Source organism: Camellia sinensis, chromosome 15 (assembly GCF_055761805.1).
Source record: "Camellia sinensis isolate YWXY chromosome 15, ASM5576180v1, whole genome shotgun sequence".
Taxonomy (NCBI): domain Eukaryota; kingdom Viridiplantae; phylum Streptophyta; class Magnoliopsida; order Ericales; family Theaceae; genus Camellia; species Camellia sinensis.
Window position 1 is genome coordinate 50580396 of NC_138975.1, and position 144179 is coordinate 50724574.

The window sequence follows — 144179 nt, forward strand, 5'->3', positions numbered from 1 at the left end:
CTTTGACGAGTTTATCAAAAGATGAGACAAACGAAGTGCTGAGGGAAGCCTATAAGGTAGAGCATCAAGGAAGGCAGTGACTATATGGACACCTTATCCACCTCGACTACTATTGGCTGACAATGGAAAAAGATGCTAAAAACTTTGTGAAAAGATGCCAGTCCAGTCAAAAGTTTGGAAACTTGATACGTGCACCGGCGGTTGAGCTACACAACATCAAGACCCCTTACCTATTTCATACTTGGGCAGTTGACTTGGTGGGTCCTATAGCACAGCAATCTAAAGGCCATAGATGGATACTTACAGCGACTGAAGTTAGCACCAAGTGGGTAGAGGCCATACCGATGAGGAAAATAGACGGAGCAGGAGTGGCCAACTTCATCAAGGAAAACATCATCTGTAGGTTTGGCATACCCAAAGTGATGTTGTCTAATAATAGAACTCCTTTTGTAAATCGCCATGTGGGAAGGTTGTTGGACACCTAACAAATCAAGCACCACAAATCTACTCCATACTATCCTCAAGCGAATGGACAAGTTGAGGCTACCAACAAAACCCTCATCTGAATACTAAGCAAAATAATGGATGAAGCAGGGGGCACATGGTTTGAACAACTCCCTATGGCACTTTGGGCAAACAGAACATAAAGGAGGAAGCTGACCATGGCAACCCCACTTTTCCTAGTGTACGGGTCTAAAGCTGTGTTACCAGTTGAGTTGGCAGTACCCCCTGAAAGAATGGCTATCTAATAACCCCATCCTATAATACTTTATATTTAATTAATGACGGAGATTTGAATTTGAATTGCCTATTATTCTGATTTAATTTAGGAATCATGAAAATTATGGAAACTGATTCGTATACGATTCTATTAAAGATTTATTATGGAATTAGAAATTGAAAGCCTAAGTGGCTCGAGAAAGAATAATTAGTGAGTTGAATTATTTTAATTTCGAGTATCGGACCGTATGGAAGTTTAATTAAATATTCGATTCAGATTTGTAAAATTGAAAATTGATTAATTGGGTCTAAATTGGAGTTAATTACGTTATGAGGAGTTTGAATTAAGATTATTGCGAATTAAATTTATTTATGAGGTATTCAATTTAAGTATGTAATTTATTGACGGAGACCTTGAGTTTAACCTTAAATTAAGGGCCTTACTGATATAAGAAATCACAATTGATAATGGAAATAAGCTTAATTTGATATTTGGAGCTTTTGGGACTTTGATTAAAAAATCTAATTCAGACTGATAAATTTAAATATAATTAATTAAGCTCTAATGGAAGTCAAATTAGGTTAATTAAATTATGTGGGACTTGTGATTAGTCATGATTAGTTTAATTATGTGGTTGTTGTGGAATAGCATGTCTAAGGATGTGAATTATAAGTATTTGAAGTTATATTTGTTGATTGTAGAAAAATATGTTGAACTTATAGATTTAAACTGAAAATTGAGGACCTTAAAGGTGTCAGAAAACAAAACTGATTAAATATTTATGATCATCATGATTTTTAGAGCCTAGTATGAAATTTTTTAAAAATCTATTTCAAAATGAATTAAATTGATTTTATTAAATATTATACCTTATATATAGGTATATATATATATATAGGTATATGGGCCTTAGTTGAGATATACTCAACAAAGAAAATATTTTGGGAGAGAGAGAAGCCAAGAAAACCAAAGGAGAGAAAGAAAAGGAAGAAGGAAAGAAGAGAAAAAGAGGGAAAAAGGACAATACTTCAAAGAACTTTATCAAATCCAAGCTAGAAAGCAATCCAAGGTAAGATTTCTTCCCTAATTCTTGTAATTAACACTCCTAACATTTGAGAATAGGAAAAAATTAGAATTAATTGGGCTGAAAAATGAAGAAACATGAGGAAGAATAAGAAAAGTTAAGTTGGGTGGAGAATTAAAAGAAAATGTTAAAAATTCATTCTTTTGATTGAAGTTTTAATATTCTTGATATATTAGAATCTCTATCTCTACCTATACTTATCATTTCTAAGGATTTTACTTTCATAAATTCATGTTTTAGATGAAAGAAAATTAGAGTTTTAGAAAAGAAATCAATTCATGGAAACTTTAGCAAAACTTGAGATTCTTCAAAAACAAACCAATTTTTGATGCCTTTGATTTGGAAAACAACCTTGTTCCCATGTTTATCAATGAATTTATAAGGTTTATGTTAAGTTTCACTAAGCCCTAGCTCAAGCACATGCAAAGAAACCATTTTAGAATATACTGAAATTTTGAACTTCTTGTTGGAAGCCTAGAGCACATGCGGATTGCCCTGTTTTAGCTAACTTTAAATAGGCATATCTCCCTCATCCAGACTCCATTTTAAGTGACTATTATGCCCAAATTCAAGCCCCAGAAGTGTAGTTTCCAATGGTGGTAGTCTCACATCCAACTTCTAAGTACAAAAATAGATATGTCCAAATTAGTGAAGGTTGTTCACTTTCTTTCTAACCTTTTCATGTTATTTCTTCTCCTAACCCAGTTTCCTTTCGTTTCTTCATATTTTCCTAGACACAGATCATGACCCATTGAGCACTAATGAGTTTAGAACCAACATAAATAATTGGTTAAGGAGCAAAGTAAGGGATTGATTTATTTGGTTAAGAAAAGATTAAGAGAAGTACATTTGATCAAGAGAGTAATTCTATGTTTCGATATGTTGTGCCATGCACATTGTGTTTGTAGGTCAAGACGAGGACATTGCCCAACTGCTACAAGAATCCCATCAATGTGAGTAATAGTATAGTAAAGATATGTTTTTCATTATCTATTTTGATTTATGTACGACATGATTCTCTAAATATCGTATTTTGTCAAAATGCACAAGTTGCCAAGAAATGTGAAATGAGTTATGAACAACAAATGTGACTTGTTTGTAATATGATATGGTGGGCCCAAGGCCGTTCCATTTATACATTCTATTTATGCTATGACATGATATGAATTGTTCGGTCTTTAGACCTACTGATTTCTGATATGAAACAAAGTATTGTACAGAACTAAGTAGAACAGTGGGAGTCACCTATAAAATCTGTATAAGTCACGTCTTGGGTCCACACATACATGAATTGGGCTCAAGGAGAGGTGGAGACATGTCGATGTTCCATGTACTCCATGATAAGAAACAGTGATATGATATGATACATTTGGACCTCAGGTTGTTCAAAATAGTGATATGATATGATATGTTTGGACCCGAGGTCATTCAGAAAATGTGATATGAATATGAATGTTTTTACATCGCTATATGACTCATGTTTACGAAATGTTATTTTATATGAATGAATGGATGTCCTATTTTGAAATGTGATTCTAACCCTTTGTATAAGTGGGTGTACCACGTACCACGTAAAATGTTTTATAATGGTTTCAAATATGTATTCTATTTGAAAAAGCATGGGTTTGGATGCGATAAATTTTGTTTTAAAATGATTTACGATACATTTTAGAATTGTGAAATATGTTTTCCTATTGTTAAGGACATCATTCATTAATCTCTTTACTTTATTATTACTCACTGGGCGTTTGCTCACCCTTTTACTTTATATATATACATGTAGGTGAGCCATCGAAGGATTAACATTAGAGTTTGTACCGAAGTCCACCTATCTGTCAAGCCACTCAAGAAATGTCTCCGTGTAGAGACGTAGTATAATTGCCCAAGCTTAGTTTTGTTTAAAGGCTGCTATATAGTATGTGAGATTTGTATATGTAAATATGGGAAGTGTATTTAAACGATTAAATTAATTTACGTCTTCATGTATGCACAAGTTCAATGGAGATTATTATTATTTTTAGTATATGCTTCCGCTAAAGGCCCCGTATTTTAATAAATATTTTTGAAATTTTGTCTTTGAGGCCTGAGTGCAGGCCGGTCATGACCTAAACGTTTTGGGGCGGGTTTGGGTCATGACAGGTAGTATTAGAGCACGAGTTAAGATCTCACACACATGTCCATTGAGCATTAGAGTGTCTAGAATGCATTTAAGTTGCATGTATTTAGGAACGAAGTGATATGTTGTGCATTTCGAAAGATGTATATGAGCTTGTACAATAAGTTAAGTATTGAGATTGAGAATTAGAAGTCCTCATCGACTTCGGGTAATAAGAGGAGAGCAAGATGTGTTGTTTCATAGACTGAATCTTGAGACTAAGGAAGATTTGATAATTATAATGAAATGGGAATGGGTTTATGTATTAAGTATGATATTGAGGTTAAGGATATGAAAGATATGGAATATTGGTGTTACAAGGATATCAAAAGTGGTAAGTATAAGCGTGTTTGTGGAAACCTGATGTGAAAAAAGATTAAATCTTGGCTTCTATATGGGTTACATACAGAATTAGACTATGAGAAATTTTGGGAAACTGAGGTTGTTGTTAATCAATTAAGTGTGTGGAACTATCGCAATTGAGAGATGTGATGATTGATAGCGAGTATGGGACTACAGGAAGTGAGAGTTAGGAAATGGTTTGATATGAAAAGTAGAGGTGAAGAAATTGTCCCACCCATATCTTTGTATGATTGTATGTTTCATGATTAAGTATGTGATACTATGTGATATGTTGTAGTTAGTAAATGATACCCCACGTGTTATCGGCCTATATATTGTGACCCTAGAAATAGATGATGAGAAGTAGGGATGAAATGGAAGTTGAGTCCTTGTTGTGACAATTGGATAAAGTGGAAGGAATATTTACAAATATGTTGAAACCTATGTGAACATGTCTTGAGAAGCAACAAGATCAAAAGAAGAAGTTAAGTGTGAACTCAACAAAAGAATCAAAGAATGTGTTAGGAAGTTTTACGATACGAAAGATCAATGAAAATATATTTAATGAACGCACGAAGTGTTAGGTTGGAATTAAAGTTCCTATGTATGCTCAAACAACTATTGGATAGTTTAGATTTCTTTTGAGTAAATAATTAAAACTTGAGCTAAAATGCTAAGATAATTAGGGACACTTCGATGTGTTCAGTATTTCACGTGTTTTTTGTGAGCAAAACGTTAGTTTAGAACCCATTCGTTTATTTGAATCAGTTAGTTATCAAATGAGTTTATCATCGGGCTAGCATGCCTAAAAGAAATTTGTGGACCAAGGTTTGAATCTGATATTAAGGTTATATTAGATGTTTAGTCTACTTTGAAGTTATTGAAAACAAATAAGTGTAAGCATGGATAGCATTTGAGGTTGAGCTGCGTTTATTTGGGGATTATGTGAATTAATTTGAAATATGTGGATAGTAAAACAAAAATATATGAGTTTACAAACAATGTGTTTTGTGTTTTGCTACTATGAAGTTGACTTTGTGATCATTATGACATTGCAGGATAATTTTCAATGACTAAACCAAGTAAGATTAACAACCTATACATAAACAGTAATGAGTTAAACTCCTATAATGAGAAAATCAAATGGTAAGGAAGTTACTTGAGAATAGAAATGGAATAAGACAAAGTTGGTGTATTATTTGCGATACAAGTGGCTCAAGTTTGGAGAACCAAACTTTCCAAATGGAGGAAGAATGTAATAGCCCCATCATGTAATACTTTATATTTAATTAATGATGGAGATTTGAATTTTAATTGTCTACTATTCTGATTTAATTTGAGAATCATGAAAATTATGGAGACTAATTTGTATACGATTCTATTGAAGATTTATTTTGGAATTAGAAATTGAAAGCCTAAGTGGCTCGAGAAAGAATAATTAGTGAGTTGAATTATTTTAATTTCGAGTATCGGACCATATGGGAGTTTAATTAAATATTTGATTCAGATTTGTAAAATTGAAATTTGATTAATTAGGTCTGAATTGGAGTCAACTACGTTATGAGGAGTGGGAATTAAGATTATTGCGAATTAAATTTATTTATGAGGTATTCAATTTGAATTTGAAATTTATTGATGGAGACCTTGAGTTTGACTTGAAATTGAGGGCCTTACTGATGTAAAAAATCACAATTGATGGTGGAAATAAGCTTAATTTGATATTTGGAGCTTTTGGGAGTTTGATTAAAAAATCTGATTCGGACTGATAAATTTAAATATAATTAATTAGGCTCTAATGGAAGTCAAATTAGGTTAATTAAATTATGTGGGACTTATGATTAGTCATGATTAGTGTAATTATGCGGTTGTTGTGCAATTGCATGTCTAAGGAGGTGAATTATAAGGATTTGAAGTTATATCTATTGATTGTAGAAAAATCTATTGAACTTATAGCTTTAAACTGAAAATTAAGGGCATTAGAGGTGCCAAAAAACACAATCGATTAAATATTTATGATCATCATGATTTTTAGAGCCTAGTATGAAGTTTTGTAAAAATCTGATTCAAAATGAATTAAATTGATTTTATTAAATATTATATCTTATATATAGGTATATATATAAGTATATGGGCCTTAGTTGAGATAGACTCAACAAAGAAGATATTTTGGGAGAGAGAGGGTTGTAGAGAAAGAAAGGGAAAAAGTAAAGAAGAGAAAAAGAGGGAAAAAGGAAAATACTCCAAAGAACTTCATCAAATCCAAGCTAGAAAGCAATCCAAGGTAAGATTTCTTCCCTAATTCTTGTAATTAACACTCCTAACATCTGAGAATAGGAAGAAATTAGAATCAATTGGGCTGAAAAATTAAGGAATATGAGGAAGAATAAGAAAAGTTAAGTTGGGTGGAGAATTAAAAAAAAAAAGTTAGGGATTCATCCTTTTGATTGAAGTTTTAATATTCTTGATATATTAGAATCCTGATTTCTATCTATACTTATCATTTCCAAGGATTTTACTTACATGAATTCATGTTTTAGATGAAAGAAAATTAGAGTTTTAGAAAAATAAATCAATTCATGAAAACTTTAGCAAAACTTGAGATTCTTGAAAACAAACCAAGTTTTGATGCCTTTGATTTGGAAAACAACCTTATTCCATGTTTATCAATGAATTTATAAGGTTTATGTTCAGTTTCACTAAGCCCTAGCTCAGGAACATTCAAAGAAACCATTTTAGAACATACTAAAATTTTGAACCTACTGCTGGAAGCCCAGAACTGCACGTGCGGTTGCATTTCCGCACATGCGGATTACCCTATTTCAGCCAACTTTAAATAGGCATATCTCCCTCATCCAGACTCCGTTCTAAGTGACTATTAAGCCTAAATTCAAGCCCCAAAAGTCTAGTTTCCAATGGTGGTAGTCTCACATCCAAATTCTAAGTACACAAATAGATATGTCCAAATTACTGAAGGTTGTTCACTTTCTTTCTGATCGTTTCATGTTATTTCTTCTCCTAACCTAGTTTCCTTTCGTTTCTTCCTATTTTCCTAAACATGGATTATGACCCATTGTGGACTAATGAGTTTAGAACCAACATAAATAATTGGTTAAGAAGCAAAGTAAGGGATTGGTTTATTTGGGTAAGAAAAGATTACGAGAAATAAATTAGATTAAGAGAGTAATTCTATGTTTCGATATGTTGCGCCATGCGCATTGTGTTTGTAGGTCAAGACGAGGAGATTGCCCAATTGCTACCAGAAGCCCATCAATGTGAGTAATAGTATAGTAAATATATGTTTTTCATTATCTATTTTGATTTATGTACGACATGATTCTCCAAATATCGTATTTTGTCAAAATGCACAAGTTGCCAAGAAATGTGAAATGAGTTATGAACAAGAAATGTGAATTGTTTGTAATATGATATGGTGAGCCCAAGGCCATTCCATTTATCCGTTCTATTTATGCTATGACTTGATATGAATTGTTCGGTCTTTAAGACCTATTGATTTCTGGTATGGAACAAAGTGTTACACGAAACAAAGTGGTACAGTGGGAATCACCTCTAGAATCTGTACCAGTCACGTCTTGGGTCCATACATACATGAATTGGGCCTGAGGAGAGGTGGAGACATGTCGATGTTCCATATACTCCATGATAAGAAATAGTGATATGATATGATACGTTTGGACCTAAGGTCATTCAGAACAGTGATATGATATGATATGTTTGGATCCGAGGTCATTCAGAAAATGTGATATGAATACGACTGCATTTACATCGCTATATGACTCATGTTTACGAAATATTATTTTATATGAATGAATGGATGTACTATTTTGAAATGTGATTCTGACCCTTCTTTATAAGTGGGTGCACCACGTACTACGCAAAATGTTTTGCAATGGTTTCAAATATGTATTCCATTTGAAAAAGGATGGATTTGGATGCGATAAATGTTGTTTTGAAATGATTTACTATACGTTTCAGAATTGTGAAATATGTTTTCCTAATGTCAAGGACATCATTCGTTAATCTCTTTTCTTTATTATTACTCACTGGGCATTAGCTCACCCTTTTACTTTATATATATATATATATATGTAGGTGAGCCATCGAAGGATCAACATTAGAGTTTGTACCGAAATCCACCTCTCTGTCAAGCCACCTAAGAAGTGTCTCCGTGTAGAGACATAGTATAATTGCCCAAGCTTAGTTTTGTTTAAAGGTTGCTATATAGTGTGTGAGATTTGCATATGTAAATATAGGAAATGTATTTAAATGCTTAAATTAATTTACATCTTCATGCATGCACAAGCTCAATGGACATTATTATTATTTTTGGTATCTGCTTCCGCTTAAGGCCTCGTATTTAAATAAATATTTTTGAAATTTTGTCTTTGAGGCCTGAGTGTAGGTTGGTCGTGACCTAAACTTTTAGGGGCCAGTTTGGGCCGTGACAGGCTATGTCGACACACTTAGTTCCAGACAACAGAAGGAACGACATAGAGGTAGTCAAAGAATGAAGAGATCGGGTCTCGCAGGCGATGGAAAAGTATCATCAATGCATAGCCCTCGCCTATAATCAGTCTGTTCAACGCAAGGAGTTTAAAGAGGGGGACTTGGTATGGAAGGCGATGGACGCGATCATGCTGGGGCAATCAATCCCCAAGTTCTCGCCAAGGTGGGAAAGCCCTTACAAAGTTGCTGAGGCTAGCAGTATTGGGTATTACAAGTTGACAAGAGTATATGTCAGGTTCAGAACTGGCCCTGTCAACGCTAAGTATGTAAAGGAATATTTTCCTTGATTTCAAAGCAAGGTGTAAAGAAAGTATCATACGCTTAGTGAACTTGTTACTCTTGTAAAGACTTAGTTACAGTGAAGTTCTGTTCATGGCAAAAGCACTAATTGTCTTGAGAAGTTATGTAAAGACAGTGAAATGAAGGCAATGAAGTGAAATCCAACTACTCAACATTTTTACTTCTCATAGAAATTAAGGTTTCTTAAAGCATGATTACAAAGTTTAAAGGAAAAGAGAAATAAGAAAAAGATAGCAAGAGTGCCAAAAAAAAAAAACATAACAAGGTCACAATACATCAAATTAAACCCTTCATTAGGGAGTCCATCAAAGTCACATCCCGAGGTAACTGAGCAACAAGAGCCGAGTCTTTCTCCTTGAACTGAGCTAGGTTCTGACGATGCTGCTCTAATGCACCCTCACACTCTTTGATGGTCTCTTCCAAGGAGGCAATCATGGCCATATTATCCGCGTGCTCGAGAAAACCATCGATTGTTTGGAGCCTAGCCCTCATCCATGATAAGTCCAAACCATTCCTTTCAAAACCACTAAGATTTGCCTCAGTACTCTCTATGAATTTGCTGGAAGTGGTCAGGACCTTCTTTGTGGCGAGGTTGCAAATGAAATTGGCAAAGGATTCCAACAGCACTGTATGCACCATTGGGCCTGGAACATATAAGGTGGTAAAGGTGCTAGAGTGCAATGCCTGGATGCGAACAAATATGGGAGCAGCTTCGGCGGAAACCCAATAGCTCAAAAAAGAGACTTTCGCTAGAGGCTGTGAAGACTCTCTCATACCACCACTAGCTTGAATCATTGGGGGAAGACTTGCAGAGCGACCAAAAGTCTGAGGGCGACGCAACTCCCTTGAAGATGACTGGCCAGTAGCGTTAGAGTGAGTAGATGTTGAGAGGTGGCCGGGTGAACTGATCTCACGAGATAGGCCAAACTTGCCTATATCACCCTACCGTTCTGAAAAAATATCATCCATGTAGTAATCTCCAACATTCAAATCTGGTGCAACAGTGGTGTCCATCCCTGTATAAAAGTCTTGAGATTCCCTAAGATCAGCTGGTGTCTCAAGAAAGTGAGTGAGGTATAGATCAGCAAGTTGCTCAAAAGTTGTTAAGGCAATTAGGTCAGAAGTGCCAGCAACAGCAGTAACACCAGGAGTGGCCAAATTGGCAGCTACCTCTGCAAGTTGAACCAAATTTGGGGGACCCACATCAGAAGCAGTCGCTACATCTACACCGCCCTCAGCAATTGGGATGCTGGAAATTATGGTTTGCTAAACTAAAGGAGACTCAGTGGATTGAGAAGAATTCCTAGATCCAGTTTCCATTGGGGGTGGCTCAACTTCACGTGGCTCTCTTACTCTATGCTTTTCTCTTGGGGTTTCAGGAACAAAATCCTCCCCATCAATGGAGGAATGGTTAAACTGAACAGGATCAACAGGGTTTGAAGCCTCAGCATCCTCAACAATCATATCACCTTCTGTAATTTCAACAGTAAGGAGGACTTGTCCACTTTCAGCAGGAGGGATATTATGACCTTCTTTTATATTTTCAGCCTTAGCAACCAGCTTAGGCTTAGCCTCAGCCATTGGCTCAGCCTCAATCACTAGCTCAGGCTCAGTAGCTATCTCAACCTCAGCAACTGGTTCGACCTCAAAAGTTGGTTTTTCCTCAACATCTGGGAGTATCAATCTGCAAGTTCTAAGTTTATTACCCCTTGAGGCGATAGGAAGGTTGTCGTCGTCGTCTGAATCCGAAGAAAGTCCAATGACAATTGAAGGACCCCCAAGGCCTGAAGGTTGCATGTCTGAAGCAGTGCCACGTCTTGAGACTGGTAGGCCCTGAGAAGAGAACAGATAGTATAATTATTAAAATGAAGATGAAAAAACTCAAACAGGTATAAAAGAGTGCAGAATATGTACTAAGTATAGGTACCTTCTGAAGTCTTTTCCCACTTGGCGAGGCGCGAGCCTCAGCAACTGATGTCGTAGTCTCCTGGACTGCCCTTGGCCGAGAGCGAGCCACATCCACTGTTGTACCAATAGGGGAAAGAGCGATTTGTAGAGGATGGACAGACATCGCCCCAGATGGATGAGGCTCATCTACAGCAGGCAGAGACAAAAGTTTGAAATGGAAAAACAAACTGGTTTGTTTCCTGCGACTAGAAGGGAGACAAAGAGATAAGTCAGGTTGTGGAATGGGTTCCACTGTAGGGACAACTGGATCATTATTACAAAATTTGAAAAAAGAGTTGAGGTTGTGGTGCCAAAATAGTCAGTTGCTAGGGGTGAAGACACCTTCTCTCCCGAGTGAAAGTAGCTCCATGAGACTTAGACCCTCCACGAGTAAGGTAGTGTAGTCGCGAGCGAACCGGTTGAAGCTCTGGTAGAAGTCTGTCTGGGGTAGATGAGCATTTGGGATACCTTGGTCCATGCCAAATTACCTAAAGATCATGTCCAGTCGATAGACAACACTGGACATGCCCTATTCGTTCCATACCAGCAGGAACCCAAGACGTATCATGGCGGCCACAAGAAGAGAGTTGGCCTGGACACTTTCAAGAGAGAGGTCGACATGATGAGCTTCCAAGAAATAAAAAGGGACAACAGAAATGCCTGGAAAAATCTGGGTGAAGGGACAGAACACACTGTGCTTCGCGATCAATGTAATCTACGAAAGGCCTGTTAGTGCCAACACCAAACCATCTGGAGATAGCGAGGGAGGGAATTGTGTACTTGCCTTGTGATAGGCCATCCCTCTGCATCTAGGACAGAATGACCCTTTGCATCAAGAACTTCGTCGGTGAAGAAAGGCTCATACTCCTTAGAGACAGGACCCATAGTAGGGAATCGCTCGTAAAAGGAGGCGGTCAGGAATTGAGTAAATGAGGTCGAGATGTGTCACGACCCAAACCCGGCCCTATGGGTTTAGCACCGTAACCGGCCAGTAATCCGAGATTACTGAAGGCCTGCTGAACAGTAGTACAGTGAAACAGAGTACAGGGCCTGGCGGAAGCCAAAACAGTAAAGAAACAATGCCCAATGAGCTGTGACAGTCTGCATGCAAAAAGACTTTCCAAACGTATTTACATTCAGTGGAAAGGTATACACAATATATACAATCATTCAGAATAGGGACCCAATCCCTATGTAACGGTACAGTAAACATTCAGTCTATACAATCCATTCAGTTATTACAAAACAGCAAGACAGTATAGAAGGGGGGGTCCTAAAACACCCCTAAGCCTTAGCATGATAGGCTTGGAACCTCGCAATAAGGCACGATAGTTGGCTTGACAAAACTGGAGTAACCCTGACGCTCCTAGCCGCGGTCTGGTGCCTGTACACCTACATATATATATGAGCAGTGAGCTAAAGCCCAGTGAATAACATAATGCGTAAAGAGGTTAAGAGTGAATGTCCTTACAGTATGAAAACAGTTCATTAAATCAGTATTTCAGTCGTTCAGTCAGTACAGTCATATGTGGTACATCCATTAGCATAACAGTACAGTAAACAGTAGGTCTTAAAAGACCGAGCAGTAAATGATGGCCATCAGTCAGTAAACAGTAGTGGTTCCAACAAGGGAACCGACAGAGAATTCTGTCACAGTAACAGTAAACAGTAGGTGCTAAGGATGCCACAATACAGTTCAGAATAAAGGACATACATTCATTCAGTTAACAGTAATCAGTTCAATAAACAGTACAGTTCAGTTGTTCAGAAGATAATCATTTGTGAACATATCTTTACACAATCGTTACTCACAGAGTTTGGGCTACAGTATGCCAGAGCGTGTCTCCCCAGTCACCAACCCTACACAGTTAACAGATTGAACACACTAAGCTACACAGCTGGGAAAGATAATAACTTGATCCCTAATTTGCCTCGGTGTGTTCTACATCTATGCCCTCAATAAGATGTCTTAAACTAGGCCTAAGAATGCCTAGGATGAGATGAGGATGCAAAGATGTGATCAGAAAACAGTTTCAGGAGTTTTCAGAAAAACAGAGTCCCACTCGAGCTCAGGTTTCCCCGCTCGAGCGGTCATGCAACAAAGGTATACGCTCGAGCGTCAAATCTCCCGCTTCAGCGTACTGTAAAAGTACTAGATGGGTGAAATCTCCGCTCGACGGACCCTCGACGCCCGCTTGAGCTTGAGACACATGACTCCGCTCGAGCGCCCAATCCTCTGCTCGAGCGGACTGTAAAACAGTGCAGAGATACTGGGTGCTCGGATTCCTCGCTCGAGCGTCACTAGCCCCCGCTCGAGTGGAAGTGCAGAATCTGGAAAACCCAGATTGCACCTCCAAGCTCAAACCAAGTTTTAATAACTCAAAACTCGACCTCTTGGGCTGAATTTCCAGAAAACATTTGTAAACACATAGAATAACATGGTTCAAAGCTCAATTTGAGAAATCAAAGCCCAAGGGTGTTTAATTCAAATCCAATTTCAAACCATTTTTCAAGAACAATCCTCAAACATGACATGCATGATCTTTAAATAACTTTCAAGCTTCAAAACATGCTCTAATGAGCCAATTGATTCACAAGCATGATGAAAACATGGCCTACACTCAAAACATGGACATGCATGTGACAATTTGCCATGAACTCAACTCAAAATCCAACAATACTAACATGCATGCATGAATTATGCTCTATTTCAACATATGAAGCTATTTCATGACTCAATCCACTAAATTTGACATGAATCATGTAAGAACAAGCTCAAACACATCAATAAAGGTTGATTTCTCTTACCTATGTCTTCAATTAAAGGCAAGGGAACTAGATTAGCAACCACACTTCAATTTCCTTCAAATTCTAAGCAATATTGAGATGAAATCAACTCCTCAAGTCTCTCTCTCTCTCTATCGACTAAGGTAAGGAGAATGGCTGAGCAAATGTGTTATGTGATCAAGTGTAATGAAGCTCACAATGAATCAAGTAGTGGCCACTAAGGCTAGTTTGGTAAATAAGGCCAACTTAAGCAATTGATCAATATTTAATCTAATTTAGTCATACTAAATCGAATTTCAGATAGATATACCATAAAATCACATAAATCATGATGATCGAGAAACATTAATCTATTCCCTGTTCGGCCGCCGATAAGGCCTTCAATTAGCAGTTAAACAATAAAACATGAACAGATAGTCAAACAGTCAAACAGATGGATTACAGATTAACATACATACTCAGTCAATTCAGTTCCAGTTTTCAGTCAGTCAGTTCAGTACTTTAATCAGTTCAGTTATCAGTCATGATCAGTTCAGTTTAACGGTAATTAATGTTTAGTGATAAACAGTGGTGAGGGTTATTACAGTCTCCCCTCCTTATAAAGAGTTTAGTCCTCTAAACTCGGTTTACCTTCGTTCTGGAAGAAAACAAGATTCAGTGGAAATAGTTCAGGATATCTTTTAGCCATGTCATCTTCCCTTTCCCAAGTGGCATACACGCCACCATGGTTCTGCTAGTCGACTTTTACCAGCGGGATTTCTTTGTTTCTCAGTTTCTTGATCCGTCTGTTTACAATCTGTATAGGTCGTTCCTCATAAGTGTAGTCATCACTCAGCACTATACGAGTAGGCTTTATTACATGGAAAGGATCCCGGAGGTAGTCTCTCAACATAGAAATGTGGAAGACGTTATGCATATGCTCCATTTAAGGAGGAAGTGCAACTTGATACGCCAGCGGATTGATTTTCTCAATAATCTCATATGGTCCGACGTATCTCGGTGCTAATTTGCCTTTGACTCCAAAACGAGTCTGGCCTTTCATTGGTGTCACTTTCACAAATACATGATCACCCACTTCATACTCTCTATCTCGTCTTCTGATATCAGCATAACTCTTTTGTCTGCTCTGTGCAGTTTTCAATCTCTGTTGTATCAGTTTCACTTTCTCGGTTGTTTCATATACACTCTCGGGCCCAAGCAAAGGCCCATCTCCAACTTCTGCCCAGCAAATCGGAGATCTACATTTTCTGTCATACAATGCCTCGAAAGGCGCCATGCCAATACTCAAGTGATAGCTGTTGTTATGAGCAAATTCAGCTAAGGGCAAATGATTTTCCCAGTTTCCCTGAAAATCAAGGACACACATTCTCAGTAAATCCTCCAGAGTCTGGATGGTCCTTTCTGACTGGCCATCTGTCTGAGGATGATAAGCACTACTCAGTCTCAGTTCAGTACCCAGTGCAGTCTGTAGGCTTTGCCAAAATCTCGATGTAAACTTCGAATCCCTGTCAGAAACAATGGACACAGGTACTCCATGCAGTCTAACAATTTCGTCAATATAGAGTGTAGCCAATTTGTCCACATTATAAATTGTCTTAACAGGCAAGAAGTGAGCAGATTTAGTCAGTCTATCAACAATAACCCAAATCGAGTCCATACCTTTACTGGAGCGAGGCAATCCCACTATAAAATCCATGGTGATATGCTCCCATTTCCACTCCGGTATCAGTAAGGGCTGCAATAAGCCTGCGGGTCGTTGATGTTCAGCTTTAACTTGTTGGCAATGAAGACATTTCGATACAAAATCAGCAATTTCTTTCTTCATTCCCGGCCACCAGAAATTCAGTTTCAGGTCTTGGTACATTTTCGTATTCCCTGGATGGATAGAAAATCTTGAGTTGTGGCCCTCTTGCAGAACCCTTCTTTTCAGTTCAGTATCATTTGGTACACACAGTCTTTCTTGAAATTTCAGTACATTATTCTCAAATTTGAATCCCGGTCTCGGTTTAGATTCTCTTTCTTCAATGATCTTCTTCAAGAAGTCATCCAGTTGCTGTTTCTCTTTAATCTCTTCAATCAGTGCCGGTTGAGCAGAAATAGCAGCTGAGGTTCCACCTTGTTCTCGCAAAACAATTTCAATTTCAGATTTTTCAAGGTCACAAAGCAACTCTCTCTGCCCGGTAAGCAAACAGGCTAAGTTTCCAATCGATTTCCGGCTTAGTGCATCGGCAACGGTATTGGCTTTTCCCGGATGGTACAATATCTGTAGGTCATAGTCTTTTATCAGTTCTAGCCATCTCCGCTATCTCATGTTCAGTTCTTTCTGTGTGAAGAAATACTTTAAACTCTTATGGTCGGTATATACTTCACATGTCACCCAATACAGATAGTGACGCCAGATTTTTAGTGCAAATACTACTGCAGCAAGTTCCAGATCATGGGTCGGGTAGTTCTTTTCATGCGGTCTCAGTTGTCGGGAAGCATAGGCAATTACTCTCCCATTCTGCATTAAAACACATCCCAAACCCTTATGAGAAGCATCACTAAATACAGTATAACCATCCGTACCTGAAGGTAAGGTAAGAACCGGTGCAGTCACAAGCCGAGTTTTCAACTCCTGGAAGGCAGATTCCCTTTGGTCAGTCCAGTCAAATGATACCCCCTTCTGAGTCAGTTGAGTCAACGGTAAAGCAATTTTGGAGAAATCTCTGACAAATCTTCTATAATATCCAGCCAAACCCAAAAAGTTTCGGACTTCAGTCACGTTGGTTGGTCTAGGCCAGTTCACTACAGCTTCGATTTTCTGCAGATCAACAGAAATTCTATCTTTGCTAACAACATGCCCCAAAAACATAACATGGTCAAGCCAAAATTCACATTTAGACAGTTTAGCATACAGTTTCTGTTCTCTTAAGGTTTGTAGGGCAAGTCTCAGATGATGTTCATGTTCTTCTATACTTTTGGAGTAAATCAATATGTCATCAATAAATAAAACACTAAAGTCATCAAGGTACGGTTTAAAATTTCTGTTCATGAGGTCCATAAATGCAGCTGGTGCATTCGTGACTCCAAAAGGCATAACTAAAAATTCTTAATGTCCATACCTCGTTCTAAAAGCAATTTTATCAATGTCATCTGATTTAACTTTCAACTGATGGTATCCGGATCTGAGATCAATCTTCGAAAATACTTTAGCACCCTGTAACTGATCAAACAGGTCATCAATGCGCGGTAATGGGTATTTATTCTTTACAGTTACCTTATTCAGTTCACGATAATCAATGCACAGTCTCAGTGAGCCATCTTTCTTCTTTACAAACAAAACAGGTGCGCCCCACGGTGAGGTACTAGGTCTGATGAACTTTTTGTCTAACAGTTCTTGCAATTGTACTTTCAGTTCTTTCAGTTCAGTTGGAGCCATTCGGTAAGGAGCCATTCGGTAAGGAGCTTTAGAAACTGGCTGTGTTCCGAGAATCACATCAACGGTAAATTCAATCTCCTTGTCAATCAAATCTCCTGGAAGATTATTTGGGAAAACGTCTAGGAATTCTCTGACTATAGGAATACAGTTCACATTAGCATTATCATCAGTAGACACAGTCAATACAGAACACAGATATCCCTTACAACCCTTTCTAATCAATTTTACAGCTTTCACAGATGAAATCATATACGGTGGAGGTACTACTCCAACCCCATTAAACACAAATTCAGGTAGACCAGGCGGATGGAAAACTACTTGTTTCGTTACACAGTCTATGGTGCCATGATATTTCGTTAACCAGTCCATTCCCAATATTACATCAAAATGATCAATGGTCAATGGCAGTAAATCGATAAACAGATGTGCATCTCCAACAATAATTTCACAAGCAGGGTACATGTATGCATAGGTCATAGATCCCCCAACGGGTGATGATACAGCTAACAGATAATTCATAGGTTCTAAGGGTCTATTCAATTTACGCGAAAAAGCATGCGACACATAAGAATACGTAGACCCCGAATCAATCAGTACATAAGCAGTCTAAGTACAAATAGAGAGAATACCTGACACAACGGTCTCGGTATTTTGGACGTCTCCTGGTACTAGGGCGAACACTCGGCCCTGCCTCATAGGCTCTTTCCTGGTAGCTTTGGGGTTCGGTTTCGGTATAACAGCTGATGCTGCTACGCTTGGTGTAGCTTTACTACTAGCTTGTGGAGTAGAGGGACAGTCTTTAACCATGTGGCCCACTTTGCCACACCTATAACAGGCTCCTGATATCTTGTAACAAACTCCCTTACGATTTTTACCACATTCAGAACAGGGCGGTATTGTACGGTTTCCTTGACTAGACGTAGTCGTTGACCCCATATTCTGTTTCTTGTTCAATGGACTATGCTTGCCTTTCTTAAACTTAAAACTCTGCCTTTTACCCCGCCATTCAGGCAATGGCGTTTCAGTTTTCAGTGCTTCAATATTTGATTCAGCCATCAAGGCTCTGTCAAGAACATTTACATAATTCGGTATTTTAAGAACATTTATTCGGTCAAGAATTGCAACATTAAGGCCGCCTTCAAATTTTCTGGCCTTCTTATACTCAGTATCCACCATATGCGGTGCATATCTAGCAAGCTCGGTGAATTTCGTCTCATATTCAGCAACGGACATTGTGCCCTGTCTCAGTTGTTCAAACTCAGTTACTTTTCTGTCCCTAACACACTGAGGGAAGTACTTTTCAAAGAAGGCTCCCTTGAATTGAGCCCAAGTCAGAACGGTATTTTCATCACGGATGAGCATCCACCACCTTCTAGCTTCTTCTTGCAATGTAAAGGTGGCTAACAGTACCTTGTGTGCTTTAGAGCACGGGAAAACTTCAAACAATTTTTCAGTCTCCAGAACCCATGCTTCAGCTTTTAACGGTTCTTGGCCTACCTGAAAGGACGGCGGTTTCATTTTGCTGAACTTATGGGTCAGTGCAATTATGTCCCCATCATTAACATTCATATTTTGTACATTCACATTCACATTTTGTTCCGGTTGTACCGGAGGAGGAGGAGGTAGGGGCTGTTGGTTCAGTTGTTGATCCAGTTTCGCAGTTATCAGTTCCATCATTTGCTCCAGTCTGGCCATTCTGGCCTCAGAGGATGAGGATTCAGTTTCATTTGCAGTGTTTGCGTTATCCATTTCACTATAAGCAGTTATAACAGTTTTAAACATAAGCAGTCATTTGTTTAACAGTTTAACACGTTAGCATATGAGATGCCCTAATTACTTTTCTAGGACACCCTATAGCTCATTTGGACACGTGTGTGCAGTATAACTCGTGGTAAGTATCGCTCTGATACCACTCTGTCACGACCCAAACCCGGTCCTATGGGTTTAGCACCGTAACCGGCCAGTAATCCGAGATTACCGAAGGCCTGCTGAACAGTTGTACAATGAAACAGAGTACAGGGCCTGGCGGAAGCCAAAACAGTAAAGAAACAATGCCCAATGAGCTGTGACAGTCTGCATGCAAAAAGACTTTCCAAACGTATTTACATTCAGTGGAAAGGTATACAAAATATATACAATCATTCAGAATAGGGACCCAATCCCTATGTAACGGTACAGTAAACATTCAGTCTATACAATCCATTCAGTTATTACAAAACAGCAAGACAGTACAGAAGGGGGGGTCCTAAAACACCCCTAAGCCTTAGTATGATAGGCTTGGAACCTCGCAGTGAGGCACGGCAGTTGGCTTGACAAAACTGGAGTAACCCTGACGCTCCTAGCCGCGGTCTGGTGCCTGTACAACTACATATATATATGAGCAGTGAGCTAAAGCCCAGTGAATAACATAATGCGTAAAGAGGTTAAGAATGAATGTCCTTACAGTATGAAAACAGTTCATTAAATCAGTATTTCAGTCGTTCAGTCAGTACAGTCATATGTGGTACATCCATTAGCATAACAGTACAATAAACAGTAGGTCTTAAAAGACCGAGCAGTAAATGATGGCCATCAGTCAGTAAACAGTAGTGGTTCCAACAAGGGAACCGACAGAGAATTCTGTCACAGTAACAGTAAACAGTAGGTGCTAAGGATGCCACAATACAGTTCAGAATATAGGACATACATTCATTCAGTTAACAGTAATCAGTTCAATAAACAGTACAGTTCAGTTGTTTAGAAGATAATCATTTGTGAACATATCTTTACACAATCGTTACTCACAGAGTTTGGGCTACAGTATGCCAGAGCGTGTCTCCCCAGTCGCCAACCCTACACAGTTAACAGATTGAACACACTAAGCTACACAGCTGGGAAAGATAATAACTTGATCCCTAATTTGCCTCGGTGTGTTCTACATCTATGCCCTCAATAAGATGTCTTAAACTAGGCCTAAGAATGCCTAGGATGAGATGAGGATGCAAAGATGTGATCAGAAAACAGTTTCAGGAGTTTTCAGAAAAACAGAGTCCCGCTCGAGCTCAGGTTTCCCTGCTCGAGCGGTCATGCAACAAAGGTACATGCTCGAGCGTCAAATCTCCCACTCCAGCGTACTGTAAAAGTACTAGATGGGTGAAATCTCCGCTCGACGGACGCTCGACGCCCACTCGAGCTTGAGACACATGACTCCGCTCGAGCGCCCAATCCTCCGCTCGAGCGAACTGTAAAACAGTGCAGAGATACTGGATGCTCGGATTCCTCGCTCGAGCGTCACTAGCCCACGCTTGAGTGGAAGTGCAGAATCTGGAAAACCCAGATTGCACCTCCAAGCTCAAACCAAGTTTTAATAACTCAAAACTCGACCGCTTGGGCTAAATTTCCAGAAAACATTTGTAAACACATAGAATAACATGGTTCAAAGCTCAATTTGAGAAAACAAAGCCCAAGGGTGTTTAATTCAAATCCAATTTCAAACCATTTTTCAAGAACAATCCTCAAACATGACATGCATGATCTTTAAATAACTTTCAAGCTTTAAAACATGCTCTAATGAGCCAATTGATTCACAAACATGATGAAAACATGGCCTACACTCAAAACATGGACATGCATGTGACAATTTGCCATGAACTCAACTCAAAATCCAACAATACTAACATGCATGCATGAATTATGCTCTATTTCAACATATGAAGCTATTTCATGACTCAATCCACTAAATTTGAAATGAATCATGTAAGAACAAGCTCAAACACATCAATAAAGGTTGATTTCTCTTACATATGTCTTCAATTAAAGGCAAGGGAACTAGATTAGCAACCACACTTCAATTTCCTTCAAATTCTAAGCAATATTGAGATGAAATCAACTCCTCAAGTCTCTCTCTCTCTATCGACTAAGGTAAGGAGAATGGCTGAGCAAATGTGTTATGTGATCAAGTGTAATGAAGCTCACAATGAATCAAGTAGTGGCCACTAAGGCTAATTTGGTAAATAAGGCCAACTTAAGCAATTGATCAATATTTAATCTAATTTAGTCATACTAAATCGAATTTCAGATAGACATACCATAAAATCACATAAATCATGATGATCGAGAAACATTAATCAATTCCCGGTTCGGCCGCCGATAAGGCCTTCAATTAGCAGTTTAAACACTAAAACATGAACAGATAGTCAAACAGTCAAACAGATGGATTACAGATTAACATACATACTCAGTCAATTCAGTTCCAGTTTTCAGTCAGTCAGTTCAGTACTTTAATCAGTTCAGTTATCAGTCATGATCAGTTCAGTTTAACGGTAATCAATGTTTAGCGGTAAGCAGTGGTGATGGTTATTACAAGATGGAAGTATAAATTCCGAGTGAATAAGGTCGAGATGGAAGTGTAAATTCCCCAAAAAGAGTGGATCCAAAGGAATCTAATTGTCGCTACAGAGTTTGACAACAAGTGGGAACACCAAGGGGTTGATGCTCTCGGCAGGGTTGCTAGAAAGAATGAAAAAAGAGATGAAATAATTGACAAATGCAACCAGATACAAATTGCCATGGTAACTCAGGACAACTACGGAGTTGTGGCTATCCTTTGTAATATCACCCATATTTGGTTGCATGTCCTTGAAAAATACTTCAGTCACGAGAGGTAGGTTGTTTTGTCTCTCTTCAACCTCTCTTAGAGTGATTCCTCAGTTCTGGGATCATACCAAGAGCCATACTTTTGTGCCTCTCGAAAGGCACCTTGGAGAGCAGTAACGGCAGTTTGCTCTGCAGCAGTCAGGGATGTAGGATCAAAAGGGGTAATCCCCATGGGTGCTTAGACATAAGAGGATAGCAATATCCTCAAGAGTTGGGGTTATCTCCCCCTAAGCAAGAACAAATGGATGGGTGTCGCGACTCCAACGGGAAACGGCCACATCCGTATTGGTCTGTACCTTATGCAAAGACAACTTCCTCGAAATCAAGATAGCATTAAAGAGACGAACAACCCTTAAACGCTGCTCGAAGTCATTGTCCACAATGACGTCATCGACCCAAAGGAACCAGTCAATCAGAGCGCCTAAGTGAGTGCGGTAATAGATATATGAATGGGAAAAGTCACCGCGCTCAACCCAAAACCACAACACTAAGATAGGGTTGACCATGTCAACATCATCCACAGAAGCCTTGTGAAAAAGGAGCAAAGGTTCTTCTACAGAAGGGGCATCAGGAACAAAAGAGTCAATAGCCTTCTAGAATGGGTTGGCAAGCCCCCAAAGTATGGGGCCTTTCTCCACTCAGCATTGGGTGGGACAGCCCTGTCGACTAAGAACCTAGTGATGGCCATGAAGAAGAATAAAGAAAGGAGAAGAATACTTTGGAATAAAGGGATTAGAGAGAGAAGAAGACAAGAAGATGGATTATAGTGAAAGTGAGGAACTAGTGGACCCAGGGGGCATTATTTATAAAGAAATCAGTGAAAAGGTGCCAACACGTTTCCCCAAAACCATTATGACCCGTTAGTCAAACACACCTTTTCAGAGTCATCATGACCCTACGAAACCGATGCAATTTCTAACCCCACCAATGCGACATCATGTACGCGTAGGAAGCAAGGGGCATATCTCCCATGCGCGCAGGTAACAAATGTAGAGGGTCAGAAATTATGGTCCAATTATGGGCCTAAGGCTTGAGGTCGCCCCTTTTAAGCGACCAAGAATAACTGAAGAAGCATGGGCTAAAGCTCAAGGAAAGTGGGCCAATAGTGGGACGCTACAGGTCCGACCTGCCAAAGATCTGAATAGACTCCACGAAAGAAAATGTCTAAGTCAAGTTACGGAGGCAACACTTGCCGCGTCAAGTTACTGAGGCACTTTTCCTCAGTATTGCCATTTCCAATATTGTCGGTTCCATTGCCATCTAAAGTTGCTGAGGAAAAGAGAAAACCAAAGCAACTAAGTTGCAGAGGCAACACTTGCAGTGGTCAAGTTGCTGAGGCACTTTGCTTTAGTGCCGCTATTCTCAATATTGTCGATTTCGCCGCCATTTCAAGTTGCTGAGGGAAAGAGAAAACCGAAACAACTAAGTTGCAGAGGCTACATTTGCAATGGTCAAGTTGCTGAGGCACTTTAACTTAGCGTTGCCATTCCTAATATTGTTGGTTCCACAGCTATCTAAAGTTGCTAAGGGAAAGAGAAAACTGAACTAACTAAGTTGCAAAGGCAACACTTGCAACGACCAAGTTGCGGAGGTATTTTGTCGGCGCTTCCATCTCTAATATTGTCAGGGCTGCCATCTGAACTTGCCGCGGGAATGACTACCGCAGCAACTACAGCCTCTACAACTAACATGTGGAAGGACCACCCCGCCAAGGTGATAGCAACCTTTGGGAGAAGCTTCCTCTCCACAAGTAGAGAGGCTCATGCTTAGCACTGATAGCAGGCCCCAAGGCATTACTAGCCTAGGGCTAATAGCAGGCACCCAAAGTCTTTTTTAGTTCAACGCTGATAGCAGGCCCCGAAGCTCACTAGCATGGCGCTAATAGCAGGCCCCAGGCTTACTGGTTAGAGCTGATAGCAGGCCCAGATATACTAATATACCGCGATAATCCCACGAAGATGGGAGTAGGGTAGCCTGAGCGCAAAGGACTCCCTTTCCATTTACCCAGGTCATGGACCTGCCTTAGTCTCATAGGCAAGACTAAGAAAGCCTCCTTGGGCTTGGTACTAAGGCACAACATGGTTGATAGTAGGCTTGGCTGTGGCCATCACCCTGAGAAGTTAGGGAGTTTGTGGTTAAGTGGCTCAGAGTGGAGACTTCGCTGAGGTGAACACGAACGCATGGCTGATAGCAGGCTATGAAACCCTGAGAATACATGTACTAGCTAAATAGAATTGAGAAAGCAAATACAGCAACGAGGTTTATCGCTATAAGTGCACTTGCTGAGGTTCGAGCTGAGAAGGCAAGTGTAGCGGCAAACACTCCCGCCGCAACTGTACTTGCTGAGACTTAAAAGGTAGTTGCAGTGCTAAACACTCCCGCTGCAATTGCACTTTCTGAGGCATTTGTGCCAAACTAGTAAATGCAGCCTCAAACTCGGCCACTGAAGAACTCGACTGCTTAAGCTGACAAAACTGGTCTCTCAGCTTCTCCCTGACTGCTGGAGATAAGAACTTCTCCTGGAAAGCATTCACAAAAGCCTCCCATGTACCTCCTATACGACCCTTAGTAAACTTCCACCACTGACCCGCATCCCCCTTCAACTGGAAAGATGCCAAGGTCACTTTCAACCCCTCGTCTTCGATGCCAAGCATCTCAAACGTCTTCGTTGTCTGTTCGAGCCATTCATCTGCCTTAAGCGGCTCTTTAGGATCACCCACAAATTCATCCGGGTTAGACCGGAAGAACTCCCTCTTCAGAAAGGAAGGTCCTGCATCCGCAACAACAACCTGAGCTTGATTCTCAGCTCTGAGAATGCCTACTGACTCCCTGAATGCCCCTGCTATCTCTCGGGCTAGAGCGCCCATAGCCTGCTGGCCTACTGGCTCGACCACATTGGCCTGGCCAATTCCCTCTTGAACTGCCGGAATCTCCTCTGGCACAGGCACCTCCTGCCTACCCGGCCTACCACGCCTACCGCATCCTCGTCCTCGTCCTGACATCCTAATAAAGGAAACAAAGACATTAGCACATTAATAAATGTGCTGAAGCTAAACACTCACGTCCTAATGCATTGGACAACAATAATTCATTCCACGTAAGCACATAATCACATAAGCACCTACGAATTTCATTCTCGGATAATGATAGTCCCAATGCGTTACTATAGTTCCGGTTGGAAGCAGCAGTGATCAAGTGCCTTTCCAACAAGACTACTAGAAACTCAAGGGTCCAATCATCATCCCAGAAACTACATTCCATACCCACATAATCACATAAACATGTTATCACATAAGCATATAACGTTACACTAAGTCTCTATCAAACGAGACGAACCCATTGTGATACTAATCACTTCCCACGTACCCAAAGTATTCAAACCCGGTACGCTCTGATACCAAGTTGTAACGCCCTCAAAAATATACCCATTATATATATCATTGACATGCATTATTTAAAGAAAACACTTTAATAATTCATTATAATATCCATCAGAGTCTTACTAAACAAAAGCATTACATGTAACATCAAAGTAAATGCCCTACCGGCTTACATCTTTCCAAGCCAACACTTGGACACAAAGTATGAGTTCTAACTCAAATATAAATGAAGCCCTAGGCTTGAGTGTTTACATGTACTAGCAATGAAAACAAATAACTAAAAATAGTCTTCAAAATTCAAGTCCTTCCAAGCTAAGTCCTTGGAGGTAGCTTATCACCTGAACCTGAAAATGATGTTCCCATAAAGGGTGAGCCACAGCCCAGTAGAAATATACTAAACCACATATAAGCAATGAATAAAGCAATAACATTCAACAGATGGTTAACCAAGATAATCAATTACTTCATTTTACAGTCTCATGACACTATTGTCTATGACACGTTTTACTTTCCAATTTTATCAACATGGCTCAGAACCTGGCCAAACTTACAACAGTGAATTACATATATCATATTCACATCCTTCCAATATCAACAAACAAATGAGACTCAAGCTCAAATCAAAACACATCATACTTCTAGATTGATACACATTTTAGTGCTGTATCAATAAAACACTTCTATATAAATAAGCACACATAAAAGTGATGCTAATGGAGTCCATCCCCTATCTCCTCCCAAACAAAATCCGGTTTAGAGGTCCATCCCCTATCTTCCCCTAAACCGTGGAGTACATCCCCTATCTCCTCCCACACAAAACAATGTATGCAAATGCAATGCTCAATCAATACACGTATTTTCTGTATCAATGCAATAGTCAAAATTAATGACTTAACCAATGTGATTAGTTTCAGTTATTCCTAATCCACATGCAATGTCTACAACAATCACGACTATCCTCCACCGATAGCCTAAAACAGTTATTTCTAAACTGAAAATAACTATGTCAACAATTCAATAGACAAATGATTCAAATTATCCAACTACGCCATTTAATCAATGAATTCCCCAATTCCATGAATTTAACCATCTTTTCCCAATTCCATGAATTAATTATACAAATTAATTTAATAATACAACTAGGGTTTTTCCCAAAATTTACCAAAGTATCCCCAACATATCAAAATACCAAAACTTAGAACAAAGCCTATAAAATGGAGTAGGAAATCCCTACCTCGAAGAAAACAACCCAAATGGTGAAGACAGAGATGAGTGCCCAAATACCAATGTGCTCCAAATCGCCAAATGTTCAGATTAAATGAAAGCCCTCGACTCCCTCTATATTTTTAATAAAGCAACTAGGGTAGAAACACCCTCTAAATAGATCAAATCTAAGAAAGAAGGTGAGTAGGGAGAGAGAGAAGTCGGACCTAGGGTTTGGAATCAAAAGAAGATGAAAAAGACAGATCAAAACCCGCTGCTGTGTATATAAACTAGACAGGCTCGCTCGAGCGAAGACTTGGTCGCTCGAGCGACCAGACACAGAGAAGCTACGCTCGAGCCAAGGAAGCCTTGCTCGAGCCAACAACCCAAAAGCTCACTCGAGCGAAAGAAAACTCGATCGGGCGAAGAACTCAAACCCTCAGGTCTGTAACCAGACACACGCTCGAGCGAAGGAACTATCGCTCGAGCGAAGAATGAACTAACACGCTCGAGCGAAGAAAAGCTCGCTCGAGCCAAGAATGCACAGCTACAGGTCCAAATCAGACGCAACCTCTCGCTCGAGCTACCAAACCCCGGCTTGAGCGAAGAACCAAAAAAAACAGCTCGCTCGAGCGACAAACTCCTCGCTCGAGCGACAAACTCCTCGCTCGAGCGAAGATCCAAAATTCTGGACAGCAACACTTGGTTTCTAAACCCAACCAACCTGAAACAAACCTGCCCAACACATCCTATAAGTCCAAATGAGAAAATAAGGGACAACAACAACAATTATACAATGACAAAATCTACGGAACCTAAGTCCGGATGCAATAATCAAATGGGAGAAGACCGGGGTCGCTATAACCTCCCCCCTTCAAAGAATTTCGTCCCCGAAATTAAGCATAAGTTTTTGAAAACAGATTCTTTTTTTTTTTTTTGACAATTCATTAGTAAACATCTTGACCCAAAACTGGTCATTGCATCTCTTTATCAAGAGGCATCTCACATTAAATATATAACACAACATATATCTCAACCTGTATCATTATTATGCATTATTCCTTTCAATGTTAACAATTCCCATATCATATTCAATCGCATGATATATATAACACATTCAACAATGTACTCAACAGATGCAATATTACACTAAACTTCTATAATGAAGCAAGTTTCAAGATACACCCATTTACCAATACAAACTCAATGTTTTACAACTTAAGACATATATAAAGCTCTTAAGTTCAACAATATAACAGAATCTAATTATAAGATTACAAATCAACAAACATGTCCGGATATTTCTGGCGGACTTCCAACTCACGTTCCCAAGTGGCTTCCTCCACTCCGTGGTGTTTCCACAAAACATTGACCAAAGGGATGGTTTTGCCTCGCAAAACTTGATCCCGCCTATCCAAGACCCGAACCGGTCTCTCCTCATATGAAACATCCTCATCAATCACTAAATCAGTCCAATCCAACACATGTGATGGATCCGGCTCATACTTCCGAAGCATACTCACATGAAACACATCATGTACTCCGAACAACTGCGGTGGTAAAGCTAAACGATAAGCAGCCTCGCCAATCCTCTCAAGGATCTCAAACGGACCAATGAACCGAGGGGACAACTTCCCGCTCTTCCCAAATCTCATCAAACCCCGTCTAGGTGATATCTTCAGAAAGACATGATCACCCACCTCAAACACCAAAGATCTCCTCCTACGGTCTGCATAAGATTTCTGACGACTCTGTGCTGTAACAAGTCTCTTACGGATAAGCTCAACTTTCTCCGTTGTTTCCCTCACGAACTTCGGACCCAACAGAGGTGCATCACCCACCTCGGCCCAACAAACAGGAGATCTACACGGTCAGCCATACAAGGCCTCAAATGATGCCATACCGATACTAGACTGGAAGCTGTTGTTGTAGGCAAACTCCACCAACGGCAAGTGCCTCTCCCACGACCCACTAAAGTCTAGAACACAACCCCGTAGCATATCCTCAAGGATCTGAATAGTATGCTCGGACTGCCCGTCAGTCTGAGGATGGTAAGCCGTGCTAAAGGTCAACTTAGTGCCTAAGGCACGCTGCAAACTCTGCCACAACCTGGCAGTAAAACGAGGATCTCTATCTGAGACGATCGTCACTGGAACCCCGTGTAACCTCACTATGTCCCGAATGTACAAGTCGGCAAGATGATCTACTAAATCTCTCACGCGCATAGGAATGAAGTGCGCCGACTTAGTCAACCGGTCTACAACCACCCAAATAGCATCACTACCCCGCTGAGTCCTCGGAAGACCCACAATGAAGTCCATAGTGACGTGTTCCCACTTCCACTCGGCAATAGGCAAGGGTTGCAACAAACCCGCTGGCCTCTGATGTTCGGCCTTCACTTGCTGACAAGTAAGGCACTTAGATACGAAAGCTGCCACATCTCTCTTCATACCCCGCCACCAGAACTGGCGACCCAAATCCCGATACATCTTAGTGCCTCCCGGATGCACCGCAAGGCGTGAATGATGAAAATCTCGGAGTACCTCCTCTCGACAAGACTCCGGCACAAACAGACGGTCTTGGTATCTCACACTGAGGTCGGGATACACTGCCAAACCCTTCTCAACCTTCCCACCAGAAATCTTCTCATAGAGGGTTTCTACCTCAAGGTCACCCCTCTGAGCCTCTAACACTCGAGTCACGAGTGTAGGCTGTACCACAAAAGAAAACAAGGCCGCAGCCTCTACGGATTCGCCCAGGAGTAAGTCAAACTCCCCAAGTGTACCCAACATCTCCCATTCTCGGATGGCTATACTAGCTATGACACCAACAGGTTTTCTGCTAAGGGCATCGGCCACCACATTGGCCTTTCCCGGATGATAATGCAACTCAAAGTCATAATCCTCTATAAATTCCATCCACCTCCTCTGCCTCAAGTTCAAATCTTTCTGTGTAAACAAATATTTCAGACTCTTATGATCCGAGAACACCTCGAACCTCTCACCATAAAGATAATGCCTCCAAATCTTCAAGGCAAATATCACAGCTGCTAACTCTAGATCATGCGTAGGGTAATTCTGCTCGTGAATTTTCAACTGACGTGAGCCATAGGCAACTACTTTCCCTTCTTGCATTAACACACAACCCAGACCCTCTCGTGAGGCATCACAATAGACTGCATAACCCAACCCTCTCTCTGGAATAATCAATACTGGAGCGGTGGTCAGTCTAACTTTTAACTCCTGGAACGACTTTTCACAAGTCTTACCCCATACAAATTTGACTCCCTTCCGAGTCAGTCTAGTCAACGGTGACGCTAACCTGGAGAAATCTTTCACAAACCGACGGTAATACCCAGCTAATCCCAGAAAACTGCGGATCTCAAACACACTCTTAGGCTGTGCCCAATCCTGCACTGCCTCAACCTTGGATGCATCAACAGACACCCCTTCCCCGGATACCACGTGGCCTAAGAATTTGACTTCCCTCAGCCAGAACTCACACTTCCCAAACTTGGCATACAGCCTATGGGCTCTAAGTAACTCAAGCACCACTCTCAAGTGTTCCTCGTGCTCCTCCTCAGAAGGCGAATAGATAAGGATATCATCCACAAAAACGACTACAAACCGATCCAAGAATTTCCGGAAGATCCGGTTCATCAAATCCATAAAAACTGCCGGTGCATTGGTGAGCCCAAATGGCATCACCAGAAACTCATAGTGGCCATACCGTGTACGGAATGCCGTCTTCGGAATATCCTCCTCCCTGACCCTCAACTGGTGGTAACCCGATCTCAAGTCTATCTTAGAGAAACAACGGGAACCCTTCAACTGGTCAAACAGATCATCTATACGAGGCATAGGGTACTTATTCTTAACCGTAGCCCGATTCAATTTCCGGTAATCTATACAAAGTCTCAGAGCACCACCTTTCTTTTTAACAAAGAGGGCCGGTGCTCCCCACAGCGAAACACTAGGACGTATAAAGCCCTTATCTAGCAACTCCTGGAGCTGAATCTTCAACTCAACTAACTCGGCTGGGGCAAAACGATAAGGTGCCATAGAAATCGGCGCCGTGCCGGGCACTAGGTCAATAGAGAACTCAATCTCTCGATGCGGTGGCAAACCAACAAGATCCTCAGGAAAGACGTCCGAGTACTCACAAACCACCCTTGGCAACACAACCTGAGACTCATCATCCTCACTAATCGAAAGGTTAGCAAGTAGACCACTAAGCTCACTCCGTCCTCGCGGAACATACCCCGGTGGCAACACATTACCCACCCGGTAGCCCAGAAAATGAAAATACTCTCCGCTCACGGTACAACAAGTGACCCTCTAGCGGTAGCAATCAATAACTGCCCGGTATGATGATAACCAGTCCATACCCAAAATAACATCGAAACCTCTCATAGGCATAACTACAAAGGAAAATGGGATTCTATGGTAATCAACCTCTATATCACAACCCCTAACACCGTGTTTCAAAATCAATTCACCCCCAAGAGGTGACACTACACAAATAGGAGATGCTAACTGTGCTAACTCCAACTCCAAAACAGATGCAAATGCAGCAGACACAAAGGAATGAGATGCACCCGTATCAATCAAAACATTAGCAATCGAGTTGCAAAACAAGAAGGTACCTCTCACTATTGATGGTGCCGGCACAAGATCCTGCGCGGTAACAGCATACATGCGCCCAGACAACCTCTGATCAACCTGCTCACCCCTAGGAGCATAAGATTGCTGCACCGACTGGGACGATGAAGCCCCCTGATTGGCCCTCGAGGCCTGACCCGACTGAGCTGGCTGCTGACCCTGAATCGGCCTCAAACCAGATGCACCAGATGTGCCACCCAACTGCGGGCAATACCTCTTCATATGCCCTGGATGACCACACTGATAACACGAGAGTGGCTGGCCTCTACCCTGACTCTGGCTCTGAGATCGAGCCGAAGATGATGCTGTTCTCTGCACTCCTCCCCTCTGAGGACAAACTGGAGACTTGTGGCCCAGCTGGCCACACTTGAAACAGGTAATGTCTCCCTGACTGCCTTTTCCCGAACTGGCACTCGGCACAGGAAAATTCGATCTAGAAAAGCTACCCTGAGACTGCTGAGGATTAAAACCCTTCTGTCTCCTACCATCACTCTGACCATCTTGACTCCTTTAGGAGCCCTTCTGTCCTTCCTCCTCCTCCTGCATCATAATTTCCATGTGGGCTGCAGCATCAACCATACGCCCATAATCCCGAATCATAGTTCCCCCAACTCTCAACTTCTTCTCAAACTCAATACAACGGCGTTCCTCAGACGCCACCAACTCAGGTGCAAACCTGGACAAACTAGTAAATGCAGCCTCAAACTCGGCCACTGAAGAACTCGACTGCTTAAGCTGACAAAACTGGTCTCTCAGCTTCTCCCTGACTGCTGGAGATAAGAACTTCTCCTGGAAAGCATTCACAAAAGCCTCCCATGTACCTCCTATACGACCCTTAGTAAACTTCCACCACTGACCCGCATCCCCCTTCAACTGGAAAGATGCCAAGGTCACTTTCAACCCCTCGTCTTCGATGCCAAGCATCTCAAACGTCTTGGTTGTCTGTTCGAGCCATTCATCTGCCTTAAGCGGCTCTTTAGGATCACCCACAAATTCATCCGGGTTAGACCGGAAGAACTCCCTCTTCAGAAAGGAAGGTCCTGCATCCGCAACAACAACCTGAGCTTGATTCTCAGCTCTGAGAATGCCTACTGACTCCCTGAATGCCCCTGCTATCTCTCGGGCTAGAGCGCCCATAGCCTGCTGGCCTACTGGCTCGACCACATTGGCCTGGCCAATTCCCTCCTGAACTTCCGGAATCTCCTCTGGCACAGGCACCTCCTGCCTACCCGGCCTACCACGCCTACCGCGTCCTCGTCCTCGTCCTGACATCCTAATAAAGGAAACAAAGACATTAGCACATTAATAAATGTGCTGAAGCTAAACACTCACGTCCTAATGCATTGGACAACAATAATTCATTCCACGTAAGCACATAATCACATAAGCACCTACGAATTTCATTCTCGGATAATAATAGTCCCAATGCGTTACTATAGTTCCGGTTGGAAGCAGCAGTGATCAAGTGCCTTTCCAACAAGACTACTAGAAACTCAAGGGTCCAATCATCATCCCAAAAACTACATTCCATACCCACATAATCACATAAACATGTTATCACATAAGCATATAACGTTACACTAAGTCTCTATCAAACGAGACGAACCCATTGTGATACTAATCACTTCCCACATACCCAAAGTATTCAAACCCGGTACGCTCTGATACCAAGTTGTAACGCCCTCAAAAATATACCCATTATATATATCATTGACATGCATTATTTAAAGAAAACACTTTAATAATTCATTATAATATCCATCAGAGTCTTACTAAACAAAAGCATTACATGTAACATCAAAGTAAATGCCCTACCGGCTTACATCTTTCCAAGCCAACACTTGGACACAAAGTATGAGTTCTAACTCAAATATAAATAAAGCCCTAGGCTTGAGTGTTTACATGTACTAGCAATGAAAACAAATAACTAAAAATAGTCTTCAAAATTCAAGTCCTTCCAAGCTAAGTCCTTGGAGGTAGCTTATCACCTGAACTTGAAAATGATGTTCCCATAAAGGGTGAGCCACAGCCTAGTAGAAATATACTAAACCACATATAAGCAATGAATAAAGCAATAACATTCAACAGATGGTTAACCAAGATAATCAATTACTTCATTTTACAGTCTCATGACACTATTGTCTATGACACGTTTTACTTTCCAATTTTATCAACATGGCTCAGAACCTGGCCAAACTTACAACAGTGAATTACATATATCATATTCACATCCTTCCAATATCAACAAACAAATGAGACTCAAGCTCAAATCAAAACACATCATACTTCCAGATTGATACACATTTTAGTGCTGTATCAATAAAACACTTCTATATAAATAAGCACACATAAAAGTGATGCTAATGGAGTCCATCCCCTATCTCCTCCCAAACAAAATCCGGTTTAGAGGTCCATCCCCTATCTTCCCCTAAACCGTGGAGTACATCCCCTATCTCCTCCCACACAAAACAATGTATGCAAATGCAATACTCAATCAATACACGTATTTTCTGTATCAATGCAATAGTCAAAATTAATGACTTAACCAATGTGATTAGTTTCAGTTATTCCTAATCCACATGCAATGTCTACAACAATCACGACTATCCTCCACCGATAGCCCAAAACAGTTATTTCTAAACTGAAAATAACTATGTCAACAATTCAATAGACAAATGATTCAAATTATCCAACTACGCCATTTAATCAATGAATTCCCCAATTCCATGAATTTAACCATCTTTTCCCAATTCCATGAATTAATTATACAAATTAATTTAATAATACAACTAGGGTTTTTCCCAAAATTTACCAAAGTATCCCCAACATATCAAAATACCAAAACTTAGAACAAAGCCTATAAAATGGAGTAGGAAATCCCTACCTCGAAGAAAACAACCCAAATGGTGAAGACAGAGATGAGTGCCCAAATACCAATGTGCTCCAAATCGCCAAATGTTCAGATTAAATGAAAGCCCTCGACTCCCTCTATATTTTTAATAAAGCAACTAGGGTAGAAACACCCTCTAAATAGATCAAATCTAAGAAAGAAGGTGAGTAGGGAGAGAGAGAAGTCGGACCTAGGGTTTGGAATCAAAAGAAGATGAAAAAGACAGATCAAAACCCGCTGCTGTGTATATAAACTGGACAGGCTCGCTCGAGCGAAGACTTGGTCGCTCGAGCGACCAGACACAGAGAAGCTACGCTCGAGCCAAGGAAGCCTTGCTCGAGCCAACAACCCAAAAGCTCGCTCGAGCGAAAGAAAACTCGATCGAGCGAAGAACTCAAACCCTCAGGTCTGTAACCAGACACACGCTCGAGCGAAGGAACTATCGCTCGAGCGAAGAATGAACTAACACGCTCGAGCGAAGAAAAGCTCGCTCGAGCCAAGAATGCACAGCTACAGGTCCAAATCAGACGCAACCTCTCGCTCGAGCTACCAAACCCCGGCTCGAGCGAAGAACCAAAAAAAAACAGCTCGCTCGAGCGACAAACTCCTCGCTCGAGCGAAGATCCAAAATTCTGGACAGCAACACTTGGTTTCTAAACCCAACCAACCTGAAACAAACCTGCCCAACACATCCTATAAGTCCAAATGAGAAAATAAGGGACAACAACAACAATTATACAATGACAGAATCTACGGAACCTAAGTCCGGATGCAATAATCAAATGGGAGAAGACTGGGGTCGCTATAGTTTTACCTCTCTAATCACTACTTACATAGAACCCCTCAGTACAAATGCAGATCTTAACTAGACTATTAGAGCACACACTCATTATCTAACTAAATTAACAAATACTTAGAGTATCTCTAATGAACTTTTTAAAAGAGACTTTTTTATTATTATAATTAGTTTCATGCTATTTTATTCACTCCAACGAATTAACTAATACAATAGGTTTTTAACAAAATTCTTACAAAATAGTTACATTTGGAGAGTATTGGAAAACTCTTTAAATTAATTTGTGCAAATAGATATATAAAATAATAAAATAACGTTAGAATACATAGATCAAAAATTAATTAGGTAAAATAAAAAGTATACAATTTTTATACTTAAACACCCAAATATGTTCTATTTTTATAATGTTTTATATTTTAACAACTGGAAAATACTATGATGTACACCATTTGAAGGGTATGTACCATATACACGTATAACTTAAAAAAAATGACAAATTACCTACACCTCCCTTGAGGTTTAACGAAATTATAGATTTCCCCTGAGGTATCAAAAATTACATCTCGCCCCATTGCAATTAACGCCATTAACGAATATCATAAATTGACTAAAATGCCCTTTTGACAAATAAGGACAAATTACCTACACCCCTTTAAGGTTTAGCTAAATTACAAATTTTCCCCTGAGGTTTAGCTAAATTATCATTATTAAATAAGTTATGAAATGCAAAATTAAAATGAAAAAACACTTATCACACTTCAAAAAATTAAGGTTTTAAAGACCAAAATTTATGGACAAAATTATTTTTAAAAGACCAAATATTTTTGTTTCAAAAAGTGTCGTTATTTTATTTTTAGCAACAAAAATTGAACATTAGTGATTAATTATTATCTTTTTGGTATCAAATTTTTTTTCTGAAAAAATAAACCATTTTGAGACCAAATTATTTTGCCCCTAAATGTCTATTTATTATTGACATTTTCGAAATTTTATTGCTAAAAACCTTATTTTTGACTTTTCAATGCGGCTTTTTAGAGACTATCCTCACGACGATAGAAATTAGTCCCTAAATGTCTTTTGTAACAAAATTTTCACTTTTAGAGATAAAAAAAAATTGGTTTCTAAAGCTCTTATATGTTGCAGTGTCAGATAGTGAAAATATCATAAAATTAACAAATAATTAAATAAGTTAAAAACACAAGAAATGGCTTGCCAAAAAATTCTTAGAATATGTTTGGTTTGATTTTTAGAAAAAAAAATTTAATTTTTTTTTTAAAAAAATTAAAATTAATTTGGTTAAGAAATAAAAAATAAAAAATTATTATTATTTTTGTATAATTTTATCTTTTGAGTGGTTAGAAATAATTTTTACAAATTAAATATATTTTTCATATTTATTTTTTTAAATTAGTTTTTATTTTTTTTAAATTCTGAAATTTTTTTGTAAACAACAAATTATACATAATTCCAAAAACTTAATTTTTTTTTCCATCTAACATAATTCTTTTATAAATTTAAAAATCTATTAAAAACTCATAATTTTTTTTTAAAATCCAAAAATATTGTTTTATTAAACATATAAAAAAATAAGTACCAATTGTAAAAGATAAAATAAATAAATAAATTTGTCATATTTCGGTTGATCGACCGGTCAATCAATCGGACGACGGTTGAATGATCGATTAAGCCAAATTTCAAAAAAAAAAAATTTAAGAATCCACCTGACACAAATTTTTTTATTTGTTATAAAAATATAATTTGAAAACCATTCCAAACATAGTATTAAAAAATGAATGGATAGAATTATAGTTTAAAAACCCTTCCAAACTCAGCCCTCATCTTTCTGTTGTGTGGCCCTCTTTTTGTTGTCATCAACCAAGCTCAAATGGCAAATGAAACCAAACCCACCTACTTCTCTCCCCTCCTCACCCTCCTACTCACATTCTCCCTCTCCTTCCCCTTCCTCTCAACTACATCATCATCATCAGAACCAACAGACCCAATTCCAACACCATGGCCTCACCAATTCCACTCCTTACTCTTCATGAACCGCAGTGGAACACTCCAGAAGACAGACCTCTGGTACGACTGGCCCAATGGCCGCAATTTCAACATCATCCAGAACCAACTTGGCAACAAGGTCACCTACGACCTTGAATGGAACAACGGCACTTCCTATGTCTACACCTTGGATGATTCGGACCCAGAATGCCAAGTGTTGCATGTCGAGGTCGGAATCCTCAGACCCAATTGGCTCGACGGCGCCAACTACCTTGGCCAGCACTACATGGATGGGTTTCTTTGCAATGTTTGGGAGAAGGTTGAGTTTGTTTGGTACTATGAGGATGTTGTCTCTAAAAGACCTGTTTATTGGGTCTTCTATTCAGGTTTGTGTATCTATCTATACTACTGAGACAATCCATCTTTTAATATCAGTTCATCATCTCTCAGAAATTGAGTGATGGGTTGTGCTTTGTTTGCTTTTCTGAATTTGAATGGTACATGCAATGCAACCCGGTTCTCAATTTTCCATAACCATAGCTTATGACTTGATGGCACGGTTTTTTGGGAGTTTTCACGACAAATCTCCAAATAATTGATGTTGAGACGAGAATGTCAAAGTTAAAATTTTAAAATATTACATCTGGAGATCAACCTTGAGATTTTAACCTAGAAGGATAATTGTATTTGTAAATAAAAAATTGTATCACTAACATAGAGTATATATATATATATGAATATATATAAAATATCGAGGGGGTAGGTATTAAAAATTGTAGTTGCAAATATATAAAAAGTTGATAATATTATCTGGGCAATGATATACATTATTTCTTTTCTTATTATATTTTCTCACTCTAGACACAAGATAGCGTGACTGGCATATATTTCACTTACTTATGTCTAAGAGTATGAAAATAAGATAAGAATTAAGAGTGTAAAAATAAAATAAGAAATAGAATTACATGTAGTATTTTTCATATTCTTATGACCGTCGTCCCTATCCACCTGCCCTAGGTCCAACCCTTAGTTACAATCTCAAAATTTCATAATTTGACAATGTCGCTCTGATCATCTAAATGCCATTTATTTATTTATTTATTTTTTTTTTCCTTTCTAAATCATCAAATATAAATGTCTTGTGTGGGCCATTTATGAAACAGATAGAGAGAAAAACACAAGTTAAAATTTGACATTATCTGCATTGTTATCTATTGTTTAGTACATTGAAGGAGAAAGGAGGCATCGGACCCATGGCCTCGTTTGGGAAGTGGCTATTTTAGAGGCTTTTTGGCTTTTTCGCTAATTTAGTAAGCTGTTTTAGTTTTTGTGTTTGGAAAGATGAGATGGATTTTTAATTGAATTGTTGTATTGAAAAGTGTGTTGAAATGGTGTTGATCATGGCAGTGCACCTATTTTTTTTTTTTTTTGTTGAGTTTTGCACCTCCGCCTACTGTTCATGCTTTTTGGCTTATATCCAAAATGAGGCTGTAATAGCCTGAACTTGTCTTTCCCAAACAGCGCCAATCTTTTAGTGAGGTGCATAAGTTCTAGTCACTGGGCTAATCCCAGTGGTTGACATTATTATAATTTAGCATGAGAGATACTTATTAGCACATCATTTGAGATAAATTTGGATGAGTTTGTTACCAAATTTGGACCTTGATTTGCTCCTAGGATTTCCTTTCAAATACTTGGGTTATGATATTTGGATATCTGTCGACTGCAGGATATGCTGCACATGTGATGACATTTGAGGTGGGAAGAGTGCTTGATGATGAGAAATGGCAAGCCCCAGGCTATTGTTTTGAGGAGAAACAGAGCCCACTAATTGAACCTGTGGCTAATGTTGGTGGTTTGATGATGAGAGGGGCAATCAATGCTTCAATGGGGCTTTCACTGTAACCGGCTTATATTGTTCAGTTCCAGGTCTCTCTTCATGATTTTGGCCTTTTTGTAAGAGACTTGTTTCTCTTGGGTAATAATCAAAAATCAATCCTACTCGTTTCTGTGCCTCCAGCAACTTATGTGTTGTTTTTCTATTTCTCAAATACATACCATTTGATCCCCACAATTCCACATTTATTAGTGTATGAACTTCATGTTGGAATGGTTATAAAATTCTGGATAAAATCAGAATTTTTTCCTAAGTTCGGTCTATTTTTTAGGTGGGCCCCGAGTGTCGATTTACTCGGGTCAAAGTGGTAACGCGTTCTATGCCGCGTTGTGATTCACGTGGTATATTTGGTTGATCAAAACCATTACCGAGTGAATGGGAAATTGAAGCCAAAGTGTGCTCCATGGAAATAGAGTTTTTGGTGGAAATTCCTTAAGGTTGTAAATTGGCTTGTCCCACATTGATTTGGTGGGAGGTTTTGAAAGGGTTTATAAGGCTTAGGGTGAGATACTTGGGGTGTGCCCCAAGGGGTACCCAAGTGTTTTAGAGGGAGAGGTTATGGGCAAAATGGGCTAGACCCATTGGACCCAAAAATCACCACACGCGCGCCGTCCGTCCGTCCGGTCGGGCGGGCTGGGCGCTGGTGTGTGGTTGGGCTTCTAATCTTTTTGGGCCAAAAACATTTGAATTTAATTTTATTTTTTATTAAAATAAAATCCATAATTCAAATTAAATTGGTTTGGATTATTTGTTCATCCAAACAGGGCCCTTCCCGGTTTCAAACAGAAATAAACTGTTTTGGAATTAGTGCACACCCAAACAGGGCCCTTCCCGGTTTCAAACAGAAATAAACTGTTTTGGAATTAATGCACACCCAAACAGGGCCCTTCCCGTTTTACTATCTGTTTGAATTAATTCAAATCTGTTTGAATTCAAAACCCAACAGGTATGATACCTGTTCAATTCAAAACCAAGAGTTACATACCTGTTTATTTCAAAATGAAGAGCCACCTTCACATCTATAAATAGGACCACCCTCATTTGATGTTTGCATTCAGAAATTTCGTATTTCACTTCTGTTTTCTATTCTTCATCTTGCTGCATTTTATTTCCGAAAGAAAGAGTGTAAACACTTAGTGTGTTCGTAAGGCAAACAGTTAGTAGTGCTGCTATTGTTTGTGGTAGATCATTTCATCCTGGGAGATAGACGTCCGAATTCTGAAAGCACCGTGGAGAGGACGAATCTGTCTTAAGGACACAGTGTTAAACACTGGACTTGATCAGAAAAATAATTCGAAGAAATTAAATCAAGTAAGTTATTTAATTACTTTCAGTGTTGTTTTTATTTGTTTATTTATTCAGATTTTAATTTTGTTTTTGTAACAAAATAAAATCTGTTTTGTTTTTTATTTATTTATTTTTATTTCGAGTTTGATTTTTGTAATCAAACATATTCTCTCCTTTACTCTATTTCTTTTATTCTTGTTGTTGTTTTGTACACAACAGAATTAAATCCGTTTAAATACAGTGAAGATTGTCCAACACTTCAAACTTGATCTGGATTGCTGGTGACCAAGTAAGTATTTTGAGGTCAGGAGGGACAATATTGAGGTTGCTTTACCCCGAACTTGATGCACTTCTCGCTTAGCATTGACCTTGATTCGAACTATTTGGACTGTGATGGTTATTGCTCACCCCTCCTGACACCTTGTAGAACTTGGAAGAAGAAACAATGAAAAAAATGAGTCTTTCATTGAGACATTTCATCGAACATGTGTACATAATTCATATATTCACAATAAGAAAGAAATTACCGACAACTATACATTTGCTAGAAATCACACGTTCACAAGCTTTACAAATAAATCAATAAATAATAAATTTTTGTTTTGAGATTTTATAGCAAAATAAACATTATTGAGCAAATTCCAAGATTTTTTCTTAAAATAAAAGAAAAAAGTGGCATTGAAATATGAATTTATAGATACAAGTTAAATTGTAATTTTTCACAAAATGAGTGAACAACTGTCTAGCTATAGTGGGCTAGCCATCCCCCGCATTTGTCATGTTGAACAAAAGGTACAATAAAACATGGTGGATTAGCATATATTACAGAGTCCGGATCCTCTGCCATACTTTCCTGCCATGCCCCAAAACGACGTCGTTTTGGGGCAAAATTTCAAAAAAAAATAAAATAAAACAAAACAGAACCAGAGAAGGGGACGAAGAAAGAAGACAAGAACGACGGAGAGGCGAGACGCCTCACTGCCTGTAGATCGGTTCGAGAGGCTTGAGAAAGCTTTGGTATGCTCGTCTTTTTTTCTTGTTTGCTGCATGTCTATAAATCTCTCGATTTGTATCCAGTCATGGCTATGATTACAAAGAGAGTGGCTTGAGTGGGTTTTCAGATCCGATTCGATGTATGGCGAGAGAGAAAGTCATGATGTTGAAGATCGAGTGACTAAGGTGCCGCCTTAGGGCTCTTGGGGTCTGAAATCACAAAAATCTCTCTTGATTTTCTCTCTCTTCATCTTCGATTTGGGGTTTCTCCCACAATGACAGACTTCCAAAATTTACAGTTGATATGAGCCCTAAATTGGCAATACAAAAGAATTTGTGTTTGTGTTTGTGTTTGTGTTTTGCATTTGTTGGGTTAATTATGGAGAGAGAAAGGACTTTTTTGTTCTTGTGTTCTCTATCTGAAACAACAGTGCATACATTGAAAGTCTGATTTTACTTTGAATTTACGCCAAACAAAACCCAAATCTGATACATTGAAAATCTGATTTCACTTTTACTTCTTCTTGTTCTTCTTAGTCTGTTTCGTATTTGGGCTTCATTCTTGGTTCAGATGAGAGCTCACAAACCTTTGAGAGGTCAGGGGAAAACAAAAAAAAACAAAAATGATCCTATATATATACATATGTATACATACGTGTGTGTATATATATATAGATGATTGGGTTTGAAGGGTGGGTTTGTTTTGTTCTGTTTTACACTTGGTCAAAATGAGTTCAGGCATTTTCAAATGAGAGAAGAAAACAGGTGCAAAAGGAAAAGGAAGAAAGAGAGAGAGAAAAAAAAACAGAGGTGTTCTTCCTCTTAGATTTGGTTGTTTGAATGTTTGAATGGGTGTTTGAATCTCACTTTTTGGAGATTACATGATAATATCTAGAGGTGTTCTTCCGCTTAAAAAAAACGTCTCTTATTGCCTCTAGAATGGAAATCACGGCTTTAAAACATGTTCTTCCTCTTAGATTTGGTTCTTCCTTTGGTTCTGGCCTTTTTTTTTTTTTTTTTTTTTTTTTGTGAAAACTTGCCCCAAAACGACGTCGTTTTGGGGCACCGCAGGGGACCGCCGCAGGAGACCACGGCAGAAGATCCGGACTCTATATTACAAGGTAGCTTCATGCAGAAGTGTTGTTTAGCAAGAGTGCTCGCCTCTTCATATACATAATGAATCCTGATGATGCTCCACTCAGTGACGACTTCAGAAATTTATAAGGATGAGCTCACTCTAAAAACTTAGGCTCCGTTTGGTAGAGCTTTGTAATTATGATTTGAGAATATGAGTTGTATTTTGAGTTTGTGTGTTTTAGAATTATGATTTGAGTGTAGAAAATTTGTTTGGTTATAGTTTTTGAATAAAGTGTTGAATTGAGTGTGGAATTAAGTTTTGAATTGAGTGTAGAATTGAGTTTTGAAAGTTTGATTTGACATGTGAAGTAAGAAAATTTGTTTGGTTATGAGTTTTGAAAAGAGTTTTCAAAACTTAATTCAAATTGCTATAACTCATAACAAAACACATTACTTTCATATTATTAAAAATTTTGATCAACACTCACAACCAAACTCTTTTTAAAATTCAATTAAAAAAATTTATTATTAACAAAAAATAACATTAATCAATTTTTTAATTGAAAATACTACAAAGGAAATAATTTTTTTTCAAAATAAATATTCAAAAAATTTAAATCATAAATATTTAAATAATTTAAATAATCTAAAAAATTTAATAAGTAAAAAGTTAAAATAAATATTCAAAAATTTTAAATCGTAAAAATTTAAATAATTTAAATATTCAAAAAATTAAAATAATTTAAAATTTTAATATTTTAAATTTAAAAACAACTCTACACTCAAATCGTAACCAAACACATAAAACAAAACTCAATTTAAAAATTATTTTTAAAACTCATAACCAAACACATAACTTGAAACTCCATACTACTTTCACAACTCTACACTCAAATCGTAACCAAATACATAACAAAAAAATTAAAATATTCAAAAATATTTTTATAAAATAGAGTTTGAATTTATTTTTATAAAATATTTTAAAATTTAAAAAATTAAAATCGTAATATTTAAAAATTAAAATATTTAAAAATATTCAAAAAATTAAAAAAAATTAAAAAATTCGTAACATATTTAAATATTAAAATATTTAAAATCTTAACAAAATTAAAATATTTTTAAAATATTGATTTGAATGGAGTTTTGAAAAGAGTTTTGAATTATGTGTTTGGTTATGAGTTTTGAAAAGTAATGATTATGTTTTGAATTGAGTTTTGAGAAATGAGTGTAGAATTATGATTTGAAAACCCTAAACAAACACCATACTCAAAAGTGAGTGTGGAACTAGATTTTAAAAACTCCACCAAACGGAGCCTTAAATTCTACAAATTTTATACGGAAAAAAAAAATTAATCTAATTAAAATTTAAACTTCTCAAACTTGTAAAATAATTTTTTTAATAAAATGCTATTGTCTTAATAAAACAAAAAAAAATGATTGTTAGGGAGACAAAGGGGAGCAAAAAAACATATTGAATGTTTAAGTTAGAGACTTTCGCTTTGTTTGATTACAGTTTTCAAAAATTATTTTTGGATGAGTTTTCGTTTGTTTTTACTGAACCTTTTTCATATTTTAGCTTTTTTTTTTTATTATTATTTAGATACATTAAGATTAGATGCATCAAATGTAAATAAATTGAACTAAAATATTAAAAAAAATTCACTAAAAACAAACGAAAATCCAAACAAATACGTACACATTTTTATTTAAATTTTTGTTCGTTTTTAGTAATTTTTTAAATATTTTAGTCAATTTGTTTGACTTTTTGGATGCATCTTGATTAGATGCATTTAAAAAGTACAAAAAATAATTAAATTATTAAAAAAAATCAATAAAAATAAACGGAAACTCATCTAAAAGCAATTTTTGAAAAATCAAATTAAACATTTGTTCCTTAAGTTGACTTCTAATAGTGAGTGAGTTCTTAGTGGTTGGGTTATTATTTTTAATTTGTTAGAGTCAATTGGTTAATAAGTAAAAATTTTATCATAATTTTTTTTTTTCGAAGTTTTTGGGCAAGCCGATGGGATGAACCCCATCAGCTGTATGGTGGAGTCGCCTCTCGCTCCAATTACCCCCCAAGCATTAATCTGTAATTAGAGATCAATGGTTGTATTGAGAAGAAATTAGCGCACGCACGCGCGCAGACAAAAAAAAAAAAACTTTGCATGAATCTACTTGTATCTCATGACATCAGAAATCATTGAGTCCATGGAAGACAAAGACCAGTACGGATACTCTAAAGTTTTGCCACTAGTATGGAGTTTGTGCTATGTAACCTTTTTTTTCTTTTTTCTTTTTTCTTTTTTTTTTGGTGCTACAGAAATGAAAGACAAGAAAGAATAAGGGTGTACTAGTAAATTACTAGAGGGTTATGAACTCTTTTCTTCAACCACCCAGTATTTAACTTGGACCAATCCCGTTTTAGCTAGAATATTTGTGCAGATATTAAAAAAATGAAATACAGTTTAGTTGGTTTTATTTGGTTGGATTAGAGAATTTTAAAAATGAAATTTTCAAAGAAGTTTAGGTGCCATTTGATAACACTTACGTTTTTAATTTTTTGTTTATATTTATAAAAATTTAAAAAACTCAAATAAAAGCTTGTTTGGTAAAATTTTTGATTTATAAATCAGTGGTCTCAGTTTATAAATTTGGCAAAAAATGAAAACACAAAAAATGTGTTTCCGTTTTGAGTTTTCAATTTTTTTTTTTACCACCCAACACTAGCCATCACCCGCCACCACCACCTACCACCCACCCCCTACCACCACCTGTCACCACCACTCACCACCCACCTGCCACCACCACCCACCACCTACCTGCCATCCACCCGCCACCACCCGCCACTACCATCCACTGCCCGCCACCACTACCCGCCACATACTTGCCACCACCACTCACCACCCACCTGCCACTACCAGCCACTCACTACCACCAGCCACCTGCTACCCACCGGCCGCTACCATCCACCACCCACCACCATCATCACCTACCACCCACCACCCATCACCACCTACTCGCTACCACCTACCACTCGCCACCGTCACCCACCCACCACTACCACCCACCACCTACCCACCGCCATCCGCCATCCGCCATCCACCTGTCACCACCACCCACCACCCGTCACCCGCCACTACCACCCACTCGCTACCACCTACCACCATCACCCACCCACCTACCATCACCACCCACCATTCACCCGCCACCACCCATCGCTACCCGGCATCCGCCACCCACCTGTCACCACCACCTGTCACCACCACCCACTCGCTACCATCCGCCACCGTCACCTACCCACCCACCATCACCATCCACCACCCACCATCACCCGCTATCCGCCACCCACCTGCCACCACCACCCACTCGCTACCACCCACTACCCGCCACCGTCACCCACCCACCCACCGCCATCCACCCACCAGCCACCATCCGCCACCCACCTGCCATCACCACCCTCCATCACCACCACCCACCCGCCACCGTCACCCACCCACTCACCACCACCACACCCGTCACCTACCCGCCACTACTACCCACCTGTCACCACCCACCACCACCCGCCATCCGCCACCCACCTGCCACCACCACCCACTCGCTACCACCCGCCACAGTCACCCACCCACCCACCCACTACCATCACCCACCACCACTAGCTACCCACCATCTACTGTCACCACTTTCCACCACCGTCTTTTTCCGCCACTTGCCACCACTTGTCATTTCTCACTTTTTATATTTTTAAATTTTTAAAAATATTTTGTCAATTACCAAATGCGTTTGTAATTTATATTTTTCTAAAAATAAACAAAACCAGTTTATAAAATTTTTGTAAATATAAACTGAAAACGTAAACGTTATTATTTTATTTTGTTTTTGTTTTTGTTTTTGTTTTTGGATTACCCAAATAGGCCAAATAGGCCCAAAATAAATGTATTTTTATCTCTTCAGCTTTCCCTCATGAAATTAGAAGAATAATTCTAAGCTTATCGTGTTTAAGTATGTAGTTAAAAAAAATAATAATAATAAATAAATAAATAAATCCATGTTTAAGTATAATTTGGGTGACACTTTACATAGTATTAACTACAATATTTTACAGATTTAGGCCAAGCTTGGCAAGTTGAAAAAAAGTCAAAAAGTTACTCAAAAAGTTATCACTATTCACCAAAAGTCAAAAAGTATGGTTGCACAACTCTCAATCCTAATTTTTCCCTACACACTAATTTATACAATTTTTTAATACATATTTTTTCATAAAAAGTCAAAAACTTAACCCAAACAACTATATTTTTTTCCTCAACTTTTTAGTCTAAAAAGTCAAAAAGTACACTTACTTAGGACATTGCAAACAACCCGTTAATATGTTTTCTAAATAAAGCATTAACAATAATCTTTTAGGAGACCTACCAAATTGATAACTAATGTTATGTAAGGCATTATGACACCATAAATAATGTCACTAATGTCGTGTAAGGTGCTATATCAAATGATATTTCAATGTATACATCACAGCATTATCAATTAACAATCATAAGAGATCAGAGCCAAGACCATCATCAACTATTAAGCAATTGTGATGACCATTGACCACTATCACTAATTAGAACAAAGGTTAGTCTGATATCAATAATGGAGTTACTTATAAGTTTTTATTATTTTTATTTTGAAAACTAGTGTTAGAGTGCATGATTTAATTTTTGCTTAATTATAGTATCCGAGACAAAAATAGTTTAAATAATTTGAAAAAAAATAATTATTAAAAAATAAGTGAAGTATTATTTTTAATTTTATTTTTTTTATTATGAATTTTAAGTTTAACTTACTAAAATATACACTAAATAAGGTGAAAATGACTGGGTGCATGGCACTTTTTTTCTTTTTTTTTTTTTAGGGGGGGTGGTTTACAAATATATGCTGAAATTCGCTTAAAATATGAATTACCTCTTATAGTTTTGAAAATTATATTTCACTCCTTAAAATTTTTAATTTCAAAACAAATGACTTATTTTATTAATAGTTTTTAATGATATAAATATATTTAATTAATAATTGAGGTAATTTTATTATTGTATAAAAGAATAATTATAAATTTCATTTTTTTCATTAAATTTTTTAAATAAAAATTTCTAATAAAAAATATCTTTAATTTTCCAAATTATAGGGAGCATTTCCTATTTTAAGTAAATCTTAAGGATTTTATTTTTATGAAATAGGCCAATGGTACTTTGTTCAACTGTCTACTATATGCAGATGGGCTATATGGGTTGGCCTTGGAAACGTGTATTTTGGGATTTTATTTACGCCTAAAAAAAATCATTAAGTATTCATAATTTTTCAGTATATTTTATTTAATTATTTAAGATTTTATGTTACCTTTAGTAACCTTATAATTTTTTTAAGGGGTTTTTTTTAAAAGTCCATCGTATTAAGATTTTATAATATAAAGGACATCTAATATTTTTATAATGTCTAAGGTCCCTCAAGTTGATCCAGAGAAAATTCACGTTAGAGAAAATTGGTCCAGAGAAATTTTGAACATTTTTCCAGACAACGTAGCAACCTTTTCTTCAAGCAACATTTGCTCTTGCTGGAAATCTAGAGAAAGTTGGAAAAGAAGAGGTTGCACTCGTTGGGTGAAGAGACAGTGGAGGAGTGGTTGATGGAGGATAGAAAGCACAACCATTGTAGGAATGAAATTAAACATACACACATGGATATAGGAATATGTGAGTGTGAAATCTATGAAAATATACATAATATATATAAAATCATTGCGTGTGTATATATAATTTGCAGGAAACTAATCAAGCACTCACTATGCATTGTAAAATTGAAAAAAAAAAAAAGAAAAAAAAAAGGGAATGGGTAACATGAATAAGAAGGATAAGATGGCTAAAGAAATGGGTCGGCCAATAACTTCCCAAATTATTCAAAACTCTTAAAGAATTTCTCAAAGAAAATTCACAGAGAAAATGCCAAATTTCTTTGGACAACATTGAGGACTAGTTCAATCCAAACCAGAGAATTTCTCTGGATCAACCCAGAGAAATTTCAGTTCAAACCATAGAATTTCTATGGACCAATCCAGAGAAAATTCAGTTTAAACCAGAGAATTTCTCTACACCAACCCAGAGAAATTTCAGTTCAAACCAGAAAATTTCTCCTGACCAATCCAGAGAAATTTCAGTTCAAAGCAAAGAGAGGAGATCATTTCATTGAGTGAATAAGCAACAATAGCAACCACCCACCATGATTCACGAACTCTTGCAACTCAGAGAAGCTTCTCACCAATCCAAAAAATAGGACATAAAAGAAATATGACACACAAGATATTTTAAAAACACATACATACAGATAGTAAGATAGAGAGGGAAAGCATCATAAATAAGTGTTAATAGATAAAATCAAAAGTGATTTTGATGAAAAAAGTGATATAGAGAAGATGCATTGATGGGTACAACAAGAAACGTATAGAATAAATACAAAAAACCCAAAAGATTAATGTACATGCTACACATGTCTAAACAATTGGAACATGAACATAAGGTTAAACAGATATAAAATCATCAAAGAACAAGACAAGAAAACAAATACATATAAAAATGAAAAAAAAAAGGGTTTAAAACCCATTTCAGAAAACGAGTTGTGCTGAAAATGAAGATACATAGGCACACATATAAACAAACAAAATGTATTAAAAAAAAAAAAAACTATATGGACATTGTAGGACAAAGTAACAAGAATTGTCCAAGCACTTGTGATTAACAAGGATGAAAACTTGAAGAAGAGAGAGAAAGACATATGTGAGTGAGTATATATATATAGAGAGAGAGAGATGAGATCTGAAAGAAAATTTGTGCGAAATTGAATGCTGGGTTTTTGGTAATCAGACCAAGGCATACGGTTCGCTTTCTAGTAATGAAATTCTTGGAAGCCAAAAGCGACTGAGACTCCTTGAGCGGCGGTGAGGTTTGGTGGAGGAACCGGATTCGGCGGCGACATTTGATGGAGAGTTGATGGGCGTTGTCTTCATGGTTGATTTGAAGGCCGAATGGAGAGATTAGGGTTTGAAATTGGCCATTAGAGAGAGAGAGAGAGAGAGAGAGAGAGAGGGAGATCGTGGTGGGATTGGAATAACAAAGGCAAATAAGAGAAACAAAGAGTCAAATTCTCTGATATATGTTTAGGGACCTTAGACATCAAAAAATAAGTTTGTGGATCTCTTCCATTACGAAAAGTGGGAGAGGGACCCTAGACTAATTTTTCTTTTTTTTTTTAAATACTCTTCAAGATACACTCAAATAAGAATAAAATCACCATGTTTAGATTTACAATACTGAACAATATTGTTTGGTTTGGATTTTCAAATCCAAATATGTTGACTTTGTTCGGATTTGAAAGTCCGAACAACAATAACGTTAAAAGAGGCTGAATATTTATTTTTACATAAAAAAAAAACACAAAAATCAAAATTGTACCTTGATATTTATGTAAATACTAACATTCTTTGATGAGTTGTTTCAAAAAATGATTTACATTATTGTTCTCATTCATTGTTTGATTTTGTTCATACTTTATTCTATTCACAATGATAAGAAACAATGATGTTAATGATAATAGTTAATTTTGGTAAGGTGGTTTTGAATTTTGCAGTGAGAAAGAAAAAGAAGAAAAAACAATTGAAATTTGAAGAAGAAGATAAATATATATATATATATATATATATATGCGATTAGCGTGTACTATATAAAAAAATATTTTATTTTAATGTTTAATATGTATTGTCCTTGTTAATCAATTTATATTAGAATATAACAGAAATTAAAGTTTCAAAATTTTACTAGAACGTACCTAATGATTTTTTAAGTATAAATAGAATTTTCCGTGTTTTTGTCGTCATCATCATGATATCCATAAAGCGCCAAATTAGTCATTTGATGTATTTATGGCATAGAGAATTCTACAATACACCCTCCATACTATATACACTTTTAGTTATAACTAATTTTTTTCTTTAATTATGAATTTATTTTAAAATATTTAATAATGTCACATACAGTGTTTGGTTATGACTTTTTTTATTTTATTTTAAGGGTAAATTACACTTAAACCCCCTAAACTTTATACTATAGTACAATTTTGGATGGACGTAACAAAAGCTATAAAAAGTCTACATTACCCTTATTTCTTTCTCTAATTTTCTTCTTAATACCATTACAAACCAGAATATTTTCTCTTTTTTTTATTTATTTAATTTTGCTGTATTCTTTTCCTATTATTCTTTTTCTCTCATTTCTTTCTCATCACATGGCAAACCACACACCTCTCATACCATCATCAAATACATATCTCTCTCTCTATAGAATTTAGATCTAAACAAATACTCAGCTCTCTCTCTCTCTCTAGAATTTAGACCCAAACAAACACCCATCTCTCTCCCTCTTAAGAATTTAGACCCAAATAAACAGTCCATAACTGCAAACACTTAGCAAGCTCATTATATCTTCTCCACTCAACCAACACCCACCACCTGCCCCTTTAACGACACCCATGGTTGGTAGCCAGTATTACAATTTGGGAATTGGTTTGATTAACTATGGTATGCCTATATATATAATACATATGTGTCTATAGTGTTAAAGAGAAGATGAAGGATGATGGTGATTGCCACAGTAAAGAGATAGTGTGAGATACTACCATGGGAGCTCATGGTTTTAATGATGGTGGTCTTAGGTTGTCATAGGAAATGAGAGAGAAGGACATGGAGAAGATAAGGAGGGAGATGGTGGTAACATGTGCAACACAGTAATAGTGAAGAGAAGTGTCACGACCCAAACCTGCCCCTATAGGTTTAGCGTTGTAACTAGCTAGTAATCCGAGATTACCAAAGGTATTCCTGTACAAATCAAAATAATCGGGGCCAGCATAATTTTAATATAAAAATATATTTAACAAGTAGTCCAATGAGCTATGATTCCATATGAAATAACACATATGTATATAAACATTAATTTATCCATTGTACAATACATACATCACAACTTGTACAAAAACATTTATATACATAGACATACATAACAAAAACTCAATACCATGATCAAAAACTAGACAACAGTTCTCTGGACCTAGCCTCAACTCAGAGGCACCAAAATCTCAAAAGTCTTCAGGTGGTGGCTCGACTAACGGTGTTCTTCTAGGCTTGATCTTCATGTCGCCTACCTATACATAAATATATATATATATATATATACACACACGGTGAGCTAAAACCCAGTGAATAACATTATGGTAAAGAGGTTAGTGAACAAATTCCATACATGTCTTATATATAAAATAGACCATAACAAATCAGTCTCATATCTGAACATAATAATGGTACATCCAATAGAACATATCATATCGCCTTCCGACTAGAGTAATCGGTTCTGAATACCGATTAAACATATCACCACCTTGTCAAGTGGCTAACGAGATCTCGTAATCACATATATGTCATGAACCCGTATTAATATGTTGTCTCCCATGACTTGGGACCATTCTTTGGATGCCATAGAAGATTCAAAATAAGATATTCGTTCACTTAAGCAAATAATGTTTCAGAAACATAACATATCAAATATATTTCATATGAACATATCTTTATAGTAATGTTACTCACAGTGCTTGGTTAGACAATGCTCCTTAACGACTCAACCTACAGAAATATAACCAAGCATAACATCTCAAAATTACATGTCATTCATTTAATTTGTTTCACTTGTTACTTATTCGTTCGGTTTTTCCTATTCTTTCTTTAATTCCTCTTGTGTTCATACAATGAAAATGCATATAAAAAGCACTGGAAAACCATACAAATGAAGGTCGGAAAGGTACAAAAAATGAAAAGAAAACAAATCCGGGACTGCCTTAAAAACCGCACATGTGGAGGTCCTGGTCGCACGTGTGGAAATGTCAGTGTACGTGCGTCCGCATATGCAATTTTTACAGAACACAATTGGAACAGGAGAAGTTGGGCCGTACGTGCGGGGCCTCAAGCTGCACGTGCGGTCTAGGCAAAATACAATCCGAAAATCTATGTGGTAATTGGAACTCAAGCTTTTCAAAATCCATCTTCAAATCCAAACATGTCAAAGCTCTGATTCCCACATTTCTAACTTCAATCAAAGACCATAACTTCAAAACAAAACTCAAATTTCTATTGAAAGATCCAAAACCTTGAGTTTAAAGTGTGAAGTTAAAAACTATACAGATTTTGAGTTCCAACTCAAAATCCAAGAAGTTTTTTCCTCCATCTTCAGGAATCATGCAATAGATCATGTATATGAACATGAATTCCATGAAAAATATGCTATACATATTGATATTCACACTAACACCCACAACTCCCTAATTAACCATGAGTTCATCTTATTTCAACTTCATTTTCATGAGTTCATGTGTGTTTTAACTCCATTTCAAGAAATTAGAAGGAAATCCTTACCTTAGATGGTTAAATTGGTGAAGATTTGGCTCAAATCCCCTTCTTTCTCTCTTCTTTCTTTTTTCTCTTGATTTCTCTAGAACTCTCTTGTTCTTTCTCTCTTTTTCTCTCTAGAATTTTTTTTTTTTTTTTTTTTTTTTGTGTTGAGTCTAAGGCTCATATATATATATATATATATATATATATAAGGCTTAAATTTAATTAAATCTATTTAATTCATTCTAAATCAAATTTTTATAAAACTTCTCATTAAGTCCTAAAAATCATGTTGATCACAAATATGTCCCCAGTTTTGGTTTCTAGTGCCTCTAAGACCTTCAATTTTCAGTTTAAAGTTGTAATTTCAACAAGTTTTTCTACAATCAACAGATATAAATTTAAATCCTTCTAATTCACATGCAATTTCTCATCAAACATATAATCAATTAGCACGTAACAATGCAATTAGATGATTAGTTCATCAAATACATGTCCGAGTCGTTACATTATCCCCACCTTAGAAAGTTTTGGTCCTCCAAACTTGTCTTATTACATCACAAATCGAATTCAAGTGCCATTTGTCGTTTCATTTTCCCGTTGCACCACTGACTCCTCTTTTTACAAGGTAATACAAGAGGTCGATCAAATTTTTCATAGTCAAAACCCATGAGCACAATAATTCGGCAAGTGAGCAAGTAACATTTCTCAGTCCTTCCAGGAATTTTAATAACATGATGTGATATTTCAATAAAGCTTCATATATTTTCCATATCAATGCTTATAGCATCACATTTAAATTGTAGTAGCACGGAAGCAACCGTTTTCTAAATAATCAACCCCATGGTAGTCAACGTAGTACCCAAGCAATCATTTTTTAGCATAATACACGTGTTCTCAATTTGTTAGCGGTATGAGTTTAAGTATCGTTCATAATCAAATAGTATGTTATTAGTAGTTCACATAAGATTCTCAAAGCAAGGTAAATGTTCAACTTATAGTTAAGTTCTCGGTCTACCAATTTCCATAACAGCATAACCCGATCACAATATTCCAAAAGTCATGGTTTCAAATGTACCCAATAACTCTATATCACAGTTAATTATAGTAGGTTCCATGTCCATTCGTTTTCAACATACAACATAGTTTAAATGTGTCAGCATAGTTCAAAATTGCCAAGCATAATAGTTCATATTAAATTGTCTAAATACGGTATAAAAGGCCAACCTAGCAAATTCTCAAAATTCATAAGTCCAAACAGTTTCCATAGCACGGGTGATTTGTCAAATTCATGGCATTTCAACATCTCATATACTATACACCAGTTTATAAGTCTTAAGAGCATTCATTAACTACAGTTCAACCTTGTCATGTTTCATTGTGTACTCATACCCCTTCAAGGATTTATGTTAAACATAAACAAGTCAAATACAACCCATTAGAAATCAAAATATAAGGCATAAATTCATAATTTCAATAATTCAACAAATTCTAGGGGTGTACACGGTCCGGATTGGTTCAGTTCTGAGAAGATCCAAGAACCGAACCGATCCTAACGGTTCTGTGATTTTGAGAGCCAAACCAAACCGTTACACTTGTAAAATCGGACCAGAACCAAATCGAAAAAACGATTCAGTTTCGGTTTGGTTTACGGTTCCAAAAATTTTTATTTACAAGAATAAATTGTTAGTATTAGCAAAATAATTACTCAAACTAATTACATTTAACTCATGATCAAAACTAATAATATTAAGGCATTACTTAATATTACATATCTATACCATCATAATATCATTAAAATTATAAAAAACCAATTAATAAAAATAAAACTTGATATTTTATATATATATATATCTTTTAAAATTCGGTTTGGTTCGGTTCGAACCACGATTTTTTCATAAAATCCATTAATCGAACCGTTTTTACGATTCTCATATTTTTTAATCCGAAACCGAACCAATTCTTAATAGAACAGAACCAAACCGTATGATTCAGTCTGGTTCGGTCCGGATTACAGGTTTAAATGGATTTTTGAACAGCCCTAACAAGTTCAGGTAGCATGTTCACAAGTCATATCAAATTAAGGGGTGTACAATTCTCATACTAATTGCCACATAAACATTTTGCACATAAGTAGGATAATACTTGCGTCTGAGGTCTCAATATTCTGCGTGTTCTCTGACATTAGGGTGTAAACCCTTCATTGCCTTAAACTGCTCTTCTCAAGAGTAAATGTTACAGTTGTTCTTGGTGTCATTGTTGATCTAATCCCATTGGTAACAGGTCTCTCATTGCTTAGGTGAGCTTGTGGATAAGATTTAGCTAAGTGTCCTTTCTTTCCACATCTAAATCAAGCTCTGAATAGGCGGTGACAAACGCCCCAATGTTGTTTCCCACACTCCTTACATATAGGTATATCTTTGCTCTCTTTACTTTCCCGACTTGTATTGTCAAAAGTTCTCGAATTTGATTTTTTATTCACGGAGGTCATTGAATCACCGACCATTTCAACTTTCTGTTTCTTTTGTTTCTTACTCTTCTGCTCAATTAATGATATTGACTTGGACATCTTCAAAGCTGTTATGTTTGCCTCGGACATCAAAGCTCTATCAAGCACATCCACATACTTTGACAATTTCGAAACATTGACCCGATCAAGTACTTCAACATTAAGTCCACTCTCAAATTTTCTCTCTTTCTTGTAATCAATGTCAACCATGTAAGGTGCATAATGGGCTAATTCAGTGAATTTTGCTTCATATTCAGCCACAACCATTTTGCCCTGCTTAAGTTGTTCAAATTCAATTATCTTCCTGTCTCGAGTGTATTGGGGAAAATACTTTTCATAGAAAATCTCATTGAATTGATCCTATGTCAAGTCTTCATTCCCGTCCCAGACGAGCAGCTACCATCTTCTTACTTCTTCTTTCAGGGTAAATGTTGCCAACAAACTTTATGTGCTTTGGTACACGAAAATACTTCAAATATATTTTTAGTTTCAAGTACCTAAGCCTAAGCCTCAGCCTTTAGCGGTTCAATACCCCCCCCCCAAAAAAAATTATGGTGACTACATTTTGTTGAACTTCTATGTTAGACCTATGATGTCATCATTATTGTTGGGTTCAACTTGTACTGGTGGTAGAGGAGGAAATGGAAATTGTTGCCTTTGCTCTTGCTGTTGTCTCACCAGTTCAGTTAAAACTTCCACCATTCTTTCTAACCAATCTATTCTAGTATCGAAGATTCAGTATCATCTGTATGTCTTGTGTTCTCCATCGATCTATAAACACGTGGGTAATAATAAACATATGAGGATAATGCTGATAGATATCATGTTTACATAAGTCACATATTCAATAACAAAGTCAAATTACACATAACTTCTTTGCTTGTATTCATATCACATAGTCATTTACTTTCATAGTCATGCTGAAACATTAATCATGCTTATGCATGTATTTTCATACACATCATACTCAATAAGATAACCAGAATAGCACATTTATAAACATAACTTTCATTCTCTTAGATCATAAATTCATATCTTTACTCATATACTTGTAATACAATGCAAACGGTCCTAACTCTTTTCTACACTTCCTATGGCTCAATTGGACACACGTGTGGGTACATTAACCTGGCTCTGATACAATTCTGTCACAATCTAAACCGACCCCTATAGGTTTAGTGTCGTAATCGGCCAGTAATCTGAGATTACCAAAGATCTTCCTGTACAAATCAAAATAATCGGGGCTAACAGAAGCTTAATATAAAAATATATATAACAAATAGTCCAATCAACTGTGATTCTATATGAAATAACACAGATTTATATTGTGGAGATGTGGTTTGGAAATACTCTTCTGATCTTGGGGAGCGCTCGAGATCCGCTGATAGTCACCTGAAAGGAATAAACACTCTGGTCGGGGGTGCCGGAATTAGCACTCCGACGGACAAGTCAGTCTCTACACTCAAGAATGCTTGTGATCTAAGTTAAGCACAATAATTCTCACCCGCCTTTCTTAATCTGTTGTTCCTTTATTTATACTTGTTTCCTGGGCCTCATGGCCAGTTCCACTTGTCACTCATTATCCTCTTATTTACTCGGCTCCATAGTTCAGTATCTATTCGGCTTATCTATTATATTCGGCATCCTTATCGTGCAGGATAGAGCCGTGTAATATATGTATTCTATAGTACGCTTCTGATTATTCCAATTATCCAGCTCCCATAATTGCCCCCCAAACACCTCGCTAGCATCAGTTAGTTGGCGTGTTTGGTTAGTAGTAAAAAATTCGACGGTTAATCCTCTTCCCGATGCTTGTCAGAATGCGTACGTGTTTTTTGGTCATTGTGATGCTTTCCCGCCCCATTCGTGCTTCTCTCGCATTTATTATGATTTGAAACTTAAGTCCCTTCGAAAACATACTTTTTCGAATATTTGAACCTTCTGGACTACCAGTCAGTATCTCTCCTTCGACGTGTTTTCTGTAACTCATATCCGTTCTCTCCTTGTCTCCTTTGCCTTTCATAAGTTTTCTTCTTTTCTCCTTGCAATCCTATTTTCCGCTTTTATTTTTGATTTAGAATATCCTTGAGTCCTTATTAGAATGGCTAAGCATTTGAAAGACCTCCTTTCCGAGGGTCGAATTTATGGGTTCCGAAGACATTTTTCTATCCCTGAGGATGTCCATCTTTCACTGGTAACGGACAATACCCTTGATATGGAGAGGGACGACCAAAACACAATCGTCTTCCCTCTCCTGTCTATTGCGGAGGGCGGAGTTCGCTTCCCCTACACCCATTTCTCAGGGCCGTCCTCCGTTATTGGAGTCTGATTCCTTCGCAACCCAATGTGAATTTTTTCCGAATCGTAATGGGAATCGTAGAGTTGAACCGGCATCTCAGGATCAACCTTGGCATTCCAGCGATTCGGTACTGCTATGCTTTAGCTAAATCCTCCAGTCGGCTCGGGCGCTACTTTCTCAGGGCCAAGGACACCGACCATCACTTGGTAACGATGCTTGCCAGCTCTGGCAAACGAGTTGACGATGTAATGGTCAATGTCCGAGGCAACTAGGAGTTCGGCGAAGGTGAAGATCGTCTAGACCCTATTCCCAGACGGAGGGCTGAACCAGGTTGCTGTGTAACTCCTTGTTTGTTGATCTTTCTTTTATGCGGCTTTTTCTCCAAACCTTACCCTTTGTTCTTGCAGGCAATAAGTTGAAGAGGATTTTGACCTCGGTTGACAACGCAGTCCTTGCGGAAATTAAAACTGCATTAAAGTACTTTGGTCGTCCAAACGTACAGAAGCAAGGGAGGGCTGCCCATATTCTCCTGCGGTACGAGCCTAACTATACTACGTTCTCGGCTGCGGACGACATCCCTATCCCAACCGGCGAGCAACACCTTACGGCTCTTGTCTTCTCCAGTTTCAAGATCCTTAGGCAAATTGGTCTCGAAGCTTCTGATTTGGAGCAAGGCTTAGAGCCGGTTGTCAAGGTAGATGTCGAATTAATGAGGGAGTTCGCCGCCGAGGCCGAAGAGGTCGACAAAGCTCTGAAATCAGCGTTTGAGGCAGCCAGTCTTAACCAGCCTAACTCACCGTCCACTTCGGGTCGGGCAGAGTTTTTTTTTGGAGATATTTTTACAAACTTGGGAGACTTTCCCGACACTTTTTCAAAAGGCATGGCTGGGGAGAATCTCACGCAGATGGCGAGAAAGAGAGATGCCGAGCGAATGGCCGCTCGAAAGAAAGTCGAGGCCGCTCGTTCTGAGCCTACTCCGGTTGAATCTTTACAACCGATTACTAGAGAAGAAATAGCGCAAGTTGTTATGGCCGAGATGGAGGGGGCTGAACAGCAGGTTACAGAAGAACGGCTGGTTTTAGAAGAGTGGGCAAAAAACATTCCGCCGAGGGAGAGGCTGGCTCAGAGGATAGCCCTGCTGACAAACGGCCTCGCTTAGAGGAGTCCGACGTGGTTGTCTCCTTCGTTGTTCAACCAAAGATCAAAGACACGCCAATCTCCTCTGACGCATCTGCCATGAAGAATCCGGCCGTGGCGTTGAGCTTGGATGCTTCTGTTTCGCTACCGACTGACAAGGCCATATTTCAAGAAGAGCCGAATTTGGTAGCTATAGCGTTCGCTGCCCAGTCGGCCCTTCTGGTATATATACGATACTTTTCTTTTTTGCTCATTTGGTTTGGTTTGCATACGATGTTGCTTGATGTGGTGATCCAAACTTGTTTTGCAGATGGTTGGAAAGATAGCCGAACTAGGCCGCCGGCAGCGTGATGCCATTGAAAGAATTGGCCGCTTAAAGTTTGAAGCTGAAGGTAAAAGAAGTAGGGCCAAGTTCGAGGCGATGAGGGCCGCAATGGAAAGTGCTTGAGCCGAAGCTGAAAAAGAGAGGGCTCGGACTGCTGACTAGCTCAAATCCGAAGCCGAGGATAGGGCGAACGCGAGCGAGGAGTCACTCAAGTTAGCCCAGGAGGCGCTTTCCAAGGCAGAGGCCGAGTTAGAGGAATTGAAGGCGGCCAAGGAGAACGCCGAATCTGTAGCTTCTACGGCGCTAGAAGCTGGGAAGAGTGCCGCCTTGAAGGAATACATAGATGAGGTCCCCAAATTCGAGAATCGGGGATTCAAACATGGGTGGCTCAAAGCCCTTGCTGCCGCTGGAGTTACATTGGCCTTGCCAATTCCATACGAGCAAGTGGACATTGAGCCACTTGAGTCTGATCCCGAGGATTGATCTGGGAGACATTCTAGTTTTATTAGGTATCTTTAATTTCAATGTACGTTTTTGTTTAATGGATTCAAGGTAATTTTCATGTATAAATTAGTTACTATCTGCACTAAATTTATTAATGAGAATTTCCTTCCCATTTCACTGTTACTTGTATGCAGTTTTTGATATTAATGAAGGGTTTTGCCTTCCACTACTTTGGATAACAGTGTAATCTTGGCCATTATATTAGTTTAATTTCAATTTATCCGAACAAGTAAATCGACTCTTGGTGCCGAATAGGACTAGTAAATCAATTCATGAAGCGGCTCTCAAGCTGAATAGACTGATGATTTTGCCCTTGTCCCAGCTGGTTCATAAATTTCAAACGCCGAATCACACAATATTGATGAGTCGATTTGTGAAGCAGTTGCAGTACTCAAGCCGAATAGATTGATGAATCTGCCCTTGCCCCAGCTGGTTCATGAATTTTAAACGCCGAATCACACAATATTGATGAGTCGATTCGTGAAGCGGCTACGGTACTCAGGCTGAATAGATTGATGAATCTGCCCTTGCCCCAGCTGCTTCATGAATTTCAAACGCCGAATCACACAATATTGATGAGTCGATTCGTGAAGCGGCTGCGGCACTCAAGTCGAATAGATTGATGAATCTGCCCCTGCCCCAGCTGCTTCATGAATTTGCCCTTGCGGAAGTTAAGATTGCCTAAATCAGTATTTGATGGGGGCACGACTCGGTCGGCTTCGGGCTGTTGAGGTTTCGATATTAATGAGATTGCCTTGGAGGCGCTGCCCTCGTAGGGAATCTATGAATGAAGGTCCTATTTAAGTGCTCAGTGAGCAACTCAGTCTAGGTCTTTAACGAAGGATAAACAAGCGCGAATGTCAAATAGACTCTTCTTTAACAGCAAAGGGGAAGCGAGGGCGCTAGCTGAGCTGGGAGGAGACATGAATCAAAGTGGCGAACCTTCGCGCTCGGGAGGTAGGATTTCGAGGGATCGGGAGAGACGTCAATCTCCTCGTCGTCAAAGTAGGTCACCCAAGAGGGACAAGGAGCCCCAAGGCAAATCCCCGCAACCCCGTTCTGGAAGGGAGGCCGGTGAGAACCCACACCCATTGAGTTTTGTAGTCTTCGTGGGGAATAGGCCCATGATAGATGTGGACTCGATCGTTCGAGATTCAAGGGTGACAGTCGAATTTGCTCAACAAATTTTTCCTCCCGAGGTCCAGCAGTCGATGGTAGGTCGACAGGACTTCGAAGTGTTTCGTGAAGGCATTCACGGTGCGGTGAAGGGCCTCTATACTGCCTACGAAATCGGCATGCGTCTCTGTGCTTCCTGCCGAGAAATAGAGAAGATGGATGAACGCATCCGAAGTTTGGAGGCTCACGCGGAAGCGGCTGAGTGTGAGCTAAGGAAGGTCAAGGCCGTTCAGGCACAACCCGTCAGACAGGCTAACCCAATCGTGGAAGAGAGGGTCACCCAACGGCCTATCAGTACCGCGCTCACCGATTGCGATACGGTGAGCATGTTCGTGATGGAATCCGCGAAGGGGAGGGCCTATGAAAAAGGATTCCACGTTGGCCGGAAAGTAGGGATACAGAAGACCAAGGAAAAGCTCGCCGAGGAAGTTTGTTGATGCGAAAATCGTGGATTTAAGCATGGTTTGATTATGGTGCTTCAGGCCGACAAAGCTCTCCTAGTAGTGGGGTCGATTCGGCATTTCCACTATACCAACGTAATCATTTTTCGTTTTCCGCCTTTGAAGTCAAGCAGAGTGAGGATGAGGGCAACGCCGTATAAAAATATTCAATGTAACGTTCGAACACAGATCCCGTTCATAACTATGTAATTATTGCCTGATTGAATAAAACGTTCTATTTTAAACGTTTCATTGTAATTTTCATTCGGCACACACGTGTTTGCATGCGTTTCATTATATAAACATTGACCGGCTCGAATCAACTAGGCGTTTTAATTCTGAACGGTTATATGCCGGCTTGTCATGAGCATTTTTCACTAAATATATTTTTGGCGTGTCACGCAAGGTCAATTGCGCCGATGAGGTTTTGAATTCGGAGGCTTAACCGGCCCAAAGGTGTCATGAACCAGGGGCTCCGAATCCGAAGACAGTCAGCCCATCTATAATTGCTGTTTATATAATTAGGCCATTTTAGCCAAAGATTGATACATGGAGTGGCCGTGGCCAATATCGCTCGGCGTCCGTCTTTTGGAGTTCAATGTTAATGAAATCGCCTCGAGGCCACTGCAAGGATTTTAGAAATAAATCGCCTTAGACTTTTCGCTCCAGTGACTTCGCTTATTGTGCTCAGACTTGATTTAAAACGATTTTGTTGTGTGGGGTTAGATAAGTGTGAATGTCGAATGGAGTTTTTCTTCAGCAGCAGAGGAGAAGCTCGGACTCTGGCTGAGCTTGACATTGCAATGAATTGCAACAGAGAACCCACTCGCGCGGGAGGTAGGACGTTCAAAAAATGAGAAAAACGTCAGCCTCTAAGTCATCAAAGCAGATCACCTCGAAGGGAGAAACAGCAATGGCGAAGTTCTCCGCAATCGCGACCAAGAAATAAGGCCGACGTAGCGCCGCGACCGTTGAGCATTACTGTTTTTGTGGGGAATTCCTTTCTTGTCTTGGATCTTGGCCTTGACGTTGTCTATGGCGTCAAAGGTTCCCGCCTCAAAGGTGATTATATCGTCGTTGTGAATCGTGGATTCAAGCGCGGTCAGATCAAAGCATTTCAAGTTGCAGGTGCTCTCTGATCAGCGAGCGTTGATTCGGGGCTGCCGCTTGTACCAATGCGACGCCGTATGAGAATAGACATTGTAATGCTTTGAACGCAAATTGCATTTTTTGTAATTACTGTTTGATCGAATAAAATGTTTCATTCTAAAAGTTTATCTTATTCTGAAGTTTTGTGTGCTGAATTAAGCATCTTATTTTGAATGCTGGAACGTTTTGTCTTGTTCATGCGATTGTACTGGTTCAACCAACATATCCCTGCTTCGATGTGTAAATGTTTTATTCTGGAGGGCGCTCCGAATTCGGAATATTACTCGGCCCTTGAGCGTCGCTCGGTGGCACTAATTGGTCAGCCGAATTTGGAGGCTTTATCAGCTTGAAGACGTTATGCGCCGATAGGGCTCTGAATCCGGAGTCTTTTTGGGCAATCGCGAGATCCGCGAAGGGCATTTCGAATCCGGAGGCTTTATCGGCCCAAAGATGTCATGCGCCGATGGGGCTCCGAATACGGAGACTATTTGGCCAATCGTGAGATCCCCGAAGGGCGCTTCGAATCTGGAGGCTTTATCGGCCCAAAGACGTCATGCGCCAATGAGGCTCCGAATCCGGAGACTTTATTTGGCCAATCGTGACATCCACGAAGGGCGCTCCGAATCCGGAGGCTTTATCAGCCCAAAGACGTCATGCACCGATGGGGCTCCGAATCCGGAGACTTTATTTGGCCAATCGTGACATCCACGAAGGGCGCTCCGAATCCGTAGGCTTTATCAGCCCAAAGATGTCATGCGCCGATAGGGCTTCGAATTCGGAGACTTGATTTGGCCAATCGTGACATCCACGAAAGGCGCTCCGAATCCGGAGGCTTTATCGGCCCAAAGACGTCATGCGCCGATGGGGCTCCGAATCCAGAGACTTTATTTGGCCAATCGTGACATCCACGAAAGGCGCTCCAAATCCGGAGACTTTATTTGGCCAATCGTGACATCCACGAAGGGCGCTCCGAATCCGGAGGCTTTATTTGGCCAATCGTGACATCCATGAAGGGCGCTCCGAATCTGGAGGCTTTATCGGCCTAAAGACGTCATGCGTCGATGGGGCTCTGAATCCGGAGACTTTATTTGGCCAATCGTGACATCCACGAAGGGCACTCCGAATCCGGAGGCTTTATTTGGCCAATCATGACATCCACGAAGGGCGCTCCAAATCCGGAGGCTTTATCGGCCCATAGACGTCATGCCCCGATGGGACTCCAAATCTGGAGGCTTTATTTGGCCAATCGTGACATCCATGAAGGCCGCTCCGAATCTGGAGGCTATATCGGCCCAAAGACGTCATGCGCCGATGGGGTTCAGAATCCGGAGACTTTATTTGGAACACTTTTGAACTGGATTGCACAATGAGTAAACAGGAATCTTTGCATTACAGAAGTGGAAAGTGCACATGGTGAGCCATTCAGAACCAAAATCATTCCCCACAGGTCAGGTTTAATGATAGAATTTGCGCAAGTGCGTTAGGAGCAAGGCCGCGTGCCTAATTTTCCATCAATCGGCCTCCTATCATTCGGAAATACCTTCAGGAGCAACTTTCTCGGCGTGTAGCGGCGCAGCTGGACGCGTTAAGCATATGTCTTGGGAAGCTGCTATTGGTATCACCTAGAGCTTTTGTGGCTTTTCGTCAGGGAGCCGTCTGACATTGTCAAGACTCTCTCAATTCGACATTTCAGTGGAGTTGACCTGTGTCTCCGTTGGTGTCTTTTCAGAAAGGAGATAGCATGCTTGTGCGGATTGCCAGGAACCACGGATTTGCTCAACGCCATGTTCGGTCGGAAAGCGTAGCAGTTAATGATAGGTGCTTGGCACGGCCTGAATAGTATGTAACCAAGTTCGCCCCATGATGAGGTTATACGGCGAAGGGAACTTGACGACCAAGAATTCCACATCCACTATTTGGGAGCCCGCCCGAACGGGTAACGTGATTTTCCCCAACGGGTACTCTGGATTTGCGTTGAAGCCGAATAATGGATGAGGAGCCGGAGACAGGTCTGATTCATTGAAGCCGAGTTTGATGAAGGTCTCGTAATACATGAACTCCGAAGTGCTCCCCTGGTCTATGAGGACGCGTTTAACGGTAAATCGGTTCACGTGTAGTTCAATGACCAATGGATCAATATGGGGGAGCATTATGCCGATAAGATCGGAATCGTCGAAGGTAATGCTCGAAGCTTCGTGGGACTGTTTCGTTTGTGTGCGTTGCTTCTGGGGGGTTGAATGAATTGCGTGTATGGTACGTGGCGTTGGAAGGCTGTATATCATATGTATAACGCCGAGGGGAGGTGACTCCTGTCTAAGGGCGACAGTTTTGATTGTGCTCTTCCGGACGTGTTGCTGGAGCCGACTATCTTGCACCAATTCCTCAAGGTGGTCTTTCAAGGCATAGCAACTGTCCGTATCATGATCGTGATCTTTGTGATATTCACAACGCCTGTCCCGCCTTCTCGTGTCAGGAGGTCCCACCAACTTGGACGGCCATTTGAAGAACGGAAGATGTTGGATTTTGGACATAATCGAGCTGATTGGCTCTGACAACTCTGTATATTTCTTGTCGGCACGCTTTGTGCGTCTGCTATCGACCTGCAGTTGCTCATTTGCTTGGTGTGAGCATTGATCGCTAGATCGGCGAGAATCCCGTCTCTTGTCTTGTGTAGCCCGCTGTTATGGTTCAGGGCTCTGAGGTGGTGCGGAACTTATCGGCTGAGCGATTTTGAGAGGGCCGCTTTGTTGGCCACGTGTCCGGCTTTAACCCGTAAGGCGTCATCTTCCACTTTGTAGTATTCCTCTACTTTCTTCATCAACCCCCAAACTGTTTTGGGGGGTCTTCTAGTCAAGGAACTGCGGAGGGCACTATCTGGGTGTAATCCTATTTTGAAGGCGGTGATGGCCATGGAGTCGTTGCAAGCGTCATCAACAAATTAAAGCATTCCCAATATCGCACCGAATATGCTCTTAGTGTTTCTCTTGGTAGGATTTGTATTGCCTAGAGAGAGTCGGCTTGCTTCGGCTAGACTTCGTTGGTGATAAATCTGGCCCTGAAGGATTTCTGTAGTTGATGGAAGGTTTTGATCGAAGTCGGCTCCAGTTTATAATACCACTTGACCGCCAATGGTCCCAAATTGCTGGAAAATATTCGGCACATGAGGGCCTTGTCGTCTGCATGCAATGTCATGGCCTGCTTGTAGTGGCGGATGTGGTTGGTGGGGTCTGATTTGCCGTCGTACAAGGTGAACGATGGTGCTTTGAATTTCTTGGGTAGCGCAGCCTTTGCAATCCGTCGTACGAAGGGATCGTGTTGGTCTTCGTCCGAACTGTTCCTTCTTCGCTTATGCATTGTCCAGGGACTTTCTTCGAAAGAACTAGTGGTTTCATGTCGTCCCTTCTTCCTGGGCTCCGGCGATAATGAGTCGAAGTCGCTATCAGTGTCTTGTCGTGCTCGAGGTTGTCGACCACCTGCCTTCGGAAATCGTTCCGGATTTAGGTGCGCATCTTGCTTGGACTTCGCCATTTCCAAGGCCAAATCTTCACGAAGTCGTTCGTTTTCAGCAATGATGTTCTCCAACCTCTGTTCATTTTGCTTTGCTTGTTCCATGATCGCCTGCATTGTCTCGTGCTTCGAAGTAGAGGGTGAGGCGAAATTCAAGGCACGTCTTACGACGATAGTCTCTATTCCAAGCAAGTTTGTTGGAGTGGTTTCGTCTTGTGGTATAGGGTCGATAGTGATTGTCGGAGGATCTTTCGTCACGCTCGCCATGGATGTGCTTGAGTTTTCCTACAGACGGCGCCAATTGTGGAGATGTGGTTTGGAAATACTCTTCTGATCCTGGGGAGCGCTCGAGATCTGCTGATAGTCACCTGAAAGGAATAAACACTCCGGTCGGGGGTGCCGGAATTAGCACTCCGATGGACAAGTTAGTCTCTACACTCAAGAATGCTTGTGATCTAAGTTAAGCACAATAATTCTCACCTGCCTTTCTTAATCTGTTGTTCCTTTATTTATACTTGTTTCCTGGGCCTCGTGGCCAGGCCCACTTGTCACTCATTATCCTCTTATTTACTTGGCTCCATAGTTCTGTATCTATTCGGCCTATCTATTATATTTGGCATCCTTATCGTGCAGGATAGAGCTGTGTAATATCTGTATTCTATAGTACGCTTCTGATTATTCCAATTATCCAGCTCCCACATATATAAACATTAATTTACCCACTGTACAATACATATATCATAACTTGTACAAAAACATTTATATACCTAGACACATATAACAAAAACCTAATACCATGATCTAAAACTAGACAATGGTTCTCTAGACCTAGCCTCAACTCGAAGGCACCAAAATCTCAAAAGGCTTCAGGTGGTGGCTCGACTAATGGTGTTCTTTTAGCCTTGATCTTCATGTCGCCCACCTATACATATATATATACACACAGTAAGTTAAAACCCAGTGAATAACATTAAGGTAAATAGGTTAGTGAACGAATTCCATACATATCTTATACATAAAACAAATCATAATGAATCAATCTCATATCTGAACATAATAATGGTCCATCCAATAGAACATATCATATCGTCTTCCGACTAGAGTAATCAGTTCTGGATATCGATTAAACATATCACCACCTTGTCAAGTGGCTAACGAGATCTCATAATCACATATATGTCATGAACCCGCATTAATATATTGTCCCCCATGACTTGGGACCATTCTTTGGATGCTATAGTAGATTCAAAATCAGATATTCGTTCACTTAAGCAAATAACATTTCAAAAACATAACATATCAAATAGCATTTCAAATATATTTCATATGAACATATCTTTACAGTGATATTACTAACAATGCTTGGTTAGACGATACTCCTTAACGGCTTAACTTGTAGAAATATAACCAAGAATAACATCTCAAAATTACGTGTCACTCATTTCATTCGTTTCACTTGTTACTTATTCGTTCGGTTATTCCTATTCTTTCTTTAATTTCTTTTGTGTTCATACAATGCAAATGCATATGAAGAGCATTGGAAAACCATACAAATGGAGGCCCGAAAGGTAGAAAAATGGAAAGAAAACAAATTCAGGACTACCTTGAAAACCGCACGTGCAGAGGTCCTGGCCGCACATGCGCCTGCATGTACAATTTTTGCAAAACACAATTTGGAACATGGGAAGTTGGACCGCATGTGCGGGGTCTCAGGCCACAAGTGTGGTTTGGGCAAAACACAATTCGAAAATCTGTGGGGTAATTGGAACTCAAGCTTTTCAAAATCCATCTTCAAATCCCAATATGTCAAAGCTCAAAACTCATAAAAACAACTTGATTCCCACATTTCTAACTTCAATCAAAGATCATAACTTCAAAACAAAACTCAAATTTCTATTGAAAGATCCGAAACCTTGAGTTTAAAGTGTGAAGTTAAAAACTATGGAAATTTTGAGTTCCTCCATCTTCAAGAATCATGCAATAGATCATGTATATGAACAAGAATTCCATAAAAAATATGCTATACATGTTGATATTCACACTAACACCAACAACTCCCTAATTAACAATGAGTTCATCCTATTTCAACTTCATTTTCATGAGTTCATGTGTGTTTTAGCTCCATTTCAAGAAATTAGAAGGAAATCCTTACGTTAGATGGTTAAATTGGTAAAGATTTGGCTCAAATCCCCTTCTTTCTCTCTCTTTCTCTCCAGATTTTTTGTGTTAAGTCTAAGGCTCAACTAAGGCTCATCTATATATATATATATATATATATATCTAAGGCTTAAATTTAATGAAATCTATTTAATTCATTCTGAATCAAATTTTTACAAAACTTCTTATTAAGTTCTAAAAATCATGTTGATCACAAATATGTCCTCAGTTTTGGTTTATGGCGCCTGTAAGACCTTCAATTTTCAGTTTAAAGTTGTAATTTCAACAGGTTTTTCTACAATTAACAAATATAAATTCAAATCCTTCTAATTCACATGCAATTTCTTATCAAACACATAATCAATTAGCATATAACAATGCAATTAGATGATTAGTTCATCAAATACATGTCCAGGTCATTATATGAAGCATATGATGGTAGATGGATGAGTAAAAGCGACAGAGGTTTACCTTTATTTGACTTAAGAGAATGATAAACATAGATTTTAGAAGAATAATGAAACAAAAATGAAAGGGAATGATGGAGAAAAGTTAGAGAGAGAGATAGAAGCATTTTAGAAAGAGAACCAAGTCTATGGTTTTCAAAAAAATTGGAAAGAAGAAGAAGCTAAGGAATTATCCAGTGTGGTTGAGAGGAGAAAATTTTAATTTTATGGTCGTGCAATACACACTCTGTTGAAATAAACGGTTCCTTCAGAAATTATAATATGATATAAAGTTTAGGGGGTTTAAGTGTTACGAATGAAACTATAAGAAAGGGTTAAAGTACAATTTACCCTTATTTTAATTATGACTTAAAAAGTATAAAATTATATAATTTTCTTCTTTATTTGTAAGAGACATATGAGTAGGGGTCATCAAATGGCCATGGCATAAAAATCGAGTATTGCCCAACTCGTCCCATGATTTGTCCTAGTCCGTTTGATTGTCCAATCCGTCCTATCCCATAGAAAATGATTTAGGGTTTTAGACAAATGTTTCAAATCTGAGCCCACCCATAAACCCAGCCCGTACAAGTCAATATGTGTAAATCTAGTCTGACCATCCCATAAGACCGACTTAAACTATCCATAAAAAATATATATATATTATCCAAAAGAATAGCACCGTTAACTTTAATTTTAATCCATTAAAATTAATACTGTTTCATTTAAAAAAAATAACATTTGTCAAACTATATTATCCATAAATTATACTTAAAAAAAATACAGAAAATATAATTTGTTAAAATTGAATTTAACAATGATCGATGGTATCTTCTTAACTTTTAACTTTTTATATATAACTAGGGCTGAGTAAGGAATTCCTGAAATCCGTAATCCAATCTGGTCCAGTCCAATTCTGTAGGTTTGGATTGGTTTTTCGAATCCGTGGTTCGGTTTCGGATTGAAAAATTAAAAATCTATAGTCCACGGATCGGTTCCTGATTGAATCCTACGATTCCGGATTGGAACCGATCAGGATCGTATACAAATAGCTTATATTTATATTATACACCCTCCCGCATAGTATCTTCTCTTATTTCATATAAAACCTAAACCTAAACTTAAACCCGCATAGTATCTTCTTTTATTGCTTTTGTATGCTAGTTTTTAATTTTAATTTGTAATGGTCTAAATATTTATGGTGGTTTCTTATGGTTATTCTAAAACAATATGTCGCTATTATGAAAAGACTGTTAGAAACAAGAGCTTAAACACTAACAAGTATTTGAGAGAGTTCAACCTTATTCCATAAAATGAAGCAGATAGCTATATATAATAGCTTTACAAAGAGTAACCACAAAGCAGAAAAACAACCCACGTTTTTAACCAATTTAATTACGTGGAAACAAACTAAATAGCAAGTCAAAATAGCATATACTCCCTAAACAATAGGGATTTATTGAAACAAACAGTAACTAACCACAAACAATTCTAATTGCAGCCCAACAATTCCTCCCTTAAACTGAATGCAGCTTGCAGTCAGTTTATACATGGTTCTGGACAAACACCCAGCATACTTCGCAGCTTCAAGAATGCATCCAACTTGAGAGGTTTTGTCATCACATCTGTAGCTTGATCTTGACTGTTGCAATGCTCTATCTCCATAGTTCCTGCCTTTGTAAGTTCACGAAGAAAATGAAAGCAGACATCTTTATGCTTGCTACGTCCATGCATTACTGGATTCTTCACAAGTTTAATGGCTGAGCTACTATCACAGTGAACAATTGTAGGCATATTTTTCTTTTTACCAAGCATCTCCATAATTCTTCGCAACCATACTACCTGGCATGCACAGGAAGAAGCAACAACGAATTTGGCCTCTATAGTGGATAGAGCTACAATCGGTTGCTTCTTTGACAACTACGATATTGCCCTTGAACTTAACAAGAAAATGTAGCCTGAAGTACTTTTCCTGTCATCTTGATTTCCTGCATAATCACTGTCCATGTATACCAGTAATTCTCCATTTCCTCTATTTTTGTAGAACATCCCAAAATTGATTTTTTTTTAGATACCTTAGGACTCTCTTTGCTGCCTACATGTGAAGATCAGTAGGACTACTCATATACCTGCTAATAAGACTTACCACAAAAATCAAGTCCGGTCGAGTAGCAGTCAAGTACATGAGACTTCCTACAACCTGTTTGTACAAAGTGTTGTCCACTTTTACTCCATCTTTATCTTTTATCAGTTTGCAACTTGGAATAATTGGATTAAGAATAGGATTGCTTTTATTCATTCCAAATCTCTCCAGAACTTCCAAAGCATATTTTCTTTGGCTAATAAATATCCCATCTGACCTTTGCATAATTTCTATACCAAGAAAGTCTCTCATCTTCCCAAGATCAGTCATGTCAAACTCAAGCATCATTGAATTCTTAAATTCAGCAAACATATATTCATCATTTCCAGTAAAAATGAGATCATCAACATAGGCTCACAATTAGAATTTTACATTCCTTTGCTATCTTGGTGAACAAAGTGTGTTCATAATGACATCTTTCAAACCTTCCTTTATGAAGTAAGCCTCTATACGACTATACCAAGCTCGTGGAGCTTGCTTAAGTCCATATAAAGCCTTTTTGAGCCTATAAACCTGTTGTTCCTTACCCTTGTGCACACAACCTGGAGGCTTCTCAACAAACACTTCCTCATTCAACTCCCCATGTAAAAATGCTGATTTCACGTCCAGTTGGTAAATTGTCCATTGTTTTTTAGCTGCAAGTGCTATTACTAGACGAATCGTATCCAACCATGCCACAGGTGCAAACACCTTTGTAAAATCTATCCCATGTTGCTGAGAATAGCCTTTTGCTATGAGCCTTGCCTTGTACTTGTCTACTTCTCCATTTTCATTAAGTTTTGTTTTATAAACCCACTTCACTCCAATTTTCTTACCTCTCGCAGGCAGCTCCTCCAATTCCCACATATCATTCTTTTCTATTGCCTTGATTTCTAAATAGGGTTGAGCAAGGAATCTGTAAAATCTATAATCCGATCCAATCCAGTCAAATCCGATAGGTTTGGATTGATTTTTTGAATCCATGGTTCGGTTCCAGATTGGAAATTTCAAAATCCATAAGCCACAAATCAATTTCGGATTGAACGGTTTCGGATTGGAACCGATCCGGACCATGTAGAAATAGTCTATATTTATACCCTATATCCTCTTACACAATATAATTTCTTGTTTCATATAAAAGCTAAAGTGTAACCTAATTCACACCTCACTCACTCACAGTCTCTCTCTAGATCAATTGCCATATGTTGTACAGTGTACCCTGTAGGCCTTCAGTTTCTTGAAAATTGGTGTATTATAGTTGAAAAGTTGTTGGAACCTTCAAACAGAGTTTGGAATATTAAGAAAATGGGCATATGGAAGTCCCATAAAAAGAATTAAAAAAAAAAAAAGGTTCATGAATTTAGTTAGTGGAAAAGATAATAAAATGCAAAGAAAATCATTGTTACTTCCTTATTTGTTTGTTGTTGTCTAAAACTAGTTTATCTCTGTTTATTTGTTTAGAATTTGTGGAAAGGGAAATGTAATGTCCACTACTGCCGCTGATAATTTCATACAGGATGTTGTTTGCTTTAAATGTTCTATATTTGTTTTGTTATTTAATTATGTGAATCTGTGGTTCTAAACCGATCCAATCCGTGTTTAAACGGATTGGTTCGAATTGGTTCCACGATTTAAACGGATTAGATTGGTTCTAATTTTTTAGGAACCGTAAATAACGGATTGGTCCTGATTTTCTTCCAATCCGGACCATCCTTACCCTTATTTCTGAATCCATAGCTTTTCTCCATTTCTCATTTTTCACTGCTTCTTCAAATTTGACTAGCTCAGGTGCTGCAAACATAAAAAAATGAGCCACGCCATCATCCTCTTCAGAGAAACCTTCCCCTGTTTCATATCTTACATCCAAACTGGTGGTCTTCTATTTCTTCCTCTATTTAGTTCCCCTCCTGTGTCATTGTTCAAGTCAGCAAAAACTTCTTCTTCATTTTTAGCAACGTCTTCCTTATCATTTTCAGCAGCACCTTCTTCTTTATTTTCAGCGGCACTTTCTTCTTCATTTTCAACAATTATGACTGCTCGTTTTTCATTGTCTCCCCATTCTAGATCAGCAATGATTGCCTCCTTATGTTTCTTGTCCCAATCCCAACTTTTATCCTCTTCAAACACAACATCTTGACTTACCAATATTTTTTGAGAGACTGGTTCGTACAATCTATACGCTTTTGACTCCTCACTGACTCCAAGCAAGATGCAACTCAAGCTTTTATCATCTAACTTTTTCCTTTTTCTATCAGATACATGCATAAGAGACGCATCCAAAAACCTTAAAATACTCCACTGATGGTTTAACTCCACTCCTGGCCTCTTCTGGAGTTTGATTCTTGACAGCAAAAGTTGGGCTTCTGTTCAACACATGCACAGTCCAGTTAACTGCTTCCGACCAGAATGTTTTGGGAATTTTCTTCTCCGAGAGCATGCTTCGAACAATGTTCATAACAGTTCTATTCTTCCTCTCCGCAACTCTATTCTGTTGCGAAGTATACGATGCTGTCAATTGTCTACGTATTCCATTTTCATTACAAAAGTTGTTAAACTCTTGTGATGTAAACTCACCACCTCGATCTATTCGGAGACATCTTATATTTGAACCTATTTCTTTTTCTACTCAGTTTTTGTAGCTTTTGAAGGTAACAAAAGCATCTGATTTTTCTACTAGAAAATAAATCCATGTTTTGTGACTGTAATCATCAATAAAACTAACCAGGTACCTTTTCTTACTGTTGGATATTGGAGTGGTCGGCCCACAAATGTCAGCAAGAATAAGTTGGAGTATCTGAAAGGCCCTTCATGTGCTCACTTTTGGAAATGAATTCCTGTGTTACTTGCCCACTAGACAATCTTTACATGCTTTGGAAGGAGTCTTGAGGTGAGGCAAGCCTTTCACCATTTGCTTCTGTTGGAGAGTTCTCAATCCTTGAAAATTCAAATGGCTATACCTACAATGCCAAAGATGCGTTTGATCCTCGGTGACCGTATTGAAGCACGCAAGCTGTCTTGGCTGAAAGACAACAAGTAAAGCGAACATCCTGTTGGAGGACATTCCAGATTCCATCATCAGGCCTCTTTTAGGATGAAAGATTTTGCACTTTGCATGTTGAAATACAATAGTAAGTCCCTTCTGCTGAAATTGTCTGATGTTCAGCAAGTTGTTCTTCAGCCCTGGAACATAAAACACTCCAGTAATGATTTGAACAATCCCATTCACTTGCAGCCGTATATTTCCTTTTCCATACACTACCATGCTTGAATTGTTTCCAAGCTTGACTAATTCTCTGAAGCTTGCATCCATATCCAAAAAATAATCCTTCTTCCCGTACATATGATTACTGCAACCTGAGTCAAGATACCACAAATCTTCCTTGTTTTTATTTTTTTCATCGTCCATATAGGCCATCAACAATACCTCTTTGCCAGCTTTAGCAAAATTTGCTCCTTTTTCTTTACTTGGGCATTCATATTGAAAATGCCCTAGTTTATGGCAATGATAACATTCCACGGTGGACTTGTCAAAGCCCCTGCCTCTCCTGCAACCTCTGCCTCTGAAATTGCCACGCCCACGACCTCTTCCTCCAGAATTCTCATCATATGTAACCTTCAAGGCCTGCTCTTCTGTGACATGGTCATTCATACGTTGCTCATGCACAAGTAGACTGCTTTGCAACTCGTCAATGGTCATGGAGTCTAGATCATTTGACTCCTCAATGGAGCAAACAACATAATCAAACTTAGAGGTCATTGATCTCAAAATCTTTTCAATAACCAACACATCTGCCATCTTTTCACCATGTATTCTCATTTTGTTGGCTATGGTGAGAGTCCTGGAAAAATACTCATTCATAGATTCTTCTGCCTTCATGTGAAAAACCTCAAACTCTTTTCGAAGAGCTTGTAATTGTGCTCGCTTGACTCGTGTTGTGCCTTGATACTTCTGTTTCAACGAGTCCCATATATTCTTTGTTGTATCCTTGTTCAGAATTTTCTCCAAGATTGACCGATCGAATGCTTAGAACAGATAGTTCTTGGCTTTCAAGTCCTTCAACTTTTGATCTTCAATAACTTTCTTCTGACCTTTTGTGAGATCTTCTTCTTCTGTTGTTGAAGGAATCCCATTCTCCACCAGACCCCAATATTCCTCTGATCTTAAGAATTTTTCCATGAGCATAGACCAATGATCATAGTGCCCATCAAACTTAGGAATTGCTGGCTGCACGAAGGTATTTTCTGACGTCATATTCACGCCTAGAAGACCGCTGCTTCTCTAGATCTCAAAAATCAGGCTCCCTAGAAGGAAGCTCTAATACCAATTGTTAGAAACAAGAGTTTAAACACTAACAAGTATTTGAGAGAGTTCAACCTTATTCCATAAAATGAAGCAGATAGCTCTATATAATAGCTTTACAAAGAGTAACCACAAAGCAGAAAAACAGCCCACGTTTTTAACCAACCTAATTACGTGGTAACAAACCAAATACCAAGTCAAAATAGCACATACTCCCTAAACAATAGGGATTTATTGAAACAAATAGTAATTAATCACAAAAAATTCTAATTGTAGCCCAACAAAGACATATTGTTATTGTGGAACTAATATGATACTATATTTATGTTTTTATGAAATTAAAATATTATATATATATATATATTTGATTATGTGAATTCATATTCCTAAACCGATCCAATACGTTTTTAAATGGATTGGTTCGGATTGGTTGTACGATTTAAACGGATTAGATTAATTCTAATTTTTCAAGAGTCGTAGATATCGGATTGATCCTGATTTTACTCCAATCCAGACCATGTTTACCTTTACATATAATATTGTCATAATTTATTAATTTAATTTGATTGGATCATATGAATTATTAAAAAAAACTATAAGTGTACAACTTACAAATATAAGTTTAGTAAAAAATATGTAACATGATTCAGTTTGATTTTAATTGGCAAGATTTAAGTGTAGGAATGAGAAGTAATTTTAATTTTTTAAAATAAATCTAATTCGCACAAATACGTTGATCAAAATCTGTGAGGGTGTGTTTGTTTGGACGGATTGGATAATGGGGGATTGCAATCTATCAGACTGTTAGTCTTGGGATACATTCTCCCGGACTATTTGGTTAGATTAGATTTGTATCCTATATTTGTTTAGTCATGAGATTAGATGTATTGATTGAACTATTTTTAGTGAATCCAATGTTTGGTTAGACGGACTGGATAAGGATAAATGTTCAAAAGACTATTTTACCATTGTAATTTATAATTTTTATTTAATATATAATTTTAAATTTGTAATCCATAATTTATAATTTATAATTTAACAATACTAAAAAAAATTTAATTTATAAGGCCATAATTTTTAATTTACTATTTTCAATTAAATTAAATTTATAATTTATATTTTTTATTTAATATATAATTTTAAATTAACGACAATAAAAAATAATTTTATTTAATATATAAATTAAATTTTCAACAACACTAAAAAAATTTAATTTATAAGGCCATAATTTATAATTTATTATTTTTAATTAAATTTAATTTATAATTTATATTTTTTATTTAATATATAATTTTAAATTAACAACACTAAAAAAATAATTTTATTTAATATGTAAATTTAATTTTTTTAACAACACTAAAAAAATTTAATTTATAAGGTCATAATTTTTAATTAAATTTAATTTATAATTTATAATTTTTTATTTAATATATAATTTTAAATTAACAACACTAAAAAAATAATTTATAAATGTTTGAAAGACTATTTTATCATTTTCTAATTGTTTGCTAAGTAATAGCATAGGGGTAAAATAGACATTTCAGAGTCTAATCCTATAGAATACCAATCCCACCCCTAATGGGATATGATAGTCCCACAAATATGAGGAACTATTAATCCGAAGCAAAAAAATTAAAACAAACAATGGACTATTAATCCGGTAAAACTAATAGTTCAATGTCACGCCCTAATCCTTCAAAACAAACATACCTGAGTGATTTTGAAAGTTAGTTAAAAATTGAATTTTTAATTTTTTTTTTCTAATTTTTTTTTTTATCCTTTTATATATTAAAAATTATGAGGAGTGATATAACTTTTAACTGGGGTTGTCAAATTGCCCCACAATTATTGTCGGCAGGGTGAGCTCGGCTCGTTCAAATGATGACCCAGCATACAAACAAGAAGAAACAACTGGTGATGGAATGAACAGTTCTCTGTGAGTGGAGTGATGTGAGAGAGACCCTACAAATCACAGAAAAAGCTAGACAAATCTACAGCTGGGTGCTGCTGTTGCTGTCTATTTGCTTACTCAATTCACGCTATCCGACACCACGGTGTCCACGATTTGAATCGATTAGTATTTGATTTGGATTTTTGTACTTTGTCACCAAATTTCAATTGGAATTGAGAGATTGATGATGATGGTGATGGTGGTGAATTGGCAGAGGAAAGGGTAGTAGTAATAGTAGTAGTGTGGTTGGGGATGGGAAGGGGCTCGGGGTCGGAATCAAACTCAGACGGGTGGGGCAGAGCTCGGGGATTGGTGTTGAAGACGCTGGTGCTGATCGGAGGCGCAATCTTGCTCAGGCGTCTCACCAAATCCACCACCGGCTGGGACCATACTCGTATCGTCGCTCGCTCCCTCACCGGCGACAAGGTACTCTCTCTCTCTCTCTATACATATATGTATGTACATGTGTATGCATATTTATTCATAGGCAAACTTCACTTCACTTTACCCCCATGTTTGGGCCATGGCGGTTTACCCCTAACGTTTAATCGACTACTGTGCACCGTAAAATATTCCATCTAATACTTAACAGATATAAGGAGTTATATGCCTATTTTCAAATTTCAAGGTAATTGGCACATGAAATTAAATAGAGATTAAATCACACATAGAATAAAACACAAGGTTAAATTGCATTTTGTCTTACAAACAAATAACAAAAATACAGGTATTTTAATCTTTTTCATTAAATTGTAACCACAAGGGGTTATGGGATTGTTTTCAAATGTTAGGGGTAAGCCAAACATGACCCAAACGAGAGGGGAGTAAAGTGAAGTTTGCCCTTTATTCATTTCATTTTTAGCACTTTTCTGTTGATTCATTTACTTGTCTGTGATACTTATTGGTATCTACTGTGTTAATTTGCTAGTACTCCAGAGAGCAAGCATTTAGAGACCCTGATAATTACTTCAATTTGAGGTACTATGATTTTTACAAATTCCTTGTTTTACTTCCGAAGTACCAATGCCTAATTCAAATTTAAATGGCTTAAATGTGGCTGTGTGTTTGTATACCTATCTAATATTATATATATATATATATATATATACTAGCAGTGGCAAATGCATCGTGTTTGCAATTTCACAGTTATATCTGTCAATGGTTTGATGATTGATGGGTGATTTGATGAATGATAAAAACCTTCAGCAGTTTTGGCCAGTTTGATGATCCAGTTATTGGATGTGGTAGCTATTGAATTTGAGGAGTTTTATTGGAAAACCAAAAGAATGTGGCAGTTTGCACCAACAGAGGTGTAGGTTTTCTATAATAGAATAGATATCAATGACTTCTCTAGAAAATGTGTATTTCATTATTTTCAAGTGAGCTTAACTTTGCTCTAGTGCTGGTACTTGTGATTTTTATTCCTTTGCATTGAGCATCCTTGGTAATTTTTCAAGTCCTCGATAACATCACTTGTTCTAGATGAGCAATTGTTAGTTTTTCTGTTTTTCTTTTTTGGGTTATAAATTAGTGGCAGCTGATTTGTTAAACCATTCTTCATGTTTGATGATGCTCTGCAAGAACTCAAAAACCTTCGACCTTGGTAACCGTATAATTGGTGTTTTGAAACTACTTTTTCCCTGCTATAGAAATGCAAACAATCAAGGCTGGACATTGGTTTTGAGAGCAATGAGTGCTTACAATGTGTTGTTTACAAATTTAGAAGATTTGTTTGAAGGGTTGAGAGCTTTTTCTTTCATTTTTGAAGATGGCTTTCATGCCCGGCTGCAGAGATGGTGGATGGTTCAAAGGTTTTATATTATGAACAAGTTAGTATATCAACTGATCAATTTTTGCATCCTAATTTTATTGAGAAATTTTGGCTTAGTGAGGTATATCTTTTGTTGGCACTTGACAGGCCTTTTGGAGGACGCCTCATAAGCCCTTTCGTCAGGTATGCAACATATTACATATCCTTATCATCCGTCTAACCAAGCTGCACACCTTATATTAGTTATTTTTATGCATGTGTTCTATGTGTAGTTTGTGTTATTTTTCTTGTTGTAATTGAATTTTGCTAAATTATAAAGCAGCAAGACCATATTTTTATCCTTTTGAGTACTTGTAATGATTTTCTTCATGTTTAATCTACAAGCATACATTTTAGTCTATAATTCTAGTAATATATGCAAGCATACATTGTGTGGGTATTAGCAAATAAAAAAAATGTGGGGACTAACCATTTTACCCCCCCAAAAAAATAGTTGTTGTGATTATATATACAACAATACTACATACCTAGTATAGAACATCTATGGATTAAATTCATTCTGGGTAGCCACACATCACACCAACTTTGAATCTACACCATACACCTTACTTTTGAGGTAAAAATTCTTGGTAGGTAGCATTTCCCATTTGCATAAAGGGCCCCATTTTAAAACTTCGCCTAGGTCCCCAAAGAACTCAGGACCAACCTTGCGTGCTTTCTACATGTTATCTTCTGGTTTTCTTCAGATTTTTTCTTTCTTTTCAAGTCACATAATTAGTTTCGTAGTGTACTATAGTTCCTTTACGCTCTATTGGGAACTTGGATTTAGTAAGGTAAAAGAACAAAGAAAGGAAAGTGGGAAGCAAAATTATTTTAAATGCTTTCATGTTTTTCCTCCTACCTAAAAAAAAAAATGATAGATTAAAATGTTTTCTTAAAATGACAATAAATCATAGAAAGAAAATGATATGTTATATGAGAAAATTTCTGATGTACTTTCCGTATATTTTTTTTCTCTATTGTTTCCCTTGTTAACTAAACAAAGAAAAACAATTTTCTCTGCATTTTCTTTTCCTTTTCCCTCACCAAATCCATGAAGCAAACACACCATTAGAGAAATAATTTAGAACAGTATTTGTGTTTTCCGCTGTTAGAATTTTCAAGGAAGCTTTTATTTTAGTTTTTCGTAATGTTTTTTATTTTTAGTTTTTTGTAATGTTTTCCCCATAATGATTTGTAAAACTCTGTTGTTGCAGAGATTTTTCATGGTGAAGCCTTGTCCAAAGGAGATGAAATGTGATGTTGAGGTAGTGTTCAAGTTTGTCAGCATAATTTTTCTTATGCAATACATTGATGTGTTATGACAATTTAAAATTTAGGTTTAGTAGAGGGATGAGGATTAAGAGATTTGATATTTTAAAGTTTGTTACTTCGCTCTTTTCACTTCAAATAAATTTGACTGCATCTTCTTCTAAGAAAAAGCACACGAGAACTTCATGGTAGTTAGAATTTTTTTTCTGTCTTTCAAGAACTTCGTACCTTGTTGTGGAGAAGAATAACATGCTTTTTTCTCTAACTTATACTTAATGGCAGCTTAGTACATATGCCATCAGAGATGCAGAGGAGTACAAGAACTATTGTGATCGCCCAAAGGACCAGCGACCACAGCCCGAAGAAGTTATTGGGGTAAGCTTTCAGGCAAATTAAGACAATCCAAATGCATGTACTTGGATTCTCTAACTCTATGTTCGGCTACAAAGATGTTTGCTTATGATGGATGCATTGTATTTGTATCTTTCACTGAGAATGGGAAATTTTGATTCTACTTTTGCAAATTATGGCTTTAGTTTCTAAAGGAAAAAGGTTCCACAAACTTCTCATGAAACCAATGTTAAGGACCTATAGATGCATGGATCATCAATTACAGCTCTTAGATGTCTAAGTATATATTAGTCAGTCAATACATGTTCATATTAGTCAAGTCCACCTCTCACCCCTACTCCCACAACCCTGGAATAATTTTCCACGCTGACACATATACTTGGTTTCGTAATGGCATACCTTGACACTGTACAAATTTTGAGAGATACCGACAATCACTTTATTCATCTAAGATTGCATTGCCCTGCCATTATCTGCATTAGAAATTAAAAAGATGCGAAATATAGAAAAGCTAGGACTATGCAAGAAAAGTAAAACAGTCTGCATGCTTTGCATTTTCTAAGTGGACAGTTGTTGTGGAATATCCAACAAAGAAAAGGTGATCAATTTTTGTGATTGATGGAGTACGAAGCAATCATTTACTAGTCAAATGCCCCATATTACGGAATCAATTATCCAAGCAAGGGAGAAAATGGAATTTAAGATAAGAAAGTGAATGGTAGGGAATGCTTACCATTTTTTGCATTTTTTTTTTAAATTATAAAGCAAAGGAAATATTACCAAGCAAACATCACATATTTGGTATCAAGAAATTTTGTTCGCGGCTGCTTGTGGTCTGTTTTTCTGCTCTATAGTTCTGAGATAACTTATAAAACTAATGTATCTTGCCTTCATATGATAAACTTGGAGTTTTAGAGTAGGTGAGTCAACTTCATTCACTTAGAAAGTTATCACTTGGTGTTGAAGGCAAGTAATTTACTTGCCTTCACCACCAGTGTGGTACATTTTCCAAACCTCAACCCATGTTAAATCCATATGATGAGGGGGCAACATTCACATGATTAAGAGCACTGAATCATGCAAACACAACCCACTCATTGAAAGGAGTTATTAGGTTGAAGGACAGCTAGGTCAAGTGGTGGGGTTTAGAATATAGAGTTGCCGATGTTAATGTCAGATACTGTACGGGGAGCAAATATTCAGGCAAGCCCATATTCCTTTCTTCCAAGCTCCGTTTCTGTCCGATCACCTGAAAGCACAATGTGGGTGAGCTACCCGGCGGTGTGTGGCCGGAAAACCCTTCTGACGATCTAATTAGCACACACCTTAGGGTAAAGAGAGAGGGAGGGTGTTTGAGTGTAGGAGTTCCTTACAAAGTGTTTTTTCGCGTATGGAGGGCGCAGACATGCTTATATACCCTCTGCACCCCATATCCACTCCCAGTCATCTCCTGACACGTGGCTTCGCTATCCCATCTGTCAGCATAAACCTTGCTGAACATCACCTAATCTCAACTGCCTGCCTTCTCAGCTGGAGCTCGGCAGCCAAGCTGCTCTATCCACGGCCGTGCTGTGCTTCACACCTAAGCACTTCACTGGCTAAGCCCAAGGAGGACCGGGCTAGGCGGCATCTCGGCAAAGCCTAGCCTGGGGCACCTCCTGTGGTCGGCCTTCCTGCCGATCAAACGATTACCTCGGCTGACCACGCCTTTTCGGGCGCCGGTCACTCAGCTTGACTGGCTCCACTATCGCCTGATCAAGCAGCTCGGTCCAACCGAGCACTGCCTTGCCGAGCAGCTTCTTTACGGTCTGGGGCGGCACATACTTGGCCCAACTCCTGCCTGGCCCAAGTCCTGGCAGCCCATCTCCGGGTGGATCGCCGGTTATCTCGGCCCCACGCACCGTTAGGCTCTCAACCTGCTTGGCCGTTACCTCGGCCCAATTCCAGATCATAAATCTCCCTCTCAATTGCCCCTTAATTCCGTCCGCTGAAACGTGACTGGGATTACCTATACTGACCGGGATAATCTTGTCCTCGGTCCGCGGTTTGCAAAATGGCGATCAGGCCGGTTATTATTCCTGGCTTCAGAACTTGCCCGGTTCAACTTCTCGATTTTTCATTCCTGTCTTCAAGACCAGCCCGGCTGGCTCCTCGGTCGTCGTCTCGCCTGACCTTCCTGTCGCTTCAACTCTAACGCTGCATTAATGGGAACACGTGTCGTCCTTTTATTCGCCCTCGAGCGGCTAACCCAGCCGTCTTTGCAAATTTGAATTTGGGCTGTTTCTTACCCTTTATAAACATGCCCCTGCCCTCTTCCTTTCGTTCTTACTGCCTCTCTTGCTTATCAAGCTTCACAGAGCTATTGTCCATCCTTTGCCGTTCCTGAACTCGAGCTCCAAGGTGGAGAACGCACTGCCCTAACTTGGTAAGTCCTCAAACTCCCCTTTTATCGTCATTTTCTTCGATATTTCACACATTAGGGGAGAGAAACGCAGCTTTTAGGATTCGGGCACCAAAAACCATCCCAAACCCTCCATTACTCATTGTGTTCTTCATTTTTCCTGAAGAACACTGAAGAACAGGGGCGGACCGGGCTCCTGGTCTTCATTTGATCCAAAAAACCTTTGTAACCGAGCAAATGACATGTTTGTCAGAACCGCAGCAAAAACCGAGATAGCAAAAGGAATTGGTCGCTCAACCGGGCTAACATCTGGTTCGCTTGGGCGACCGAGCTCCTTAGTTAGCTTAGGAAACCGAGGTGGTTTGGCACTCTTCATGACCGAGCTAAAGAAAAGCTCATTTTGCGCGACCGCGCTCACACTTACACTTGCCATCCTTTTCCTGCAGAGTCCAAGGGGACCACTGTCCATTCCTCAGGCCCTCAAGACTGAGCAACTACCAATTGCCACTGTGCCAAACACCTCAGCTGAGCTACCTTAGTCCGGCCACAAATGGGGAAATTCCGCTTCCTAGTGGATACTCCGGCCGCGCTAGCCACGTTCAGATAGGAGTACGGCATCCCGGCCGACGTCCATCTCGAACTGGCTAAAGAGGAGACAACACCTTGGGGCAGACTAGACCAATGCCCCTTCACCGTGCTGTCAATAGTAGAAGGAGGCCTCCGCTTCCCAGTCAATCCCCTGATGACCGAGTTCCTGCGCCGAACCGGGCTAGCACCAACCCAAGTATCCACCAATACCTACCGGATAATAAACGGCGTCCATGAACTGAACAATCGGCTAGGCACCAACTTAGGTCTAGCCGAGATATTGAGGCAATACACGATGGGTCACACCGGTGACGGCCTAGCCTATTACTTGAAAATCAGACCGGGCAAGGAGAAAGTTGTAATCGGCACCCCGGATAAAGATTTGCACGATGACGATTTTTTCTGGGTGTCGGGCAATTACGAAACAGCCGAGGTACCGGGCTGGTTTATAAACAAGAACTTCGGTTCCTCATGTAAGCCGCTCAAACTTGCTCGGTCAGCTTACCTCTTTATTCTGTAATTAACCGGTTTTCCTGTTTCTTTTGCAGCAATCCAAGTCTTGCAAGCCAACTATCAATTTCCCAACGTAGAGGCAATTCGGACCGTGCTTCGTTATTCCCACCGAGATTGCAACGATTTGCTCGGTTACACCCCAACCTACATGTACTCTGCTCCGCGCCGGAGTAGAGTAACAGACTTCCTCCGTGCTCCATTGCCACCTCCAGACCCTACCCTTCCTGGCGTCCCCTTAATCCGGTTAACAGACGAACAAGAAATGGCCAAAAGAAGCCGAATCAAAAACCTTCTCACTGCAACCTGGGCCGAGATACCGAGCGTCGTCGCCCGTTCCCCGGCTGCCGGTCAATCAAGTGCCGCCGTGGTCGCCTTAGCTTCTCCAGCCGCCGGGCAGTCTAGCCAAGAAACACACCGGGCTGGCAAAAGACCACAGGCAGATCCCTCTGCTGAGCTCGTCGCCGAACTGACTACCGAGCAACCTGCCGACAGGGTCAGCCCCATCCCAGCATGGCGGCCGCAGTTGAAGCACCGGGGCAAAGAGATCCCGACAAATGCTTCGGTCAAAGGTGACAAGGAGCATTTGCTTGCCTTCGACCTCTCAAAGGCTCTGCTGCTGCCCAGCGACGTGGTTGGCAGCGACCACGTTCCTGACACCCGGCTGGTCAAATCCGCCGTGAAGTCCATGACCAGGGTAAGAATTTCAATCTTCTGCTTCAATTTTCACAAGTGTTTGCACGGTTTTGTTCTTTGATCAAATTCTCATTTTGCAGGCCATCCAAAAGCAGCACTTGGTCATGGAGCGCATCCACAGACTTCGGCAGAAGGCGAGTGATACCGCAAGCCAAGTCGAAAGCCTCCAAACCGAGCTTGGCCGAGCAAAGTCATCGCTCGAAGCCGCCAATTCCGACAACAACAGGCTGCTCGGCCAACTTGAAGCAGCCGAGAAAGAGAAGGACGAGCTCCAGGCCGAGCTTGACGAGCTGAAGAAGTCCAGGAAAAAAGACTGCGAGGACGCCAATAACGCCGGCTTCAACGAAGCCGAGGAAAACTACAAGAAACAAGTCTTCGCCACCCAGGACATTTACTTCAAGGCTGGATGGAAGGCTGCCTGTCAACAGCTCGGTCAGGGTCCTGACACTGACGTGTTTGCCTTTCCACCGGCTGTCTTTTTACCGACCTACCTCATTCCATATGCCAATGACGTCTTCAGCGCGCTGCAAGCTGAGGCCGAGGAAGGACTTCAAGAAGAGGACGAGGGCGAAGCTGAAGGAGAGGACCAAACCGAACAGGAGCAGGCCGGCCAGACTGGGACCGGTGTCCAGGACCCAACTGCCACGGTTAACCTGGAGGCTGATGAGGAATTCCCTGATCTCTCCCCCCTAGCTTAGGTTTCTTTTTTCTGTTTCTGTAAATGTAACCGGGCTAAGTTTCCCACCTTTTGTATGAACTTTTTGTCAATGAAAAGCTTTGATTTCATCAAGTGTTTGGACGGTCGTCATCAATTCCTTTTTCAGCAACACATCTCGGTATAAATTGTAAAATCGAACATAACACCCAAGTTGAACTCACCAACTTTTTCAACCGGAATAAATCAACTCGGTTGGGAATCCTAAGCTGGGCAAAACACCAACTCTTCCAACCGGAGTAAATCATCTCGGTTGGGAATCCGAAGTTGGGCAAAACACCAACTCTTCCAACCGGAGTAAATCGTCTCGGTTGGGAATCCGTAGTTGGACAAAACACCAACTCTTCCAACCGGAATAAATCATCTCGGTTGGGAATCCGAAGTTGGATAAAACACCAACTCTTCCAATCGGAATAAATCATCTCGGTTTTTACATTAAAACAACAGTCTAAGTGCTAAAGCAAAATTACTTCTATATATTGACAAAAAGAATTACATTCTGAAGTGCAAGTCAAAAAATTCCTTTGTACAAGAAAAGAAAGCAAAAGCTTAAAAATAATACAGTTTCAGGTTGGCCGCATTCCATGGCCGGGGTATTGCTCTTCCCTCTAGATCCTCCAAGTGGTAAGCCCCCTTGCCCGCCAGACCGGTGATCTTGTAGGGTCCTTCCCAATTTGCCCCTAGTTTGCCTTCACCTGGCACCAGGGTGTTGCCCATAACTTTCCTCAAAACCCAATCGCCAACTTTGAACGGTCTGGGGTGCACCGTCTTGTTGTACTTTCTTGCGAGCTCTTGTTGGTAGGCGGCCACATGGATGAGGGCCTTCTCCCGCCGCTCTTCCACTAGGTCCAGCTCCAGGGCAATAGCCTCGGCATTCAGTTCGGGCTCAAAACTCTCGTTTCTTAGGGTGGGCATGCCAACTTCCAAAGGTATGATCGCCTCCATGCCATAAGCCAAAGCAAATGGAGTTTTCCCGGTAGATCGCCGCGGGGTTGTTCGGTATGCCCAAAGGACGCTGGGTAATTCCTCGGCCCATTTTCCCTTTGCCTTCTCCAGTCGCTTCTTCAATCCATTCAGTATAGTCTTGTTCGATGCCTCGGCTTGACCATTGGACTGCGGGTAAGCTGGAGTGGAGTTGTAGAATTCAATCTTCAAATCTTCACAAAATCCTCTGAATAGGCGACCGTCAAACTGGGTGCCGTTGTCAGAGATAAAGATCTTGGGGACGCCAAACCGCGTGACCACGTTCTGCTAGACAAACCGCTTCACGTCTCTCTCTTTGATTGTTGCCAAGGGCTCAGCTTCAACCCATTTTGTGAAGTAATCTGTGGCTGCAATGAAGAATTTCCGGTTGCCCGGTGCTGTTGGCAGTGGCCCCACTATATCTAGCCCCCACATGGCGAAGGGCCAAGGATTGGTGAGGGAAAGAAGTTCCCTGGCAGGCTGATGGATCTGATGGGCGAACTTTTGGCATTTTTCGCACTTGCGAACGTACTTTTGTGCGTCGGCCTGCATGCACGGCCACCAGTATCCCTGCGAAATAGCTCGGTAGGCCAAGGACCGGCCCCCTATGTGGCTGCCACAAATGCCTTCGTGAATTTCGTACAAGAAGGCCTCCACACTACGCGGGTGCACGCACTTTAGATAAGGACCAGTGAAGGACTTTTTATACAACGCACCAGATGGAGAGAGCCAAAACCGCTCTGACTTCACCCGGACTTTGTGTGCTTCTTTCTTGTCAGTTGGTAGAGTCCGGTCTCTGAGGAACAAGATTAAGGGGTCCATCCAGGAAGGACCTAACGCGGTGCAGAGTACATCCGTCTGCCCGGCGTCTTCAATGCTTGGCCGTGGAAGAAAGTCAATTAATAGGGGGTTTGGAGACGTACTATCTACCATCGAAGCGAGGCCGGCTAGCTCATCAGCTCGACTGTTTTCTTCACGGCCAATCTGTTGTACTCTAATTGCCTAAAACTGCTTAAAGTGTTCCCTAACCAGAGCTTGGTACTTCGCCATTCTGTCATCCTTTGCTTTGTAAATCCCAGAGACTTGGTTAACCACAAGCTGGGAATCACTGTACACCAGTAGCTCGGCAGCCTTCATTTGAATAGCGCTCTTGAGCCCGGCGAGAAGGGCCTCGTACTCAGCCTCGTTGTTAGATGCTGGGAAGCCAAGCGTGATAGAATGTTCGATGGTTAGGCCATCCGGGGAGATAAGAACGATACCTAGGCCGGCACCATGACGGTTGGACGCTCCATCAACAAAAAGCTTCCACATTTCCCCCACAAAAAGCTTCCAGCAGTCTGATGGGTCTTGAGAGTTACGAAGGGCAATGGGATCACAGTTTCTTGGCCGTCTGGTTTCAAGTTCCGTGTTGATTGGTTCCACTTCAGCCCCCCTTGGTGATTCGGCACCGGACTCAGCAAGTCGGTCTACAATGCTTAAGTCCGTAGGCGAATCATCAGGTTGCGGTATTATGTCGGCCGCAGGCTCTGTGCTGAGTAGTTCCAGTACTTCACCCTCTGACGACGCGGTACCGGACAGAGTGGGTGGGACAACAATACTCGACTCCGTCATCGCGTCACCAGTTGGTTGAATTGTACAAGTTGAGGGTACTACGGTGGGGCGCGCAAATTCCGCGTTGGCAACTCCACCCAGTTGTGGTATCTCGGTCAGGCTTGCAGTCCCTTCTTTTTCTGCCGCGGCAATATCGACCGGGCATACCGAATGAGTTCCTGGCGAGAATTTAGCAACGAAATCGGCCAAAGTTTGGGCCTTTATGGCTGTGCGCGGTTGGAACTTTACATCAAACTGTCCCAATTCGACCGCCCACTTGAGAATTCGGCCTGAAAAGTCCGCCCGTTCAAACAAGGCCTTAAGGGGAAACTCGGTCAGTACGATGATGGTATGGGCGTGAAAATAATGCGCCAACTTCCTTGAAGCCATCATCAACGCCAACGCAAGCTTTTCCAGCGGCAAGTACCTCGTCTCAGCCGGCAGCAAGGTCTTACTGACATAGAAAATTGGGAGGTGCTTGATTCCTTCAGCGCGGACTAGCACCGCACTGACTGCGTGCTGGGAGACGGCAAGGTAAAGGTAAAGTTCCTCATCCGGCTCTGGTGTAACCAACAGTGGCGGGGAAGACAGATATTCCTTGAGCTCGGCCAAAGCTCGGTCACACTCTTCGTCCCACGAGAACTTTGACTTCAATGCTTGAAAGAAAGGGCGGCAGCGATCTGATGATCGGCTTATAAACCGATTAAGCGCGGCGGCCATCCCGGCCAGATGCTGCACGTCCTTAGCCGAGCTGGGCTGCTTCAACTCTTGCACGGCTCTGATCTGAGTAGGGTCTGCTTCGATGCCTCGGTTCGTGACTAGGAACCCTAAAAATTTTCCGGATCCCACGCCAAAGGCACACTTTGACGTATTCAAGCGCAGCTTGTGTTTCTTTAGAATGGCAAACATCTCGGCTAAGTCGGACAAATGGTTTGCCTCATGTTGGCTCTTTACCACCATATCATCGATGTAAGCCTCCATTGTCCGGCCAAGCAAAGGAGCAAACATTTTGGTCACCATCCTCTGAAAGGTTGTCCCGGCGTTCTTCAAACCAAAAGGCATGACTCGGTAGCAGAAGAGTCCCCTTGGAGTCGTGAAAGAGGTGATCTCTCGGTCAGGCCCATGCATGGCGATCTGATGGTAGCCGCGGTAGGCATCCAAGAAACTGAGCCTATTATGTCCAGCCGTCAAGTCCACAAGCTGGTCAATTCGCGGCAAAGGGAAGCTATCTTTGGGACAGGCTCGGTTGACTGTCTTATAGTCGACACAAACTCGCCACTTTCCATTCTTCTTGGGCACCACTACTGTGTTGGAAATCCACCGAGGGTAGTGCACTTCCTGAATTGCTCGTGCCTCAAGCAGGTTCTTCACCTCCTCTGCAATTACCTCGGCGTGATGCAGTGCCGATCTCCTTGTTCGCTGGATGACTGGCTTTGCTCCAGGGAAGACGTTGAGGTGATGGCAGATAAAACTTGGATTGAGGCCCGGCATGTCATAAGGCGACCATGCAAAGACTTCGATGTTAGCCATCAAAAACTCAACCATCTCGGTCCTCTCTTGGGCAGTAAGGCTGGAATTGAGCAGGAAGAACTTATCCGGCCGCTCTATATCGAGTCGCACCTCAACCAAGTCCTCCGCAGCTTTGTCCTCTGCCTTAGTGCCCACATCCTCCAGAACTCCTCGGTCTTCCGGTCCTTCTATCATTTGCACGAAGCCTTTGGCAGCTCGGCTGCCGTTCACCGCCACGAAGCACTGTTTGGACATGACTTGATCCCCCCAGATCTCCTCGATTGCCCCCATAGCCGAGGGGAATCTCATCACCTGGTGGTAGGTCGACGCTACAGCTTGCATAGCATGAAGCCATCCCCTTCCCAGGATAAGGTTGTACGTCGAAGGCACTTGTAGCACCCAAAACTCCACTTGCTTGACCACGGATCCCGCTTTAACTGGCAGGATAATCTTTCCCAAGGGCCAAGGGCCACTCCGGTTGTGAGTTGAATCCAACCAGTGGCGAAGTTGCCGGAGCCAAGTCTGTCTCCCGGAGTTTGAGCTGCTTGAACGCATCATAATACATGATCTCGACCGAGCTTCCCTGATCGATCAAGATCCGTTTAACATCAAATTCCTTGACGCGTAGTGTTACTACTAGGGCATCGTTGTGCGGCGTCTGGATACGCTCTAGATCCCTTGAGGTGAAACTAATCACGTCTTTCTCTTCGGTCTTCCCCCTTTTGATGGCAGGCTGTACCGACAAAACTTCCCTCATATGTTCTGCCTTTTTTATCATGCCCCGGAGTTCGCAAACACGCTCCGGTTCCACGATACCGTGGATGACATTAATAACTCCCTGTGGTGGTGCGTCTCGGTCATCCTGTCCCCTGGGATCGATCGGAGCCTGATTCGGCTTCACGCCGCCATCAATGTACAGGTCTAGGTGCCCGGCCGCGACCAGCTCTTCTAAGTGTTGCCTTAAAGGCAAACAATCCTCAGTCCGGTGGCCTCGCTCCCGATGAAACGTACAACGATACCGCGGATTGTAGCCCTTTTGTCCATCGCCCAACTTAGCAGGAAACCGGACATACTCCTCGTCTCGGATTTCACTAAGTATGCGATAAATTGGAATCTTGAAGACCGTGGTGATGCCAGTCCTTGCCTTCAATCTTCTGTTGGCATCCGCAACATCATCTCGGGTGTAGTCATCCCGGTCGTTTCGACATCCTCTACCCCGGTTCTTATGATTCGAGCCACGGTCTGATTCCTCTGCGCTGTCACTTGAGCGGCTGAACTCTTGCCCAACTGCGTGCACTTTGCCTGCCGTCTTCTTGTCCGTTGCTACCGGAGTTGACTTCACGGTAGATGCTGACGCATCATCCTCGACCCGGATGTGCTCATTGATGCGCTGCATGAGCTGGCCCATGGACATCGGTTAGTGCATGGTGAGCGAGTCCCGCAGTCTATGTCCGACCGGGAGACCACGCTTGTATTGAGTGATTGCAAGGTTGACCGGGCAATCCAAGATCTCGTTGAAGGTCTCCCAATACCTGGAGTTATATGCCTTTAGCGTGTCGCTCGGTTCCATCTTGACACTAAGTAAATGATCGACTTCTTTCGGTGTTTTTGTGTTGGTTTTGAAACGCATCACAAAGGCTTCGGTCAACTGATGCCACTGTTGTATGCTCCCTTTCGGCAACCTCTCGAACCACTTCAAGCCCAGCTCGCCTAAACTCGACGGGAAGATCAGGCACATAAGTCCGTCATTTCGCCTATGTCCGGCCATAACTTGTCGGAAGTGGCTCACATGCATGTAAGGATCGGTTTTTCCGTCGTAGAGTGTGAACTTAGGCTGGTGGAAGCCTGCCGGAAGCGGTGTTGTTTCTATTTCCGGTGAAAAAGGGGTGGCGCTCAGCCTGGCCAGGTCCGTATCTACAAAGAGTGGTGCTGCTTGGCGGGGTGGAGGCATTTCGACCTCCTCGCTGGCGCGAACCCCATAAGATAGCCGTTGAAACGCCGGCACCCTTTGAGCCTCCCGACGGCGAGCTCGTTCCTTCAAGACTGCCCGCAAATCCTCTGAGTGAGCAGAATATGAGTACCTCGACGTCGTCACCGGACGCGAGGGCTGGTATGTGCTATCCTGCGTGCTGGAATTTTCTGCGCGAACGCCTGAATTATCAACTCTGTAGCTTTTGGTAATGGAAATGGATGGGGTGTGTCGCTGACTCCGACTGCCTGAACGGCGTGATGGGGTGCGCTCACTGTGGTCTATCACTCCATCTACACCCTTCCCCTTGACATGTCGCTTCAGTTCCTCCATCTCTGCCACCATTCGCTGGATGACGGCGTCCTGGTCCTTCAACGTATTTTCCAGACGTCTGGCGTGCGAGTCTCTTCTCCGCGGGTGACCGTTTGGACTGCGTGAATGACCATGACTTCTTCCACGCTTATCCCACGCGTCTCCCGACTATCCTCCGGTGGGTGTCTCCAAGTCCGCTATTAGATGGATGACGGGAGGTCCTTCTCTCCTTCGGGTGAACTCCGGGGTGGCTCCGTCTATGGCAGACAACGGAAACTCATCGTTGTTTGCCATGGACGGCGATCAGACGAGCCTGGAAGACAAGGTTTTGTCTGTCAAGCTTCCCACAGACGGCGCCAATTGTACGGGGAACAAATATTCAGGCAAGTCCGTATTCCTTTCTTCCAAGCTCCGTTTCTGTCCGATTACCTGAAAGCACAATGTGGGTGAGCTACCCGGCGGTGTGTGGCCGGAAAACCCCTCCGACGATCTAATTAGCACACACCTTAGGGTAAAGAGAGAGGGAGGGTGTTTGAGTGTAGGAGTTCCTTACAAAGTGTTTTTTCGCGTATGGGGGGCGCAGACATGCTTATATACCCTCTGCGTCCCATATTCACTCCCAGTCATCTCCTGACACGTGGCTCCGCTATCCCAGCTGTCAGCGTAAACCTTGCTGAACATCACCTAATCTCAACTGCCTGCCTTCTCAGCTGGAGCTCGGCAGCTGAGCTGCTCTATCCACGGCCGTGCTGTGCTTCATACCCAAGCACTTCACTGGCTAAGCCCAAGGAGGACCGGGCTAGGTGGCATCTCGGCAAAGCCTAGCCCGGGGCACCTCCTGTGGTCAGCCTTCCTGCCGATCAAACGATTACCTCGGCTGACCACGCCTTTCCAGGCACCGGTCACTCAGCTTGACTGGCTCCACCATCGCCTGATCAAGCAGCTCGGTCCAACTGAGCACTGCCTTGCCGAGCAGCTTCTTTACGGTCTGGGGCGGCACATACTTGGCCCAACTCCTGCCCGGCCCAAGTCCTGGCAGCCCATCTCCGGGCGGATCGCCGGTCATCTCGGCCCCACGCACCGTTAGGCTCTCAACCTGCTCCGTCGTTACCTTGGCCCAATTCCAGATCATAAATCTCTCTCTCAGATACTATTCTTTATATTGGAATATGCATGACTCCTTGCCATCACAGGACTTGGCTACTAAAATGTTCCAATGGTTCATTTCCTTGATACATGTGTAAGGGTGGCTAATATCTTTCTTCTTTGTTTCTTCTTGGAACTTAATATTTGCTTAAAACATAGCTGGAATGATAATTTAATTTAATTTAATTTTTCATTTATTTTGTTCTTTTTCATTTTTTGGCTCTTGCTTTAACCAGAAGGAGAATGTTATGTAATGGAGATTTCGGGCACCCCAACCCCTAACACAACAAAAAACTGTGGGATGGTATATAGATAATTTGGAAGGATGAAATCAATCATATAAACCTGATTTACGAACAATATCTATTTGTGTGAGCCATCAAATGGTATATCATGTTAAAATAAGTGCACTGGGCTATTGCATATGCAAGTGAAGCTCAAGGAAATTTGGCATGCTATCACTTGGAATAATGTTATGTCAAGGAACATTCTATACCGTGATGTGTAAATTTCAAACTAATAATAATCCTGGATAATTGCTGCTATTAACCTTAATCCTCTGCTAATATTTCTAGAACGATTTTGAGCCCACGTTTGAAAGTCAAATTTACCTGTTTTTAAATATTTATATATTTTTCATCTTAATAATTTTAGTACTACCTTTGGCAATTAATTTTACTGTGAGTTGTTTATATGATGTGTAGGATATTGCAGAACATTTGACAACAATATATCTCAAACGCTGTGAACGTGGCAAGCGCTGCTTATATGAAGGTTCAACTCCACCAGATGGATTTCCTAATTCTTGGGTATTTTCCTTTTGATCCTATTTTCATTGCTTTATCTGTTCTTTTTCCTTCTGGAAAATCTGTTCTTCATGGAAGCTGTAATACCATTCTGATCAGTTACCTCTCTCTGTGTCTCCCTCTCAATATATGACAGAATGGTGCAGCATACTGTACCTCAGAACTTTCAGTCTTGAAGAATAATGAGATACATACCTGGGATAGGGGCTATGATGATGATGGAAACCAAGTTAGTTGAACACTCGCTTATTTATTATTCCGTATTTCACTTGAATGTTTTTATTATTATTCTGTATGACAGCCTCTGATAATAGTTCTTTTATTTTGTTACAGGTTTGGGGAGTTAGAGGAGGTCCTTACGAATTCAAGCCTGCACCTGCTTCGAGTTTTGTTGATATGTTTCCTCTAAATTTTCCTCCTCAACCCATGGATAAAAGGATAGAGGGTTCATTTGTACTCCAAGAATGATCACCTCTCATTTACAGTCATGAATATGTAAATCCAACTTTATTTTAAATCTCATCTTTAATCAATGTTGCACACAGATAGTGTTCAAATGTGAGTATACTGGGGAATGAATGGGTTTCTTAGGCATGTGGACATATTTTGTCTATTTTGCAGTCTTCGTAGGCTGATATACCTGAAATTGGAATACATCATACATGAATAAAGATTTATGGATTAACTTAATTCTGTAAAATCACTTTGTGAGGCATACCAAGGGGCCTATCCCGCTGGTATTTTTGGAATAGGGGCAGCATCGAGTTGGAAGAGCGTTGCAGAAAGATCTGCAGTTTCCTTTTACACAAGGAGGTTGGTTAATATATATGTATATATATATATTTCTTTTGTGTGGTGAGTAAAAACATTTTGAATCTTCCCCTAAAGGCATTTGATCATAGCCTCATCATTATGTGCAAGCTGTCTGTAGAGTATTTTTGCATCTCAGGAGGGTTGTCAAGTGAATGGAGAATCTGTGTTATAGGGCTACTGTGATTGAGCATTTCTGAGTCTTTTATGAGTATGCTAGTTGTATCCTCTACCTGGGTTGTGACTTATTTTGCTGATGGTTGTGGAATATGGATATATATTTCTCTCTCTAGGCATGTTATTCATTACAGCTCATCTTTTTATAAGCCAAATCCATGTCTGCCCTTGCCCTTTTTATATGCCAAATAACCCATGTCTGTCCTTGCAAGGGCCTATTCTTGTACCCCACTAGCCGGTCAAAATAGGTCAAATTAGCTTCACTGATGCTATTTGGGATTGTTTTGTACAACTTATTAAGCTTTTTATAACTATTTTTATTTTAAAATTTTGTATTACAGTGTTTGCTATAGTTTTTGCTTATAACTTATAAGACAAAATAACTTAAATAAAATTTTAAAAACTGATCATTGGAAAATTGTACTTTTAGGTCATGTTTGATTCACAAGACTAATAGTGAAGTATTAATAATCCTATTAAAACTAGTATGGTATTCATAATCTAATTGAATTAATAGGATAAATTATCCATTGGATTAATAATCCCACTTTTACCCTATTACTAATATTCCTACAAATTTGTTGGATTAATTATCCATTTGGATTAATAATCCTAAACTAAAATGTTAAAACAAACACAGGTTAATTGAGCTCACGGATTAATAATCTCAATCCCATACTCTAATCCATCCAATCAAACATGCCCTTAGTTTTTACTTTTTGATTAGTGGCTTTCAGTTTATTGGAAACTTCACCAAATAGGCCCATTCTTATTGGTCTAGTAAGCCAAAAAGTGTGTGAATTAGATAAAATGCATATTTTATCAACTAATGCATTATTAAGCTTAGGCCCATACAAGGTATGTGGCTTAATGAAATCTATTTTTTTTACATTCCTCATGGATTTTGAATTTTTTCTCCAAGAAAATTGACAATTCAGCTCTGGGAAGGGCAGAGCAGAGCTGGAACATACAATGCATTACAAGTTTTATGAACAACAAAATTGAAACCAAAAAGGGAATTACAAGAATAACTCTCCATTCTAGAAGTCCAGCTTGGTGGTGGCTGTCATGCAAACTCAGTAAGTGCTGTTGAGGTAAAAGTATAAACCAGCCAGTGCAGCAACCCCAATCACAATTGCAATAGGCAATGCTTTCCTGTACCCAGTTAATTGAACATCATGTGAGAAGTTGATTCATATAAGCTTGAAATAGTTGTATTACGTGTTGCAAAGAATGTACAATCATTTTATTCTATTCAATCAATGTTCTTAGAGTACTTATTAACAAGACATGTAAAAAAACATGAAACATTATTTGAAAGAAAGAACCATTCTTACCCAATAGCTTCATCTCTCTGGAGCTCTGCCTTGCGGGCTTTTCGGACATCCGTGGCATTGGCATTTTTGGATACATCAGGTGCATATGCCCTAAATCTTCGTTTCGGAGCACCACAAACTGCAAAACGAAACAAAACAAACAATTTACAGAACTCGTAATGTTGGGTACACAATGCATCCCTTACTAACCGCTCTAAAATCAGGTCTGCAGGTACAAGTCATTGTTGGCTATACATAGCTTGTCAACGCTTTCAATTTATAAAAAATAAGAAACAAGTTTTCGTTTATTTTTAATAGAAAACTTGTTTGGTATAAAAAAATATTTTGAAAATAAATAAAAGTAAAATTAGCGAAACATATTTGATGAGTTGCCAAAGTTGGTGGATGGATGTGGTGACCTGTGGTTGGAAGTGTCTACTAGAGTTTGTGGTCAGATGTTGCTGAAGGTCACATGGTGGCTAGGACACCAAAAGGTAGCCAAAGATCACGACAGTAACCGGCCACTCGGCACAGAGTTGCCGGAGGTTGGCCGGAGCTCACTAGACATCAGCGGTGGGTGTTGGCCAAAGGTGGTAGATAAGAGGAAAAAGTGAAACCTTGTTTTTTAAAAAAAAAAACATGTGAAAGCATTTTTTTTTTTTCAAAAATTTTGAATATTTTGAAATCAATTTCATTTTTTTGAAAACAAAAAATAATATACTAAACAAGTTTTTGTTTTCAATTTTCAAAAAAATTAAAGACAAACAGAAAAAAAGAAACAAAAACGTTAACAAACAACCTGTAAAATTGTTATTACTAAGATTGCTCTAAAAACAGGCATGTAGATGCATGTAAATCAAAACGCTCCCTAAATTTTAGGGAAGACAGTGGAACTGAGTCCGACAGAACTAATGCAACATTTTATTTTTATTTTTATGATTAAGAACTAAACCTAGGTAGGGGGGGTCCTATGAACCCAATCCAGGCTTGTAAAATTCATAATTCAGAGGCCACCATAAGCCTATGAATTGGGCAAGTGGGAGGAGAATCGAACCTCAGACCTAGAGGATCCCCGTTGACCTGAAATGGCCTAAGACATTGTTTTCCAGAATCAAAATTCAGAAAGTAAGGCAAGTTTGATTATGATAAAGAACTGACTGAGAAATTAACTAAAAACATTTTCGAAGGTGAGAATTGTTGAACAGAGAAATTGAACATAAACTGAAATCAGAATAAAAATTGAAAAAACAACAAGGTTAGATTCATGGATTGATGATGAAAATAACACACACACACACACATATACCAGGACAGAAGTAGCTATCAGGTACTTTCTCAAATGGAGTTCTGTCATTGTAAATATACCTGCACTCACCAAGACAAAGATAACCACATTAAATCTCACAAAAGTTTAACAGTGTCTTCCTAAATAACTAAATTAGACTCTAAAAATGTCGTATATTTGAGTGAGAAACACAAAAGAAGAAAGATTCGAACCCGCAGTCCCGGCAAATATAGGCCTGCTTTGAAGCCACACGCATAGAGAACTTTGGTGCAGCAGCAGCAGAGACAGGAGCCTGCTGGGGAAACAATAAGTTAACAGATGGAGAAAAAAACGCTGATTTCAGAGCGAAACGATCTGATGGCCGTCTGAGGCCGGTGGTGGGAGATGATAGAAGAGGAGAAGCTGTTGGCAGGGACTGTGTGGCCTGGAGGGCCATTTTTGTAATTTTATTTTGGTGACTCTTTTCTTCTTCTTGTCTCAGTCTTTGTTTTGTTTTGTACAGTAGTTGGGAATGGGAAGAAGAGGTGATGGGGAAGATAAGAGACAGTGGTAGATTGAGGAGTAAACTATGCAGAAGTGTGTAGAATATTTAGTGTGGAAGCGTGGCTTTCATGCTCCCCACACAAACACAAGCTCTCTCTTTCCCTACCCAACTTTTTGGAACCTGCCTTATCTTTTTTAGATGGCCCTGTTTCCAACTCCCTGTTAGTTTTTAAATTTCTATTATCAAATGAATTTTGCTGATTTTTCTCCCCATAATATACATATGAATCACTAAACAAAACAGTAAAGAGAAAAAAAAGTAAATACACATTGTGGGAGCCGAATATATGAAACTCAATGTCCATTGGGCCATATAGGGTCAAAGCCCAATGGGCCATGGATAGGTCACCGAATAGCCATAGAGGCCCATGAGACCGAGCGTTCATGCCATAAGTTGAAGCCGAGTAGTCCAGGGGAGACGGAAGGGCCCTATTGGACCAAACTGCTAGGCCATCCCATAAAAGCATGGTGACCAGAAAAAGACTGTAAAAGAAGGGGACGAGCCTGAGAGAAGGGGCATGCAAAAAATAATAACTTGACCTCAAGTAAGATAGAATACCAAGGACCCAAAGATACAATTGATTAATCTATCGGAGTGAGAACTCCGGCGCCATTGACGGGAGTTGTATATCTATTTCAGGCGACATCAAAGGGATCTTTGAGGCCTACCTGGACCCAAGGAGTATTTCCTAAAATCCACTTCCCCACCACTGGTGCTGTCTGTGGGAATACTCAAACTCGTCTATGGCTAACCCACCATAGGATCCTTCGCTCATCGTAGATGATGTTATACCAAGAATAGTGTTCAGTTCGGCAAACACTCCTTGCAGGAAGATCCATGAACTTTGACTTAGTAACTCCTATGCCTTCAACTTCAGCGGAGGACACCATGCAGACTTTGACAAACCAAGCAAGACAAAACGAATAGTGGCTGGATGATATGGAAACTGATAATGAGCGTCTGCGACAGGAGTTGGCGAAGTCCCAGCATAATACATCCTACAAAGATCGGGGCCGATCGTCGGAGAAGAAAGTTACAAAACAACGCTGGCACCGGGGACATAAAATTAACAGTACGTCAAACTCATCACCCGAAGAACCCAGAATGAAAGGTCGAGTGGGTACCTCCAGCTCATTTGAAGGAAGTCCTTATGTTCGATGTGGGCGTAAGAAAAGAGGCGACGATTCGGAGTTAGATGACAAACACGATCCTTTTGTGCGACGTATTGCCAAAGCTGTCTTACCTAAAAAGCTCAAATCACCAACGTTTACTCTATATGATGGCAAGTCGAATCCTACAGACCACATTCGTCAGTACAAACAAGCAGTAACGTCACATGCAGATGATGAGGCGCTCATGTGCCGTAGATTTCCCAGTAGCTTAGGACTGTTAACTGTCAGGTGGTACTAACAACTCGAACATACTTTAATCAAGAGTTTCCATCAGCTTCAAAAATCTTTCAGGGCGAGATTCATCACTAATGAGATCCAGCCAAAGCAAGCAGATTCGCTATGGGCAATGAAAATTAAGACGGATGAAACTTTGCGTGAATATTCAGCGCGCTATTGAGAGTGCTTTAACATGGTTGACGATGATTGCAACGATTCCATGGCCACTACCGCTTTTAAGTTGGGGTTGCACCCTAATAGTCCACTCAGAGGTTCATTAACTAGACGGCCTCGCAAGATAGTCTGGGCCTTGATGAAGAAAGTTGAAGAGTATTGCAAAGTGGAAGATGATGTGATCCGAATAAAGGGTGGCCAATAAGTTGTGGAAACTATAGTACCTACCCTGGTACAACCATTGAGTATTGTGCCTCCAGAGAGAACCAGAAATCCGGAGTCGAGAGTTCAGCCAAGGAGGGATAGTCGCCGAGAATCTCGTCGGCCGAGCGAACAATTTCAGGTGGAAGATAGGCACCCAAGGCGGTCGGACAAGAAATACGTGGAACTGTCGGAGCCAATTAGCAAGATCTTGTCCAAAATCCAACACTTACTGTTCTTCAAGTGGTTGGCTAAGAAGATCGGACATCCTGATACGAGACGCAGAGATCGGAGGCATGAATACCACAAAGATCATGGGCATGAGACCGATAAATGCTATGCCCTAAAGAATCATCTAGAGGAATTGGCCTAAGATGGCTGATTACGCGAATAAGTCAGCGTCAAGCATGGTCCATCAAATGCAGTGGCCCTACGCCCAGATTTGCCTCTACTCAGCGTGATCCATATGATATACAGCTTACCGCATCCAAACAGGGTAAACACAACTTAGCTACAACAGTTAACCCCACCTAAGCCACAAACGTTGGCCAAACGGCCTCGACTGATGAACGAAATTAGTTTCTCTGATGCCGATCTCGAATGAGTGACCCTCCTGCACGATGATGCCCTTGTGATCAAATTGCATGTGACTAAGTTCGCCGTCGAACGCATCCCGATCGATCAAGGAAGTACTTCCGAGATAATGTATTACAAGACCTTCCACAAACTTGGTCTCAATGATTTAGATCTTCTCCCAGCTGATTATCCCCTATTTGGCTTCAACACCAATCCTGAATATCTCTTGGGGAAGATTAGATTACCGGTGTGCGCAAGTACCAAAACACAGGATGTGGAATTCCTGGCTGTCAAGCTTTCATCACCTTACAACTTGATCATGTGATGAACTTAGTTGCACGTGATGCAAGCCATACCAAGCACTTACCATCAGCTTCTTCGTTTCCCAACTCAACATGGAATCGAACAAATTTAGGGATCTTAGAAGTTAGCAAAGGATTGTTATCTTGTCGCCTCAACGAAGAAGCCTAGGGAATTGGAAGTAAACTCAATCGAAGTCTCTGACTGAGAGAGCCTCGAGGATGTGGGTAAGACACCGGCCGAGAAGGCAATAGAGGAGTTAGGCCGAGTCAACATCAATGATGAACCAAAAAAGTTTTTTTCTAGTTGGCACCTGTCTTAGTACAACCGAGCAACAAGAGATGGTCTCCTTCTTGCTTGGCAACATCGATGTTTTTGCATGGACACTTTACGAGATGCCAAGGATGGACTCCGATGTAGCCATGCATAGCTTGCATATTGACCCGAAAGCTAAACCAGTGGTTCAGAAGAGCTGTCGATCAGTTGTTGAGCATGCTTTGGTCGTAAGTGATGAAGTAGACAGGCTCCTGGAAGCTGGGACAATTTGGGAAGTAACCTATCCCACATGGTTGTCCAACACGGTGGTAGTGAAAAAGAAAAATGGATCATGGCATGTCTGTGTAGACTTCACCGATCTAAACAAAGCCTGCCCCAAGTGTAGACACCTCATTTTTGACTGCCCGCAAGACTTGGGCACTTTGTCCTGAGCACTCGATGATGAAAGTGACGTTGTCAATGGTTCAAATTTTCAACAAAGGAATTCGGTTTCGAGTTCTAAACACATCACAACCTTCCATACCAAGCTGTTTATATACCTCTAGACCACAAAAATCCATCTTATAGCACTGTGTCACCCTACACTAAGCTTGAAACAGAGGAACAGAGAGCACATTGGGACTCGACCGTGCCTTATTGGGGGCCAACCGTGGCCATTTGGGGCTGGCCGTGCCTTTTTGGCGAGAAACATTATTCTGGGTGAGAATCCGCCAGCTGTCTATTTTTGAAGATATTTTCGACCTATTTTGCTAAACTTCTATAAATATGAGCATATATCTCAGTGTTAGAGGTTGGAAAAATTTCTAAGAAGCTAAAGCACCATTGAGAGCTCATTCTTCCTTTGTAAGCTAACTTTGAGATATTATATCATCCTTACATTATATCTATACACCATATACAACCTTAAAGCAAAGCCTTAGAGTCTTTGTTGAGGCTTGAGAATCACAATTCAAACTTGAGAGTGCATTTAGATTGAGTTTGGTTTACAACAAGAGTTTATTCTCTTCAAGAGGTATAAGTTTACCACCTTTCTCTTTGCTTTCATTTCTGTCTTGTTCTATCTTTTTTCGGTGTTTTCCCACCATTTTGGATCCATTTCAAGTGTTGGAACTTAGGGTTGAATAGCTACCAAAGGTAGAGAGGCTTAACACCCTTTCTTGTACCTTACTTCATGGCTCATTCCCTTTGTTTCACCACTATTTTTCTTGGCTTACGAACTGATTTTCAGAGTTTAAAAGGGCTGAAAAACATGGTTTAGAGGTCTCAAAAGTGGAGGGGTTAGCCATCCCTCCTCGGTTTTGCTTACTAGTCTTATATCTCTTTGTGCTTACCTATCTCTTATTCTCTTTTAACATGTTCATTAGCTACTGTTTTTGTACTTTAGGGGGCTGTTTAGGTTTATTTAAATTCATTTAATTAATTTGTGCTTTGAATACTTTGCTTGTTGTGTTGTATGTCCTCATGGCTTCAGTTGTTTAGGACTTAGATACCGAGTCATTTTAGTTGATAGCTTTCTTTGCTTAGTTTCTATGTGAAGAGTCTCATTTTAATAATCAATCTCGCATAATCATTTATGCACTCTCCCTCCTTTCTCAGTTTTTCTTTGTTTGAGAGTTATTTCAAGTAATTGATTGTTATTCATGGCATGAGAAAGAGACCTATGCTCAATGGCTTAATTTCTACGGAGGTTCATCGTCAATGTATAGTCTATCTTTCATGCTATGGATCACTTCTCGTTTGACATTTCTTCTCATTTAGTGGACTTAAGCATCACTTTGGATAAAAGGATTAAGTAATGGAAAGGTAAGTCAAAAAGGACGAATAAAATTGGCTTCAAATCAATGAAACCAACCAAAAGAAAATGCTTAAAATTGGTTAGATTCGGCCAGACATTATGTCGAGTTCATCGCTTCAAGAATTGTCACTTATCGATTCATGATATTTTGATGAGACTTGAGGCGTGTTTACCTTCCTCTTTGAGCAATATTCATGATAAGGGGAAGGGATGGTTGTCTTTTATTGCATTTATTAAGTTTTTGTCTAATTGTGTTCTAAATCAAGAAGCCATTAACATGTGCTCATTGATGATTTTGGAACCAAGCCTGTCATTCTCTCGAAGTTTCCCATGACAGAGAAGAGCAGGAAGGACAAACAGAGCTTATAGCTGCTCTGTTTGCACGTTTTCACCTCAGAGCACAAAAACAGGTTTTTGCATGGAATTATGGCATGGCCGGCCTTGTTTAGACCTGGTCGGGCCTCATTGGGGGCCGGCGGGGCTCCAATGTTTGGTAAAATAGAGTATTTGGCAGAAACATGAGGCAGTGGCTAAGGGTGAAATATGACAGATTCCCAGAGAGGTAAACATAGTAGTTTCTGCAGATTATCCGCATGAACACACATCCAATCCTTATCATATTATTATTGTTGTAATTATTATTGTTGTTCATATTATATTAATGTAATTGTTGTAATAGCTTTGTTGTAATGCCTTAGAAAGCTAGTTGGTAGTTAATTCAATTAATTCATTCATTTTGGATTTGTAATAGTTAGTTTAATTCAGACACTTGGATATTCACTCGAACCCTCTTGCACGAGGGAAAATATGCAATAATAGTGTATGTCTTCCAACTCTATTTCTTTTTCCCTTTTATTTACCCGCTTATAATGGTAGCATAGAGCATCATGTTTCCTTGGCATTTCCCATGTTCGCATACATTCCTTTTATACGCATAAGGGTTCGGCTCATCATTCTAACCAATGTCAATTTCAAATTCTTTAATCGAATACGTGAGTGATTTATCCCATGTCTTGGATTGAATCATATGCCATGTTAGTAGTTGAACTCATTGTTTGTATAATGTGTTTGGTGCATTAGTCATATCACATTGCTTAGGAGTATGCATTTTTTCTAATTATTTTGCTTAATGTGGCTTGCCTTAGAGTACTAGGTGAGCGTTTATTGCCTTAGCATATTGCATGCATGTGATTGTTGTCATACCGAGCATGTTTTCCATAAGGCTAAGTGCTTAGTTGATATATCTGTTTGAATGCTAGTGGATGAAGGCCTTTTTACTTCTGTTGGAATAATTTGATTAAATGCAAATACGGGCTCGCTTTTTCAAGTGACACGTATTCAAAACACTTTATCAAAAAACAAACATAAAATCAATGCATTCCAAATTTTGCGAATTGGTCTATACTTGTGTGCATCACTTAGTAAAAATAGCATAATACTCAGAACAAGAGCATATAACGTAAATAAGAATCACATCATAATTACTAGAGGCCGATCTTTGATCAGGTAAGTGGGGTGCTCAATTCATGACCTTCCCCTTTTATACCTAAGTTCCCGAGCTGAGACACTTTGGTGATGACAGACTAATGACCTTTGGCACGAGTCACGGGTTTCCTAAATTTTTCAAAAATATTTAGGTGGCAACTCTGAAATTTGGCAATGCTGTCCATTTTTGGCATTTTTAAAACTTAATTTTCCAAAAAAAGTTTGTTGCATTTGGACTCTTTTGTGTTTCTCCGTTTATTTTGTACTTGTGAAACTAGATTCAGAATCATGGGAGTCCGAACTGTAGGGATAATCGTATCCAAAAGGAGCACGAAAAGCAAGCTACAGTTTCTAGCGACTCTGCTGGGGACTTAGAGAACTTGACTTGAACTTCATGATGTGAAATTTTACTTACAGATATATGTTATTTGCATTGCATTTGCATTTGTTACTTTAAATCACTGTGTTTTCCATTTGTTATACCTGGACAGCTTGCTGGAGGCTTGCCTAAAAAACTTGCCAAAAGCCTAGCTGGTCATGGGCTCTGCCACGTTGGAAACATAACCCTTGGATCTAGATTACCGCTGTACTGCTTGATCCTCCTTTCATTTCTCGGTGTTAGGTGTGAGAAGTATAATAGGTAATCTTGCCAAGGTACCCATTCGGACCAATTGGTCTAGTTGCATATAGTGAAACCATAGTGACTATTCCAAATTACGACAGGATGCCACCAGTATATAGGATGTTCTAAAACTACTTGCTTGAAGTAGTGTAGCCTAGATTATATAAAATCTAGGGTAGGGTAACCTTACCTCATCATAGATTGTTTTGGCTCTCTTTTACTTGGTATGTGCTTTTACAGTGAAATTGTACAGGGATGTTCATATCAGTGGTACAAACATTGGTATCAGTTTGGGAACAGAGATCAGTAGGGATTGCAGTCCTTCAGTTGTGTGTTTTTGACTATTGTGGATTGGGCCGAAGTGTTGTCCAATTTTGATTGTTTTTCTTTTTTCTCTTTTGCCAGGTAGTTTACCATTATAGCTTCAAAAAGACCTAATATTCCCCAAGTTGTGTGGACTTGTTCTGGAAGGCTTTGCAAAACTCGAGACCTTGTTGGTGGTCAGCCAGTGTTGGTTTCACTTCCACCAGTTGTTTAACGAAGAAAGAATAGACAGTCAGTAGCATCGGGACAAAGCCCCCAGCAAACACCTGTCCGTTCCCACCCAATCAGTTCACTAACATTTAGCTCACCCAGACCAACACTGGCACAAAATACATAAGAATTTGCTGCCATGATGGCAACCTTTTAGAGAACTATGGATGCCGTAAATCAAAGGATGGCCGCACAGGATGTGATTATCGTTGATCTGCGACGCCCATCCGGGGCATCAGCATCTACCATATACTCGATCCTAGCTGGCCAACCATTCTTGATCCACCTCCGCTAACTGAAAACCCTCCGGCCCCAGATCATCATGAGATGTTCCTACATGTTCCAGCTTTCAAGCCTCTGGTGCAGCCTTACGGGGAACTCCCTTCCTTCGACATCAATGAAATCGACCCGACTCTGATCAAGATTTCCAGGCTGGAGAAAGCGTTGAAAAAGTCCCAGGGCTTCAATTCCATTCCAGATATTGAAGACGAGTACACTGAGGCTTCAGTCAGGTTATCAGAGAAGTTCAAGATGCCCCACATTGACAGATGTGATGGGAGTGGGGATCCGATTGTACATGTCCGCCTGTTTTCTGATGTGTTAAGACCAATGGGCCTCTCTCAGGCTCAAAAATTATTGTTGTTTGGAAAAACTCTGTCTGATGTAGTGGCCATCTGGTACGCTAAACTGGAGGATTCTACGAAGTGGAATTGAGAGGAGCTATCTGAGGGATTTGTCAACCAGTACTCATATAACACTCAGATAGAGGTTACTATCAGTGAGCTGGAAGCTACTACCCAGAACCCCAAAGAACCATTTATTGACTTCTTCGCTAGATGGAGAGCAAAAGCAGCGAGAATGACAAATAGGCCATCTAAAAGAGAGCAAGTCCGACTGGTGGTCCAGAATCTTGAGCCAGATATGCTGTAGAGAATGATAGTGACACCCCTCTCCACGTTCGCTTCTCTACACGAGTTAAGGGTCCAGATCAAGAGTGCATTCAAGAAGGGATTGTCCAAAGAACTAGTGAACCTGCAAGAAAGCCATTCTCCAAGAATACCAATGTTAGTAATAGCACTATTCCACGGCATGCAGACGTTAGTACTGTTGTCTTAACGGCCAAAATGGTCGATCCCTTTGCTACAACAACCTCACAACCCTCACAAAACACCGGTCCACCCCGAAACCGAAGAACCTCTACCCCTCTCCATATGAGCCTAGCTCGCACCCTCAAAATGTTAATGGAAAGAGAGCATCTCAAGCCCCTCGATCCGTCACCTCTCTTTGACCCATTGCCACCTAGAAATGACCCCACCCAGTACTGTCTCTTTCACCAACAGTACGGTCACCCCACAGACCTGTGCTACCGCCTACATCATAAGATCCAAGATCTTATTGACAATAATATCATCGCTCCACCCACCAAACCAAACGTAACCACCACTCCACTTCCCGCTCATAACCAAGTCCCCCACCCAGAAACATTAACCAAATCCATACACTACCACCCTCTTTTAACCCTAGCACATATATTACTTCATCCCACCTACCAAAGCCTGAAGTGATTAAGCATAGACACATGTATGATGGACATAGCACCACCAACCCAACCAAGACCTATGGCGGCAGAGGTGGAGAAAAGGGAGAATGCACCGAAAAAGGGGTTGCCTGACACCCAAGTCATAGAGAAGGGGGCCTCACTTGCAGAGGAGTATGATCCCATCTTGTACATCGTGGCCATTTATCAGCCAAAGCCAGTAGTCATACTGCCAGATTTCCTCAGCATTAACATTATTGGGGGGATGAGCTGGGGCAACATCAGAACGATTGGCCCGAACAAGGCCTTAATGACTTGGCTAAATTAGAAGAGGATCTGGAAAACTTAGAAGAGGATTTGGACAACCTTTACTTCTTCGAAGAAGAGGATACAGGCAGTGTACAAATCAGGTGGTGGGACCCAAGCCAGCCAAAAACAAGTAATGGGTGGTTAAGTAAGGAGGAGTCAAACGTTGAGGAATACACAAGAGGGACCGGAAAAGAAGAAGGAGTTGTTACGAGTAGCAAGGCTGAGGCTGCACCCCTGATCGAGAAAGAACAAGCATTGGAGCAATTCCAACGGGAGAGATTTAAAGAAAAAAGGACTGGAAAGCAATATAAGTTAGTCCACAAGCCAATACGGGGAACCCTGAACAGATGCTTTGTTTGCCAAGGGGAAGATTTTCCATTTTGTGGATTCCTAGAACCTTGGTTTGACCAGGAAACAAAGACAAGGTACTCGGGGTTTGAGATCTTTTCCGGACACTAGTTACCAGAAGAGAAGGACAAGCAGACAGACCAGAGTATTAATGTAGATCAAGAAAGGACTGCAATCCTGGGCATCAGTGAAGAGGAGCTGTTGGGGGAAAGCATTGGTTGATCTACTAACAAGTTCTAATGCTGGAGCGGAGTCCGCCATCTTGGGGGATAGTTTTATTATCTCAATGATCGGGGATACACCGGCAATAGATTTTACTGGTCTCATCGTGGATGCATCTGAGGCTCCATGCCTAGTCTGGAAGTTTGAGAAGGGCGTAATCAGCAGTTCTGAATCGGATAATGAGTCAGAATCTGATTCCATTGAGTCTGTGGAGTCGAAGTTAGATTCAAGTTCTGCAGAGTCTAGTACTTCTGGGAGTGGTAACTCGGATACCAAAGTCCTGTCTAGGTCGTTTTTTAGATTTTCTTTTGAGTCCATTGTAACCAAATATATGGACTTTTTGTATGGAAATGCTGTCGATTTCTCGTACTTCTCTATGCCTTTGGTTTGTTTCACTGATCTTGATTTTCAAAATTTTGACTTAAACGAAGAGGAAGAAATTCCATGGACTTTGAAAATTTTGGTTGATCATGAGGAGGAGAGGCGTGTTAAGCCTTATACATAGGAAATCATAACAATTAACATGGGTACTAAGGAAGATCCTCACTTGGTCCAGATCGGGTCCACGTTGTCTTTGGAGGAACACGAGCGTTTAATCGCTTTATTAAAAAATTTCAAATATGTTTTCATGTGGTCCTACGAAGACATGCCTGAAATCGATCATGAGATTGTACAGCACTAGATCCCTCTTGACTCTAAGGCCTGACCAGTTAAGCAAAAGCTGCACAGAGTTCGCTCAAATTAGGCTTTGAAAATTAAGGAAGAAGTCACCAAACAGATTGAGGCAGGGTTCTTGATTGTATCTGAGTATCCGACATTGTTCCGGTTCTGAAGAAGAATAGAAAAATTAGAGTTTGTGTCGACTTCAGGGAATGAATAAGGCTAGTCCGAAGGATGACTTCCCCTTACCACACATTGATGAGTTGGTAGACTTCACTACTGGCCATGCATTGCTATCATTCATGGACGGATTTTTCGGGTATAACCAGATTTTGATGGCACTTGAGGATAGAGAGAAGATAGCGTTCACTACACCATGGGGTACTTATTGCTACCGAGTCATGTCTTTTGGTCTGAAAAATGATGGGGCTACCTATCAGAGGACTGCGACCATGATCTTGCACAACATGATCTATAAAGAAGTTGAGGTGTATGTGGATGATATGATTGTTAAGTCCAAGGAGCGAGAAGGCCACTACACCGCACTGGAAAATTTCTTTCAACGAATCAAGGAGTACAGACTGAGGTTGAACCCGCAAAAGTGCACCTTTGGGGTAACGACAGAGAAAATGCTGGGATTTTTGATCACCTAGAGGGGAATTGAAGTGGATCTGTCCAAAATCAAGACCATCCTAGAAATGCCACCACCAATGACTGAAAATGAGATGCGTGGCTTTCTGGGCCAAGTGCAATTCATAAGACGATTTATTTCAAAATTGACCTTGACTTGTGAACCATTGTTTGGTCTCCTGAAGAAAGGGTAGAAGTTTCAATGGAACGATCGCTGTTAGTTTGCTTTTAAACAGGTCAAAAAGTACTTGCAGAATCCACCTATATTGTCACCACCGCAACTGGGGAAACCCTTGCTCTTGTATTTGTCGGTGACAAACTCGACCATGGGGTGCATGCTCACTCAAGAATATGAAGCTAAGGTGGAGAAGACTATCTATTATTTGAGCAAGAAGATGCTAGATTATGAGACCCGCTACACTCCTCTCGAGAAAGCTTGCACAGCCTTGGTATGAACTACCGAGAAGTTGAGGCACTACCTGTTAGCTCACTCTATAATTCTGGTTTCGAGATTAGATCCTATCAAATATCTCTTTGAGAAACCAGCGCTTAGGGGTAGGCTAGCTCGTTGGTTGCTTCTTCTCTCTGAATTTGACCTTAAATATGTCACATGCAAGTTGGTTAAAAGGAGATCAGTAGCGGAATTTTTGGCAAACCACGTAGTAGAAGTAGATGAGGCGGTGGAGTACTTGTTCCCAGATGAAAATATTCTGCAAGTAGAAGAGGAAGCTTGGACAATGTATTTTGACGGAGCGTCCAATAAGTATGGTTATGGGATAAGTGTGTTGCTGATAGTACCCTATGATCCCCATATGCCCTTAGCCTTCAAACTCCAGTTCAAAGTGTCCAACAACGAAGCAGAATACAAGGTGTGTATTGCTGGTTTGGAAGCGGTCCTTGAACTAGGGGCAATAAGGTTGGATGTTATTGGAGATTCAAATTTGGTTGTCTCTTAAGCTAAAGGAGATTAGCGGGTTAAAGAAGAGAAAATGAAAGTTTACCATCAGGTTCTGGATATGTTAATTTTGAGGTTTGAAAAGTTGATATTTACGCACCTGTTAAGAGAGAACAATCGGTTCGCTGACACATTGGCAACTCTTTCTTCCATGGTAGACATTCCGCTTGGAGTCAAGATACGTCCGATTATCATCGAACAAAAGTACACGCCAGCCTACAAGGCTATTGCCGCAATAGATCAAGTTCAGGATAAGAATCCTTGGTATTACGACATTTGGAACATTCTGGAAAAAGAGACGTATCCACCAGGGGCAAATACCAAAGAAAAGTGAGGAATACGGCATCTGGTCATCCAATTTATCATCTACGGGGGCAAGCTATACAAAAGAGGTCATCTGGGAATGCATAAGAAGAGGAATCGAAGAAGTTTATAGAGGCCATCCATGGAGGGGAATGTGGAGCACACATGAATGGTGTGATGCTAGCCCGGAAGATCCTTAAACAAGGTTATTACTGGTTAACTATGGAGGAGGACTGCATTGGTTTTGTACGACGATACCACAAATGTCAAACCCATGCCAATCGCATGAACATCCCTCCATCAAAGCTCTACAACATAACTTCACCATGGCCTTTCTCCATCTGGGGGATTGACGTTATCAGTGTAGTCTCGCCAAAGGGGTCAAATGGACTTGAGTTCATTTTGGTTGCGATTGACTATTTCACGAAGTGGATGGAAGCCCAGTCCTATGTTGTGCTGAAAGTGTCGCATGTAGCCCAGTTTATCAAAAACAAAATCATATGCCAGTACAGAGTTCCAAACGAGATCATATCAGATAATAGCTCACACTTCAAGAAAGAGGTGGTGGATCTGCTCAAGAAATACAACGTGGCTTTTCATAAGTCATCGACATATAGACCATAGACCAATGGAGCTGTTGAGGTAGCTAACATGAATATCAAGAACATCCTGTGAAAGATGGTGGAGACGTACAAGGACTGGCTGGATAAACTGTCGTTTGCTTTCTGGGGCCACAAAACATCAATTCGGACATCTACAAGGGCAACTTCCTATTCCCTAGTATATGGAATGGAAGCTATTTTACCAATCAAAATTGAGGTACCATCATTGTGAGTTATGGCCTAATGTCAGATAGCAGAAGTGGATTGGCAGCAGAGCAGGTTCGAAGAATTGATGCTGTTTGATGAGAGAAGGCTGAAAGCATTATATCACATCCAGGGCTACCAATGCAGAATTACTAGGGCTATTAACAAGAAAGTTAAGTCCAGGAATCTTAAAGAAGGGGATATGGTGCTCAAAGACAACTGAGTTCCCATCTATGACCCTAGGGACAAGTTTCGACCCAATTAGACTGGCCCTTACATCATCAAATCTATCTGGTCAGGAAGAACGATTATTCTCATGGACCTAGATGGCCTAGAGTTTTCATAGCTGATCAATATGGACAAGTTGAAGAAATATTATCCTTGAGAGGCTCACTAGGCCAAAAACCCAAAAGGGCGACCTAGGCAAAAGTTAGAGCATGAAAAATTAGAAATAAAGAAAAACTGAGCTCTCAAGGTCGAAAACCCAAAAAGACGACTTTCGCAAAACTTAGAGCACAAAAGGAGAGAGTCAATACTCGAGTGAACCTTAACCGAACTATGTAAGGCTTGATTCCCATCTTTGGGATACGTAGGCAACTTCATCTCGAAGTTTGGCCAAAACCATCTCCAACTTAACTGTCCTGTTCATTTATTTGATCGACCCATCTTTTTCTATCATCTGTTTTCTAAGTTGTATTACTTTCATTCGGGAGAAAGGTCAGTAGTAGTAAGCAGCGATGCTAAATGCAATTCTAAATGGTTATGATCTTCTGATTTGGGGTTGTACATCTTAAGGACTGATTTTATGCGTGTTAGGTGGTGACCATTTTTGAAAATTATTTGGAAAAATTTTAATGAATTGATTTTTCTGAAAATTTTACCTTTTACAACTTAGACCATTTTGGGACCAAAAAGGAAAAATTTAGTGCTCCCAACTCTAATTCCATTGATTTCAATACAAGTACATTTCTCCAAATTTGTGATTAAATCAAAGTTTCTGTTACACAAAAACTTGAAAAGAAAAGACAAAACAATAAAACTAGGGGCACAGATAAGTCAGGTGGTCCTATGTCTTTTGCCCGCGCTTGTGGACGTCTCTGTTGCCAAAGTTGGCCCAACCTGTTCCTCGTCTCCAAGCCAAGACAAGCACTCTCTAGAAAGGGCATAACCAAAGCTAGGGGCGGGGGCCAGGATCTCTCTCATTCTCCAAGTAACAAGATACCGGGGCAAGTGCGAGGAATGAACCAGAAATGAAGCCGTGTATTCCACCCTTTCATCCGGACAAGTCTGATCATGTCCAAACTGGCGTCTGAATCGGAGAGGGAAATAGAACATGCAATGAGTGAGGCCAATTAACTCTACACCTGACTGTTGGGACATTCTGTAACTCATCTCGATCAAATCGAGCCAAGGGCAATGCCAAGCAATGTCAGCCGTCGATCTACTTCACATCCAGTCACACCACAACCCCTTTGAAGGAAAGTCCACTAGCCGTTGGTGAAAGAAGTAAGCTCTGGCTGAATACTCAGGACAAGGGTCCACCGCTTTCAGTTTATCCATCAACCATACCTAGGAAGAGATAAAAATAAGAGAGATTAAAGAATAGAGAGTTGTACGATGAGGGAAAAGTAAGGAAAAGGTCTTTTGAGAAAAATAGAGAATGAGTGTTGAGTGATGCGAGGATTATAAATGAGACAGGTGGGAAATAATACCTGGAGAAGTAGCGGGCTCCCTATAAACCGGGTAGTCTCTTGCTGATGGAAAACATCTAAACCCATCAAGGTCTCGGCCAGTGCCAAACCCATACAACTTTCGCTCTCCTTCAGACATTGGGCCACTTCGATCAACCTAATGCTGGCTCCATCATAAATTGAGGCAAGTAAGAAGTGTGCGAGTAAACATAAACAAAGGGTGTATTGGCAGTAACCTCGCTAGAGAAGGTTGCCTCGGTCTCCGATGGCGGAAAATCGTTGCACTAAACTTGGAATGTCCAACTCCCCATCATGAGCAAGGGACCGAGCCTCATGTAATGAAAGCCCATACATTTGTCCAAGTGCCAGAGCATGGCCAAAATGGGGTTGCCACATGATCTCATCGTTATGCCGGGGCTCCATCAAAGCATGAAATTCCTCGAGAGTAGGACACATCTCTTATGCTCCGAAGGGGAATACATGTGCAACGGGGTTCTAGCATCGAACCATTGCATGGAGGAACGGGAAACAAAGTGAAGTGCAGCTCAAAGAAAAAGAACGTTTAGGCCGAAACCACGAAAGTGCACCTTTTTCAAGCCATCTAAAGTGGCTACCCAGTCTTGGAGTGTATTGTTGAGTGGAATCTCCATCTTGAGAGAAAAATACCAAAGACTTGCGATTCTGCCTGAAAAATAGCTTGGGAGCACCTTTTATAGACTTGGAGAAGAAGCAGTACATGAAAATTGGATCCCATTGACTGACCTCACTTTTGGGCCCGGCCGTGCCTATTTGGACTCGGTTGGGTCTAAATGTTGGCCTATGCTGAACAGGTTGTAGAAAAAGCAGGTTCTGGCCTTGGAGTGTTGTGCCTATGTTTTGAGTCTTGTTTTGTTTGTATCAAGTGTTTTTTTAGTGTTTTCGAGGTGTTTTTATTGTGCTTTTCTGTTATCGAGTTGTATTTTTCATTTTGTCTGGTTGTAGATTGTTATCTGATTCAAGAATGAATTAAAGAGCAATCATTTACAATTTTAAAAATCTTGTACAAGATTATCATGCAGAAGTTGTGCCATCCATCACATGTCATGTCATGCAAGAGGAATCGTCCAAAAGTATTCTTTTCATAAACTGGTGGGTCTAACCTCGATCATTGTTTTACAAAAAAAAAAAAAAAAAAAAAAACAACAACAACAACAACAACAAACGACAAAACCAAAAGAAAAAGTCTTCAAAAGTAAAACCAAGGGGTTTATCTGAACCTAGTTCTTAACTATAAAGCAAAAGAAAAGAAAAGCAAAGAAAAGAAAATCAGTAATCCATCCTCGCTCTCTTCCTCCTCGGCTGTGGAGGAGGTGCGTCACTATCGTTGCTAGGGCTGTTGGACTACATGTCGACCTCGTCCCCCTCATCGTCGGGGGTCGTGTACTCATCAAAGGAATCCTTAGAGGGTGAGCGTTGTCTCACTCTGCCTCTCCCCCAATCAGCCCATCCTCCACCCCTCATTGGCCCCCATCTCCCTCTCCTCCTAGCTAAAGGAGGTCCTGCAGGTGCAGCTGGCGCCGACACAAGCTGAAAAGAGTACAAATATCAGAATAGATTCAACACAAAACTACAATGACAGTAAACTGTGGGCAAAGTGTACCTCGATCCTGTGAGTGACTAGAGCAGTTTGCCTCATCCGTACCATCAGAAGCAATCGATCAACTGTCCAGAGAAGATCATCAACATACCTCGTAGGCACCTGCAAAAGTGAAAGGATTTGAGAATATGGGCAGACATAATAAAGCACAGTGGAACAAAAAATATAATAAAGTACAGTGGGCAGAAATATAGAGAAGTGTGCACCTGCTCGACGCTAGGAATAACCACCAACCTGCGGTCCCTCTTCTAAATAGGCTTAAGCAGGATCTGCTCGATCACTCCATTAGGTCGCATGTATACAACCTCAGTCGGTATCGCAGGAAGACCAGGAACAGGAGCGGCAGCAGGAGCACACCTTGGGTAAGAGGCGCCATCACCCGAGTCTGTAAGAAAGCAGTGAAGTCGCTGGGCTTATGGTGCCGATCACCGTCCTCTCCCAACATAAGGAAGTCAATCTGGGGCCCGTTGTGGAGATCATTAACTACTCTCATACCTGAAGGGGGGAGGATGTGGGATGTTAGGATCAGCTATGCCTCGAGTTTAACAGATGAACCTCTCTCCCAAGTAATAGAACCTACCGAAAGGACCCTCAAACAAAATCTGTATAGTACAGGCATGCCATGCAGCAACATAGATCGTCCTCGAAACCTGAGGAATGCCTGCCCAAGGGTGCCAATCAATCTGAGAGTAGAAGATGCAAGCTAAGTGTCAGATATCGAGGGTTGAGCAGTATGGAAACAACAGTATGGAAACAGTAAGAAATAAAGACTAGTATCAGATTTTGTTACCCTATTTGCGGTGACGGTGTTGAAGAAGCGGCGAAAGTAAGGGAAGTCTCAGTCTACACGCTAAAGTTGCTCAAATCGGAAGTTGTAGTACTGGGAACAGGGTACAGACAACTTAATCGGCCTCACTGGAACTAGAGAAAGAGAAGTGAAATACGTGTAAACCCATAGCTGCAAGAAGAGAAATACAAATGAAGCATATATAAATAGGAAATGTAAAGCAAAATAGAAGCAAAATAGAAAAGTAAGCGTGAGGTGTACCTACCAAACCCTCCAGTAGCCACCATGCGAATCCATCTTTCGGCGGGATACGAAGCTCATATAGTAGTACAAGGTGGCCAGGCCAGTACCACCCCAATCATACGCCACCACCTACGGTAGATGCACTAGCGCACCCAAGATGTATAGCCCTATGGTATTTTCTTTGTTTGCAAACAGGATTGTACCGAGGAGATATATGAGAAATACGCATGCGTACTGAGCAACCTCCTCTGGGGTGACTAGCTAAAGGCCAGTGAAGTGATCCAGGAACCAATTATATCGCACCATCTCGTGACCGGTAGTGTCTGGGATCGCTCCAAGAAGATGAAGCTGTGCAGCTCTCCACTGCGTCATATCAGGATCAAACAGGATCAGGCCACTAACCCCAGCCCGTAGGCCAGTGAGCATCGAGAAATCATATGGGGTCAGAGTCAGCTCCCCGATTGATGAGAAGTGGAACAAGTCAGTGGTGTCCCACAATCTCTCTACCAGGGCCCCATAGAGTAGTGGCTCAGCCCTCATCTGCACCAGTCCTGAGCAAAAAGGCCTGAAGTCGGCAGCATTAACCAATGTACAGACCTCCGCGGGGAGCCTCTCATACCAATGACGAGGGCTGGAAATGGATCCATAGCCGCCAATCCTCCTGGCTATCACCTGTAGGTTAGGAATGTTATCATTATTTGCATTGCATTAAAGGATAATTTGCTTACGAGATTCAAATGGTACACAAAAACAACGAACAAAGGAAAGATTGCTTACCATGGAGGCGTCGGCGGATAAGTGCTCAGAGGGCTCTCGTAGTAGGATGTGCTCGTTGATCCCTGGAATAAGGCCCTTGAATCTCAGAATGCCACCAGGGGTTAGAGCATGTGTGCGTGGCTGGTAGGTGGCCGTCTCAAAAGGCCTATCGACAAGGGGAGGCAACTCGGGCTCAAGAACAGGAGGGAGAACGTCCTTAGCCCCTATGTCCTCACGAAGGACGACACCAATATCCACAACGGGGTCAGGGATGGGAACCTTGTCATTGGCCATAGAGGGAAAGTGAAAAGAGTGAAGAAAAGTGAGCGAGTGAGTGAGTTTAAGTGAAAAATCCCAAAATTCCAAACCCTAGGAGAGAGAAAATAAAAAGAGAGTGAAAAATCAAAGGGGAAAAGGGAGAAGTATGGGTAAACACGTGAGAAATCAAGAAAAACCAAGAAAAATCCCAAAACTCAACGAAATCAAATTTTGATCGGTTCAAAGTATAGAGGGATGAAAGGGCTTCAAGAGGAAAAATCGCGAGGGTTGTTGGGTTTTGTGAAAATAAGGGAAATCTAGAGAGAGAAAGGAAGCTTAGAGAGAGAGGGAAGGGTTTTTCGATCTAGGGTGTGTGCGGAATGAAAGTTTAGATGTGTTTAAATAAACCACAGTTCGTGATTTACCGGTTCTGCCCCTGGCCGCTGTTGCGACCTGGCCAGCTCTATTAGAGCCTGGCCATGCTTTGTTTTAACCTGGCCGGCCCCTAATGCAACCCAGTTTTTTCATTTTGTTTATTACAGTATTGGGCCTTGATTTGATTTGGGAAAGTAAAAAAAAAAACTTTTGAAAATCTATTTATTGTTTGGCTTTTATGAAGCTTTGTTTAGTTTGTTAAATTCACATTCAAATCTTCGCCAATTCGTGTTTACGTTTGGTACCTTGATTTGAGTTATCTCCGTGGGCTTCATTCTCTAAGGCCTTCCCAAGAATGAGATAATCTCACTCTATTCTGAAACTGTTTGCCCTTTTTGTTGATCCAGTTTCCTCTTTTCGTATGAGGGGCGTTAGGATTGTTGTTCCTCCAGTTAAAAAGGTGCGCCTGATGTTCACACCTTCCTTTCTCCTCTCACGTGAGATGCATTAGGATCTTAAGTTTCACTTGCTTAAAAACAGCAGGTGTGCCTGGTGTTCACACCACATTTTCTCCTTTTGCATGAGACGCATTAGGATTGTTGTTTCCTTGGTTAAAGAATCAGGTGTGCCTGGTGTTCACACCACCTTTTCTTCTTTCACATGAGACGCGTTAGGATTATTGTTTTCCCGGCTAGAAATAGTAAGTGTGCTTGTTGTTCACACTATCTTTCCTCTTTTCGCATGAAACACGTTAGGTGGTTGATCTCCTTTGGTTAAGGTTTTCTCTTTCTCCCTGTGTGCGATATGGGGAACATGGTTGTCGGTTGTACCGGCTTGATAATTGTTTACTCCTTCCAGTGCGGGGCGCAATTGGGTTTGTTTTGGAGCTTTTCATTTGCTTTGCTACTTTGCTATTGCTTATTGTATTTTCTTGCATGCTCATGAGTTTTCAAAAGTAACCGGCTTCGTGCAGCGTCTAAGTCCAATATTCAAAATGCATCGCATTGTATATATCATTTTTCCTTTTGCCCCTGAACTACACAAGTTTGATTCCTTGCAAAGGGATACATAGGCAACCCTCGGGTTCAACCAATTGTATTTTCATTTATTTTTCTTGCCAAGTCTTACGGCCTCGTCAAATGGGTCATCTTTGGGCTTTGACATTCACTCATGTCATTTCATGACTTCGAGTTTTGCCAAAGAGGGGCAACTATAGACACCCCATTTTTAACTGCCCGTAAGACTTGGGCACTTTGTCCTAAGCACTCGATGATGAAAGTGACGTTGTCAATGGTTCAAATTCTGAATGAAAGAATCCAGTTTCAAGTTCTAAACACATCACAACCTTCCATACCAAGCTGTTTCTATACCTCTAGACCACAAAAATCCATCTTATAGCACTGTGTCACCCTACACTAAGCCTGAAATAAAGGAACAGGGAAGCACATTGGGACCCAGCTGTGCCTCATTGGGGGTCGGCCATGGCCATTTGGTGCCGCATGTGCCTTTTTGGTGAGAAACATTATTCTAGGTGGGAATCCTCCAGCTGTCTATTTTTGAAGATATTTTAGACCTATTTTGCTAAAATTCTATAAATAGGAGCATATATCTCAGTGTTAGAGGTTGGAAAAATTTCTAAGAAGCTAAAGCACCCTTAAGAGCTCCTTCTTCCTTTGTAAGCTAACTTTGACATATTATATCATCCTTACATTATATCTATACACCATATACAACCATAAAGCAAAGTCTTAGAGTCTTTGTTGAGGCTTGAGAATCACAATTCAAACTTGAGAGTGCCTTTGGATTGAGTTTGGTTTACAACAACAGCTTATTCTCTTCAAGAGGTATAAGTTTACCACATTTCTCTTTGCTTTCATTTCTGTCTTGTTCTATCTTTTTTTGGTGTTTTCCCACTGTTTTGGATCCATTTCAAGTGTTGGAACTTGGGGTTGAATAGCTGCCAAAGGTAGAGAGGCTTAACACCCTTTCTTGTACCTTACTTCATGGCTCATTCCCTTTGTTTCACCACTATTTTTCTTGGTTTACAAACTGATTTTGAGAGTTTAAAAGGGATGAAAAACATGGTTTAGAGGCCTCAAAAGTGGAGGAGTTAGCCACCCATCCTTGGTTTTGCTTACTAGTCTTATATCTCTTTGTGCTTACCTATCTTTTGTGCTTTTTTAACAAGTTCATTAGCTACTGTTTTTTTACCTTAGGGGCTGCTTAGGTTTGTTTAAATTCATTTAATTAATTTGTTCTTTGAATACTTCGCTTGGTATGTTGTACATCCTTATGGCTTCGGTTGTTTAAGACTTAGACACCGAGTCATTTGAGTTGATAGCTTTCTTTCCTTAGTTACTATGTGAAGAGTCTCATTTTAATAATCAATCTCGCATAATCATTTCTGCACTCTCCCTCATTTCTCAGTTTTTCTTTGTTTGAGAGTTATTTCAAGTGATTGATTGTTATTCAAGGCATGAGAAAGAGACCTATGCTCAATGGCTTAATCTCTACGGAGGTTCATCGTCAATGTATAGTCTCTCCTTCACGCTATGAATCACTTATCGTTTGACATTTCTTATCATTTAGTGGACTTAAACATCACTTTGGTAAAAAGGATTAAGTAATGGAAAGGTAAGTCAAAAAGGACGAATAAAATTGGCTTCAAATCAATGAAACCGACCTAAAGAAAATGCTTAAAATTGGTTGGATTTGGCAGGACGTTATGTCGAGTCTATCGCTTCAAGAATTGTCAGTTATCGATTCATAATATTTCGATGAGACTTGAGGCGTGTCTACCTTCCTCTTTGAGCTAAATTCATGATAAGAGAGAGGGGTGGTTATCCTTCGTTGCATTTATTAAGTTTTCGTCCAATTGTGTTTGAAATCATCGAGCTATCAACGTGTGTTTGTTGATCATTTTGGAACCAAGTCTGTCTTTCTCTCGAACTGTGCCATGATAGAGAAGAGCAAGAAGGACAAACAGAGCTTACAGTTGCTTTTTTGCACTGTTTTCACCTCAAAGCACAAAAACAGGTTTTTGCATGGAATTATGTCACGGTCGGCCTTGTTTGGACCCGGTCGAGCCTTATTGGGGGCTGGCTGGGCACCAATGTTTGGTAAAACAGAGAATTTGGCAGAAATAGAGGGCAGTGGCTGAGGGTAAAACATGACAGATTCCCAGGGAGGTAGACAGAGTAGTTTTTGCAGATTGTCCGCATGAACACACATCCAATCCTTATCATATTATTATTGTTGTAATTATTATTGTTGTTCATATTATATTGATGTAATTGTTGTAATAGCATTGTTGTAATGCCTTAGAAAGCTAGTTGGTAGTTAATTCAATTAATTCATTCATTTTGGATTTGTAATAGTTAGTTTAATTCGGACACTTGGACATTCATTCGAACACTCTTGCACAAAGGCAAATATGTAATAATGGTGTATGTCGTCCAACCCCATTTCTTTCTCCCTTTAATTTACCCGCTTATAATGGTAGCATGAAGCATCATGTTTCTTTGGCATTTCCCATGTTCGCATACATTTGTCTTACACGCATAAGGGTTCGGCTCATCATTCTAACCAATGTCAATTTCAAATTCTTTAATCGAATACGTGAGTGATTTATCCCATGTCTTGGATTGAATCATATGCCATGTTAGTAGCCGAACTCATTGTTTGCACAATGTATGCGGTGCATTAGTCATATTGTAGATACCCCATTTTGACGGACCCTAAGACTTGGGCGCTTTTTTTTGCTTACCCAATGATGACAATTAGAATGTGTTTCTCACAGAATCCTCAGTAAGAGAGATGAAATTTGAACTTTAATCCTAACCTTTACCATTATGGCCAAATTGTTTTAAACTACTAAGTATTTCATTGTAATTTTGCATAATTTTATGTGTTTGTTCATATTTTGGGGTTTTCATATAAATTGGTATAAATTATATATTTTATATATTATATTATATGTATATAGATATATATTATATAATATTTATATTATATAATAATAATAAAAAACATTTGTGATGTCGGTCAGCTCGGCTGCCGACATCAAACATATATGTATATTATATATTATATGTTTGTATATATATATATATTATATAATGTTTATATTATTATATATTTTGTTGTTGCCTATATAAATCACCCCAAGGGAGAGGCTCGGGGGAGGTTTTTGATTCAGGAGAATTACGAGAGTTAGAGAGAAAGGAGAGGAAAATTTGTCTACATTTTAAACTTGAGCCAAAACACTTCCAAGCTTCCATAGCTACTGAGGATTTGAGAACACACTTCCTACACTTGAGGGTGATGAAGAGGGAGTTTGTAAACTAAGGAGTTCATCCTTTCCTTGTAAGGTGAATTTCACAAACCTTTCATTTTTTTGTATTTCTTACTTATTTTGCTTTTTTTCTTTGATTTATTGCTATATTGTATATTGTTGTAATCTAATTGAAAATAGTGAATTGAAATACCATATATGTTGTTTTTAGCATGAGACCTTCCATGCTAAATGGTTTAATCTCTTCGGAGGTTTATTACCAGGGCATTACATCTCTCTCATGCCAAGAACAACTTCCCGTTTGACACTTTTCTCCTTTTAGAGGACTTAATAATCACTTCAGACAAATGGACTAAAAAATGGAAATGACTAAGAAAATTGATTTAAAAGCAATCAACATACATAAGAAAATGAGTCATATTGCTTGGGCTTGGCCGGACGTGATGCCAAGTTTATTGTGTCAAGGCTAGTCTAAACACCAATTCATGATGTTTTAGACGAATCTTGAAGTATCATCTATCATCCATTTCTTTAAATTGAGAGTGACTTCAAATGGTTGATGGTTATTCAAAATATGAGCTAGAGATCTATGCTTAATGGCTTAATCTCTACAGAGGTTCATCGCCAACAGTATAATCTCTCTTTCATATTCAGAATTATTTCCTATTTGGCACACTTCTCATTGGTGGACATAATTGTCACCTTGGACTTAATGAATTAAAGAATGGAAAGGACTAACAAAAATTGCTAAAATGAATCAACCTACATAAAGAAAATAAAGTATATTGCTTGGATTCGGTCGAACGTTATGCCAAGTCTATAGTGTCCAGGCTTGCCTAAACATTAATTCATGATGTTTTAGATGAACTTTGAAGCGTCTCGATCTCCCTTTTTGACTTCAATCTATAATAGAAGGGAGGGGTGTTTTCATTCATTTATTAATTTTTTCCCAAATTATACCCGAAATCATTAAGCAATCAACTTGCTCATTAATAATTTTGGAAACAATTTCACCATTCTCTCAAGGCTTTCCAATGATAGAGAAGTGTGAGAGGGACAAACAGGATTCGAAACACTCTGTTTGCACTGTTTTCACCTCAGGCATGAATAAATAGTCTTTTGCAAAGAAATAAGGCATGGTCGGATTTGTTTAAGCTCAAATCGATTGCGGGTCAGCCAAACCCCAATATAGGGAAAACCATACACTTTTGGTTAGCAGTAGTGACTATAATAGTGGCCGAGGGTGAAACAAAACAGTTCCCAACAAGGCAAGGCAGACATAGTGGCTTCCAAGGAGCATCACGCGAGCATTGCATATGTATTGTTGTTATAATAAATTAGATAGCCCTTTTGATTGTTTATTCATTTGGGTTTGTAATAAATAGTTAATTTGGACACTCAGACATTCGGAGCCTCTTGTGTGAAAGCGCAATTTTGTAATAATGTGTATGTCTTCCAACGCCAAGTCTTTCTCCCTTTCATTTAATCGCTTATGATGGTTAGATTAGGGACATCATGTTTTATTTAGCATTATTCATGTTTGCATCCACTTGTCTTACATGTACTGGGGCTCGGTTAATCATTTTAAATTCCTTGTTTACATACTTCTTTGAATACATGTTAAACTTCATGCTATCAAATTGATTCATATGTCATATCAGTAGCCGAACCTATTTAATTGCATATCGTATGTGTTACATTAGCCATATTGCATAGTTAGGATCATGCATTTTTCTAACTAGTTTCTCTTTTGGCTTGGAGTACGAGGTAAGTTTTTTTGTTTTAGCACGTTGCACAAGTGTGATTGTTGCTATGTCTAGCATGCTTGCCATGAGGCTAAATGCTTAATTGATAAACTGCTTGAATGCCTGTGGATGAAGGCTATTTGCTTAAATTGGAATAATTTGAATAATGTTCATATGCGATCACTTTTTCAAGTTGTACGTATTCAAAGCACTTTTGTTTTCAAAATAAACATGAAACAAGTATTCCAATATTTGAAAAATTAGTCTATACTTGTATGCATCACATAGTAAAGTTAGCCTAATAATAATCGGAATAAGAGCATATAATGTGAATAAGAATTGCATCATGATTAGTAAAGGCCGATCTTTGATCAGGCGAGCGGGGGTGCTCAAATGCATTCATGACCTTCCCCTCTCGTACCTAAGTTCTCGAACTAAGACAATCTTGGTGATGACGAATAAGTGGTGTAACAGCGCCCGCGTGGGCCTCGTGCTACAGTTCGGACTCGATTTTGTGTCACGGTTCTTAATCTGAACCAAAGAGTCCAAATCTGGCAAATCGTTTTGAGAAACAGATTTTTGAAAAAGTAGTGCCAAACATGGACTGCTTTGCCAGATACAGAGTCGCCACCTAAATATTTTTTTTATGGGAGAATTTAGGAAACCCTGACTCGGTGCCGAAGGCCACATGTCCGTCATCACCGGAGTTGTCTCGGCTCGGGAGCTTGGGTACGATCGGGGAAGGTCAGCTATGAGCACCCCCTCTCGCCCGGTCCAAAGACCGGCCTCTACTAACCGTCATATCCAGTTTTGAAAACGTTATGTGTTCTTATTCCAATTATTAGCCTAGCATTACTATGTTATGCGCGCGGCAAACAAGTATAGACTAGATTGCCTAATTTGGAAATAAACATTGCATATCCGTTTGGTTTGAAAATGCTTTGGAATTTGCTACTCGCAAGTAGGCTAAAATATGGATTTCAACGAGTTTTTCCAACTCAAACAACCCAACCTTCACCCACAGGCATTCAAAACAGTTTAACACATAAGCATCTAGCCACATGTTAAGCATGCTGTTATGGCAACATTCACACTCATGCGATATGCTAAAGCATTAAAATACTTACATAGTACTCCATGCCAAAACCAAGAACTTGTTAGCAAACATGCATGTCCCTAGTTCATGTTAAGTGGCTAATGCAACACAGGCAAGGATGCAATTTAGAGTAGGCTCGGCTAACCCAAACATGGCATGTGAAATGCGATCAACTATCACATATTCAATTTGTGAATTGAAGTACAAATGCAGTTAGCATGATGTGCCGAGCCTGATGCATGTCAACAAATGCATGGATGCACACATGCATAACATAAGGTATGCTAAATTAAATGTGCCCTAATACTAACCATTAAAGCGGGTAAATAAAAGGGAAGAAAGACGTGAGGTTGGAAGACATACACACACTCACGCACACTTATTACAGATTTACCCTCACTCGGATGGACCGAATAAATATTACAAATTAATTAACTATGCAAGCTAATTAATATTACAAATTGCCTAATTTAATTAACAAATTAAATAGACTAATTAAAACAGGAAAACGCCTCGGGAAGCGTGCCACCATGCGCAAGCTGCCTCTGTTTTCCTTCCTTTCCTCCTCTGGAGGCTGTCAAAACCTCAGGGTTGCATCCCTAGGCACTGGGGAGTACCACCGGCTGAGTGGAATCATCACCGGCACTGGTATGTGTCCATCGGCACAAAATTGAGTCTGTCGGCAGAGAAAAGGTTGCCGGCCGGCACCTTACACTGCCGGTCGGCAAAGAAAGTCTGCTGGACCTGCAACTCACAGCAACAGAGGGCAAAACAAGGCATGGCAGCACAATTCAAGGCATGTATGCACCAACTATGTCTCTTATCATTGTGATGACTCAAAGGGACATGTGCCTTGGTTCTCGGACCACCAATCACGCATTTCCATGCATGATGGCCCAAGGAACCAAGTATGCAACTTTGATTTCAAATGCATGCAAACCAATCAAACAAATTAGGCCTAATTCCTATCACCATTTCAAGGAACAAGGCATGCATGCAAGATGCAATGCAACCTAGGCATACAAGCTAAGGATGCAACATGGCATGGCAATTAACTTATGCAAGCATACAAGCATGCATATGGCAATGCAAATGAGTGCAAAGATGGACTTAAACATGAATTAGGCAGCTCTAATAAGGCCTAAAACAGTAGCCAAAAGTGCTAAAGAGTGAGAGCTAAATGGCATGCACACACACATGCTCATAAGGACCAACACTTAAGGATGAATCAAACAACATTCAAGCACACTTGAAAGAAGGAAACATGGACAAATTAGCATGCAACATGAGCCTTAAAATCATGTTATAAAATGATGCCAAATCAAATTATAAATCAAGTCAAGCATGCAACAAAAAGTCCAAGTGTTCAAGGCAAGTCGATAAGGCATTGAACTACACTTATCATGACCAAACATGGCATGCATTAAACAACTAAAAACAGATTTTTAGCATGTTAAAACAAGGCCAAAGGACTCCTTAGATGGCATCTAAGTGGCCCAAATTCAAAGGCATGCAAAGGCACCAAAACATGGAACATTGCAAAACATGCTTTCAAAGCATTAAATGCGAGGCAATCAAACAAGCATGGAAATGGGACTGAAATGACATGTAGAATGATCCCAAATCACCAAAACAATGCAAAGATGGCATGCTACATATGCATATATTCAAGGCCAACAAGCCCAAATACAAAGGAGCTATATAATGCATGCTAAAATCGACCCAAACGACTATGGACAGATCTAAAACATGGCAAAATAAGCATATAATCTTCACAAATACAAGCCTAAAACATGCTCCAACAAAGGCTAACAACCTAGACATGTTAAGGCACAAATATGGCATTACAAGGCAACTATGCTAAACATGCATAAGGTTCCAAAACCAACTTGAAATCATGTTATATCATGGATATATAAGCATGAAAAACATACCAAACATGCTCAACACACACTCAAGCATAGGCTTCCTTAAGAGGCCAAAATATGCCCTTTTCAAGGACAACAAGGAGAGGGGGTGGCCCTCTCCTTCTTGGGACTTCAAAGCATCATCTTCACCACTGAAATCCCTCAAGATTTCAGTGGTGAAGAGACCTCAACACCAAAATCCCGGAGCTAGCACAAAATGGCTCAAAATGAGGCCTTTTGAGGCCTAAGGGTGGTCAACAACCCTCAATCAACAAAACACTCTTAATAAACAATAAAGAGGGCCTAAAAACAGAACTTTTTTATGTTATACAACAAGCACAAAAACAGCTCTAAGATAGGTATAAAATCAAAGCAAAAATAAGGGAAAAAGGGACTAGTTTCTCACCCTTGATGCCTTCTTCAACAATGGTGCTCCAATGGCCTCCTTTGGCTCCAAACCAACACCAAAACTTCAAAACACACTCTTTAGAACCTCAGCTCCTAGAGGAAGGTAAAACACTAGGTGTTTGTGTGCAATAGTAAGGCACAAAACACCTAGTGAACAAAATGAAAGGGAAAGAGAGATAGATTGTGTATGTCTAACCCTAACCCTAGAAAAACCAGAGCTCTTCTCTGTATTTTCCTCTCTTAAAAATGTCTAAGCCTCTCTCTTTTGCCTTAGAGAGAGTTCCTCTCTAAATGCCTCTTGTAAAGCTTACCAAACAAGCTTTTCAAGAGGGAGATCCCTCCACACACGTGTATGGAGGGGAGAAAAAGTTATACAGCTGTCCAAAAATATCTGCAAAAGCAGATGAACAGCAATCGGCCGGCAAAAAATGCCATCTTGGCCAAACAAAGTGCCGACCGGCACAAAAAAGTGCCGACCGGCAACAAATAGTGCCGACCGGCAAACTAAATTGCCGGTGGCAGCAAAAACCAGCCGGTGGCATCTAGCCACTGCCGGTGAAGGGTGGGGATGGTCTACAAGCCCCACTCTGCCTCTCAAAGGCAAGATGCAAGTGTTTGGTGCAAAACCAGACACTAAACGGTCGAGTTCGGGGATCCTGAGGCATGGCGCGCGAGCCGAGACCTCCGGGAACTCCAAACGAACACAAACATGGATAATCACCGAGTGTTCAAACGGTGACGTCCAAGTCTTGAGGACGGTCAAAAATGGGGTGTCTACAAGTGGCCTTCGGCATAAGTCATGGGTTTCCTAAATTTCCCAAAACAAAATATTCAAGTGGCGTCTCTGTAAATCTGGCAAAGTAGTCCATTTTTGGCATTTGATTCAAACATCGATTTTCCAAAAAGAATTGCCAGATTTGGACTCTTTGTGTGTTTTCACTATTTCACATGGCACTTGTGAAATCAGATTCAGAACCACAGGGAGAGTCTGATGCTGTAAAGGCTTATTCATCTTCTGAAAAGGTGCGCGAAAAAGTCGAGCTACAGTTTCGGGCGACTCTGCTGGGAAAAATAGAGAACTTGACTTGAAATTCATGATGTGAAATTTTATCTGCATTTATATGTTTCTTTGCATTGCATTTGCATTGGTGTGCCTAAGTCACTGTGTTTTTCATCTGCTATTCCTGAACGGTTTATCGGAGGCTCGCCCAAAAAGCTTGCCAAAAGGCTGACCGGTTGCGAGCTTTGCCATGATGGGAACACAACCCTTGTATCTGGACTACCACTATACCATTTGATCCTCCTTTCACTTCTCGGTATTAGGTGTGAGAGATCTATTAGGTAGTCTTGCTGAGGTACCCTTTTTTACCATTCGACCTAGTTGCATATAGTGAAGCTATAGTGACTTTTCCAAACTAGGACAGGATGCTCACCCGAAATTCAGGATTGTATGAAACCGCTCTGTTTGAAATTGTGAAACCTAGTTCCTAACGAAATTAGGATAGGGTAGGCCTATCCCCTCATAGGGGTGTTTTGGCTCTCACTTAACTGGTATGTGCTTTACAGTGAAACTATAGAGGAATGTGCGCATCAATTGCAAGTTTGGTCTCTGTTTTGGGTGGCAGAATTCAGTGTTGAGTACAGTCCTACAGCTTTGATTACATCTGCATTGATAAAACATCTAAGTTGAGGTGCTGTGCGGTTTCCGATTACTGCTTTCTTTTTGCTTTATTCTTTTTACTAGGTAGTTTATACACCATAGCTTCAGAAAGTTCGGATATCCCTCAAGTATTCTGGACCTGTGTCAGAAGGCTTTACAGAGCCGGAGATCTTGTTAGGGGCAACCAATGTTTGTTTCACTCCCACCGGTTACAAGACAAAGAAGAGTCAAACAGAGTTCACCAGTTCGGTCTTTTCAACAGTCACCCCTTATCTCACCTGCATCCAGTCAGGGACAGTCTTCTACATTCAGGCCAGCAAGAAATTACCCGCCTATTCAGATGACTCAGTACCCTGCAGTTAGTATGGAGGACTTGATCAGTCATCTCCAATAAACAGTTGAAACCATGCAGTAAGATGCTGCCCACCAAGCTGAAGTTCCAACCCACCAAGCTGAAGTGATAAACCGGCTGCAACAACAACAAACACAGCCGGCAACGGCTTCTGTATCTCATGCATCTCTTGTGGCCATCCCAATACCTGCAGCCCCAATCCATACTGCTAATGCCCAGGTTAAGAATCAGGGCATTCCAGTAGACCCAATCCCACCACAAGCCTCCAAGGCACTTGTGTACCAAGTCGAGGCTCCGTTTGAATTTGAAGTTAACTCGACTATGCTTAAAATCAACAAGCTAGAGAAGCTTTTCAAGAAAGCGTAGGATGTTTCCTCAATCCCCGACATCGAAGATGGGTATACCGACTCAACAGTAACCTTGCCAGATCGGTTCAAGATGCCACATATTGATCGATTTAATGGCTTCGAAGATCCCATGGTTCATTTGTGTTTATTCTTAGACATCTTGAGGCCAATGGGTCTGACCAGACTTCAAAAGTTATCTCTCTTCGGCCGGACCTTGTCGGGAATAGCAGCCATCTAGTATGCAAAGTTTGAGGATTCTGTTAAACAGAATTAGGAGAAAATGGTCGAGGCCTTCATCGCACAATACTCATATAACACATAAATCGAGATCACAACTCGTGACCTTAAGGTAACGCGCCAGGAGCCAAAAGAAGGCTTCTCGAACTTTGTGACGAGGTGGAGGGCTAAGGCTTCAATGATGACCACAAGGCCTTCAGAGAAAGACCAGATAAGGATGGTAGTCCGTAATCTCCAAAGCAAGTTGTTACAAAAGATGATTGTCATCCTGATATATACATTTTCAGAACTCCATGAAATAGGGGTTCAAATTGAAGACGCTATGAAACAAGGGTTACTTACAGATGAGAGAGAGCAGGTCAAGAGGCCTTTTGTTCGCAGTAATGCTGCCAGTGGTAGCATAGCTGCAAGACCAGATGTAAGTGTTGTCACCACAACCGATACCGCCAATCCCTTTACCAATATAGTTCCACAACCTTCAGCCAACCTTGTTCGATCCCACAGGACATTCACCCAACTCTACATGACCCTATCTCAAGCCATGAATGTGCTGATAAAAAAAGGGCACCTCAAACCATTAGAGTCTCGCCCACTGCCTGATCCTTTTCTACCCAAACACGACCCAGTCAAATATTGTGCATTTCACCAACAACATGGTCATGATATTGACCAATGCTTCCGACTGTGTTGTGAGATTCAAGACCTCATCCATAACAAGGTGACAGCACCACCCGAGAAACCAAATACAACTACCAACCCACTGCTAACTCATAATCAAGTCCCGCCACCTCAAAACCTAAATCTGATCCATACACTGGCCATCCCGTATAACCCCAGCGTATATATTACCCCCTCCCATCTACCAAAACCAACGTTGTTCATTCCAGAAAGCACAGATCTGTGCATGATGGATACGTTCAACCATCCATCCAATCCCCAACCTAAACCTATGGTGACATTTATAGTAGACAGGAAGCCAACCTTGGAGGAAGGTACGAGTTTGCTACCGGAGAGTTTTGAGGACTTGTTCGGGGAAATGTATGATCTAAGCTGCTATATCGTGCTGATTGTTCAAATCAAACCAGAATTGGTATTGCCAATGGCAGTGGAGGTCAATGTGGTTAGAGCGGATGGCCCAAACCAATATTTAGATGATTTGGCAGAGTTAGAGGAGGATCTAGCTAACCTGCAGTTCTTTGATGAACAAGATCAAAGGAATGTGCGGATTGCCTGGTTTGATTTGCATGGATCAATGGACAACTCTGGATGGCTTAGTGACGAGCCAGACGAGGATAAAACAACTGAAACAAAACCAAAGGAAAAGGAAACAAGAATTACTGGGGTGGCCAGAATGGCCAATGAAAAGGGCATATTACCAGCAAACATCAGTATGGAAACTTCAGTTCAAGTATTGGGCATAATAAGTACTTTGGACATAGAACAGGAAGCTGCATTGAAACAGTTTGCACGAGAGAGAAGTGAAGACAACCAGAAAGCCATAATGGCTCAATACCCCATGGGGGATATTAGTGATGTAAAGGTAATCTGAACGGAGCTAGACAGCTATTTGTCGATTGCCGAAGGAGTCTGGTGGGATGACGATGACTTACATTTGGCTCACACCGATGAAGATTGGGGTGAGGACCTTCCTGACAATACCTGGTAGATAGAAGAGATCGACCACATGACAAGGAGCGGGCAGTAGTTCAAGCCACCGCACATAGATCAGGCTGAGGCATCCAGGAAGTATAAAGAGATTGAGAAGCAGAAAGAGAAGCAATCAAAAGAAGAGGCTATGCTGAAGTAGTTGAAGAAGATTCAAGCCGATATTTCAATCTGGGGTCTTCTGATAGCCTCCCGGGTGCATCGACAGGCAGTACTATCAGCAATGGACAAGGCCAAGTTGTCCATTGACACTACCCCTGAACAGCTTATGGTATTAGTTTTCCCAAGTGGTGCTAGCCCAACCCTAACCTTCTCTGACAAGGAGCTACAGCCAGAAGGCTCAGCCCACAACAAACCCTTGTCTATATCTGTTGAGTGTAGAGGAAAATGGGTGCCGGTGGTGTTGATAGACACCGGTTTAGCGATCAATGTCTGTCCTTCCCGTACAGCTTATGTCATCGATCTTAAACCAGCCAACTTTACGCCTACTGCCCAGGTAATTCAGGCATACGACAATACAAGCAGGGAAGTTATGGGCACAGTACAAATCAGAGTTCAAGTGGGCCCAGCTCAACAGGATGTCGAGTTCCATGTTCTGGACGTCCTGGCCACTTTCAATTTACTGCTAGGAAAACCCTGGTTGCACCTGGTAAAAGCAGTCTCTTCCACCCTCCATCAAATGCTGAAATACCCTCATTGGAAATGAGTGGCAATAGTCTTCCAGGATTCGTCTATCCATCCGCCGCCAGAAATAACTACACCAGTGCTGAAAATCGTTCATGGCGAGGAGAATCTATTCCTTTCAGGGTTTACTCTGACCTAGGCCCGGGTAGTGCAGAATATCTTAGACACTGATGAGGGCATGTATGTCAGAGCCCAACAATCTATGTCATGAACAAACTACAATATGTGCCAGGAATGGGACTTGGACGAAGTGGCCGGAAGGGCGTTGTAGCTATGGCCGATGTGCCGCATAATCCGTATGCCTTTGGTCTGGGTTATGTACCCACCAAAGAGGATTAGATCAGGAAAAGAGAAGAAGTCAGAGGCAGAGCCAGGGCCATGTAGGCCGGGAAACACTATGAGTTTGTCCACAGGCCGATTCAGGGGACACTAAATGGCCGCTTTGTTTAGAAGGGAGAAAATTTCCCCTTTTGTGGCTTTCCCGAGCCTTGGGTGAATTCAACTAATCAGCGTGTTCCCGGGTTCGAAATCTTCTTTGACTTGCAGTTGCAAGACAATGATGCAGAGGAAAAGACTGAATCAAGTACTGAAGCTAACAAAAGCATGGAAAGTGACTCGAACAACAGTGAGCGTGGAATAGGAGCAGCACTGGCATGTCTCCAAACAAATCCTACAACCGACCTAGAAAACTTGAGGGATGACCTTATTGTCTCCCTGATCGGGAAGAAACCGGATGTAAATCCAATATATGGCATATTGGATGCATCAGGAGCACCAACTCTTACTTGGTAGCTGGAGAAAAGCTATTTTTCCATTTTTGAATCGGATAATGGACTAGAATCTGATTCCACAGAGTCGTAGGGTCGGGATCAGAGTCCAGTTAGTTTGAGAAGTCTGAGTTTGGCATTCCCAGGGGTGGTAACCCAAATGCCAAAGTCCTGTCTAGGTCTTCCTTTTCTTTTGCTTTTGAGTCTGTTGTAACAGAAGAGCTGGACCTTATGAATGAGAACTCTGTCATTTCTGAGTACTTCTCTGTGCCGCTTATTTATTACGTTGACCAAGACTTTCAAACTTTTAATGAAAACGAAGAGGAAGAAATTCCTCTGGCTTTGAAAAACTTGATTAATCGAGAAGATGAGAGGTTTGCTAAACCCAGTGTTGATGAAATCATTGCCATTAATGTGGGTACTGAGAAAGGTCCACGCATGGTCTAGATCGGGTCCACGTTGTCTTCAGAGGAATGCGAGCGCTTAGTCATTTTATTAAAAGATTTCAAAGATATTTTCGCATGGTCCTATGAAGACATGCCTGGAATCGATCTTGAGATTGTACAGCATCGGATCCCTCTTGACTGCGAGCCCGACTCGCCAAGCAGAAGCTACGTAGAATCCGTCCGGATTGGGCTTTGAAGATTAAGGAAGAGGTGACCAAGTAGATTGATGCAGGGTTCTTACTAGTGTTTGAGTATTGGACTTGGTTGGCCAACATTGTCCCAGTGCCGAAAAAGGATGGTAGAATTCGGGTGCGTGTAGACTTTTGGGACTTAAACAAAGCCAGTCTGAAGGATGACTTTCCTCTACCACATATTGACGAGTTGGTAGATTTCACCACGGGCCATGCATTGCTTTCCTTCATGGATGGGTTTTCTGGGTATAACCAGATTCTGATGGCTCTCGAGGATAGAAAGAAAACTGCATTTAGGGAACCTACTGCTACAAGGTGATGCCGTTTGGATTGAAAAATACTGGGGATACCTATCAGAGGGCTGCAACCACCATTCTGCATGATATGATCCACAAAGAGGTCGAAGTGTATGTGGACGACATGATACTCAAGTCCAAAGACCGAGAGGGCCACTACACTGCTCTGGAAAAATTCTTTCACCGGATCAGGGAATACAGATTGAGGTTAAACTCGCAGAAATATACCTTTAGCGTAACGGCAGGAAAAATGCTGGGCTTTCTGATCACCCAGAGGGGAATCGAAGTTGATCTATCCAAGATCAAGGCCATCTTAGAAATGCCACCACCGAGGACTGAAAATGAGGTGCGAGGCTTTCTGGGTAAAGTGCAATTCATAAGACGGTTTATCTCTAAATTAACCTTGACTTGTGAACCACTATTTAGTCTCCTAAAGAAAGGAAAGAAATTTTGATGGGACGATAGATGTCAATTTGCCTTTGAGCAGGTCAAGCAGTACCTCTAGAATCTGCTTGTGCTATCGCTGCTAGAGCCGGGAAAGCCTTTGATTCTGTATCTGTTAGTAACAGACACAACTATGGGATGCATGCTTGCTTAGGAATCTGAAGATAGGGTGGAGAAGGCTATCTACTACTTGAGCAAGAAGATGCTAGAGTATGAGACCCACTATACTCCGTTGGAGAAAGCTTGCCTAGCCTTGGTATGGGCAACCCGTAAGCTGAGGCACTACTTATTAGCTCACTCTGTAATCTTGGTTTTGTGATTGGATCCCATCAAATATCTCTTTGAGAAACCGGTGCTTACGGGAAAGCTAGCCCGTTGGTTGCTTCTTCTCTCCAAATTTTATCTCAAATATGTCACCCACAAGTCGGTCAAGGGAAGAGTTGTAGCAGAATTCCTGGCAGACCACCCGGTAGAAGAAGATGAGGCAGTAGAATACTTGTTCCCGGATGAGGCCATTCTGCATGTTGAAGAGGGGACTTAGACAATGTACTTTGACAGAGTGTCCAATCAATATGGTTATGGGATAGGTGTGTTGCTGATAGCACCCGACGATTCCCATATGCCTTTAGCCTTCAAACTCCAGTTCAAGGTGTCCAATAATGAAGCAGAATATGAAGCGTGCATCGCTGGTTTAGAAGCCACCCTGGAACTAGGGGCAAAAGGTTGGATGTTATCGGGGACTCGAACCTAGTTGTATCTCAAGTAAATGGAGATTGGAAAGTCAAAGAAGAAAAGATGAAGGTTTATCACCAGACCTTGGACGTTCTAATTCCTAGGTTTGAAAAACTGACTTTCACGCATCTACTGAGAGAAAACAAAAGGTTTGCTGATGCTTTAGCAACTCTATCTTCTATGGTAGACATTCCACTTGGAGTCCGGATGCGTCAGATTATCATTGAGCAGAAGTACACGTCGGCCTATGAAACTATCGCCACAATAGATGAAGCACAAGACAAGAACCCTTGATACTACGATATCTGGAACTTCTTGAAAAAGAAGGTTTATCCACCAGGGGCAAATGCCAAGGATAAAAGAGGAATACAGCGAATGGTCATCCAATTTATCATCTGCAGAGATAAACTATATAAAAGAGGTCATCTGGGAATGCACAAGTTATGTGTCGAAGAAGAGGAATCAAAGCGCCTGATGGAGGCCATCCATGGAGGAGAGTGTGTAATGCACATGAACGGAGTGATATTAGCCCGAGAGATTCATAGGCAAGGTTACTACTGGTCCACTATGGAGGATGATTGTATTTGTTTTGTTCGGCGATGCCACAAATGCCAAATTCATGTTAATCGCATGAATATCCCGCCGTCAAAACTGTACAACATGACTTCGCCATGGCCTTTCTCAGTTTGGGGAATTGATGTTTTCGGTACAGTCACACCAAAAGGGTCGAATGGGCATGAATACATTTTGGTAGTGATCGACTACTTTACAAAGTGGGTGGAAGCCCAGTCCTATGCAGTATTGAAAGCATCGCATGTGGCTAAGTTCATCAGAAATAATATCATTTGCCGGTACGGGGTTTCGAATGAGATCATATCGGATAACAACTCACATTTCAAGAAAGAGGTGATAGATCTGCTCGAAAATATAACGTGGCTTTTCACAAGTCATCAATTTACAGGCCGCAGACTAATGGAGCTGTTGAGGCTACGAACAAGAACATCAAGAAAATTTTGCAGAAGATGGTAGAAACCTATAGGGACTGGCTAGATAAATTACTATTCGTACTCTAGGGCTATAAACTTCCGGACGTCTACAGGTGCAACTCCGTATTCTCTTGTTTATGGCATGAAAGTTGTTTTGCCAATTGAAGTTGAAGTACCATCACTGCGGGTTATGGCTGAGTGTCAGATAACAGAGGCCAACTGGCAACAGAGTAGATTTGAGGAGTTAATGTTGTTTGATGAGAGAAGGCTGAAGGCATTGTACCATGTCCAGGGCTACCAACACAGAATTGCTAAGGCTTTTAACAAGAAGGTTAAGTCTAGGAATCTCAAGGAAGGAAATCTAGTGCTCAAAGGCAACTGAGCTCCCATCCATGACCCTAGGGACAAGTTCAAACCCAATTGGACTGGTCTTTACATCATCAAGTCTATCTGGTCAGGAGGAGCAGTCATTCTCATGGACCTAGATGTCCTAGAATTTTCACAACCAATCAACATGGACAAGTTGAAGAAATATTACTCCTAAGAGGCTCGCTAGGTCGAAAATCTGAAAGGGCGACCTAGGCAAAAGTTAGAGCATGAAAAAAAATTAATTAGAAATTACGAAAAATTGAGCTCGCAAGGTTGAAAACCCTAAAGGGCGACTTTGGAAAAAGTTAGAACGTAAAAGGAAAGAGTCAATACTCGAGTGAACCCGAACCGAACTACGTAAGGCCTGATTCCCATCTTCAGGATACGTAGGCAACTTCATCCTAAAGTTTGGTCGTAATTACCTCTAGCTCAACTGTCCTGTCTGATCAGGTCATCTTTGTTCATTATTTGTTAGTTCGGTTGTAATCTTCGTTTTGGAAAGAAGAGTTGGTTACAATGCAGAGCAGTAGCGGTATGATTTGCCAATTTGGAGTTGTGCATCTTTCGAAAGCGGTTTGAAAAGTTTTAATCAAAGTTAATTTTTTCTTAAAAATTTACTTTTTACAATTTGGGACCAAAAGGAAAATTTTTATGCTCACAACTTCAATTTCATTGATTTCAACATCAAGTACATTCTCCAACTCTCTGATACAAATCAAACTTGCTTTTACATAAAACTTGAAAAGAAAGGTCAAAGCAATAAAACTAGGGGCATAGATGAGTCAGGTGTCAATCTCTGCCTTTTGTTCGCACCCGTGGAGTCTTTGTGGCCAAAGTTGGCCCAATTTGTTCCTCGTCCCCGAGCCAAGCCAATCACTCACTATGAAGGATGTAACTGAAATTAAGGGCAGGGGCCAGAAGCTCTCTTGTTCTCTAAGCAGTGAGGTACCGAGTCGGGTTTGAAGCGGGAACGGGGAATGGAGCCGGATATTTTACTTCCTCACTTGGACGAATCTGATTATGTCCAAACTAGTGTCTGAACGTGTGTCAGACCCATCAATTGTATGCCAGGCTGACGTGTCATGCTGTAACTCATTTCGGCTAAATCAAGCCAGGGGAACGCCAAGCTATGTTAGCTGAGGATCGGCCACACATCCAGTCATACCACAACCCTTCTTAAGGGAAATCGACTACGGTTGGCGAAAGGAGTAAGCTCGAGCCGAGTACTTAGGGCAAGGGTCTACTACTTTCAGTTTGTCCATGAACCATACCTAGGACAGGATAAAAAAAAAGAGAGAGAGATTAAAGAATAGAGAGATGTATGTTGAGAGAAAAGTAAATAAAGGGGTTTTGAGAGAAAAACAGAGTTTAAGTGTTGAGTGATATTAGAATCATAAATCAGAAGGGTGGGAAATCATACCTAGAGAAGTAGCAGACTCCCTGTAAACCTAGTGGTTTCTCGTCGATGAATAGCATCCAAGCCCATCAAGGTTTCGGCCAGTGCCAAACCAATACAACTCTTACCTTCTTTCAGGCATTGGGCCACTTTGATCAACCTGATACTGGCTCCGCCATAATTAGGGGCAATTAGGAATTGCGCAAGTAGGCATAAACAGAGAGCATGTTGTTAGTGGCTATGCCAAAGAAGGTCACTCCTATCTCCAATAGCGGAAAACCGATGAACTAAACCGAGGATGTCCAACTCCCCATCATATGCCAAAGACCAAGCCTCGTGCATTGATAATTTGCACTTTCGCCCCAAAGCTTGGGCATGGCCAAAACGAGGTTAAGTCATGATTGCTTTGCCACGTCGAGATTCCATCAGTGCTTGAAGAGAGACAGAAGAAAAAGAATACGAGAAGGAGAAGAAGACGAGAGAGAAAGACAAAGAAGGAGAGAGAGCCGAGGCAATCGGTAATCGAGGAGGTCTACTTTTGTTGGCCAGCGATGCAAAAGCAAGGTTGCGTGTCAAACGCGATTTTCGAAGGAAGAGAGAGAGGCGAGAGAGTTGCATGCATATATGTATATGTATTGTATATGCATTATATATATTTTTTTGCATATTTGGTCACAAGAGTGGCTTGGTTCAGTGGTTCGGCTCAGTGGTTGAGGACCTGAGATCAGAGGGTCGAACCCCCATGTCCTTGCATTTTGTGTTTTTCATTTCTTTTTACGTGTTTTGCATACACGAGCTAATATCAGCAAACAGAATATGCCTTTTCAGTAATGGCATCTTCTTGCTGACAGCCGCAAACGGAATATTCCCCGAATCTGTATATGTATACCATATGTATATATCTGAGTGTATTTTGTCTGTATATGAATACATGTATACCGTATGTACATATCTATATGTATTTTGTTTGTATATGTATATATGTATACCGTATGTATATATCTGTATGTATTTTGCCTGTATATGAATATGTGTATACCGTATGTAAATATTTGTGTGTATTTATATATCTATTTTTGTGTGTGTCTCCGTATATGGTTTAGCTTGCATGTGTGTGCCTATATACGTATTTGTATTTTGTATATGGTATATGTATATGGTATTTGGTTCGAATTCTATGCATCTGTCGCACAATAAACTCACTTCGTGCATCTATCGCACAATTTCAACTCAATCGCGCTATCTTGCGCATCGCACTATCTTGTGCATTTCACCGTCGTGCTGTCTTGTGCATTTCAATTTAATCGCGCTATCTTGCGCATCACACTGACTTGTGCATTCTCTTTGTCTAGGAGACCTTAAATCCTTTAAAAGTGCAATTCCTTAGGTGTTTTCCGTGCTCGAACGACTTTAAGTGGTCTGATATAGCCACTTGCTTATGTTTGCAATAAGTTCCTAGGAGACCAACTGCGAAGGTGGGAACTAGAGTTCGAATGGACGAGGCCTAGAACACAAAGGTTTGGAATTTCCGAGACTAAAGTTTGGTTTAAATACCCAAGGGTGTATCCTCGGCTTGAAATCTGTATGGTAGCCCCATAGGTTAAGGTAGCGTGTATGCGCCTCAATTCTGGATACTGAACCAACCTACCGCAGGAGAATAAGGAAAGTTGTGAATATGATCAAGAAGAAAAACAGCATACGTCATACATCATTTCTACATGCAGAAGTTATCCCTTGTCAGCGTTTAAGGACCTTTGCACTGTGAGTTGAGGGTAAGAGTTCGAAGAATGCAAGAGGGAGATTCCCATCAGAGTAGACCGGTTCATCGCCACTCACCCCATGAGGTACTTTCTAAAGTGTCGCTTTGTTTGTTTACTGTATTTCCTAAGTATCATCCACTAGATTACTTGTCACACATTTCATGTGCATTTATCGCACAAACTTATCATATGTTGTGCATCTATCGCACTTGATCGTTTTGTGCATCTATCGCATTTGTTCACTTTGTGCATCTATCGCACTCATTCACTTCATGCATCAAGCACACACTTTCATTACAATTGTGTATTTGTGGTACAATCTTGTACTTTTTTGTTGACGCGTGAAGCACGGCCCTGGGCGTGTTGCATCCCAGGACGTGTGAAACACGAGCCCGAGCGGTTTTTCTTGTATCTCAGGACGCGTAACGTGGCCCAGGGCGTGTTGTATCCTGGGATGTGTGAAACGCAAGCCTGAGCAATTTTTCTTATATCTCAGGACGCGTAGCGCGACCCTGGGCGTGTTATATCTCGGGACGTGTGAAACGCGAGCCCGAGTGGTTTTTTTTTATATCTCAAGACGTGTAGCGCGGCCCTAGGCGTATTGTATCCCGGGACGTGTGAAACGCGACCCCGTGCGGTTTTTCTTGTATCTCAGGACACGTGAAACGTGAGCCCCAAGTGACTTTCTCCTCTTCTCATAATTTTAGAGTGAGTAGAGTATCTCAGGACGCATGAACCTTTAATTTGGGCGTGTTTCATCTCGGGACGCGTGAAACGCGAGCCCCGAGAGGTTTTTCTCCTCTTCTCACAATTTTAGAGTGATTAGAGTATCCCAGGACACGTGAACCGCGAGTCTGGGCGTGTTTCATCTCGGGACACATGAAGCACGAGCCCCGAGCGGTTTTTCCCCTCTTCTTACGATTTTAGAGTGATTGGAGTATCTCAGGACATGTGAATCGCAAGTCTAGGCGTGTTTCATCTCAGGATGTGTGAAGTGCGAGCCCCGAGCGATTTTTCTCCCATTCTCACGATTTTAGAGTGATTAGAGTATCTTAGGATGTGTGAACCGTAAGTCTGGGCGTGTTTTATCTCGGGACGCGTGAAGCACGAGCCCTAGTTATTTTTCTCCTCTTCTCACTATTTTAGAGTGATTAGAGTATCTCAGGATGCGTGAACCGCGAGTCTGGGCGTGTTTCATCTCGGGACATATGAAGTGCGAGCCCCAAGTGATTTTTCTCCCCTTCTCACGATTTTAGACTGATTAGAGTATGTCAGGACACGTGAACCGCAAGTCTGGGCGTGTTTTATCTCGGGACGCGTGAAGCGCCAGCCCTGAGCAGTTTTTCTCCCCTTCTCACGATTTTAGAGTGATTAGAGTATCTCAGGACGCATGAACCGTGAGCCTGGGTGTGTTTCATCTCAGGACGCATGAAGCGCGAGCCCTAGCTGTTTTTCTTCTCTTCTCACTATTTTAGAGTGATTAGAGTATTTCAGGATGCGTGAACCGCGAGTTTGGGTGTGTTTCATCTCGGGACGCATAAAGCGCGAGCCCCGAGCGATTTTTCTCCTTTTCTCACGATTTTAGAGTGATCAGAGTATCTTAGGACGCGTGAACCGCGAGTGTGGATGTGTTTCTTCTCGGGACGCGTGAAGCGCGAACCTGAGAGATTTTTCTCCTCTTCTCACGATTTTAGAGTGATTAGAGTATCTCAGGACACGTGAACTGCGAGTGTGGACGTGTTTCATCTCGGGACACGTAAACCACGAGCTCGAGCAATTTTCCTCCTCTTCTCACGTTTTTAGAGTGATTAGAGTATCTTAAGATGCGTGAACCGCGAGTATGGACATGTTTCATCTTGGGATGCGGGAAGCGCGTGCCCGAGCGATTTTTCTTTTCTTCTCACAATTTTAAAGTGATTAGAGTATCTCAGGATGCGTGAACCGCGAGTCTGGACGTATTTCATCTTGGGACGCGTGAAGCGCAAGCCCGAGCGGTTTTTCTCCTATTCTCATGATTTTAGAGTGATTAGAGTATCTCAGGACGTGTGAACCATAAGTCTGGGCATGTTTCATCTTGGGATGCGTGAAGCGCGAGCCCCGAGCGATTTTTCTCCTCTTCTCACGATTTTAGAGTGATTGGAGTATCTTAGGATGCATGAACCGCGAGTCTGGGCGTGTTTCATCTTGGGACGCGTGAAGCATGAGCCCCGAGCTATTTTTATCCTCTTTTCACGATTTTAGCTTGATTAGAATATCTCAAGACGCATAAACCGCGAGCCTGGGCATGTTTTGCCTCTATCTCGGTACGCTTGAGCGCAACCCCGAGCGGTTTTTTTGTTTCTTGGTTTCTCAAGATACGTGAAATGCAATCCTGAGCGGTGTTTTCTTTCCCCATCCTGCATTTTGGTATGGTTATAATATGTTTTAGATGTATTGGTTTTGCTTAAGGCTGCTCATTCATGTGTGGCATCTGTTATTGCTTTGCATCATCATTGGATGATCACGAGTTTTCAAAAAGGCCGGCTTCGCGAAGCGTGTGAGTCTAACTTTCAAAGTTTTTTTGTGGATATCATTTGCATCTTGTTCCTGAACTACACTGGTTTGATTCTTTGAAAAGGGATACGTTGGCAACCCTCGGGTTCAACCAGTTATTTACATATTTGTTTGTTTTCCCAAAGTCCTACGACCTCGTCAAATGGGTCGTTTTCGGGCTTTGACATTCACTCACGTTATTTTATGACTCCGAGTTCTGTCAAAGAGAGGCAACTGTAGACACCCCATTTTGACCGGCCCTAAGACTTGGGTGCTTTTTTCTTATTACCCTATGATGACAATTAGAATGTATCACAAAATCCTCAGTAAGAGAGATGAAATTTGAATTTTAATCCTAACCTTTACCATTATGGCCAAATTGTTTTCAACTACTAAATATTTCTTTTGTAATTTTGCATAATTTTATGTGTTTGTTCATATTTTTGGTTTTTTTTTATATAAATTGGTATAAATTATATATTATTTATATTATATAATAATAAAAAACATTTGTGATGTCGGTCAGCTCGGCTGCCGACATCAAACATATATGTATATTATATATTATATGTTTGCATATATATATATATATATATATTATAATATTTATATTATTATATATTTTGTTGTTGCCTATATAAATCACCACAAGGGAGAGGCTCAGGGGAAGTTTTTTGATTCAGGAGAATTAAGAGAGTTAGAGAGAAAGGAGAGGAAAATTTGTCTACATTTTAAACTTGAGCCAAAACACTTCCAAGCTTCCATAGCTACTGAGGATTTGAGAACACACTTCCTACACTTGAGGGTGATAAAGAGGGAGTTTGTAAATTAAGGAGTTCATCCTTTCCTTGTAAGGTGAATTTTACAATCCTTTCATTTTCTTGTATTTCTTACTTATTTTGTTCTTTGGCTTTGATTTATTGTTATATTGTATATTGTTGTAATCTAATTGAAAATGGTGAATCGAAATCCCATATATGTTGTTTTTAACATGAGACCTTCCATGTTAAATGGTTTAATCTCTTCGGAGGTTCATTACTAGGGCATTACATCTCTCTCATGCCAAGAACAACTTCTCGTTTGACACTTTTCTCCTTTTAGAGGACTTAATAATTACTTCGGACAAATGGACTAAAAAATGGAAATGACTAAGAAAATTGATTTAAAAGCAATCAACATACATAAGAAAATGAGTCATATTGCTTGGGCTTGGCCGAACGTGATGCCAAGTGTATTGTGTTAAGGCTTGTCTAAACACCAATTTATGATGTTTTAGATGAATCTTAAAGCATCACCTATCATCCATTTCTTTAAATTGAGAGTGACTTCAAATGGTTGATGGTTATTCAAAATATGAGCTAGAGATCTATGCTTAATGGCTTAATCTCTACGGAGGCTCATCGCCAACAGTATAATCTCTTTTTCATATTAAGAATTATTTTCTATTTGGCACATTTCTCATTAGTGGACATAATCGTCACCTTGGACTTAATGAATTAAAGAATGGACAGGACTGACAAAAATTGCTAAAATGAATCAATCCACATAAAAAAAATAAAGTATATTGCTTGGATTTGGCCGGACGTTATGCCGATTCTATTGTGTCAAGGCTTCCCTAAACATCAATTCATGATGTTTTAGATGAACTTTGAAACTTCTCGACCTCCCACTTTGACTTCAATCAATAATAGAAGGGAGGGGTGGTTCTATTCATTTATTAATTTTTGTCCAAATTGTACTCGAAATCATTAAGCAATCAACTTGCTCATTAATGATTTTGGAAACAATTTCACCATTCTTTCGAGGCTTTCCAAGGATAGAGAAGTGTGAGAAGGACAAACAGGATTCAGAACACCCTGTTTGCATTGTTTTCATCTCAAGCACGAATAAACAGTTTTCCGCAAAGAAATAAGGCATGGTCGGATTTGTTTGAACTCAAATCAATTGTGGGTTAGTGTCACGACCCGAACCCGCTCCCATGGGTTACGGACGTAACCGGCCAGTAATCCTAAGATTACCTACGGCCTCAAACTGATCCAAACGTATTTTAACAGAGTTAATGGGGGCCAAACGGAAGCAAAATTTTAAAACTTTGTCCATAGAGCTGTGCTTACATGGCACATCAAACAAACCATACATATGTACGTTAATAACTCACAACAGAAACATAGCGACATAGGTTCTGTACAGACAGGATCATCCAAAACTAAGTCAACCCATAAAAACTATAAGCAGACGTATACAAAGCTTCGCCAACCTGACAAAATGTAAATACATAACAAAAACGGCGAAGACGGGTCTCGTGCGTGAGACACAAGGGCTGACTCTCTCAGAACCTTGGTTGTTCCATACAGACTTCACTGAGGCTGGGTCTGGACTTCTCTTGGCTCACCTACAAACACATGAATGAGCGTGAGCGATAGCCCAGTGAATAATATCAAATATGACAGTTACATAACAATATGTAGAACAACATGCTCCAAACGGCCTTGGGCCCAATTCATACTTCTATTTAACGAATATATAACTATACAAATTCAAATCAAGTAACTGTAGTTCTAAACATTCTGGCCTTCGGCCATTCGCTTATGTCGAAACGGCCTTCGGCCCATTCATTTCTGTCAAAATGGCCTTCGGCTCATTCATTCATGTCAAAACGGCCTTTGGCCTACTCGTTCATGTCAGACGACCTTCGGCCTACTCATTCATGTCAAAACGGCCTTTGGCCTACTCGTTCATGTCAAACGACCTTCGGCCTACTCATTCATATCAAACGACCTTCGACTCCTTTGGCCTACTCGTTCATGTCAAACGACCTTCGGCCTACTCATTCATATCAAACGACCTTCGGCTCCTTTGGCCTACTCGTTCATGTCAAACGACCTTCGGCCTACTCATTCGTATCAAACGACCTTCGGCTCCTTTGGCCTACTCGTTCATGTCAAACGACCTTCGGCCTACTCATTCATATCAAACGACCTTCAGCTCCTTTGGCCTACTCGTTCATGTCAAACGACCTTCGGTCCATTCATTTACATCGAAACGACCTTCGGTCCATTCGTTCTTATCAAAACGACCTTTGGTCCATTCATTTACATCAAAACGACCTCTGGTCCATTCATTTCTATCAAAACGACCTCTGGTCCATTCATTTCTATCAAAACGACCTCTGGTCCAATTACTTTCATGACAGACTTTTGCCCACAATCCCAATCAGCAATTCCAGCAATTCATAAAGCTTATGAGGGAATAGACAATTGGACATTCACAATTATTCGAATATCGATATTACTCACAGTGATCGGCTTGTGGATTCGCCCTGGAGCTTGACCCTACACATTCCATGCACACAAAAGGGTCATTAACAATTCAATCCGTTCTGTAATTCACATATTCCTCTTTAGGCTTTATTATTATCTCATTAACTCATTTACAATGCTTAACATATGCCTAAGAGTGCTTGCAAGTGAAAGAGAATGGAAAACAGAATACAAAATGCAAAAACATGATTTCAGAAAATAGGGTCCCCGCTCGAGCGTGGACCTTCCCGCTCGAGCGGACCCTTAGGTCTGCAAAAGGACTGGTTGCCTTCAATTCCAGCTCGAGCGTGAACTCGGCCGCTCGAGCGTACTGCCTGTCTACA

At 40.5% G+C, this 144179-nt stretch overlaps 4 protein-coding genes across 4 annotated transcripts; 3 read left to right on the plus strand and 1 right to left on the minus strand.

Annotated features, from left to right (window-relative positions):
- Positions 1-36666: 36666 nt before the first annotated feature.
- Positions 36667-38862, plus strand: LOC114261302 (uncharacterized protein At4g14100). The gene is made up of 2 exons (XM_028201541.2): positions 36667-37233; positions 38577-38862. The coding sequence occupies exons 1-2, from the start codon at positions 36732-36734 to the stop codon at positions 38750-38752; spliced, it is 678 nt and encodes a 225-aa protein (XP_028057342.1). The 5' UTR covers positions 36667-36731; the 3' UTR covers positions 38753-38862.
- A 37583-nt stretch (positions 38863-76445) lies between these two features.
- Positions 76446-93913, plus strand: CRL (crumpled leaf). Its single transcript, XM_028201545.2, has 9 exons — positions 76446-77011; positions 77514-77563; positions 78354-78414; positions 78504-78539; positions 79613-79663; positions 79950-80042; positions 93122-93226; positions 93360-93452; positions 93557-93913. Exons 1-9 carry the CDS (start codon positions 76838-76840, stop codon positions 93689-93691), a joined length of 798 nt encoding a protein of 265 aa, XP_028057346.2. The 5' UTR covers positions 76446-76837; the 3' UTR covers positions 93692-93913.
- Positions 81132-85003, plus strand: LOC114261303 (uncharacterized). The gene is made up of 2 exons (XM_028201542.2): positions 81132-84214; positions 84294-85003. Exons 1-2 carry the CDS (start codon positions 83669-83671, stop codon positions 84909-84911), a joined length of 1164 nt encoding a protein of 387 aa, XP_028057343.2. The 5' UTR covers positions 81132-83668; the 3' UTR covers positions 84912-85003.
- A 1090-nt stretch (positions 93914-95003) lies between the features above and the next one.
- Positions 95004-97505, minus strand: LOC114261305 (Rubredoxin-like superfamily protein). The gene is made up of 4 exons (XM_028201546.2): positions 97024-97505; positions 96833-96891; positions 95548-95665; positions 95004-95365 (listed from the first exon to the last, which is right to left on the minus strand). The coding sequence occupies exons 1-4, from the start codon at positions 97245-97247 to the stop codon at positions 95287-95289; spliced, it is 480 nt and encodes a 159-aa protein (XP_028057347.2). The 5' UTR covers positions 97248-97505; the 3' UTR covers positions 95004-95286.
- Positions 97506-144179: the final 46674 nt, after the last annotated feature.

Bases quoted from the DNA above. Each gene is read 5' to 3' on its own strand.
- LOC114261302 (XM_028201541.2), top strand. From the start codon at position 36,732: ATGGCAAATGAAACCAAACCCACCTACTTCTCTCCCCTCCTCACCCTC. The intron at 37,234-38,576 runs GTTTGTGTATCT...TGTCGACTGCAG, and splicing joins TTATTGGGTCTTCTATTCAG to GATATGCTGCACATGTGATG.
- CRL (XM_028201545.2), top strand. From the start codon at position 76,838: ATGGGAAGGGGCTCGGGGTCGGAATCAAACTCAGACGGGTGGGGCAGA. The intron at 77,564-78,353 runs GTACTATGATTT...TCATTTTTGAAG, and splicing joins GATAATTACTTCAATTTGAG to ATGGCTTTCATGCCCGGCTG. The intron at 79,664-79,949 runs GTAGTGTTCAAG...ACTTAATGGCAG, and splicing joins AGATGAAATGTGATGTTGAG to CTTAGTACATATGCCATCAG.
- LOC114261303 (XM_028201542.2), top strand. From the start codon at position 83,669: ATGTACTCTGCTCCGCGCCGGAGTAGAGTAACAGACTTCCTCCGTGCT. The intron at 84,215-84,293 runs GTAAGAATTTCA...CTCATTTTGCAG, and splicing joins CCGTGAAGTCCATGACCAGG to GCCATCCAAAAGCAGCACTT.
- LOC114261305 (XM_028201546.2), bottom strand. From the start codon at position 97,247: ATGGCCCTCCAGGCCACACAGTCCCTGCCAACAGCTTCTCCTCTTCTA. The intron at 96,892-97,023 runs GTTCGAATCTTT...TGGTGAGTGCAG, and splicing joins TATATTTGCCGGGACTGCGG to GTATATTTACAATGACAGAA. The intron at 95,366-95,547 runs GTAAGAATGGTT...AACTGGGTACAG, and splicing joins CAGAGAGATGAAGCTATTGG to GAAAGCATTGCCTATTGCAA.